Raw genomic sequence first — 144179 nt, 5'->3', positions numbered from 1 at the left:
AATATTGGCCTCCTGGTGAAATTCCTGAGCAGTTTCTCCGACAACTGAGTTTGGAAGGACTCCTGTATCTTTGTAGTGACTGGGTGTATTGATACACAATCCAAAGTGTAATTAATACCTTCACCATGCTCAAAGGGATATTCAATGATTAAGGTTATTGACTCCTGAACTTATTTAGGCTTGCCATAACAAAGTGGTTGAATACGTATTGACTCAAGACATTTCAGCCTTTCATTTTTTATGAATTTGTAAACATTTCAAAAAATGTAATTCCACTTTGATATGATTGGCATTGTGTGTAAGCCAGTCACACAAAATCTAAATTTTAACTATTTTAAATTCAGGCTGTAACACATAACAATACAGTGCATTCGGAAATAGCTGTGCAGCGACACTCCCCATCCAACCTGACAGAGCTTGAGAGGATCTGCAGAGACGAATGGGAGAAGCTTCCCAAATACAGGTGTGCCACGCTTGTAGCGTCATACCCAAGAAGACTCGAGTCTGTAATCACTGCCAAAGATGCCTCAAGAAAGTACTGAGTAAAGAGTCTGAATACTTATGTAAATGTGACATAATGTGATATTTCTTTTTTTTTTTTTTTTTTTGCTAAAATGTCTAAAACCCTGTTTGTGCTTTGTAATTATGGGGTACTGTGAGTCGTTTGATGAGATAGTTTAAAAAAAATACATTTTAGAATAAGTCTGTAATGTAACAAGATTTGGAAAGGTGAAAGGGTCTGAATATTTTCCGAATGCACTGTATATCTGCTGTTCTATCATTCAATCTATCTATCATTCTATTGTTTTATTACTCTATCGTTCTATAGCGTATCTCGCTCTATCGTTCTATCATTTGCATTTGTCTCACTGTCCATAGTGTCAATCTTTCTGTCTATCTAATGCAGTAGATCTCTTTTTGCAGGGATTGATCCCAAGTAATGGAAATATAGCTAGGTCTTGGTTTAAAAAGTTCACATTGTTTTCTCTCTACTTTTGAGAGACACAATGATAGACACAAATGATATAGTTCTTAGGATGTAATACAAGGTTCCAAATTAGCGTGCGACAGTTTTCCCTTAGATGTTGACACGCGAGGTACATATGTTCAACTTGTTTGTTCTATTATTTATTGGCTTAAGTTTGATAAAGTGTCGCCTTTCCTTTGGGATGTTGTTTGTTATGCTCACATAGACAGAGTAGATCTGTAGTCTTAGAAGTTTATCTGACATGCTTTACAGCACCCTTGCCCAAACACATGTTCGCTCTTTAAATATTTAAGGCCTTACAAGCAAGGAGGAACACCTTGTGCTTTGTGCTGTCTGTCTGTCTTGTGTTGTTTGATGGTGTAAATAAATTGGTTGGATCACACATTGTCTTTGTAACCTGATTCAAAGGGAGTGAAATTATAGTTCAAGATAATGTTCCTTAAGTTCTGCTATGTGCTTTATTGTCTAAGCATTTAGAAGTGTGGAAATATTTGGATAAATCTCATAAATCATATACATTATTAGAAAAGTACAATGCGTAAGTTTGAAATTCATGGAGCACACCAACTAGAAATTCTTGGAGCACACCAACTAGAAATTCATGGAGCACACCAACTAGAAATTCATGGAGCACACCAACTAGAATGTCCTTTGCAGGAAGCTACAGAAAGGTCACCAAACTGATATGGCTCGACATTGCAAGTCATGTCCCCAGTAATGCCCTTTACTGTCATTTACTATTAATCTTTATGTCGTTTATTTTACTGGACATGTCTCTACATTTGATTTGTTTCAAGTTTATTTTGCCATGTGCAATGAATACATCGGAAATCTGACCTACCAGACAACACAATAAACAGCAGGGAATATACAAAAATTCAAACAACAACAACCAGCAAATTTGTTGTGTTGAATTTATGACGGCATTTACCATACATGTCCTCCCTTACAGAAAAAACATGTGAATTTCACATGTGATCCTCTGCTCTTATTTGAAGTTAATGTTATAACATATGTGACTAGTTTCAGGAAAGTACTGTAAAGTACTGTCGCACGTCACTACTTCACAGGAGAGCCATTTGAACGTAAACTTTGTTATATTTTTTATCAAAATGCGTTTTTGGGAATAACTGCCTTCTGGAACACGTGACCTTTAATGTGCCATAAAAACAAATTTGCATGGATATGTCAAAACAAATACAATTGTTAAATTACGAGCCTAGTTGGTGTAGCCATGGAAAAGCCAGGAACCTTCCAGCTAGCCATGATTGGTTGAGATAATGAATGGGCTGGACATGCCTGAGAGATGAGTGCGTATTGGTCTGCCATGTAGCATGCTTCTGTATATAACATGAGCTGGTCAGTATGTGTAGGTAATCCTTTCTAACGCGTAAAAAAAAAAAGATATCAGTTAGTAGAACCAAATATTTTTCAATTGATGTTCCAAAGAAACGTCCTCTGACTGTCAACTGCGTTTATTTTCAGTAAACTTAACATGTGTAAATATTTGTATGAACATAACAAGAATCAACAACTGAGACATAAACCGAACAAGTTCCACAGACATGTGACAAACAGAAATGGAATAATGTGTCCCTGAACAAACGGGGGGTCAAAATCAAAAGTAACAGTCAGTATCTGGTGTGGCCAGCAGCTGCATTAAGTACTGCAGTGCATCTCCTTCTTGTGGACTGCACCAGATTTGCCAATTCTTGCTGTGAGATGTTACCCCACTCTTCCACCAAGGCACCTGCAAGTTCCCGGACATTTCTGGGGGGAATGGCCCTAGCCCTCACCCTTAGATCCAACAGGTCCCAGGCGTGCTCAATGGGATTGAGATCCGGGCTCATTGCTGGCCATGGCAGAACACTGACATTCCTGTCTTGCAGGAAATCACGCACAGAACGAGCAGTATGGCTGGTTGCATTGTCATGCTGGAGGGTCATGGCCTGCAGGAAGGGTACCACATGAGGGAGGAGGATGTCTTTCCTGTAATGCACAGCATTGAGATTGCCTGCAATGACAACAAGCTCAGTCTGATGATGCTGTGACACACTGCCCCAGACAATAACAGACCCTCCACCTCCAAATCGATCTTGCTCCAGAGTACCTCAGTGAGGCCTTGGTGTAACACTCATTCCTTCGATGATAACTGCAAATCCGACTATCACCCCTGGTGAGACAAAACCGCGACTCATCAGAGAAGAGCACTTTTTGCCAGTCCTGTCTCGTCCAGTGACAGTGGGTTTGTGCCCATAAGCAACGTTGTTGCCGGTGATGTCTGGTGAGGACCTGCCTTACAACAGGCCTACAAGCCCTCAGTCCAGCCTCTCTTAGCCTATTGCGGACAGTCTGAACACTGATGGAGGGATTATGCGTTCCTGGTGTAACTCGGGCAGTTGTTGTTGTCATCCTGTACCTGTCCCCCAGGTGTGATGTTCGAATGTACCAATCCTATGCAGGTGTTGTTACATGTGGTCTGCCACTGCGAGGACGATCCGCTGTCCGTCCTGTCTCCCTGTAGCCCTGGCTTAGGCATCTCACAGTATGGACATTGCAATGTATTGCCCTGCCACATCTGCAGTCCTCATGCCTCCTTGCAGTATGCCTAAGGCACGTTCACACAGATGAGCAGGGACACTGAGCATCTTTCTTTTGGTGTTTTTCAGAGTCAGTAGAAAGGCCTCTTTAGTGTCCTAAGTTTTCATAACTGTGACCTTAATTACCTGCTGTCTGTAAGCTGTTAGTGTCTTAACTACAGTTCCAGTGCATGTTCATTAATTGTTTATGGTTCATTGAAAAAGCATGGGAAACAGTGTTTAAACCCTTTACAATGAAGATATGTGAAGTTATTTGATCTTTGAATGACAGGGTCCTGTAAAAGGGACGTTTCTTTTTTTGCTGAGTTTAGATCCTATTAAATTACTAGAAGGGGCATGTAATAAACCCTCAAAGTTCCAGAATGAAATAAAAATGGCAGCCATATTGGTCAGGGAGAAATACAAACTAGTCTAATGGGAATTAAAGACAGTAGAGGCATAGTCCTGATTGTACTTATGCAGGAAAATAGAAGTAAACCATACGATACATCAGAAATTGTGAGTGTTATTACATTATACAATAGCAGTACTTGTTGCATTTAAGTCTTATCATCAACTGATTTCAGCCAGTGTATGGCTTTGGATTGACTGCATTGTTTAAATGGAATGTTGGCATTTAAAATTTGAAATAAAAACTGTCTGGCTAGCTAGCTAACAAACATATAGTGCAGATCAACTCTTCAAATTCATTAGTTTACACAATATCATATCACAGCACTGCAAACCATGGTTGACCAACTCCCTGACCAAAATATATACTTTTATCCTATCACAAGGTTCATGTCCATTCTATTATCCTAATTCATAATTCTATGGGCCCAACTCTCTGAAGAGAATTGGGGTGGCAGGTAGCTTCGTGGGTAGAGTGTTGGGACAATACCTGCAAGGTTGCTGGATTGAATCCCCAAGCTGACAAGGTAAAAATCTGTTGTTCTGCTCCTAAACTGTTCCCTGGAAGGCTGTAATAGTAAATAATACTTTTTTCTTAACTGACTTGCCTAGTTAAATAAAGTCAACATTTAAAGACATGGGGCTGGAGCTGGGGCCAAGAAACCCATAAGGAGACATACCTCAGCCCTGACCCCCTGCTCTCCAAGGTATCTCCCCTGTGCAGCATTCTTATTCAACTCCAAACTGACAGTGTTTTTAATCTTTTCTTTGCTTCTCTCCTGGAGATTGGGGGAACAAAAATCAATACTGTGTGTCAGACGGTCTAGCAGGCTGTGAATTACAGGCACTGGACTCTGCGGCTGCTAAGTCAAAAATGGCACCCTATTCCCTATATAGTGCACTATACACTATATACACATTGGGCTCTGGTCAAAAGTACTGCACTATATAGGGAATAAAGTGCCATTTGGGATGAAGCCTACCTCACAACGGCGCCCCGACTTCCTGGACAGCCTTGAGCACAGAGCCATGGGAGGATCATCAGAGAGAAGCGAGGGGAGAGGGAGGTCACGCTAGGGTTCAAGCCAGGACCACAGATGCCCAGGCATGGTATTTACTGAGAGAGCCTCTAAAATGAGAAATAACTTCCGTCTGGCTCTGCACGAAAGGCATCAGGGGAGCCTATTTTTCTTGTTTTACAAAAAACAACAGTGGCCTCTTGGTCGGTTTCTCTCCCCCACACTTCTCTCTCTACCTCTCTCACTCTCCTGCTCTCTCTTCCTCTCTCTCTCTCTCTCTCCCCCTTCCCTAGGCTGACTCCCTCCCTTTATAGTGAGTGATATATTTGGTGAACCTGCCCACACTACAAATCTGAGTGGAGAACATATCGACACCCAGGTCTGTCATTATCCGTTAATCACGCTGCTGACGTACATTTAAATCCTGCCTCTCGCTGGCGGTCAACCAAGCTACATAAATGACCTCACATAAATCTACTGGGACGGAACCAAGGCATCTAGTATTATTTATTTATTTTTAAATATTTTGCTAACTCACACAAAATGACACAAAACTTAGGCTACATAGATTACCACATGCCTTAACCTTTTGATGGAGGCTGTGAATTAAAAAAATGTAACCGCTGCATAAACTAACTTAATAACACATAATACGTCATTCAGTTCATTATGAGCAAACATATTAGTGAGAAACACTCTAAATAAGCTCTTAATAGTACTATGCTATCATTAGAAGATCCAATCCAAGATGGCGTAGCAGTCAGAAGTCTTTGCCTTTGTCTTGTCTCGTACCATGTATATATCTTTTTATATCTTTTTCTTCACATTCTTTTTAATATTTTTCCTAAACCTCAACTTCAAAATACTCTCCTGCAACCCGCCTCACCCAATGAGGTATGGACCTGTTTTTTTCTAAAGTATTTCCATTCACCTCCGAATTGGAATACCTCAACTGCAGCTAGCTAGCTAACTAGCTACCAGCTATCAGTCAGCTAACCACTGCTAGCGGTCATCTAGCCCTGCTCAATATGCCTTAACCAACCATGTTGTTCCAACTCCCACATATGCGATAACATCACCTGGTTTAAATGTCTCTAGGGGCTATATCTCTCTCATCATTACTCAATGCCTAGGTTTACCTCCAATGTACTCTCTTCCTACCATACCTTTGTCTGTACATTATTCCTTGAATCTATGCTATCGTGCCCAGAACCCTGCTCCCTTTACTTTCTGTTCCGAACGTGCTAGACGGCCAGTTCTTATAGCCTTCAGCCGTACCCTTATCCTACTTCTCCTCTGTTCCTCTGGTGATGTAGAGATTAATCCAGGACCTGCAGTGCCTTGCTCCACTCCTACTCCCCAGGTGCTCTCATTTGTTGACTTCTGTAACCGTAAAAGCCTTGGTTTCATGAATGTTAACATTAGAAGCCTACTCCCTAAGTTTGCTTTAATCACTGCTGTAGCACATTCTGCCAACCCGGATGTCTTAGCCGTGTCTGAATCCTGGTTTAGGAAAACCACCAAAAACCCCAAAACTTCCATCCCTAACTATAACATTTTCCGCCAAGATAGAACTGCCAAAGGGGGCGGTGTTGCAATCTACTAAAGAGAGTTCTATCTTACTATCCAGGTCTGTATCAAAACAATTCGAGCTTCTACGCCTAAAAATTCACCTTTCCAGAAACAAGTCTCTCACCGTTTGCGCTTGCTAGAGACCACCCTCTGCCCCCAGCTGTGCGCTGGACACCATATATTAATTGATTGCCCTCCATCTATCTTCTGAGCTCCTGCTGCTAGGTGACCTAAACAGGGACATGCTTAACACCCCGGCCATCCTACAATCTAAGCTTGATGCCCTCAATCTCACACAAATGATCAATGAACCTACCAGGTACAACCCCAAATCCGTAAACATGGGCACCCTCATAGAAATCATCCGAACTAACTCGCCCTCCAAATACACCTCTGCTGATCTCAGCGATCACTGCCTCATTGCCTGTAACCGCAATGGGTCTGCGGTCAAACGACCACCCCTCATCACTGTCAAACGCTCCCTAAAACACTTCAGCGAACAGGCCTTTCTAATCGACTTGGCCAGGGTATCCTGGAATGACACTGACCTCATCCCGTCAGTAGAGGATGCCTGGTTATTCTTTAAAAGAGCCTTCATCACCATCTTAAATAAGCATGCACCAGAAATGTAGAACCAGGAATAGATATATCCCTTGGTTCACACCAGACCTGTCTGCCCTAGACCAGCACAAAAATATCCTGTGTCGTTCTGCATTTGCATCGAATAGCCCCCGTGATATGAAACTTTTCAGGGAAGTTAGGAACCAATATACACAGGCAGTTAGGAAAGCCAAGGCTAGCTTTATCAAACAGAAATTTGTATCCTGTAGCACAAACTCAAAAATGTTCTGGGACACCGTAAATTCTATGGAGAATAAGAGCACCTCCTCCCAGCTGCCCACTGCACTGAGGCTAGGAAACACTGTCACTACCAATACATCCACAATAATTGAGAATTTCAATAAGCGTTTTTCTATGTCTGGCCATGCTTTCCACCTGGCTACACCTACCCCGGTCAACAGCCAACAGCCCTGCGCTTCCCACAGCAACCAAACCTCCCCCACTTATCCTTCACCCAAATCCAGATAGCTGATGTTCTGAAAGCTGCAAAATCTGGACCCCTACAAATCAGCCGGGCTAGACAATCTGGACCCTCTCTAAAATGATCTGCCGAAATTGTTGCAACCCCTATTACTAGCCTCTTCAACCTCTCTTCCGTATCGTCTGAGATTCCTATAGATTGGAAAGTTGCCAATGTGACCATTTTCAATGGGGAGACACTCTAGACCCAAACTCCTACAGACCTATATCTATCCTACCCTGCCTTTCTAAGGTCTTTCTAAAGCCAAGTTAACAACAGATTACCGACGATTTCGAATCTCACCGTACCTTCTTCGCGATGCAATCTGGTTTCAGAGCTGGTCATGGGTGCACCTCAGCCATGCTCAAGGTCCTAAACGATATCATAACCACCATCGATAAGAGACATTACTGTGAGGCCGTATTCATCGACCTGGCTAAGGATTTAGACTCTGTCAATCATCGCATTCTTATTGGCAGACTCAACAGCCTTGGTTTCTCAAATGATTGCCTCGCCTGGTTCACCAACTACTTCTTCAATAGAGTTCAGTGTGTCAAATCGGAGGGCCTGTTGTCCGGACCTCTGGCAGTCTCTATGGGAGTGCCACAGGGTTCAATTCTCGGGACGACTCTCTTCTCTATATACATCAATGATGTCGCTCTCGCTGCTGGTGATTCTTTGATCTGGTGATTCTTCTTACGCAGTAGAGCTTTTAGTAGTCAGTTCTTCCTTATGTACAGTATCATAATTAATAAAAGGGGGGACCTGATCCTAGATCAACATTAGTCCTTGTGAATACGGGCCAACACTCCTTTATTCAGGATAGAATAATTCCGCTCAGTCTAACGTTATTTCTTGGAGAGGGTTGGTCACTGTCATGTCTAGGAGCAGTGCCATGTGGAGATAGCATCTCATAAAAACCCTTCTCTGCCTATAACCAACCTGTCAGCCAAGGCAGAGACTGAGATTATCATCTATGATAGCTCCTCCGTAGGCAACACTGGATTCTAGCCTGATTCCAGAACAGTTGCTGATGTTTGGGTATGGCAATGACCATAAGAGTTGACAAGACAGTACTGTACAAACAGATCAGGGATGCAGGCTAAACACCTCAACTCCAGGCTGAACCACTGAATATTTCCTGTTCTTTCTTTTTCAACACGCCATGTCATTTTGAACCTGATCTCACTCTAACATTTCAATTGCTTGTCAAAACAATCGTCAGGTGTGGGGCTGGGCTAGAGTAATACGATTTAATATGTTTCTTTGGCCACCAAAAATAATGCCTGATTCATTTGTGCTTGAGAGTCAGAGCCTAAGCACCGAGATCAATATGTGTGCGGTCACATGCCAATACCAGGCTGAGTGAGTAATTAGCCAACGTGGTCCAGCGATCATTTGCAGACCTGATGGGAGCTCTCTGTGTGTGTGTGTGTGTGTGTGTGTGTGCCAATGAAGTTGCTGGGGCTAAAAGCTGCCAGGAAAATATCACTACCTCCCTCCAATCCAAATAAATGGACAGGGCTTCCCTTTAAAGGCCTTGTGATCATTCCCAAATGGTACCCTATTCCCTTTGAAGTGCACTACTTTTAGGGAATAGGGTGCCATTTGGGATTTAACCCTTATGTGGAGCGATAAAGCAATAGATCAGTGGGGAATTGGGTAACATGCTCAAATAAGTTTACCAACCAACAGCAAAACAATCACAAAGTCAACACACAGCCTCTCCAGATGTATTGATGGAATTATAAAACAGAGCTCATTCATTTGCAAGTGGAATATTAATTGCTGTGAAGATTGAGGTAGCTAGCTATAAATATCCCCTGACTGGCTGATTGCTCTGTGAGGATCACACAGAAACACACACACACACAGAGAGAGAGCGTAGTTATTCTCTAACAGTTTGTTGTGACAGAGTTATGACAGTGTTTACTGGCAGTCTATGGGACTAATGTTCTCTAATGAACAGTAGCATCACGGGGATCAGAGGAGAGTTTCACATTTGAAAGTAATTCTAAAAATGATTAATCTATCAATTATACGGTGTATTAAAAGCATCCAGTTCCTTATTACTGAATTGTTGATTCCCTGATAGAGACTGTAATTTAACAGAACAGGCTTTTGTTTGTTTGAGTGAAATAACTCAATTGTAACTACTCCACAACATCTGTCTCAGGCAGAGAAATACCTGAGATGATGATGATGATGATGATGATGATGATTATAAGATCAATTTAGCTGAGAATGATTAAGTGCAACTGTAATCATTTTAGCAGCACTTTCTTTCATTACAGTCAGGCTCCAGAAATATACTGCACTTGTGACATTGCTCAATAACAACGTCAAGGTTAGGACAGAGCCAGGGCACAATGCTAGCTTAATTAGAAAAAAGGTGAAGGACCTAAAGTAATCAAATCACTGTGTAGGTGACTTGAGAGAAAAAATGAAGCCAGAACCGGAGTTGCATGCTGTAAGAGCAGTTACGGCAATGACTTGTATCTACATTATACTGTATCATGTCCACATTATATCACTGTATTCTTTGTGTGCTTTTAAATATGAACGGTAATATAATGAGGTGAAAAGTATCCAGCATGCTGCCATTCAAAACAACAGCAGGTTGGTTTTCTGTACAAACAGCTTCAGGGTTTATATTTTACAGCTGCTGTAACATGCAGCAGCACACTTCTCTCCTCCAGCCTCCTGCCACCAGACCATTACCTCTGCCCTTGCCAGAACAAACAGGCTGCCGTACCAAATGACACCCTATTCCTTATATGGGTGATTCTACAGAAGTGTTGTAAATTGCTGTCCCACCCCAAAAAATTTATATAAATAAACAAATTGAGGAGATTTATTTAAATTATGATATGTTCTTATTCAATCCAAGGCTATAACAAACATGTTATTAAATTCATATAGTATAAAGTTATTGTTTATACACCTACACTACACACCTACACTTCAAATGGGTGAATTTGGCTATTTCAGCCACACCCGTTTCTGACAAGTTGTATAAAATTGAGCACGCAATCTCCATAGACAAACATTGGCAGTAGAGCCCGTCCTGAAGAGCTTAGTTACTTTCAACGTGGCACCGTCATAGGATGCCACCTTTCCAACAAGTAAGTTAATCAAATTTCTGCCCTGCTAGTGCTACCCCAGTCAACTGTAAGTGCTGTTATTGTAAAGTGGAAAGTTCTAGGAGCAACAACGGCTCAGCCATGAAGTGGTAGGCCACACAAGCTCACAGAATGGGAGCGCCGAGTGCTGAAGCGCATAGCGTCTAAGCGAGGTCCATACAGAAATGGTTTGTTGAGATTGGAGTTGAAGAACTTGAATGGCCTGCACTGAGCCCTGACTTCAACCTCATAGAAGACCTTTAGGATGAAACGGCGACTGCGAGCCAGGCTTAATCACCCAACATCAGTGCTCGACCTCGTCAATGCTATTGTGGCTGGAAGGAAGCAAGTCCCTACAACAATGTTCCAACATCTGGTGGAAAGCCTTCCCAGAAGAGTGGAGGATCTCCATGTTAATGCCTGTATGATTTTTGAATGAGATGTTCGACGAGCAGGTGTCCACATACTTTTATTCATGTGGTGTATTTCTATTGAAAGGTGGCTGTCCAAACCCTGACCCCCAAACTTCATGTCTGAAAATAAAGCAATTCATTTTTATAAAAATCTTAACACTATTATTTCAAAATAATATTTTGAGTTGTTATATTATTACATTTTAAGATACTGATCTAATTATTTGTTTTGTTTATTTTTAAACAACTTACGCAATGGTCTAAGACATTGCATCTCAGTGCAAGACGCGCCACTGCAGTACCTGGTTCAAATCCAGGCTACATCCCATCCGGCCGTGATTGGAAGTCCCATAGGGCAGCGCACAATTGGCCCAGCGTCATCCGGGTTTGGCCCGGGTAGGCCGTCATTGTAAATAAGAATTTGTTCTTAACTGACTTGCCTAGTTAAATTTAAAAAATGCATTTTAAAAATGCTTTTGATGTCACTACCGAAATACACACATTAAAGGTGTAACAGTTCTTCCTCTTCTGACGAGGAGTATGAAGGATCAGACCAATGCACCGCATGGTAAGTGTTCATGTTATTTATTGCTGCCTCTGATTGGGAACCATAACAGGCCAAACACATAGAAATACACCACACAGAACAAAACATAGAATGCCCGCCCCAACTCACGCCCTGACCAAACCAAAATAGAGAAAGGTCAGGACGTGACAAAAGGGTAGGAAGCATGAGTTTTTACTCACCAATGTAAGAACACGGTGTCGTCAAAGACTTAATAACTTAGTTGTAGTCACTGTCTAGTTACCTATAACAACAAACATAGTTATATTTGAGCGTTTTTCCATATTTATGAACTTATTTCCAGATATTTTCAGAACCATCCACAATGTACTATTTCTCAACTTTGTATGGAGAACTGCTGCTACCTAGCTAGTTCCAGCTGGCTAACATTAGCTACTAGCCATGCTAGCATGTAATTACATGCTAAGTGCTGTTACAGACCAAGTGCTGTTGCTGGTGAGCTCGGTGTTGTAATAAGTTTCCGGCGTTCGTAGCTAGTGCAGTAATAATGTATTTTTAATAAGTGTTACTACGGAACATCTAATATATCAAGAAATATGTAAAGTACTGTTTTGGGACTAAAATGTTTGCTGGGATATACTTCTGCCCAAATGAAAGATAACCAACCATATGTTGGCCGTGGGGATTCTTTAATGTTCAAAATACGTAAAAATGTCCAACCGAAACTATTGACACCATAGAGATATATAGAGGTCTCATCTTTGCATCTGTGCCATTTCGGAGTCTGTGATAGCACGGGCAGTGCCATTAAAGTTGCATGCACCATACACCAACTGAGCTACAGAGGACTACAATGTGGGTAGTGGCCAAGTGCACACTCCAGGAAAAAGTGTAGAGTATTAAGATGTATAGCCAGCAGGGGTCTCCAACCCTCCAAGAGCCCAAACATTGACATCTATTTGGCCAAAACGTAGTACTGTGCTCTACTGTACTCTACTGTGCTCACCACAGGAGTTGCTAGAGCGCAATGAGACAAGGACATCCCGTACGCCGTACGCACCACCCTCTGTAGTGCCTTGCGGACGGAGGCCGAGCAGTTGCCATACCAGGCAGTGATGCAACCAATCAGGATGCTCTCGATGATGTAGCTCTAGAGCCTTTTGAGGATCTGAGGACTCACACCAAATCTTTTCAGTCTCCTTAGGGGGAATAGGTTTTGTCGTGCCCTCTTCACAACTGTCTTGATGTGCTTGGACCATGTTAGTTTGTTGGTGATGTGGACACCAAGGAACTTGAAGCTGTCAACCTGCTCCACTGCAGCCCCTTCGATGAGAACGAGGGAGTGCTCGGTCCTCTTTTTCCTGTGGTCCACAATCATCTCCTTTGTCTTGATCACATTGAGGGAGAGGTTGTTGTCCTGACACCACATGGCCAGGTCTCTGACCTACTCCCTATAAGCTGTCTCATCTTTATCGGTGTTGTGTCATCGGAAAACTTAATGACGATGTTGGAGTCGTGCCTGGCCGTGCAGTCATAAGTGAACAGCGAGTGGGACTGAGCACGCACCCCTGAGGGGCAGGCCCCTGTTTTGAGGATTAGCATGGCGGATGTGTTGTTACCTACCCTTACCACCTGGGGGCGGCCCGTCAGGAAGTCCAGGATCCAGTTGCAGAGGGAGGTGTTCAGTCCCAGGGTCTTTAGCTTATTGATGAGCTTTGAGGGCACTATGGTGTTGAATGCTGAGCTGTAGTCAATGAATAGCATTCTCACATAGGTGTTCCTTTTGTCCAGGTGGGAAAGGGCTGTGTGGAGTGCAATAGAGATTGCATCATCTGTGGATCTGTTGGGGCGTTTTGCAAATTTGAGTGGGTCTAGGGTTTCTGGGATAATGGTGTTGATGTGAGCCATGACCAGCCTTTCAAAACATTTCATGGCTACAGACGTGAGTGCTTACAGGTCAGTAGTCATTTAGGCATGTTACCAAAGTGTTCTTGGGCACAGGCACTATGGTGGTCTGCTTAAAACATGTTGGTACTACAGACTCGGACAGGGAGAGGTTGAAAATGTCAGTGAAGACACTTGCCAGTTGGTCAGCACATGCTCGCAGTACACGTCTTGGTAATCCGTCTGGCCCTGCGGCCTTGTGAATGTTGACCTGTTTAAAGATCTTACTCACATTGGTTGCGGAGAGCGTGATCACACAGTCTTCCAGAACAGCTGGTGCTCTCATGCATGTTTCAGTTTTATTTGCCTCGAAGCGAGCATAGAAGAAGTTTAGCTCGTCTGTAAGGCTCGTGTCACTGGGCAGCTCTCGGCTGTGCCTCCCTTTGTAGTCTGTAATTTTTTGCAAGCCCTGACAAGCGTCAGAGCCGGTATAGTACTATTCGATCTTAGTCCTGTATTGACGCTTTGCCCGTTTGATGGTTCGTCAGAGGGAATAGCGGGATTTCTTATAAGCTTCTGGGTTAGAGCTCCTTGAAAGCTCTATCCTTTAGCTCTATCCTTTAGCTCAGTGCGGATGTTGCCTGTAATCCATGGCGTCTGGTTGGGATATGTACATATGGTCACTGTGGAGACAATTTCATCCATGCACTTATTGATGAAGCCAATGACTGATGTGGTGTACTCCTCAATGCCATCGGAGGAATCCAGGAACAAATTCCAGTCTGTGCTAGGAAAATAGTCCTGTAGCTTAGCAACTGCTTCACCTGACCACTTTTTTATTGATATAGTCACTGGTGCTTCCTGCTTTAATTTTTACTTGTAAGCAGGAATCAGGAGGATGGAATTATAGTCAGATTTGCCAAATGGAGAGCTTTGTATGCTTCTCTGTGTGTGGAGTAAAGGTGGCCCAGAGTTTTTTCCCCATTGTTTGCACATTTAACATGGTGATAGAAATTTGGTGATTTAAGTTTCCCTGCATTAAAGTCCCCAGCTACTAGGAGCACCGCCTTTGGGTGATTGTTTTCTTGTTTGCTTATGGCAGAAAACAACTTATTCAATGCTGTCTTAGTGCCAGCCTCTGACTGTGGTGGTATGTAAAACAGCTACAAAAAATACAGATGAAAACTCTCTATGTAGATAGTGTGTTCTACAGTTTATCATGAGATACTCTACCTCAGGCGAGCAATAGCTCGAGACTTCCTTAGATATCGTGCACCAGCTGTTGTTTACAAAAATACATAGTCCGGCTTCCCTTGTCTTTCTAGACGCCACTGTTCTATCCTGCCGGTGCAGTATACAGTGGGGAGATCAAGTATTTGATACACTGCCAATTTGGCAGGTTTTCCTACTTACAAAGCATGTAGAGGTCTGTCATTTTTATCACAGGTACACTTCAACTGTGAGAGACGGAATCTAAAACAAAAATCCAGAAAATCACATTGTATGATTTTTAAGTAATTACTTTGCATTTTATTGCATGACATAAGTATTTGGTACATCAGAAAAGCAGAACTTAATATTTGGTACAGAAACCTTTGTTTGCAATTACAGAGATCATACGTTTCCTGTAATTCTTGACCAGGTTTGCACACACTGCAGCAGGGATTTTGGCCCACTCCTCCATACAGACCTTCTCCAGATCCTTCAGGTTTCGGGGCTGTCGCTGGGCAATACGGACTTTCAGCTCCCTCCAAAGATTTTCTATTGGGTTCAGGTCTGGAGACTGGCTAGGCCACTCCAGGACCTTGAGATGCCTCTTACGGAGCCACTCCTTAGTTGCCTTGGCTGTGTGTTTCGGGGTCGTTGTCATGCTGGAAGACCCAGCCACGACCCATCTTCAATGCTCTTACTGAGGGAAGGAAGTTGTTGGCCAGGATCTTGCGATACATGGCCCCATCCATCCTCCCCTCAATACGGTGCAGTCGTCCTGTCCCCTTTGCAGAAAAGCATCTCCAAAGAATGATGTTTCCACGTCCATGCTTCATGGTTGGGATGGGGTTCTTGGGGTTGTACTCATCCTTCTTCTTCCTCCAAACACGGCGAGTGGAGTTTAGACCAAAAAGCTCTATTTTTGTCTCATCAGACCACATGACATTCTCCCATTCCTCCTCTGGATCATCTAGATGGTAATTTGCAAACTTCAGACGGGCCTGGACATGCACTGGCTTAAGCAGGGGGACCTTGCGTGAGCTGCAGGATTTTAATCCATGACGGCATAGTGTGTTACTAATGGTTTTCTTTGAGACTGTGGTCCCAGCTCTATTCAGGTCATTGACCAGGTCCTGCCGTGTAGTTCTGGGCTGATCCCTCACCTTCCTCATGATCATTGATGTCCCACGAGGTGAGATCTTGCAGGGAGCCCCAGACCGAGGGTGATTGACCGTCATCTTGAACTTCTTCCATTATCTAATAATTGCGCCAACAGTTGATGCCTTCTCACCAAGCTGCTTGCCTATTGTCCTGTAGCCCATCCCAGCCTTGTGGAGGTCTACAATTTTATCCCTGATGTCCTTACACAGCTTTCTGGTCTTGGCCATTGTGGAGATGTTGGAGTCTGTTTGATTGAGTGTGTGGACAGGTGTCTTTTATACAGGTAACAAGTTCAAACAGGTGCAGTTAATACAGGTAATGAGTGGAGAACAAGAGGGCTTCTTAAAGAAAAACTAACAGGTCTGTGAGAGCCGGAATTCTTACTGGTTGGTAGGTGATCAAATACTTATGTCATGCAATAAAATGCAAATTAATGACTTAAAAATCATACAATGTGATTTTCTTGATTTTTGTTTTATATTCCGTCTCTCACAGTTGTGTGAGTGTACCTATGATAAAAATTACAGACCACTACATGCTTTGTAAGTAGGAAAACCTGCAAAATCTGCAGTGTATCAAATACTTGTTCTCCCCACTGTATAACCAGCCAGCTCTATGTTGATAGTGTCGTCGTTCAGCCACGACTCTGTGAAGCATAAGATATTACAGTTTTGAATGTCCCGTTGGTCGTTTAATCTTCCGTGTAGGTCATCTATTTTATTATCCAAAGATTACACGTTTTCTAGCAGAATGGAAGGAAGTGGGGATTTATTCGATCGCCTCCGAATTCTCAGAAGGCAGCCTGTCCCCTGGCCCCTTTTTCTCCGCCTCCTCTTCACGCAAATCACAGGGATCTGGGCCTGTTCCAGAGAAAATAGGCCTCATCAGACTCGTTCGCGTAGGCCTCATCAGACTCAATTAAGGAAAAAAAGGATTCTGTCAGTCTGTGGTGAGTAATCGCAGTCCTGATGTCCAAAAGTTATTTTCTGTCATAAGAGACGGTAGTGGCAACATTATGTACATTACGTACAAAATAAGTAAAAAAATAAGTTACAAACAATGCAAATAAACAACAAAAAACGCAATCGGTTGGGGGCACCTAAAACATCTGCAGTATTTCCCAGCGCCATCTTACCTATGTCTACCTGACATATGTTGGAAGATGTGTGAAGAAGGTTTGGGAGAAATAGGATACAAATGTGTGTTTTTTCAGACCCCCAATTTACAGCACTTCTGTAGAATGTGGCCAGGGCCCATAGAAGTGCACTATATAGGAAATAGCGTACCATTTGGGACACATTCACAGAGAATAGAGAGAGAGGGGTGAATCCATTGTGGCCTTTAATTTCAGCCACAAAAGCGTAATTGAAACTTTCTCACAGTGTTTTGCCGCTTGATTTGACACCGGACCTTCCCATTGTCACAAAATCGATAGAGGGAAGACAGGCGGGCAGGGACTAACTGGAAGAGGCTTTTGGTTTGTCATGTGGAGGGAGCAGGGAGGGAGCAGAGGCGAGTGAATAGTGTTGAGGTTAAGTGATGTGTTTTTGACACTGAGTGGGCCTGGGATGCGCCACACACACTCTCTCACTCACACACGTGCATGCACACACACACACACACACACACACACACACACACACACACACACACACACACACACACACACACACACACACACACACACACACACACACACACACACACACACACACACACACACACAAAGCAGCCCTCTAGCTCTCTCTAGCCTAATGGCTGGGGAAATTGCCTAGGGAGGAAGAGGAAGTGGGCTGTGTGTGTGCTTGTACATGAGCATGTGCGTGTATTCGTGTGTGTGTGCCTGCTTGAGTGCGTGTGTATTCTCTTGGACATTTGACTGTCCATAAAACACAGCACAGCATCTATACATCATAATGACCTTCCAAAACTTCCCAAAATGAAAGTCAAAGCCAAACCAACACAATGGACATACCCTGTTGTTACTGTGATTTGAGCCTGGCAATCAACCAGCTGACGCAATGATTCTTTCTCTCTCTCTCTCTCTCTTTGTCTGTCTGTCTGTCTGTCTGTCTGTCTGTGTCCAACCCTTTTGTTATGGACACTGATCTACGTCTTACCAACAAATGATCCTCTTTTGTGATTTTATGTGGTTTTGGTGATTACATGTTAATCATCTCTGAATATTACATTTAGTATGAAGACTCCCATGCAGTCCCATGTAGAATGTGTAATAAAAAGGCACAGCGTGTGATTTTATCATGTCATGGAGGTTTATCGAGAAACATGAATTCTGAAATCAACGCTTCCTCTCACTGACCTACCGAAAGCACGAGACACTACCAAAACTTAATGCACTTAGGCAAATAGAGGCAGACCAGAACCATTTGGATAAGTAGGGTGCAATTACACTTGAGGATGATTTAAGGGGACCCTGTCAGAATGCAGGGGAACTCAGACCTCTATTGAGGGAATGAAAATGGTCCCCGTAATGACAGAGGCAACTAGAGTGACCATTCAGGATTGACTGAGGCTCCGTCCCAAATGGCACCCTATTCCCTATATAGTGTACTACTTTTGACCAGGGTCCATGCGTGCCCATATGGCACTTGTTAGAAGTAGGTCACTATGCAGGGATTAGGCTGCCATTTGGAACGCAGACCGACTATTAAGGTATGTCAACATGGCAAAGAAAAAGAGGAAAACCATGAGCATGGCAATTAGAGAACATGATAGAAAATGGATGGGGGTGATGGAGGGGGATAGAGTGGTGGAGGGGTGGCATCATAGTATTATGTCCTGAGGAGAGTGTTACAGCAGAGGACTTCTCAATCAGGAGCTAATGTCTTGAATTTATGAGTTTTGGTGATCATAGACCTGTGTGGGATAAATCTGTATACACACTGTAGTAATAACTTTAATGGGGTCACAACCAGAGTCATATCAGCATTTCTCAGTTCATGCTTAGCCTTAGTGGTGTGTGGCGGGAGAGGGAGAGTGGTTTGTTAGTTAGCAGGGTAGTGGTAGGATCCTGAATCAATTGACAAAGGCAGCATAAGTCACATAACATTACTTTATTGTAAATGTCAGGCTCTCTGAGACTTAACACAGCATATTGCCAAAAGTTGATTTTTTCAGTGTTACATTTCTAGTGTTGATTCAGGAGGCAGACCAGAATTAACACCCAGTGGTGTAAAATAACCCCCAGTGTTTGTGTTAATAACCAGTAGTTTTTTTACACTGTGGAGAGTAAAACAGTCAAATCAAAACCATACCCATCATTATCATGTTTCCCAGCATGCTCTACTGCTGGTAGATGTTTTTGATTGTTTTTAATATCTGTGTTTTTGCATTGATTGATTGATTCATGTTATGTACACAAATATAAATAATGTCTCTGATTGGGAACCATATTTAGGTAGCCATATTCCTTGGATATTTTGTGGGTTGTTGTTCTATGTTTAGTTGCCTGTTTGCACTAGTCATATAGCTTCACGGTTTGTTGTCTTGTTTAGTGTTCTCTCTTTCATTAAAGAGTTATGTACGCTGCGCCTTGGTCTCCTCGTTATGACAACCGTGACAGCAAGCCAGTATTTCATTTTAATTTGATTTATTTCACCTTTATTTAACCGGGTAGGCCAGTTGAGAACAAGTTCTCATTTACAACTGTGACCTGGCCAAGATAAAGCAAAGCAGTGCGACACAAACAACACAGAGTTTCACATGGGATAAACAAACATACAGTCAATAACACAATAGAAAAATCTGTATACAGTGTGTGCAAAATGTAATAAGATTAGGGCGGTAAAGCAATAAATAGGCCATAGTGGCGAAATAATTACAATTTAGACATTAAACACGGGAGTGATAGATATGCAGATGAATGTGCAAGTAGAGATACTGGGATGCAAAGGAGCAAAAAATAAATAACAATATGGGGATGAGAGAGTAGGGTGGGCTATTTACAGATGGGCTTTGTACAGGTGCAATGATCGGTAAGCAGCTCTGACAGCTGATGCTTAAAGTTAGTGAGAGAGATATAAGACCAGCTTCAGTGATTTTTGCAATTCGTTCCAGTCATTGGCAGCAGAGAACTGGAAGGAAAGGCAGCCAAAGAAGGAGTTGGCTTTGGGGATGACCAGTGAAATATACCTTCTGGAGCACGTGCTATGGGTGGGTGCTGCTATGGTGACCAGTGAGCTGAGATAAGGCAGGGTTTACCTAGCAAAGACTTATAGGTGACCTGGAGCCAGTGGGTTTTGCGACGAATAAGTGAGGGCCAGCCAACGACAGCATACAGGTCACAGTGGTGGGTAGTATAAAGGATGCTTTGTTGCGAAATAGGAAGCTGATTCTAGATTTAATTTGGGATTGGAGATGCTTAATGTGAGTCTGGAAGGAGAGTCTACACCTAGGTATTTGTAGTTGTTCACATACTCTAAGTCAGAACCGTCCAGAGTAGATGGGCGGGCGGGTGCGGCAGCGATCGGTTGAAGACAATGCATTTAGTTTTACTTGCATTTAAGAGCAGTTGGAGGCCACGGAAGGAGTGTTGTATGGCATTGAAGCTTGTCTGGAGGTTTGGTAACACAGTGTCCAAAGAAGGGCCAGAGGTATACAGAATGGTGTCGTTATCAGAGAATCACCAGCAGCAAGAGCGACATCATTGATGTATACAGAGAAAAGTCAGCCCGAGAAGACTGACACACTGAACTCTATCTGAGAAGTAGTTGATGAACCATGCGAGGCAGTAATTTGAGAAACCAAGGCTGTTGAGTCTGCCGATAAGAATGTGGTTATTAACAGAGACGAAAGCCTTGGCCTGGTCGATGAAGATGGCTGAACAGTATTGTCTTTTGTCGATGGCGGTTATGATATATTTTAGGACCTTGAGCGTGGCTGAGGTGCACCCATGACCAGCTCGGAAACCAGATTGCATAGCTTAGAATGTACGGTGAGATTCGAAATGGTCGCTGATTTGTTTGTTAATGTAACGGTTTTCCTTAGGTGAAAGAGAGTGAGACCAAAATGCGGCGTGGCTATTGCGATCCATGTTTAATGAGACAAAGTAAACACGATCAAATACAAAAACAAATAAACGTAACACGAAAACCGAAACAGCCTAATACTGGTGCAAAGTAACACAGCGACAGAACAAGGACATAAGGACAATCACCCACAAAACCCAACACCAAACAGGCTACCTAAATATGGTTCCCAATCAGAGACAATGACGAACAATGAGACAATGACGAACACCTGCCTCTGATTGAGAACCATATCATATCATATCATATCAGATTCACACAGTCTCCTCTGAACAGTTGATGTTGAGATGTGTCTGCTACTTGAACTCTGTGAACCATTTATTTGGGCTGCAATCTGAGGTGCAGTAAACTCAGCATAGGTAACTCTGGGTCTTCCTTTCTTGTGGCGGTCCTCATGAGAGCCAGTTTCATCATAGCGCTTGATGGTGTTTGCAACTGCACCTGAAGAAATGTTTAATTTTGATGTATTCACTATTATTCTACATGTAATGTAGAACATAATAAAAATAAAGAGAAACCCTGGAATGATAAGTAGTACTGCATGTAATGTATAATGTCATATAGTTTGATTTAAAAGGTAACATTCATGTAGGAATTTACTTGGTGAAAATCCATAGGTATTTTAAATGAACCAATGCAATAACCATGTCCATCACTAACAAATACATTCATGGGTTGTAACTCTACAATTCACTCAAAAATAAAAGGTACCCTGGGAAATATGCAAATGAGGCTTCAACATACACCATTTTATTATATTTAACTCCACTGTTGAGTGAAATTGTGTGATATTTCACCCTATAATAGTGAGGCATTTTAAATTGCACTCCAGACTAGACTGAAATATGAATTAGTTCACTCCAAAGTATAGTGAAATCCTTAATATTTCATACAGCCAGTGTTAATTGTAGTGTTAGGGTTACAGAAATACTATCTAAATGTTAACCTTTTAAGACTTTTGAAACGTTGAGAGTGGATGCATATACACACCCCAAAAGCGATACAATTAACACTACAGCAAGTTAGGAACCACTCACTCAGATCTGATGCCTTATCCCATGGAGCAGAATCTATAGGGGTGAAATGGTGTGTCAATGCTTGAGATACTGGAATTTTTAGATTACTGGAATTGTTAAATTACTTGCACACGAATTTCGCTACACTCGCATTAACATCTGCTAACCATGTGTATGTGACCAATACAATGTGATTTGACAGACATGATGATACAGTACAACTAATATTGATTCTAATCATCATCTTTATAAGTGTAGCACATGGGGATGTGTGAAACAGGGACATTTTAGTCTGGGTACCAGTCTCCTTAGCGAACACAGTCCATGTCATGTGCCAAAGAAACTTAGTTGGTGGACTAGCAAGCTATCAGCTTAAGTTTTCGAGATGATCGATCTCTTTCAAGGGAGGAGCTGGTTTTTACATATTGTTTATATTTATTTCTACTGAACACATTTCCATTTGTTAGCAAGGTCAATTCTTGTGATTTTTTTCAAAATACTTACTTTTATGTTCTCTAGCTGGACAGGCCTAGTACTAAACTGTAAACCAATCAAAACGTGTGTACTATCCATGAACTATCTCTGCTAATCACGTCTGCCAATCACGTATCTAAGTAGACAGCTGGTGACCAACTGCTATCAGGTAAAGTATTTTTTACCTACACTGAACAAAAATATAAAAACAACATGCAACAATTTCTAAGATTTTACTGAGTTACAGTTCATATAACAACGATACCTTAAAAAAATCTTTGAGAGAATTGAAAAATTCTCCCTTAGTTCTTAATTTTCTCAAAAGGCACAACCTAGATTCGAGCCAATGTCTTAAGTAGTTGAACATGTCATTACTCCAACCTTGTGAAAGTGACAAACTGACACATTTTCATTTTCGTCAAAAACAACTTGATTTCTAAGGAGTGCCTTTGATTTGACGGCTTGCACAAGCGAAGTTCGGTGCGAGACGACCTTTAGATCCGATGACGTGTTTCCACACATTGGCTTAGCAAGCCAACATCGCCATGACATCGGCTACAAATGTGATCAGGGATTTCTATAAAGAAGCAGTTTTATCTTCATACTGTACTATTGTCATCCCTGTCAACAGTTGGAGTAGGATGATTGCAGAGCACCCTGCCTCAGACTGTCAAAATACTTTTTCTAGCACACAAACTAAATTCCTTTGCTGCGATGATTTGTTTGATTAATTCTTCTCTCTCACATGATCTATGCAGATCTCTTGTGTCCTGCTCCCAGAGATCAACCGTTATTCACCAAGCATGGGTTGATTCACTCACCTGTGAGGGGAACCATCCTACTGCAGTGTGAACTAGCGCTGATGTCACTATTAAAACATTGGGACCTCAAATGCCGTCTCCAGTTTTATTTACTTATCTGGATTTTGTCTTGCCCAGTCTAGTGCATTTTAGAGTTGAAGACCACCCACTACAGATACATGCTTGTTTGAGCATCTTTATTCATTATTGTCTCTCACTTTTGTCTCCCATGATCTATTCACCATGTCCTGCAGTTTGAACTAGCCCAGCCATCACTGTTTAGAAATTGAGAACACGTATTCATGTGCCTGTTGTCTTTGATGGTTTTGCACAGTTGTGTCAGGGTGGCAGGTAGTCTAGCTGTTAAGTGAGCCAGTAACTGTGACAGAAACTGAAAGGTTGCTAGTTTGAATCCCTGAGCTGACTAGGTGAAAAATCTGTTTATGTACCCTTGAGCGAGGCACATAACCCTAGTTCCACCTGTAAGTCGCTCTGGATAAGATCATCTGCTAAATGATGTACTTGTCTCTTTCTATAACGGTCAGCTACATTGTTGTCCAGGGTGGGATACTTTCAATATGCCTATGGGGCCTGGACACACAAATGCTCCTAGAGAGAAGCGTGTGTTGATGACAGTTCTTCAGAGGCCAATGCTTTTGGCATAGATGGTAAAGTTCAAATTTCTGGATTGTAAGATTCCACAACACTTCATATACATTGATTGATACTTTAAATACTGCCTGAGACATCTTTGCTATTTGTCTCCATACTCAATAAATTGTGAAACCCTATTTGTGATGGTGTTCTTAGTTCGTACCGTATGTATATGCAACATACATTATGGAAAACATGTCTGACACTCAGAGTTAGTAGAATAATTAATGGATTGGCAAGATTTTGGCACTATTAACTTTTAGAAGGTTAGTAGGAAAGTTCATCATTTAAACCACCTAAATATAATAAACATTTAGTGTTTGAAACTCAAACCTTAACTTCCCAACTGCTTTTTATATTATCCTACAGGGTCGTTACCATTCTCCATACCTTATATTCCAAAGCATCCAACATTATGCATGCCCACCATGGTATTGGGCAGCTGCTATTTGAGAACTCGTCTGCTTTAGAAATCCAACTCTGTCATATAATTGCACATTGTACAACTGTTTTTTAGAGAAGATTGTATTACAAGGTATGCTACATGTGTAGACTCCACCCAAAAGTATGCTTAGCAGCACAGGAAAATTGTCAAATTCATACACTTATCAAGAGAACATCCCTTGTCATCCCTACTGGCTCTGATCTGGCGGACTCACTGAACACTAAACACCATCTGGTTGGCTTAATAGAAGGAACAAGACATGATTTATACTTTTACTTGTACTTTTGATACTTAAGTAGTATATTTTAGCAATTACATTTACTTTTGATACGTAAGTATGTGTATAACCAAATACTTTTAGACTTTTACTCAAGTAGTATTTTACTGGGTGACATTCACTTTCAATCAAGTATGACATTTGGGTACTTTTTCCACCACTGTACATGACACACACACATCTTTCTATCTACATGTTTTTATTTGGTTTTCTATACAAAGTATATGATTGAATGTTTCTTTAAGCCTGCAGTTATTTACTTGAAATGAGACATACACTGAGTGTACAAAACATTAAGAACACTAGGAACAGCCTCAATCGGGGCATGGACTCCAACAGGTGTAGAAACCATTCCACAGGGATGCTGGCCCATGTTGACTCCAAAGCTTCCCACAGTTGTGTCAAGTTAGCTGGATGTCCTTTGGGTGGTGGACCAGTCTTAATACTCACGGGAAACTGTTGAGCGTGACATGACAATGACTCAACAATTGAATTCACAGACAGGGATTTACAGTAACTGGCTAGTCTGTAACATAAATTGGATAAATGGTCAACGGAGTTAGGGAGTAAATGTAATTTATAATAAGGGTTACATGGAGAAAATTGGACCTGTCTGAAATGAAAATAGATGGCCCTCCCTCCATCAAAATATATTTGACCTAAACCCTCACTGAACGCTTGAAAAAACAACAACAGGTAACCCTCCTCTATACCCCAAATAATAAATAAAACATAAAGTGGACAGCAGATGAACATCCTTAGGGTTTACCCTCACTTCTTGGACAGACCACAGCCTTAGATATGTCGTTTTAGGAACTGTTCTACGTCCTGTCAGCATTACACGGCAACACAATCCTTTTGATAGTGCACAGGGCTGAGGGCCAGAAGATGGCGGGTTCACAGACCACCGTGGACAAGAGTAGGAAATATCTACCTTATAGTAAAAGCATTGCATAAATCTATCATCATATTTGCAGGTATTTCATGCAATTCTACATCATTTTACATATTGGCACAATACTTTTTAATACCACACATATTAACGAAATTACAGGCTAAGAATGGTCAGAGAGATAGGACTACGGTGCCTTCAGAAAGTATTCGTACCCCTTGACTTATTCCACATCAAAATGGATTATATATATTTAGTTCTCACCCATCTACACACAATACCCCATAATGACAAAGTGAAAACATGTTTTTAGAAATGTTTGCAAATGTATTGAAACGGAAATACTGAAATATCAAATTTACACCCCTGAGTCAATACATGTTAGAATCACCTTTGGCAGCGATTACAGCTGTGAGTGTTTCTTTGTAAGTCTCTAAGAGCTTTGCACACCTGCATTGTACAATATTTGCTCATTATTATAACAAAAATTATTAAAGCTCTGTCAAATTGTTTGTTGATCATTGCTAGACAACCATTTTCAAGTCCATTTAAGTCAAAACTGTTACTAGGCCACTCTGGAATATTCACTGTTGTCTTGGTAAGCAACTCCAGTGAGGTCTGTTCAACGCTGGTCCGACCAATCTGATTCCACACTCCAAGACTGCTTCCATCACGTGGACTGGGATATGTTTCGTATTGCGTCAGACAACAACATTGACGAATACGCTGATTCGGTGAGCGAGTTCATTAGAACGTGCGTTGAAGATGTTGTTCCCATAGCAACGATTAAAACATTCCCAAACCAGAAACCGTGGATTGATGGCAGCATTCGCGTGAAACTGAAAGCCCGAACCACTGCTTTTAATCAGGGCAAGGTGACCGGAAACATGACCGAATAAAAACAGTGTAACTATTCCCTCCGAAAGGCAATCAAACAAGCTAAGCGTAGAGACAAAGTAGAATCTCAATTCAACGGCTCAGACACAAGAGGTATGTGGCAGGGTCTACAGTCAATCATGGATTACAAAAAGAAAACCAGCCCAGTCACGGACCAGGATGTCTTGCTCCCAGGCAGAGTAAATAACTTTTTTGCCCACTTTGAGGACAATACAGTGCCACTGACACGGCCCGCAACTAAAACATGCGGACTCTCCTTCACTGCAGCCGACGTGAGGAAAACATTTAAACGTGTCAACCCTCGCAAGGCTGCAGGCCCAGACGGCATCCCCAGCCGCGCCCTCAGAGCATGCGCAGACCAGCTGGCTGGTGTGTTTACGGACATATTCAATCAATCCCTATCCCAGTCTGTTGTTCCCACATGCTTCAAGAGGGCCACCATTGTTCCCAAGAAAGCTAAGGTAACTGAGCTAAACGACTACCGCCCCGTAGCACTCACTTCCGTCATCATGAAGTGCTTTGAGAGACTAGTCAAGGACCATATCACCTCCACCCTACCTGACACCCTAGACCCACTCCAATTTGCTTACCGCCCATATAGGTCCACAGACGATGCAATCTCAACCACACTGCACACTGCCCTAACCCATCTGGACAAGAGGAATACCTATGTGAGAATGCTGTTCATCGACTACAGCTCGGCATTTAACACCATAGTGCCCTCCAAGCTCGTCATCAAGCTCGAGACCCTGGGTCTCAACCCCGCCCTGTGCAACTGGGTACTGGACTTCCTGACGGGCCGCCCCCAGGTGGTGAGGGTAGGCAACAACATTTCCACCCTGCTGATCCTCAACACTGGGGCCCCACAAGGGTGCGTTCTGAGCCCTCTCCTGTACTCCCTGTTCACCCACGACTGCGTGGCCACGCACGCCTCCAACTCAATCATCAAGTTTGCGGACGACACAACAGTGGTAGGCTTGATTACCAACAACGACGAGACGGCCTACAGGGAGGAGGTGAGGGCCCTCGGAGTGTGGTGTCAGGAAAATAACCTCACACTCAACGTCAACAAAACTAAGGAGATGATTGTGGACTTCAGGAAACAGCAGAGGGAACACCCCCCTATCCACATTGATGGAACAGTAGTGGAGAGGGTAGTAAGGAGGTTGAAGAAATTCGGCTTGTCACCAAAAGCACTCACAAACTTCTACAGATGCACAATCGAGAGCATCCTGTCGGGCTGTATCACCGCCTGGTACGGCAACTGCTCCGCCCACAACCGTAAGGCTCTCCAGAGGGTAGTGAGGTCTGCACAACGCATCACCGGGGGCAAACTACCTGCCCTCCAGGACACCTACACCACCCGATGTCACAGGAAGGCCATAAAGATCATCAAGGACAACAACCACCCGAGCCACTGCCTGTTCACCCCGCTATCATCCAGAAGGCGAGATCAGTACAGGTGCATCAAAGCTGGGACCGAGAAACTGAAAAACAGCTTCTATCTCAAGGCCATCAGACTGTTAAACAGCCACCACTAACATCGAGTGGCTGCTGCCAACACACTGACTCAACTCCAGCCACTTTAATAATGGGAATTGATGGGAAATGATGTAAAATATATCACTAGCCACTTTAAACAATGCTACCTACTATAATGTTTACATACCTTACATTATTCATCTCATACTGTATGTATATGTATATACTGTACTCTATATCATCTACTGCATCTTTATGTAATACATGTATCACTAGCCACTTTAACTATGCCACTTTGTTTACATACTCATCTCATATGTATATACTGCACTCAATACCATCTACTGTATCTTGCCTATGCCGCTCTGTACCATCACTCACTCATATATCTTTATGTACATATTCTTTATCCCCTTACACTTGTGTCTATAAGGTAGTAGTTTTGGAATTGTTAGCTAGATTACTTGTTGGTTATTACTGCATTGTCGGAACTAGAAGCACAAGCATTTCGCTACACTCACATTAACATCTGCTAACCATGTGTATGTGACAAATAAAATTGGATTTCTTTTATTTGATATTTGGCCTTGTGTTTTAGGTTATTGTCTTGCTGAAAGATGAATTTGTCTCCCAGTGTCTGTTGAAAGCAGACTCAACCAGGTTTTCCTCTCGGATTTTGCCTGTGATTAAGCTCAATTTAGTAGATTTTTATGCTTCTCCTGGCCGACAAGCATACCCATAACATGATGCAGCCACCACCATGCTTGAAAATATGAAGAGTGGTACTCAGTGATGTGTTGTGTTGGATTTGCCCAAACATAATGCTTTGTATTCAGGACATTAAGTTAATTTATTTGCTACACTATTTAGCAGTTTTACTTTAGTGCCTTATTGCAAACAGGATGCATGTTTTGGAATATATTTTTTCTGTTCAGGCTTCCTTCTTTTCAATCAATCATTCAAATGTATTTATAAAGCTCTTTGCACATCAGCATGTCACAAAATCCTATACAGAAACCCAGCCTAAAACCCAGAACAGCAAGCAATGCAGATGTAGAAGCACAGTGGCTAGGAAAGACTCCCTAGAAAGGCAGTAACCTAGGAAAAAACCTAGAGATGAACCAGGCTCTTAGGGGTGGGCCAGTCCTCTTCTGGCTGTCCCGGGTGGAGAGTATAAGAGTAAATGTCAGTTGGATTTTCATAGAGGTCGAGACGGCAGGTGCGGTAGAGAGAGAGAGAGTCGAAAACAGCAGGTCCGGGAAAAAGTAGCACATCTGCTGAACAGGTCTGGGTAGCCACAACAATTGAATCTGGAGCAGCAGCACGACCAGGTGGACTGGGGACAGCCAGGGGTCATCAGGCCAGGTAGTCCTGAGGCATGGTCCTAGAGCTCAGATCCTCTGGGAGTGTAGGGAGAGAGGGAGAGATATAGAATTAAAGGGAGCATACTTAAATTCACACAGGACACCAGATAAGATGGAGAATTACACCAGATATAACAGACTGACCCTAGCCCCCCGGCACTGTGGGCCCATCCGACGAGTCCCCTGGACACGAGTCCCCAGATACTCCCCCGGATATCTTGGTTATAAATCATGAAATGTATTTCAAGACATTTTTAACATCCGCAGATGTCACAAAGTGCCTATACAGAAAGCCAGTCTAAAACCCCAAACGGCAAGCAATGCAGAAAGACAGGAACCTGGGATGAAACCTAGAGAGGAACCAGGCTCTGAGGGGTGGCCATTCCTCTTCTGGCTGTGCCAGGTGGAGATTATAATCAAACCAAATCAAATTTTATTGGTCACATACACATGGTTACCAGATGTTAATGCGAGTGTAGGGAAATTCTTGTGCTTCTAGTTCCAACAGTGCAGTAATATCTAACAAGTAATCTAACAATTCCCCAACAACTACCTAATATACACAAATCTAAAGGGGCGAATGAGAATATGTACATATAAGTATATGGATGAGCAATGGCCGAGCAGCATAGGCAAGGTGAAGTAGACGGTTTAAAATACAGTATATACATGTGATTTGAGTAATGTAAGATACGTAAACATTATTCAAGTGGCATTATTTAAAGTGGCATTGTTTAAAGTGACTAGTGATCCATTTATTAAAGTGTCAAATGATTGGGTCTCAATACAGTATATACATGTGATTTGAGTAATGTAAGATATGTAACATTATTAAAGTCACATTATTTAAAGTGGCATTGTTTAAAGTGACTGGTGATCCATTTATTAAAGTGTCCAGTGATTGGGTCTCAGTGTAGGCAGCAGCCTCTCTGAGTTAATGATGGATATTTAACAGTCTGATGGCCTTGAGATAGAAGCTGTTTTTCAATCTCTCGGTCCCAGCTTTGATGCACCAGTACTGACCTCGCCTTCTGGATGAGAACGGTGTGAACAGGCAGTGGCTCGGATGGTTGTTGTCCGTGATGATATTTTTGGCCTTCCTGTGACATTGGGTGCTGTAGATGTCATTGAGGGCAGGTAGTTTGCCCCCGGTGATGCGTTGTGCAGACCGCACTACCCTATGGAGAGCCTTGCGGTTGAGGGCGGTGCAGTTGCACAGGATGCTCTCGATTGTGCATCTGTAAAAGTTTGTCAGGATTTTGGGTGACAGGCCAAATTTCTTCAGCCTCCTGAGGTTGAAGCGGCACTGTAGTGCCTTCTTCACCACACTGTCTGTGTGGGTGGACCATTTCAGTTTGTCTATGATGTGTAGGCCCAGGAACTTAAAACCCTCCACCTTCTCCACTGCTGTCCCTTTGATGTGGATAGGGGGGGGGGGGGGGGGTGCTCCCTCTGCTGTTTCCTGAAGTGAGAGGTTGTTTTCCTGACACCACACTCCGAGTGCCCTCACCTCCTCCCTGTAGCCTGTCCCGTCATTGTTGGTGATCAAGCCCACTACTGTTGTATCGTCTGCAAACTTGATGATTGAGTTGGAAGCGTGCATGGCCACGTAGTCGTGAATGAATAGGGAGTACAGGAGAGGGCTGAGCACACACCCTTGTGGTGCACCAGTGTTGAGGGTCAGCAAAGTGGAGATGTTGATTCCTACCTTCACCACCTGGGGGCAGGGGTTGAGACCCAGGGCCTCTGGCTTGATGATGAGCTTGGAGGGTACTTTGGTGTTGAATGCTGAGCTGTAGTCAATGAACAGTATTCTTACATACATGGGATAGGGCAGTGTGCAGTGTGATGGTGATTGCGTCATCTGTGGACCTGTTGGGGTGGTATGTAAACTGAAGTGGGTCTAGGGTGGCCGGTAAGGTGGCGGTGATATGATCCTTGACTAGCCTCTCAAAGCACTTCATGATGACAGAAGTGAGTGCTACGGGGCGGTAGTCATTTAGTTCAGTTATCTTTGCCTTCTTGGGTACAGGAACAATGGTAGCCATCTTGAAGCAGGTGGAGACAACAGACTGGGATAGGGAGCGAATAAATATGTCTGTAAACACACCAGTCTGCTGGTCTGCGCATGCTTTGAGGACGCGGCTATGGATGCCGTCTGGGCCAGCAGCCTTGCGAGGGTTAACAAGTTTAAATGTTTGAGTCACATCAGGCACTGGGATGGAGGGGGGGCGCAGTCTTTGTTAGCGACCCGCGACGGTGGCACTGTATTATCCTCAAAGGTTAATACTGTTTAGTGCTATTTATACTCGGTTTATATTCAGCCATATCTCCAGTCATGGACATTATTAAAGTGTCCAGTGATTGGGTCTCAGTGTAGTCAGCAGCCTCTCTGAGTTAGTGATGGATATCAGATCGCTCTTCAAGATAGTCAAATGTTCATAGATGACCAGCAGGTTTAAGTAATAATCACGGTGGTTGTAGAGCAAGGGGGGCAAACTACGACCCACTGGGCACTTCAATCCGGCCAGAGAGACATAACCTTTTTTTCTCACTAATTTAATGGTATCCAATTGGTAGTTACAGGCTTGTCCTATCGCTGCAACTCCTGTACGGCCTCGGGAGAGGCGAAGGTCGAGAGTCGAGCATCCTCCGAAACACGACCCAGCCAAGCCGCACTGCTTCTTGACACAATGCCCACTTAACCCGAAAGCCAGCCGCACCAACGTGTCAGAGGAAACACCGTACACCTGGCAACCGTGTCAGCGTGCATGCGCCCAGCCTGGCACAGGAGTCGCTAGAGCGCAATGGTACAAGGAAATCTTGGCCTGCCAAACCCTCTCCTAACCCGGACGATGCTGGGCCAATTGTGCGCTGCCTCATGGGTCTCCCAGTCATGGCCAGCTGTGACACAGCCTGGGATCGAACCCGGCGGGTCTGTAGTGACACCTCAAGCACGAGATGCAATGCCTTAGAACGCTGCGCCACTCGGGAGGCCCCCACAAATGGATTTTAACAAAAAATCGGGTCCCCCCCAAAAAATGCAGCCCTGCGTTGAATTTCAAAATCCCGATGTGACCCTTAAGCCAAAAAGTTTGCCCACCCCTGTTTTAGAGGGTGCAACAGGTCAGCACCTAAGGAGTAAATGTCAGTTACCATTTCATAGCTGAGCATTCGGAGGTCCAGACAGCAGGTGCGTTAGAGAGATAGAGAGAGAGATTAAACAGCTCCTCCAATACATACTGTATGCCCTAAACTGCACTAAATGCACGCACACACACACACCTATTGTACTAAAAGTTTACTTGTTCAATGAATAGGAATATAACAGAACAAATGTTTGATGTTATCCTGTTTATCTCACTCTTAACAACTTAGTAGTTAGTAATTACTGTATTTCTGACTGTAATTCTTTCTTTTGCAACATGAAATCACTATCAGTTAGCGTGTGGAACATTCAGATCCTAAACTTATCAACCTTTGGACCGAAGAGTTTAGCACTGGAGTTTTTAAAAAATCTATTAAGGCAGACATTGTCCCACAGGCTACAAAGAGATAATTGTGCCATCACAGAAACACAGCTCTGTCAATAGATACTCTGGAGGATTGATCATTTGGTTTAAATCCGAACTACAAAATCTAATTGAGCCCCACAAAATTGGTAAATATCACATTTGGTTAAACCTGAAAAGAGATCTTGTACTGACAAAATAAGATGCGTTCCTTTGCGCAATATGTAACCCCCCTCAGAATCCCCATATTACTCTGAGGAGATATCCCCCACCCTTGAGGAAGAGACGTGCCATTTCCAGGCTCAGGGAAATGTCTGTTGGGACACAAATGCACACACAGGAACACTACCTGTTCTAACAACCACACGAGGGGATATCTTTATTTACAGGCCATACTGTTTCTAACTGTCTTAGCTTCCCCATAGAAACAGTGACAGCACCATCAACAAAAACTGTACTTCGTCAATGGAAGGTTACGGGGAACTCTTTGGGGAGATTCAGCTATTGTTCACCTCTTGGCCACAGCACAGTAGACTATGTCAGTGGTACTCATCATGCGGCTCGCAAGCTCTTAATTTGTATCTCGCTGTGATTTTCCTATTTTCCATTCATAATACATAACAACGATATAATTTCAATTCAATGCGTTTAATGCAGGCCTGAATCACTTCATTGAATATATCTATTGTTAGATGGCAGTAGAGAGCAGCTGTTGAACAGAAAGTCCGAAATAGAACGTGTGCTGAAATAGAACGCAACTGCTCAGCTACAGCAACCAACACATATCAGTTTGCTACTAGCTAATTTTGCAGTCTGGTCGACATGAATCGATTTATTGTAAAAAATAATGAATTGACAATTATTGACAATGAAAATGAGGGGGAAGAGCTGGAGAATAACGTGACAGCTATGAACGAACAACAACCAGAGAACCAGGAAAATCAGGAAGATGGTTGTGGGGAAATGCAGCTAGCTAATGTAGCTAGCATTGCTAACGTGGCTAACTTGGTTTCAGTGGCTAAGAGAAGGATACGGTCGATTCAAGAAGAACACACAAAGAGAAATGTACAGTCTTTTTTTGTACTGCATGATGGGACTAGCTCACATTGTCATGTTTGCCAGAAGGCAGTCAATTGTTTAAACTAGCAAATTTAGAGCGACATTTCCAGGCACACCATGCCCACTTTGATAAAACATATCCTCCACAAAGCAACCTCAGAAACAACAAAATAGCGCAACTTAAAGGACAGCTCAAAGGACAACAACAAATGATGGACAGATCTAGCAATGTTGCAGAGATACCGACAGAGGCAACATATGAGATTGCTTGGATACTCACAAGAAACAAGAAGGCCTTCACAGACGTAGAGATTGTCAAATAATGTTTTTTGGCCTCAGCCAAAATAATGTATGCTGATTTCACAAACAAGGAAGCTATTTTAAAGAAAATTAAGGGACTGCATCTCGCATAAAAGACATCGGTGAGGACATCATTACGCACACCTGTTCCCTATTCCCATTTGATTAGTAATTGTATAAGTGTGACTTCAGTTCACCATTGTCCTGACGATTATTGTTCCAATGTCGGTTGGTTCGTGTGAGTACCTATGCTATGTTGTTATGGCTTTCGTGCCACCTATATTGTGCAGATGATTACGGGTCTAGTCCTGTGTGATAATCATTGTGGGATTGTGTATTTATTTGAGGTACTACTTGCTTTTTTGTTTGGGTTTCTACCATGTATTTTGTATACGTGTTTATATCATGCATTCCTGCGCCTGTCTCCCGATCCGATACCAATATGACAGAATAATCAACCATTAAGGGAGACAGTGGGAATGGCCCGTCCGATGACCCTGCGACTGGTCCGTCTGGTGCTGTCGCAACTTCGGCAGCTGCAATTGGGCCGTCCGACGTTGCCACAACGAGTCCGTCCGTCGACACAAGTTCAGCAGCTGCAACCGGTCCGTCCGACGCCACTGCAACTGGTCCATCCGACGCCACCGCAATCTGCAGCTACAACTGATCCGTCGACGCCACCACAACCGGTCCATCCGACGCCACCACAACCGGTCCATCCGACGCCACTGCAACTGGTCCATCCGACGCCACCACAACCGGTCCATCCGACGCCACCACAACCGGTCCATCCGACGCCACTGCAACTGGTCCATCTGCCGCCACCGCACTCTGCAGCTACAACTGGTCCGTCGACGCCACCACAACCGGTCCGTCCGACGCCACTGCAACTGGTCCATCCGACGCCACCGCACTCTGCAGCTACAACAACTGGTCCGTCGACGCCGACACAACCGGTCCGTCCGACGCCACTGCAACTGGTCCATCCGACGCCGCCGCACTCTGCAGCTACAACTGGTCCGTCTGACGCCGCCACAAACGATCCGTCCGACGCCACTGCAACTGGTCCATCGGACGCCACTGCACTCTGCAGCTACAACTGGTCCGTCGACACCGCCACAACCGGTCCGTCCGACGCCACTGCAACTGGTCCATCGGACGCCACCGCACTCTGCAGCTACAACTGGTCTGTCCGACGCCGCCACAACCGGTCCGTCCGAGGAGAGAATATTCTGAAAATCCTTCTTATATTTTTGATGACAATAAGATTGACTGGTCAAATCTGGCATCTGTGTGCACTGACGGCGCCCCAAACATGCGAGGGAAGGAGAAGGGACTCATAGGCCTGATGAGAAAGAGAGAGGATATTCCTGAGTTACGTTTCATTGTATCATTCATCAGGGAGCACTTCTTGCAACGGTATTCGTCGTCTGAAGAAGAGGAATCATCAGACCAAAGCGCAGCATGGTAAGAGACAACAATAGACAGCTGTCCCTGATTGGGAACCATACCCGGCCAAAACAGAGAAATACAAAAACATTGAAAAAAGAACATAGAATGCCCACACAAATCACACCCTGACCAAACCAAAATAGAGACATAAAAAGCTCTAAGGTCAGGGCGTGACAGTACCCCCCCCCCCCCCCCCACAAAGGTGTGGACTCCGGCCGCAAAACCTGAACCTATAGGGGAGGGTCTGGGTGGGCATTTCTCCGCGGTGGCGGCTCTGGTGAGGGAAGTAGACCCCGCTCCACCACTGGCTTGTCCCACTTAGGTGGCGCCTCTAGAGAGGGGACCCTCGCCACCAACCACGGACTGGGGACCCTCGTAGTGGGCCCCGGACTGGGCACCCTCATTGCAGGCCCCAGACTGGGCACCCTCGTTGTGGGCCTCGGGACTGGAGACTGGAGGCTCCGGACTGGAGGGCATTGCTGGATGCTCCTGACTGCAGGGCGACACTGGAGGCCCCAGAGTGGAGGGCGTCGCTGGAAGCTCCTGACTGGAGGGCAACACTGGAGGCTCCGGACTGGAGGGCGTCGCTGTAGGGTCCGGACTGGAGAGTGCCTCTGGAGGGACGAGACGCAGAGTGCGTGGGGCTACCACAGGGTCCACCAGGCTGGGGAGACCTACAGGAGGCCTGGTGCGTGGAGGAGGCACCGGATGAACCGGGCTGTGGGGGAGCACTGGAGCCCTGGTGCGCAGCCTTGGCACCACTCCTCCAGGCTGAATGCCCACTTTAGCCCGGCCCCTCCAGAGTGCAGGCTCAGGTCGAACCGGGCTGTGGGGGAGCACTGGTGCTTAACACTCGCACCTCTCCATTAGGCTCAATGGACACTTTCGCCCGGCACAGGCGGAGTGCAGGCAAAGGACGAACTGAACCGTCCCAGCGCCTCGGAGACACAGTACGCAGAGCCGTCGCAGGATACCCTGGGCCGAAACGGCGCACTGGAGACACTGCACGCTTTACCGCATAACACGGTGCCTGACCAGTACCACGCTGCTTCCGGTAAGCACAGGGAGTTGGCTCAAGTCTATCGCCTGACTCCGACAATCTCCCCGTGTGCCCCCAAATTTTTTGGGCGGGGATGCCTCTTGTGCCTGCTGCACTGCCTTGCCTCATATCGCTGCCTCTCAGCTTTAGCTGCCTTCAGTTCTTCTTTCGGGTGGTGATATTCCCCAGCCTGTCTCCAGGGTCCCTGTCCGTCCAACATCTCCTCCCATGTCCAGGAGTCCTGAACCCTCTGCTCCTTGTTACCACGCTGCTTGGTCCGTTTGTGGTGGGTAGTTCTGTAACGGTATTCGTCGTCTGAAGACGAGGAATCATCGGACCAAAGCGCAGCGTGGTAAGTGTTCATGCTTTCATTATTAAAACTGAACACTATAACAAAATAACAAAGGGAATAACCGAAACAGTCCTGAAAGGTGCAAAACACTAAACAGAAATGAATTATCCACAAAAATCCGGTGGGAAAAAGCTACCTAAGTATGGTTCCCAATCAGAGATAACGATAGACAGCTGTCCCTGATTGAGAACCATACCCGGCCAAAACAAAGTAATACAAAAACATAGAAAAAAGAACATAGAATGCCCACCCAAATCACACCCTGACCAAACCAAAATAGAGACATAAAAAGCTCTAAGGTCAGGGAGTGACACTTGTGGCTAAACTCAAGGACTGTGACTTACAGAATGTGATGCAGCAAGTTCTGCACGCGGTGAACATTCCTATTGCGAGGGCACTGAATCACTGGCAATTCCACGAGTTGCTGGAGGAATACCAGACAGAATACTGTGACTTGATATTTCACAATGAGGTGAGATGGATGTCTCGTGGCAGAGTTTTGGAAAGATTTCTCTCTTTCCTCCCTCAAATCCATGAATTTGTTGCACGCAAGGGGAGAGAGGAGCCAGAGCTGGATGATCCACAGTGGATATTAAAGATGGCTTTTTTAACTGGCATCACCTGCCACCAGAACATGGTGAATCTCCAGCTCCAAGGGAAAGCTAAAATTTCGGGCAAAATGCTGCGTGTGGTCACAACATTTCAAAATAAAATCACCACACTGTTCATACATGTCATACAGTTTGTTAATTTCCCAAAACTCAGAGCAGTCACCACATCCAACCCAGACATACTGCAGCATTTTAGCTATGATGCATTTGTGCGTGTGTTGGTAGAAGTTGGAGTTTGAGTCAAGATTTAAGGATATCATAGAGTACAAGGTGTTTTTCAACTTCATTGAGAACCCCTTTCATGTGCCAGTGCCAGTGTGCTTGTGTCAGACACAGAGTATCCACTTCTGAAGCAGTATGTGCAAAAGGTGACATCATCTTTTGTCAGCACTTATTCATGTGAAGGAACATTTTCAACAATGAACATTGTGTAACAAAAACAGGAAAAAAAGACTGACCAATGGACACCTGGTAACCCTTAATATGGGTCTTATACATGTGATGTAGTCTATTTGTTGTGTGTATGTATATATTTGTGATGTACTGTACATCAAATCCATTGTATGTGCTTTATTGCTCTGAATTTGCTCTCAATTGATCATTGATAATATTGAAGGAAAAGTACAACAAATTAAAGATCTGAATGATTGTCTCAACCCAAAATGGCCACCTTACAAAACATAGTAACATATGATTACAGACATTGACCCTTTCTCTCTCAGCTCATTCACCGTCAAGCCACTAACACCTCTGTCTGATCACAGCCATATTACGTTGTTCCTCAAAGGAACAGACATGGAAACAATCACACATTCACAGCCCAGTAAGCTGTACAACATCAGAAATGCATACAGATGGGCCCAAAACAGCAGAGAAGAATACCGGAAAGTAACCTGTAACCAAAATATCCAAACACTTAGATAACTTCCTGGATAGCACATCCACTCACAGTGAAGAAGTCATTCATCTAGCAGTAAAAACATCAACTATATATTCAGGCAAACAGCAATTGAAGCACAACTGAAATTGATTTTAAAAAAGACCACAGCTGACAACTGGTTTGATGCAGATTGAAAAATTATACGGAAAAATCTTAGAACACTATCAAACCAAAAGCATGGAGGCACAAATAATGGTGAATTACGCCTTCATTACAATGCGACTACTATATAAACATACACTCAGAACCAAAAAAGCACAGTACAACACCAAGCAGCTGACACTAATTGAGGAGTCCATAAACACAAACAACTTCTGGCAAAAAAGAAGAAAAAAAAAGAAAAAGAGGAATTAGTGATACAAAATGGTGACATATGGACAACCCATTTTATTAGGACAACCCACTCTACAACACCATTCAAATAGATACAAACACAGAACAATGTGAAGGACCATCAAAATCCATTGGACTCCTCAATTACTGACCAGGAGATCTATAAGAAACTTCAGGCCCTTAAATGTAAAAAAGCATGCAGACCTGACGGGATCCTAAATGAGATTCTCAAATTCACTTGTGCAAAATGTCAACTGGCTATATTAAAACTGTTTAATTTGATCCTGAGTGTAGGTTATTTCCCTGACATCTGGAATCTTGGACTCATTACACCAATCTTTAAGAACGGAGACAACATTGACCCTAACAATTACAGAGAAATTTGTGTGAACAGTAACCTGGGGAAGGTTTTCTGTAGTATTATAAATGTAAGAGTTCTAAACTTCCTTAATAGGCACAATGTCTTGAGTCAAAGCCAGATTGGATTTATACCAAAACATTGCATGACTGATCATATTTACACCCTACACACCCTGATGTCCACCAAAATAATACCAAAATGTACTCTTGCTTTATTCACTTCCAAAAAGCATTTGATTCTATTTGGGATACAGGACTGTTCTACAAAGTAATTGAAAGTGGTGTAGGGGGTAAAACATGACATAATTAAATCAATGTATACTGGCAATACGTGCAGCATCAAAATTGGCAAGAAAATAACAGAATTCTTTAACCAGGGTGGGGCCTTTGCCATGGTTGCAATCTGAACCCTGCACTCTTCAATATATACATCTGCAAATTGGCATATATTCTAGAAAAAGCCTCAGCCCCTGGTGTTAGTCTCCACAATTCAGAGGTTAAATGCCTGCTCTTCGCAGATGACCTACACATGCTGTCACATGCACATGGCCTACAGCAGAGTCTGGACCTGCTAGAGCAGTACTGCCAGACCTGGGCCCTGGCCATAAACCCCCAAAATACTAAAATAATGATTTTCCAGAGAAGATCCAGATCTCAGGGAATTAGACCAAAGTTCTCAATTGTTACAAACTATATAGAGTACTGCACCCATTACTTAGGTCTAAAAATAAGCTCAACTGGACACTGTAATGGCCTCCCGAGTGGCGTAACAGTCTAAGGCACTGCATCTCAGTGCAAGAGGCGTCACTACAGACACCCTGGTTTGAATCCAGGCTGTATCACAACCGGCCGTGATTGGGAGTCCAATAGGGCGGCACACAATTGCCCAGCGTCGTCCAGGTTTGGCCGGTGTAGGCCATCATTGTAAATAAGAATTTGTTCTTAACTGGCTTGCCAAGTTAAATAAAGGTAAATATATATATATATATATATATATATATACACTGCTCAAAAAAATAAAGGGAACACTTAAACAACACAATGTAACTCCAAGTCAATCACACTTCTGTGAAATCAAACTGTCCACTTAGGAAGCAACACTGATTGACAATACATTTCACATGCTGTTGTGCAAATGTAATAGACAACAGGTGGAAATTATAGGCAATTAGCAAGACACCCCCAATAAAGGAGTGGTTCTGCAGGTGGGGACCACAGACCACTTCTCAGTTCCTATGCTTCCTGGCTGATGTTTTGGTCACTTTTGAATGCTGGCAGTGCTTTCACTCTAGTGGTAGCATGAGATGGAGTCTACAACCCACACAAGTGGCTCAGGTAGTGCAGCTCATCCAGGATGGCACATCAATGCGAGCTGTGGCAAGAAGGTTTGCTGTGTCTGTCAGCGTAGTGTCCAGAGCATGGAGGCGCTACCAGGAGACAGGCCAGTACATCAGGAGACGTGGAGGAGGCCATAGGAGGGCAACAACCCAGCAGCTGGACCGCTACCTCTGCCTTTGTGCAAGGAGGAGCACTGCCAGAGCCCTGCAAAATGAGCTCCAGCAGGCCACAAATGTGCATGTGTCTGCTCAAACGGTCAGAAACAGACTCCATGAGGGTGGTATGAGGGCCCGGCGTCCACAGGTGGGGGTTGTGCTTACAGCCCAACACTGTGCAGGACGTTTGGCATTTGCCAGAGAACACCAAGATTGGCAAATTCGCCACTGGCGCCCTGTGCTCTTCACAGATGAAAGCAGGTTCACACTGAGCACATGTGACAGACGTGACAGTCTGGAGACGCCGTGGAGAACGTTCTGCTGCCTGCAACATCCTCCAGCATGACCGGTTTGGCGGTGAGTCAGTCATGGTGTGGGGTGGCATTTATTTGGGGGGCCGCACAGCCGTCCAAGTGCTTGCCAGAGGTAGCCTGACTGCCATTAGGTACCGTGATGAGATCCTCAGACCCCTTGTGAGACCATATGCTGGTGCGGTTGGCCCTGGGTTCCTCCTAATGCAAGACAATGCTAGACCTCATGTGGCTGGAGTGTGTCAGCAGTTCCTGCAAGAGGAAGGCATTGATGCTATGGACTGGCCCGCCCTTTCCCCAGACCTGAATCAAATTGAGCACATCTGGGACATCATGTCTCGCTCCATCCACCAACGCCACGTTGCACCACAGACTGTCCAGGAGTTGGCGGATGCTTTAGTCCAGGTCTGGGAGGAGATCCCTCAGGAGACCATCCGCTACCTCATCAGGAGCATGCCCAGGCGTTGTAGGGATGTCATACAGGCACGTGGAGGCCACACGCACGTGGAGGCCACACGCACGTGGAGGCCACACACAGTATATACTGTTTAGGTTTTCTACTGCCAAGTTTACGCCTTCACTATTACAGTGGAATGTTTAGTCCAGCAAGTTGTCTAAAAGGGATTGATTGTTGCTTAATTGTTTTTTTGGTAGGTTTCCACACTACATTCCTTCCTTCCATCCATCCATCCAGAGCATTTCTTAATATTATTCAGTTCATTTGGCTTTGATGCTTTATGATTGAGTTTTTCTCCGTTCAGGTAGACTGGGATTTTGCTGTGATCTGATAGGGGTGTCAGTGGGCTGACTGTGAACTCTCTGAGAGACTCTGGGTTGAGGTCAGTAATAAAGTAGTCTACAGTACTACTCCAATGAGATGAGCTATAGGTGTACCTACCATAGGAGTCCCCTCGAAGCCTACCGTTGACTATGTACATACCCAGCATGCGACAGAGCTGCAGGAGTGCAGGAGCTGTTTTTGTTGGTTATGTTGTCGTAGTTGTGCCTAAGGGGGCATATGGGGGAGGTTTTAGGTTTTCTACTGCCAAGTTTACACCTTCACTATTACAGTGGAATGTTTAGTCCAGGAAGTTGTCTAAAAGGGATTGGGACTTGTTTTCAGAACATTACATCAAAGTTGGATCAGCCTGTAGTGTGATTTTCCACTTTGATTTTGAGTGTGACTCCAAATCCAGACCTCCCATGGGTTGATAAATTGGATTTCCATTGATAATTTTTGTGTGATTTTGGTGTCAGCACATTCAACTATGTGAAGAAAAAAGTATTTAATAAGAATATTTCATTCATTCAGATCTAGGATGTGTTATTTTAGTGTTCCCTTAATTTTTTTGAGCAGTGTATATATGATGCAGTGAATGAAATTAGATATGAAGCACGCAGGGCATTCTACGCCATTAAAAAACTAATTGAAATACCTATTAAAATTAGGCTAAAACTAATTGAATGTGTCATTGAACCAATTGCACTTCATGGCAGTGAGGTGTGGAGTTCACTTGCAAAACAAGATTTCCCCCAATGGGACAAACACCCCAATGTAACCCTACCTGCAGAGTTCTGTAAGATTCTCCTATATGTCCAGAGGAAAACTACAAACAATGCATGCATGGCAATATCCATTAATAATAAAAATAATAAAAAGAGCAATTAAGTTTTGTAAACATCTGAAATACAGGGACCCCTCTCATATCATGACCAAGCCCTGCAATACTAAGAGCTGAGCAAAGGAAAGAGTCCCCTCATCCAGCTGGTCCTGGGATTGAGTACACAAACCTGTTCTACTAACAGACTGAAGCCTCAGGACCAGAACATCCAATCAATCAGATCAAACCAAATTACAACACAGTCAAAACAAAACTACATTACTTATTGGGAAACACAAAGCACAAAGCAGTGCTATCTGGCCCTAAATTGACAGTACACCATGGCAAACTATTTGACCAGGGTAACTGATCAAAACCATAGAAAAGCCTTGACAAAGTATAGGCTCAGTGAGCACACCCTTGCCATTGAGAAGGGTAGACACAGGAAAACATGGCTACCTGTAGAGGAAAGGCTGTGCAACCACTGCATCACAGCAGAACCCAAGACAGAGCTGCATGTCCTGACAAAATGTAAAAATAGAAGTGTAATTTACCCAAATTTGAAACCCTTATTCAAGGTTTGAAACCCTTATTCAAGGTCAATATATGGTTATTTTGATAGTTGATTATTATTGTTACTATTGTCCCGTTGACAATATTGATTATTATTATTAATTAGAGAGAGATGCCTGCTGAAGAGAGAGTTCATGAGCAGATGAGCTCCTGCATTTTTCAGCATGTTTTTACAAAAAAAATATAGATTTAGAGTTAGATAAACTTTGATTTTTTGGCAGGGACATATACAGGATGCTACCCTCCACAACATAACCATCACTCCAAATCAAAACTCCAAACCTACAGTTATGGCCAAAAGTTTTGAGAATGACACAAATATTAATTTTCACAAAGTCTGCTGCCTCAGTTTGTATGATGGAAATTTGCATATACTCCAGAATGTTACAATGAGTGAACAGATGAATTGCAATTAATTGCAAAGTCCCTCTTTGCCATGCAAATGAACTGAATCTCCCAAAACCATGTCCACTGCATTTCAGCCCTGCCACAAAAGGATCAGCTGACATCATGTCAGTGATTCTCTCGTTAACACAGGTGTGAGTGTTGACGAGGACAAGGCTGGAGATCACTCTGTCATGCTGATTGAGTTCGAATAACAGACTGGAAGCTTCAAAAGGAGGGTGGTGCTTGGAATCATTGTTCTTCCTCTGTCATCCATGGTTACCTGCAAGGAAACATGTGCCGTCATCATTGCTTTGCACAAAAAGACCTTCACAGGCAAGGATATTGTTCAAGGGGAGTGGTTAAATTGTTGTGAAGAAGGCTTCAGGGCGCCCAAGAAAGTCCAGCAAGCGCCAGGACCATCTCCTAAAGTTGATTCAGCTGCAGGATCGGGGCACCACCAGTACAGAGCTTACTCATGAATGGCAGCAGGCAGGTGTGAGTGCATCTGCATGGACAGTGAGGCGAAGACTTTTGGAGGATGGCCTGGTGTCAAGAAGGGCAGCAAAGAAGCCACTTCTCTCCAGGGAAAACATCAGGGACAGACTGATATTCTGCAAAAGGTACAGAGATTGGACTGCTGAGGACATGGGTAAAGTCATTTTCTCTGATGAATACCCTTTCCGATTGTTTGGGGAATCCGGAAAAAAGCTTGTCCGGAGAAGACATAGTGAGCGCTACCATCAGTCCTGTGTCATGCCAACAGTAAAGCATCATGAGACCATTCATGTGTGTGGTTGCTTCTCAGGCAAGGGAGTGGGCACACTCACAATTTTGCCTAAGAACACAGACATGAGGGAGACATAAGGGAAAAGTGATAACTAAGTGGCTCAGGGAACAAAACATAGATATTTTGGGTCCATGGTCCGGAAACTCCCCTGACCTTAATCCCATTGAGAACTTGTGGTCAATCCTCAAGAGGCGGGTGGACAAACAAAAACGCAAAAATTCTGACAAACTCCAAGCATTGTTTATGCAAGAATGGGCTGTCATCAGTCAGGATGTGGCCCAGAAGTTAATTGACAGCATGCCAGGGCCCCCCTGTCAGCCCCCCTTATAGTGACAACCCCACCACACCCACTGAGGACATACACAAGCCACCGATTGTACTCCTTATTGACTCAAATGGCAAATATTACAAGAAAATATACTTTTTCCCAAACACAGAGTGTCTAAACTCTGGTGTCCAAACACCCAGCATGCCCTAGACCTTCTGTCTGAGGACTAAACTAGGGTCACCCAGCCACATAATAATACTCACAGGAACAAACGATCTGAGAGCACAGCAGGACCGGGTGGCCATAGCACTCAAGGGAATGATTGTAAAAGCTTCTTCTACTTTCCCCAACGCACAAGTGGTTATCTCCACCTTGCTACCATGAACATTTTCCACCCTGCTACCATAAGGTGGGTAAACACAAGTATTTCTCGTGACTGTGCCTCAAAATCAAATGTTTACCTGGCCCACCACTCCACCCTGGACATGAACAGCCTTTACGACCAGGTCCACCTATACAAGGCAGCAGTGCCCACCTTCGCCCGGACCCTAAAGGACATTGCCCTCAAACATAACCCCAACACTTCACACAGGAGTAACAGATCAATAGACACCCGACCAAAGCCACACTCCCAGACTTGCGGGACCCTGTGGCTGCAGACCACAGCACCACCAGCCACATCCACATCCCGCCCTAACCAATCAACACCCCCCTCCCCCCCAAGTCAACCAGGCCCCCACCTCATTTAGGCCAAACCACACGACCAACACATTTGGACACTTTATGGAACACAAAGACTTCACTAACTCATCCTGGAATCTCCAAGGCCTGAGGTCATCTACATTTGGCATAAAGAGCAGGAACCTGGACTTCACCAAAGAAATTGGAAATACAGACATCGTCATCCTACAAGAAACATGGTATAGAGGAGACGGACCCACTGGTTGCCCTCTAGGTTACAGAGAGCTTCAAAAGGAATTTATCTTCACAGAAAAAAAAATCATCCTGCTACCTATATCCCCCCACTAAAATCCCCATACTTTAATGAAGACAGCTTCTCCATCCTGGAGGGGGAAATCAATCATTTCCAGACCCAGGGACTAGTCTGTGGCGACCTAAATGCCAGAACTGGACAAGAACCTGACACCGTCAGCACACAGGGGGACAAACACCTGCCTGGAGGGGACAGCATTCCCTCCCCCATATGCCCCCTTAGGCACAACTACGACAACATAACCAACAAAAACAGCTCCTGCACTCCTGCAGCTCTGTCGCATGCTGGGTATGTACATAGTCAACGGTAGGCTTCGAGGGGACTCCTATGGTAGGTACACCTATAGCTCATCTCATTGGAGTAGTACTGTAGACTACTTTATTACTGACCTCAACCCAGAGTCTCTCAGAGAGTTCACAGTCAGCCCACTGACACCCCTATCAGATCACAGCAAAATCCCAGTCTACTTGAACGGAGAAAAACTCAATCATAAAGCATCAAAGCCAAATGAACTGAATACTATTAAGAAATGCTCTGGATGGATGGATGGATGGAAGGAATGTAGTGTGGAAACCTACCAAAAAAAAACAATTAAGCAACAATCAATCCCTTTTAGACAACTTCCTGGACCATTCCACTGTAATAGTGAAGGTGTAAACTTGGCAGTAGAAAACCTAAACAGTATATTTGACCTCTAAGCTTCCTTATCAAATCTAAAAATGTCAAACAGAAAACCGAAGAAAATTAACAACTATGACAAATGGTTTAATGAAGAATGCAAAAACCTAAGAAAGAAATTGATAAACCTATCCAACCAAAAACGTTGAGACCCAGAAGACCTGAGTCTATGCCTTCACTATGGTGAATCACTAAACAATACAGAAATACACTACGGAACAAGAAGTAACAGCAGGTCAGAAATCAGCTCAATGTAATTGAAGAATCCACAGACTGTAACCACTTCTGGGAAAATTGGAAAACACTAAACAAACAACAACACGAAGAGTTATCTATCCAAAATGGAGATCTATGGGTAAACCCCTTCTCCAATCTTTTTGGCCATATAACAAAGAACAAACAGCAAAAACATACACCACCATTCAAAGGTTTGTCCTAGAAATTGTTCCTTGTTTTTGAAGGAAAAGCTAATTTTTTGTCCTTTAAAATAACATCAAATTGATCAGAAATACAGTGTAGAAATTGTTAATGTTGTAAATGACTATTGTAGCTGGAAACGGCAGATTTTTTTATTTTCTAGCTGTACAGATGCCCATTATCAGCAACCATCACTCCTGTGTTCCAATGGCATGCTGTGTTAGCTAATCCAAGTATATAATTGTAAAAGGCTAACTGATCATTAGAAAACCCTTTTGCAATTATGTTAGCACAGTTGAAAACTTGTTCTGATTGGCATTTTTTTTAGACCAGTTGAGTATATGGAGCATCAGCATTTGCGGGTTCTATAACAGGCTCAAAATGGCCAGAAACAAAAGACTTTCTTCTGAAACTCGTCTGTCTATTCTTGTTCTGAGAAATGAAGGCTAGTTCTTCCTGGCAAGAAATTGCGAGAAATTGCCAAGAAACTGAAAATCCCGTACAACGCTGTGGACTACTCCTTCCCAGAACAGCTCAAACTGGCTCTAACCAGAATAGAAAGAGGAGTGGGAAGACCCGGTGCACAACTGAGCCAGAAGACAAGTACATTAGTGTCTAGTTTGTGAAACTGATGCCTCACAAGTCCTCAACTGGCAGCTTCGTCAAATAGTACCCGCAAAACACCAGTCTCAACGTCAATAGTGAAGAGGTGACTCCGGGATGCTGACACACCAATTAGGATCTGGCTAAAAATACTTTAATCAGTTATAGAACTAATTTCTCTCTATGGTTGTGAGATCTAGGGTCCGCTCACCAACCACAAATTCACAAAATGGGACAAACACCACATTGAGATTCTGGATGCAGAATATCCTCAGTGTACAACGTAAAACACCAAACAATGCATGCAGAGCAGAATTAGGCCGATACCCGCTAATTATCAAAATCCAGAAAAGAGCAATTAAATTCTACAACCACCTATGAGGAACCGATTCCCAAACCTTCCATAACAAAGCCATCCCCTACAGAGAGATGAACCTGGAGAAGAGTCCCCTAAGCAAGCTGGTCAGACCCCACAGAGCCCCAGGGCAGGAACACAATTAGACTCAATCAAATCATGAGAAAGCAACAAAAAAAAGCAAAAAAAAATATTAATAGACACATTGGAAATAATTAATAAAAAAACTGAGCAAAAGGAATGCTATTTGGCCCTAAACAGAGAGTACACAGTGGCAGAATACCTGACCACTGTGACTGACCCAAACTTAAGGAAAGATTGAACTATGTACAGACTCAGTGAACATAGCCTTGCTATTGAGAAAGGCAGCCGTAGGCAGACCTGGCTCTCAAGAGAAGACAGGCTATGTGCCACAAAATGAGGTGGAAACTGAGCTGCACTTCCTAACCTCCTGTGAAATGTATGACCATATTAAAGACACATTTTTCCATCAGATTACACAGATCCACAAAGAATTTGAAAACAAACCCAATTTTGATAAACTCCCGTATCTACTGGGTGAAATACCACAATGTGCCATCACAGCAGCAAGATTTGTGACCTGTTGCCACAAGAAAAGGGCAACCAGTGAAGAACAAACACCATTGTATTTCCAACCCATATTTATGTTTATTTATTTTCCCTTTTGTACTTTAACTGTTTGCACATCGTTACAACACTGTATTTGGAAATAATATGACATTTGAAATGTCTTTATTGTTTTGGGACTTTTGAAGTGTAATGTTTACTGTTCATTTGTATTGTTTATTTCACTTTGGTTTATGATCTACTTCACTTGCTTTGGTAATGTCAACATATGTTTCACATGCCAAAAGGCCTTGAATTGAATTGCGAGAGAGAGAATCGAAAACAGCAGGTCTGGGAAAGGTATTTATTTAATTTTTATTTAAGTCAGTTAAGAACAAATTCTTATTGACAATTACGGCCTACACCAGCCAAACCCAGACGACGCTTGTCCAATTGTGCACCACCCTATGGGACTCCCAATCACAGCCAGTTGTGATACAGCCTGGATTTGAACCAGTGTTTCTGTAGTGACACCTATAGCACTGAGATGCAGTGCCTTAGACCGCTGCGCCACTCGGGAGCCCTAGTTCAAATAGGTAGGTAGTATGTCCGGTGAACAGGACAGGGCCAACCAGGCAGGATATAACCCCACCCACTTTGCCAAAGCATAGCCCCCACACCACTAGAGGGATATCAACAGACTACTTACTATCCTGAGATAAGGCTGAGTATAGCCCACGAAGATCTCCTCCACCGCATGACCCTGAGGGGGCGCAAAATCGGACAGGAAGATCACGTCAGTGACTCAACCCACTCAAGTGATGCATCCCTCCTAGGGACGGCATGGAAGAGCACTAGTAAGCCAGTGACTCAGCCCCCGTAATAGGGTCAGAGGCAGAGAATTCCAGTGGAGAGAGGGGAGCCTGCCAGGCAGAGACAGCAAGGGCGGTTCGTCACTTCATTGCCTTGGCGTTTACCTTCGCACCCCTGGGCCAGACTACACTCAATCATAAAGACTTAAAAGGTCGAGATCTCGTTTCTCACATGGATAGGCAGACCATTCCATAAAAATCGAGCTCTATAGGAGAAAACCATGCCTTCAGCTGTTTGTTTAGAAATTCTAGGGACAATAAGGAGGCATGCCTCTTGTGACTGTCGCATATGTGTAGGTATGTATGCTATTGGGCTGAAAAATGTAGAAAAATTCAGAAATACAAATTATACCTACAGAAAGCTGAGACCCTCCTCTCTTCGACAGGGACAAGGGGACGTAGCTTCCAAAGCTGTGTTTATCCTGAAATTGCATTTTGAAATGTTATATGATCAGAATGCATTTTTCTCTCTGGCACGTGGCAAGAGAAGAGAGGCTTGCTCATCACAGCAGCAGGCCCCAAGGAGGGCACAGGAACAGAGGCAGGGCAGACACTTTCATTACAGGCACACTTTCCATGTTTTACAATTTACCTAACTGATGACAAAGTCGGAGTAGGTCTTTTTGCTGATGCCGTGTTTGACTTTGAATGTCAGTTTGCGTGACCACAGCTCAGCCTATCAGAAAACCGGCTGGCCCATCTTGGCAGGGGGGGGGGGGCGGCCGCTGGCCACTGATCAGCTGCAGATGAGGGAAACAGAGGAATCGCGAGTAAGAAAAAAAAGAAACAAATGAACAGGCCCATGGGCTGCCGGCCATGCACCTTTTTCATTGTTTGATTTTTATATGAAAAATATATTATTGAGTGTGTACATTTTGACCAGCACACTGGTCATTTGCCAGAATTATCAGATGGCCAACCTGCCCCTGGCTGGACTTCTATCTACAGCACAGCAGCAGGACCTAGTCATTCATTTGCATGTGCTAAATATTTGAGTGTTTTCTGAAAACGAGCCACAGCAATTAACATAGGATTAATTGGCATCTTTATCTCATTAGGGCCAATCTGATCAGAGTATGATGAGATTTCACAGGGCTCCCGTTTGTTTAAACCCATTGCCGTAATTGCCATCATTATTATGGGCTCTTTAGCGACATTCTGCAGGCCCCCTCACACACACACCCCTCTCTGCCCGACTGCATCAGGCCCCATACACACACACACACGTTATCACTACACACACACTGACAAACAGATATACACACACAAACCCCTCTCGCCCCACAAAGAGCAGCACACACACACACACCCACACACACACACCTCGCCCCATAAAGAGCAACCGTGTGTCACAGCTCAGTGTTTAGTTAACCCCTGGAACGAGCCCAGTGGTGGTTAACAGCTACGTGGTGATTAGCTAGCCTCTCTCTCTCTCCCTCTCTCTCTCTCTCTCTCTCACACACATCAACCCATTAACACAAACACAGACACACACACACACAAACCCATTAACATGTCCCCTCTCCCATAGCCATGGGAAGACGTTTGGGGGTGCTGCGGAAAAAAATGTATATATACATTTTTTATCCGATTTTTCAGGGGGTGCAGCACCCTCAGCACCCCTACTTCCAGCGGCTATGCCCTCTCCTCCTCTCCAAACTGCCTTTGTGTTTCTGGTCACCTCTTAATTACAGTACCCACGTCACTACCTAAAAAACAAAACTTTACAGGACCTGGTTGCATCCCTTCTTTATTTAGTGCACTACTTTTGACCAATGCTCATAGGGCTATGGTCAAAGTAGTGCACTATATTGTGAATAAGGTGCCATTTGTGAGGCATCCAGAAAATTGAGGGAATCCACCAGTCTTATATTACATTACTATTTTACCAGCCCCTGAGCTGAAATCAATACATATGTGTTTTACCCAATGATGTATATAAACCCTGGATTGCTGGCGCTATGTATTTGCCATTGAAAGGATTTGAAGCCACCAGTCGGCCATATTTAAACTCCACAGTTGGATCAGTCTTCCATAGGAATGAATGGAATTCCACAGTATTCCACAGTACAAAATAACATGTACAGTATTTAAGTATTTGTTTGTTGTAGTAGAGACAGTACCGTTAGCAGTCTCAAAATTATTTGTATACATATGTAACGACGTGCGCTGAGAGTATGGAAGCAAGTTCAGGGAGTGAGTGTTCTAATAAAATAAAATGGAACATAATAAAAAAACATGAAACAGAAACAATGACGCCTGGGGAAGGAACCAAAGGGAGTGACATATATAGGGCAGGTAATCAAGGAGGTGATGGAGTCCAGGTGAGTGTCATAATGCGCGTAACACTGGTGACAGGTGTGCACCATAACGAGCAGCCTGGTGACAGAGAGGGAGCACCAGTGACAGTACCCCCTCCCCGACGCGCGGCACCGGCTGCAGGACGCCGACCAAGATGACGGTCACAGGGTTCAGGAGCGGACTCTGCTAAGGCGCTGGAACCTGTCGATCCAGCTGAGGCGCGGTAGCATGGCGACCTAGAGCACCGTAGAGGGAGCATAGGTGACAGTACCCCCTCCCCGATGTGTTCGGCTCCAGCCGCAGGACGCCAACCACGGGGACGATCAAGGGGATCAGGAGCGTACCGGTCGCCTCTGCTGAGGCGCAGAAACCTGACAAACCGGCTGAGGCGTGAGAGCCTGATGAGCCGGCTGAGACCTCCCCGGTTGCCTCGGAGAGGCACAGAAACCTGTTCACCCAGCTGAGGCATGGGAGCCTATCGAACCCACTGAGGCATGGCAGCCGGTCGAGCCAGCTGAGGCAGGGGAACCCGACAAACCGGCTGAGGCCTCCCAGGTAGCTCCGGTTCTGACACCCGGACCCAACATCACCTCCAAAACAACAACAAAAAACACTCCCTGATGCTTGCCTTTGTTGAGGCGTCATTCTGTAACGATGTGCGCTGAGAGTCAGGAAGCAAGTTCAGGGAGTGACTGTTTTAATAAAATAAACAGAACATAATATAAAACATGAAACACTAACAGCACACAGCCATGAAACAGAGACAATGACGCCTGGGGAAGGAACCAAAGGGAGTGACATATATAGGGCAGGTAATCAAGGAGGTGATGGAGTCCAGGTGAGTGTTATAATGCGCTGGTGCGCGTAACGATGGTGACAGATGTGCTCCATAATGAGCAGCCTGGTGACCTTGAGGCCGGAGAGGGATGACATGTGACTATATATTAAATACATACATATATTAAATATATATATATATACATACATGAACTCAGCAAATAAACAGTCCTCACTGCCATCTGCGTTTATTTTCAGCAAACCTAACAAGTGTAAATATTTGTATGAACATAAAAAGATTCAACAACTGAGACATAAACTGAACAAGTTCCAAAGACATGTGACTAACAGAAATGGAATAATGTGTTTCTGAACAAAGGGGGGGGGTCAAAATCAAAAGTAACAGTCAGTATCTGGTGTGGCCACCAGCTGCATTAAGTACTGCAGTGCATCACCTCCTCATGGACTGCACCAGATTTGCCAGTTCTTGCTGTTGAGATGTTACCCCACTCTTCAACCAAGGCACCTGCAAGTTCCTGGACATTTCTGGGGGGAATGGCCCTAGCCCTCACCCTTCGATCCAACAGGTCCCAGACGTGCTCAATGGGATTGAGATCCAGGCTCTTCGCTGGCCATGGCAGAACACTGACATTCCTGTCTTGAAGAAAATCACTCACAGAACGAGCAGTATGGCTGGTGGCATTGTTATGCTGGAGGGTCATGTCAGGATAAGCCTCCACCGTCCAGCGACGGTGGGTTTGTGCCAATAGGTTGTTGCCGGTGGTGTCTGCTGAGGACCTGTCTTACAACAGGCCTACAAGTCCTCAGTCCAGCCTCTTTCAGCCTATTGTGGACAGTCTTGAGTACTGATGAAGGGATTGTGCATCCCTGGTGTACTCGGGTAGTTTTTGTTGGCATCCTGTACCTGTCCCGCAGGTGTGATTTTCAGATGTACCAATCCTGTGCAGCTGTTGTTACACGTGGTCTGCCACTGCGAGGACGATCAGCTGTCCGTCCTGTCTCCCTGTAGTGCTGTCTTAGGCATCTCACAGTACGGACATTGCAATGTATTGCCCTGGCCACATCTGCAGTCCTCATGCCTCCTTCCAGCATGCCTAAGGCATGTTCACGCAGATGAGTAGGGACTCTGGGCATCTTTCTTTTGGTCTTTTTCAGAGTCAGTAGAAAGGCCTATTTAGTGTCCTAAGTTTTCATAACTGTGACCTTAATTGCCTACTGTCTGTAAGCTGTTAGTGTCTTATGACCATTCTACGGGTGCATGTTCATTAATTGTTTAGGGTTCATTGAACAAGCATGGGAAACAGTGTTTAAACCCTTTACGATGAAGATCTTTGAAGTTATTTGGATTTTTTCGGATTATCTTTGAAAGACAGGGTCCTGAGAAAATAAAAAATAAAAAAAAGAATAATAAATATATATATATATATACAGTAGCAGTCAAAAGTTCGGACTCACCTACTCATTCAAGTGTTTTTCTGTATTTTCACTATTTTCTTAATTATAGAGTCATAGTAAAGACATCAAAACTATGAAATAACACATATGGAATCATGTAGTAACCAAAAAAGTTATAAATAAAACAAAATATATTTTAGATTCTTCAAAGTAGACACCCTTTGCCTTGATGACAGCTTTGCACACTCTTGGCATTCTCTCAACCAGCTTCATGAGGAATGCTTTTCCAGAAGTCTTGAAGGAGTTCCCTCATATGCTGAGCACTTGTTGGCTGCTTTTCCTTCACTCTGCAGTCCAACTCATCCCAAACCACCTCAATTCGGTTGAGGTCAGGTGATTGTGGAGGCCAGGTCATCTGATGCAGCACTCCATCACTCTCCTTCTTGGTCAAATAGCCCTTACACAGCCTGGAGGTGTGTTTGGGGTCATTGTCCTGTTGAAAAACAAATTATAGTCCCACTTAGCGTAAACCAGAAAGGATGGCATATCACTGCAGAATGCTGTGGTAGCAATGCTGGTTAAGTGTGCCTTGAATTCAAAATAAATCACAGACAGTGTCACCAGTAAAGCACCCCCACACCATCACACCTCCTCCTCCATGCTTCATGGTGGGAATGAAGGATCACCTGCTCTGTGTCTCACAGAGATTAACCAAAAATCTCAAATTTGGATTAATCAGACCAAAGGACAGATTTCCACCAGTCTAATGTCCATCGTGTTCCTTGGCCCAAGCAAGTCTCTTCTTGTTATTGGTGTCCTTTAGTATTGGTTTCTTTGCAGCAATTCTGCCATGTAGGCCGGATTAACGCAGTCTCCTCTGAACAGTTGATGTTGAGATGAGTCTGTTACTTGAACTCTGTGAATAATTTATTTGGGCTGCAATCTCAGGTGCAGTTGACTCTAATTAACTTATCCTCTGCAGCAGAGGTAACTCTGGGTCTTCCTTTCCTGTGGCAGTCCTCATGTGAGCCAATTTCATCATAGAGCTTGATGGTTTTTGAGACAGCACTTTTGACTGACCTTCCTGTCTTAAAGTAATGATAGACTGTCGTTTCTCTTTGCTTATTTCAGCTGTTCTTGCAATAATATGGACTTGGTTTTTTTCCCAAATAGGGCTATCTTCTGTATACCACCCCTACCCTGTCACAACACAACTGATTGGTTCAAACGCATTAAGAAGGAAAAAATGCCAAAAATGAACTTTTAACAAGGCACACCTGTTAATTGAAAAGCATTCCAGGTGAAGACCTCATGAAGCTGATTGAGAGAATGCCAAGAGTGTGCAAAGCTGTCATCAAGTCAAATTTTGGCTACTTTGAAGAATCTCAAATATAAAATATTAGTTTTACACTTTTTTGGTTACTACATGATTCCATATGTATTATTTCATAGTTTTGAAGTCTTCACTATAGAAAATAGTAAAAGATTAAGAAAAACCTTGGAATGAGTAGGTGTGTCCAAACTTTTGACTGGTTCTGTATATATATTTTATGTTTAGCTCACATAATATAATTTAAAAGTAGGCATTAATGTGTCTATAACAGAATGCACGTCTCAAAAATGAATGTAGATATTAATAAATACATTTCTACAGCTTCCAAAATATTTTTTTACACTGGAGGAGGAGTACCAAGATGGCTGCGTGATGGTTACATTACAGCGCCCCCTGTCAGTCATCCAGGGTTTACACACAACTGGTTTTACCAAACGTATTCCACCATTAAACAGCCTTTGTCTCTGGTCTAATACATGCAACATGCAGCGTTTCTGAGGAGAAGGGAACGAGAATGAGCTACATCTCCCCTGTGGCCTTGAGATCTACGAGCCACGCGAGGAGGGATATGGAGAAATACAGACAGAGAAATAGAAACAGTGAGCCCATTGATTCAGCATCGCTGTGAAACAACTTTACTCCAGCTAGTAACTTCTCTAAGGGGAGGGGGGTGGCAATCACGTTTTATGTTCCCATAACTCCTTCACCCCCTCTAAATGTTAACAACTGAACACTCACACTATATGGCCCGTCTCTTTGTTGCTGTGTTTTAGTGGTGTGGAAAGCCCATATCCATGGATTTGCAATGTCATAATCTAATCCTCCAGGTGAGTCTGGCAAACCGAGTCTCTGTCTGTTACTGGGTGCCATTTGGGACATGAGACGCTCACCATTTACACGGTTTCTCTGACAGCCAAAGACCGTCCTCTAAGCCCTATTCATGGTGCTGATGCTTTAGTCCTCACAAGTCAATACAGCTCTGGAGGGACCATGATAACATATGGGTAGACAGACTGGTCTGTCCTGCCCTACACAAGATAGGCAAGAATATGTCCATACAGAGACACTCAGAGGATTTCTGAAATCTTCTCTGTTCAACTACTGTGTAATTGTAAAAAAATATAAATAAAATGGAGGAAAACTGCAGCCTATAGTTTGGGAAAATGTTTTCAGTGTAGCACCTACATTCTATTACATTCTGGACCATTCGACAAGTCCCATTAAATGTCATAGGAGATTGGCCTAACGCTCCACCGATGGAAATACGTCATCACTCTTTGGGGTATATGAGGACATTTTTGACTGTGTTGTTTCAATGTTTTTAAGATGTACAGAAAATAAAAGCAACTTTGAGACAAAGAGCAGCTCGTATAGTCAGAATGCAACAACCATGAGCTGTCGTCAGAAACCCTGACAGCCTGAATATCCCTTTGACAGCCTGCAGGCACCTGACGTATACTGTACCCAGTCACCTATGCCTCTGAGCACAAGTACAGCTTTGATTCCCTCAGATTCACACAAAAGTAAACGCTCCCCCCCCACCCCCCCAAAAACACAATCTGGAGATTGAAGACACGTAGACCTACAAACCATCTGTAACTACTGGAAGCTTTTGTCTTCTTCTTCAAAAGCTGTTGTAGAACCAACATGTTCAGCGTTGTGGCATAACTGGCATCTTAAAGTCTCTCACCGGGGCTGGGGAGAGAGAGAGCAAGAGAGACCGTGTCACTGTGTCACAGTTCCATAGATAGAGTACAGGCTGACACACAGAGCAGTGATGTCACAGCACACAGGGGATGCATTTTTGAATGGGGGAAAAGGAGGCAAAGGGGGAAACAGAATGCAAAGGCGAATTGCTGCCACACACACACACACACACACACACACACACGCAGCCAAATGTCTCTGCAGCAGAAATATTAATGTCAGTGCTCAACAGAACCAATGGGCCTGCCTGCTTGCTTGCCTGCCTTTAACTTCTTGGATATAGGGGGCGCTCTTTTAATTTATGGATTAAAAAAACGTTCCCGTTTTAAACAAGATATTTTGTCACGAAAAGATGCTCGACTATGCATATAATTGACAGCTTTGGAAAGAAAACACTCTGACGTTTCCAAAACTGCAAAGATATTGTCTGTGAGTGCCACAGAACTAATGCTACAGGCGAAACCAAGATGAAATTTCATACAGGAAGTGCCCCAGATTTTGAATGCGCTCTGTTCCAATGTCTCCTTATATGGCTGTGTATGGGTCATGAATGAGCTTAGACTTTCTGTCGTTTCCCCAAGGTGTCGACAGCATTGTGACGTATTTGTAGGCAAATCATTGGAAGATTGACCTTAAGAGACTACATCTACCAGGTGGCCACTTGGTGTCCTCCGTTGCAATTATTGCGTAATCTGTGAGTTAATTATGGAGTTAATTTGGTAAAAAGTTTGGCGTTGTAGAGACTGCATTTTCAGATTTTTTTCTTAGTCAAACGTGATGAACAAAACGGAGCGATTTCTCCTACACAAATAATATTTTTTGAAAAAATGAACATTTGCTATCTAACTGAGAGTCTCTTCATTGAAAACATCCGAAGTTCTTCAAAGGTAAATTATTTTATTTGAACTTTCTTGTTTTTCTTGTTTTTGTGAAAATGTTGCCTGCTGAATGCTAGGCTTAATGCTATGCTAGCTATCAATACTCTTACACAAATGCTTGTGTAGCTATGGTTGAAAAGCATATTTTGAAAATCTGAGATGACAGTGTTGTTAACAAAAGGCTAAGCTTGTGAGTGAATATATTTCTTTCATTTCATTTGCGATTTTCATGAATAGTTAACGTTGCGTTATGGTAATGAGCTTGAGGCTATAATTACGCTCCCGGATATGGGATTGCTCGACGCTAGAGGTTAAAGAGAGACCGATAAAGAGGTAGTGAGAGGGGGGGGGAACCTCCTGCCAAATGTATGACCATATTGGAGACGCATATTTCCCACAGATTACACAGATCCACAAAGAATTAGAAAATAACCCCAATTTTGATAAACTCACATATCTATTGGGTGAAATACCACAGTGTGCCATCACAGCAGCAGTATTTGTGACCTGTTGCCACGAGAAAGGGGCAACCAGTGAAGAACAAACACCATTGTAAATACGTCCTATATTTCTGTTAGTTTATTTTCCCTTTTGTACTTTAACTATTTGCACGTCATTACAATTCTGTATTTGTACATAATATGACATTTGAAATGTCTTTATTCTTTTGGATCTTTTGTAAGTGTAATGTTTACTGTTAATGTGTATTGTTTATTTCACTTTTGTTTATTATCTATTTCACTTTCTTTGGTAATGTAAACATGTTTTCCATGCCAATAAAGCCCTTACATTGAATTTAATTGAATCAAAGAGTGAGAAAGAGGGAGGAGAGAGAATCAGAGAGAGAAGGAGGGGAATAGAGAGAGAGAGAGAGAGAGAGAGGGAATCAGAGAGGGGGGGGGGGAATCAGAGAGAGAGAAAGGGGAGAGAGAATCAGAGAGGGGGAGGGGGGGAGAGAGAATCAAAGAGGGGGAGAGAGAATCAGAGAGAGAGGGAGAGAGAATCAGAGAGGGGGAGAGAGAGGGAGAGAGAATCAGAGAGGGGGAGAGAGAATCAAAGAGGGGGAGAGAGAATCAGAGAGAGAGGGAGAGAGAATCAGAGAGGGGGAGAGAGAATCAGAGAGAGAGGGAGAAGAGAATCAGAGAGGGGGAGAGACAATCAGAGAGGGGGAGAGAGAATCAGAGAGAGAGGGGGAGAGAGAAACAGAGAGAGAGGGGGAGAGAGAATCAGAGAGAGAGGGGGAGAGAATCAGAGAGAGGGGAGAGAGAATCAGAGAGAGAGGGGGAGAGAGAATCAGAGAGAGAGGGAGAGAGAATCAGAGAGGGGGAGAGAGAATCAGAGAGGGGGAGAGAGAATCAGAGAGAGAGGGGGAGAGAGAATCAGAGAGAGAGGGGGAGAGAATCAGAGAGAGGGGAGGTAGAAAATCAGAGAGAGAGGGAGAGAGAATCAGAGAGGGGAGAGAGAATCAGAGAGAGAGGGGGAGAGAGAATCAGAGAGCGGGAGAGAATTAGAGAGAGGGGGAGAGAATCAGAGAGGGGGGCGAGAGAATCAGAGAGGGGGAGAGAGAATCAGAGAGAGAGGGGGAGAGAGAATCAGAGAGGGGGAGAGAGAATCAGAGAGTGGGAGAGAGAATCAGAGAGAGAGGGGGGGAGAGAGAATCAGAGAGGGGGAGAGAGAATCAAAGAGGGGGAGAGAATCAGAGAGAGAGGGGGAGAGAGAATCAGAGAGGGGGAGAGAGAATCAAAGAGTGGGAGAGAGAATCAGAGAGAGAGGGGGAGAGAGAATCAGAGAGGGGGGAGAGAGAATCAGAGAGTGGGAGAGAGAATCAGAGAGAGAGGGGAGAGAATCAGAGAGAGGGAGATAGAAAATCAGAGAGAGAGGGAGAGAGAATCAGGAGAGGGGGAGAGAGAATCAGAGAGAGAGGGGGAGAGAGAATCAAAGAGAGAGGGGGAGAGAGAATCAGAGAGAGAGGGGAGAGAATCAGAGAGAAAGGGGGAGAGAATCAGAGAGAGGGGAGAGAGAATCAGAGAGGGGGAGAGAGAATCAGAGAGAGGGGAGATAGAAAATCAGAGAGAGAGGGAGAGAGAATCAGAGAGGGGGAAGAGAACAGAGAGAGAGGGGGAGAGAGAATCAGGAAGAGAGAAAGGGGGAGAGAGAATCAGAGAGAGGGGAGGGGGAGAGAGAATCAGAGAGGGGAGGGGGAGAGAGTCAATCAGATGAGGGAGGAATCAGATGAGAGGGGGAGAGAGAATCAGAGCAAGAGAGAGGCTGGGAGAGAGAATCAGAGAGAGAGGGATCAGAGAGAGTGGGGGGAGAGAGATCAGAGAGAGGGGGATCAGAGAGGGGGAGAGAGAATCAGAGAAAGAGAGGGGACGAGAGGAATCAGAGAGAGAGGGGGGGGAGCGAGGAACAGAGAGAGAGAGAGAGGGGGGAGACAGAATCAGAGGAGAGAGGACGGGGAGAGGAAATCAGAGAGAGGGGGCGAATCAGAGAGGGGGGAGAGATCAGAGAGACGGAGGGGGAGAGATTCAGAGAGAGAGAGGCGAGAGAGGAAGAGAATCAGAGAGAGGAGAGAGAGAAGAGAGAGAGAGACGAGAGAGAGAGGGAGAGAAATCAGAAACAGAGGCGTAGGAGAATCAGAGAGACAGAGGCGGGGTAGAGAGAATCAGAGAGAGAGTAAGGGGGAGAGAGAATCAGAGAGAGAGAGGGGGGGGGAGAGTCAGAGAGAGAGAGAGAGAGAGAGGGGGAGAGAGAAGAGGGGGAGAGAGAATCAGAGAGAGAGTAAGGGGGAGAGAGAATCAGAGAGAGGGGAGATAGAAAATCAGAGCGAGAGGGAGAGAGAATCAGAGAGGGGGAGAGAGAATCAGAGAGGGGAGAGAGAATCAGAGAGAGAGGGGAGAAGAATCAGAAGAGGGGAAGAAAATCAGAGGGGGAGGGGAACAATCAGAGGAGAAGAAATCAGAGAGAGAGAGGAGACAAGAGGGGGAGAAAAGAAAAGATCAAGAGGAGGGGAGATAGAAAATCAGAGAGAGAGGGAGAGAGAATCAGAGAGAGAGGGAGAGAGAATCAGGAGAGAGGGGGAGAGAGAATCAGAGAGGAGGGGGAGAGAGAATCAGAGAGAGAGGGGGAGAGAGAATCAGAGAGAGAGGGGGAGAGAATCAGAGAGAGAGGGGGAGAGAATCAGAGAGAGGGGGGAGAGAATCAGAGGAGGGGAGAGAGAATCAGAGAGGGGGAAGGAGAGAATCAGAGAGAAGGGAGATAGAAAATCAGAGAGAGAGGGAGAGAGAATCAGAGAGGGGAGAGAGAATCAGAGAGAGGGGGAGAGAGAATCAGAAAGGAGAAGGGGAGAGACAATCAGAGAGGGGGGAATCAGAGAGAGGGGGAGAGAGAATCAGAGCAAAGAGAGGGGAGAGAGAATCAGAGAGAGAGGGATCAGAGAGAGGGGGGAGAGAATCAGAGAGAGGGGATCAGAGAGAGGGGGAGAGAGAATCAGAGAAAGGAGAGGGGAGAGAGAATCAGAGAGAGAGGGGGGGAGAGAGAATCAGGAGAGAGAGAGAGAGGGGAGACAGAATCAGAGAGAGAGGGAGGGAGAGAGAATCAGAGAGAGGGGGGAATCAGAGAGGGGGGAGAAAGAATCAGAGAGAGGGGGGAGAGAATCAGAGAGAGAGAGCGAGACGGGAGAGAATCAGAGAGAGAGAGAGAGGAGAGAGAGAGAGAGGGGGAGAGAGAAGAGGGGGAGAGAGAATCTGAGAGAGAGAGTGAGAGAGAATCAGAGAGAGAAAGAGAGAGGCAAGGAGAGAGAATCTGAGAGGAGAAAGAGAGGCAAGGGAGAGAGAATCAGAGAGAGAAGAGAGGCAGGGGGAGAGAGAATCAGAGAGAGAAAGAGAGAGGCAAGGGAGAGAGATCAGAGAGAGAAAGAGAGAGAGTGAGAGAGAATCAGAGAGAGAAAGAGAGAGGCAAGGGAGAGAGAATCAGAGAGAGAAAGAGAGAGGCAAGGGAGAGAGAATCAGAGAGAGAAAGAGAGAAGCAGGAGAGAGAATCAGAGACAGAAAGAGAGAGGGGGAGAGAGAATCTGAGAGAGAGAGTGAGAGAGAATCAGAGAGAGAAAGAGAGAGGCAAGGGAGAGAGAATCTGAGACAGAAAGAGAGAGGGGGAGAGAGAATCTGAGAGAGAGAGTGAGAGAGAATCAGAGAGAGAAAGAGAGAGGCAAGGGAGAGAGAATCTGAGAGAGAAAGAGAGAGGGGGAGAGAGAATCTGAGAGAGAGAGTGAGAGAGAATCAGAGAGAGAAAGAGAGAGGCAAGGGAGAGAGAATCTGAGACAGAAAGAGAGAGGGGGAGAGAGAATCTGAGAGAGAGAGTGAGAGAGAATCAGAGAGAGAAAGAGAGAGGCAAGGGAGAGAGAATCTGAGAGATAGAAAGATCAAAAAATGGAGAAGAGCTCTATTTTTTAAAGCAAAGCAGCCTCTGCTCTGTTGGACCTTTGAAGTACTCTCTCTCAGGGTCAGACAGGCGAGCACACACACACACACACACACACCACACACACACACACACACACACACACACAACACACACACACACACACACACACACACACACACACACACACACACACACACACACACACACACACACACACACACACACACACACACACACACACACACACACACACACACACACACACACACTCTTTCATCTGCTGTGCATCCCTTCATCTTTAGCTTCTGTTTGCTCCAGGGATAACCCCTCTCTCCCCCTATATTCACTACTCTTTCGCTGTCCATGCTTTGATATCTGCTCAGAGGAAGATCAACAGTGAGCTCTGGATCATTCCTTCTTTCTAGCCACCACTGCTTTTATGCTTTTATACCAGCAGCAGCACAGCCAAGCCTTGTTAACGGCACCAATTCACAGTCACATAGTATATCTATTTGTTATTCATAACCACTACCATTTCCCTGATGCACGTAAAACATATGCAGAGTTAACTTCATGAATTTGCCTAAACATGAAAGGAGAGCATTCAGAAAGTGTCTCTTGATATGTAAATTGGATATAACTATGAAGACAAGTTCAGAATAAAACGAGCTAGAAGACTTGTATTGCATTGTATTGCATTTTAGACTTGCATTGTCGACTTGTATTGCAGACTTTTCTTGCATCGGAGTTAAACAAATATTCTACCAATCTGAGTAAGGGACCATATTTAACTAAATCCAAGAGGCGCATAAAAATGATGACATTTAGGGCAACAAAATACATGTAACATTTTAAATGGACAGGGCAGCACTTATTCAAAGTGCCCTTAAAGTCTGGGGCTCAAATTATAAACGCTTGAACAAATGTTGCAGTCTCAGAGCTGCTCTCATTAATACCTTGAAGGGGTGGAGGGTGTAGTGAACCAAAGAAACACTATGCACGGTCTAGCTCATGTTGCTCTCTGGCCATGCACACGCACAAGCGGCCTGGTTGACTGTGTTCTGCCCACAGTCCATGGCCCCACACTAAAGGTTCTGAGAGCCTTGAGGCCAGTCATCACACCAGGCATGAATCATGGGAAATGTCAAGTGCAAAGTCTGCCACAACAGAGCAGAGTTAAGACTGGGGCACACAGAGCAGAGTGGAGACTGGGGCACACAGAGCAGAGTGGAGACTGGGGCACACAGAGCAGAGTGGAGACTGGGGCACACAGAGCAGAGTGGAGACTGGGGCACACAGAGCAGAGTGGAGACTGGGGCACACAGAGCAGAGTTGAGACTGGGGCACACAGAGCAGAGTGGAGACTGGGGCACCACAAAGCAGCAGACAGAGGCGCCACAGAACGAACGAACAGACAGACAGACAGACAGACAGACAGACAGACAGACAGACCACAGCACAGCCGACAGACAGACAGACAGAGGTCCCAGACCACAGCAGACAGACAGAAGCAAAGTCTGCCACAGCAGAGCAGGCCGAGGCACCAACATCCGCCATTATGCCTGGGGCACAACGAAAGACGACCGACTGGGGGGATATAACAAGAGGGCTTTAACAATACAGTCTCATGACAGACTTAACATAGCTGGCCAGCGCATGCTAGATTAGGTTCTGGTTTCTGAGATTAATACTGATATCATGTTAATAAAGGGTAATGGGATCAAGTACATGTCTAATGGCTGTTGTAATGGAAGGGCCTGGTATCATAAGCTAATGTTCCACATGGATATTCTCACTGAGCACCTAGGGTAGCATCCCAAATGGCACCCTATTCCCCTATACAGTGCACTACTTTTGACCAGAGCCCTGGTCAAAAGTAGTGCACTGTATAGGGAATAGGGTGCCATTAGGAACTGGCACAAATATATTTCTCAGTGAGCACCTATACTGCTTAACCTCGGTGCCATAGCCCCTAGAGAAGATGGGATACGATTATGGATCTGTTAGTGGGATGCTATTTTTACACACTGGTGAAGTGGTACACTTAAACTCACTCTCCTGACTCTCCCCTCAGAGCTTCATGCAAGTGTAGAGCAGTGTGGATTCAGATAAGGGAAGCCAGACCACGGCTTCACGGCCAAACTATGTATGCAGAAAAAAGTATCAGCTATCAGACAAGTGAAAAATAGTTGTCCTTGCTTGACATGAACAGTCTGGTCAAATGTAAAACTTATCAGAGAATAGTAACAAGCTCAGTGAGATAAAACGGAATCAGATAGCTCAGGTCGGTACAGCAGGAAGTCAAACTTCTCGATCACGATAATAAGTATCTCCACCAACCACCAAACTTTGACTCGCGACAGATTGCCAGCAGCAGCAAAAGTACACTTCGCCATCTCTGACTGGCTCTGGAACAGATGGAGGGAGGGAGCTCTTAATAGTTCCCCAACTTCTTGTGTGACATTGACTGCAGTTCAGCTTCCCTCTAAAACTGGGCCAGATGGAAAGTCAGACACTCAGCTAGACACTCCTCTCACAGCCAGTTACAGCTAGACTAACCGGAGAAATCCCAGAAGAGAGAAGGGGAAGGAGGGAAAAGAAGAGAGGAAGAGAAGGAGGGAAATCGGTAAGGACAGACAGAATGCTGCTGAACTCCCCTGAGGAACAACGCTGTGTGTGTGTGTGTGTGTGTATATGTGTGTGTGTCACTGCTAACAGCTTGAGTTTGTACACCACATGCTGCTGTGAAGATACCCTCCTGTTCACTACTTTAATTTGTGCTGAAATTAGTGGGCAGCCCAGATTCTGCCAGATCTCAAATGATTGACTGGATCTGAAGCAGTAAAGTTAAACTAATAAGTTCAAATATTGCAAATGAAAGACGTTGTCTTGTTCTTGTTATACTTATTGTGTTGTATGATGTTATTACAGAGGTTAATATATGAATCACTATATAAAAATCATGCTTTTGGTCACGCCCTGTCCATAGAGAGACTTTTTATTCTCTATTTTGGTTAGGTCAGGGTGTGACTAGGGTGGGTAATCTAGGTTGTTTTATTTCTATGTTGGCCTGGTATGGTTCCCAATCAGAGGCAGCTGTTTATCGTTGTCTCTGATTAGGGATCATATTTAGGCAGCCATTTGCCCCACTGTGCTTTTGTGGGATCTTGTTTTTGTGTAGTTGCCTGTGACACTCCAGTACGTCACGTGTCGTTTGTTCTTTATTGCTTTTGTGCGTTTCATTGAATAAACATGTGGAACCCGTATCGCTTTGGTCCGAGTATGCTTACGACGATCGTGACGGTACTACACATGGATTCTCATAAAACGGGATCATTTTACTAGTTACAGTATATTAGTCCTACAAGAGTTTAGTAATATTCCGGGATTTATACACCATCGTTGCGATTGGTAATCCTATGCTATTGTACGTGCATGCTTTACAACCCTCTTCCGGTGTTCATACTTCCATAATTGATGTAACCTAGAGGTGGGTAGGCCTGTTTCCCAACAATTCCACTTGAATACGCATGCAGGATGTCCTGAACAGTACAGTACAGTATGTTTAGTAAATCATGATCTTACGTAAGAGCTGTCCGGAAACCTCTATGTAGATGAAGAGATGTCAAATCATATAGGTAGTGTAGTAGTGGATTCAAAGGCTGATTCTTCACATTCAATCTATTGAATCCTATTATTTATGTTTTGAAACGAAGCACTTTTACAGTGGTAAATAAAAAATATGCACCTTTGCTGGATTTTTGTTGCATGCAGATACCCCAAATGTATCTTTTCCACTCATGGAATATCACCACAGATTATTCTTGTTTTGTGATGGAGAAACTCTTCATATCCAGTCTTTTGATTGACACTATAGATCCACCCACTGGGGGTTGTTAATGAGAGAAGCCCTGAGGACACAGGAATCCAACAGGCATTACTCCCTCCCCTGACATGTCAGTGTCTCTCTTGTCTGTCGGGGGTGCTCTGCACTGTTTCACCCCAGTGATGGTTCACGTCACGCAGCCACAGTGTTGGAGGAGCGTGGGTCAGAGAACCCAGGGGCTCACCCTCTCTTGGGGACAAACGGGGATCCGGAGTGGGCCTAACACTAGGAGCCTCGTTATGTACGCAACATCGCAATGAATCAGGCTCTGTCCCATCCAACACCCACATACCAACCCAGCCTACATCTCGAGCCCCCTTCCCCCTGAGGCTGCAGCGTGACGTGTGGAGGTAATGAGAACATGGTGCCTCACCCTCCTCTCCTCCCCTAACTACCACCCACCACCTCCACTACGAGACACTAACAACTACTGGTGCCCCAGGCACATTCATGACACAGGCAGGGAGACAGACATGGAGAGGGAGAGAGAGAGAGAGAGAGAGAGAGAGGGAGAGAGAGAGAGAGAGAGAGAGAGAGAGAGAGAGAGACGAGACATACAGAGAGATAGAGATGGAGAGAGACAGAGACAGAGAGCAAAACAGAGAGAGAGACAGAGAGAGAGAGTGAGAGAAACAGAAGAGATACAACGAGAGAGAGAGAGACAATGCCATGCAGCCCACCTACAGTAACCAGCTGAAGTGGAAGTTATCCTTATGAAGTGCGTGAGTGACTCATGCACTGCCAGGGGTTTGGAGTGAGAGGACTATAAGGAAAGGAGAGAGAGAGAGAGAGAGAGAGAGAGAGAGAGAGAGAGAGAGAGAAAGCGATAGAGGCCTTGAGGAAGCCGTGCCAAGCTGTGTGGAAGTTCCCCGGGTTGCCAACAGGCTCTGTGCAGTGAACCACGCGCTCAAAATTCACAGAGGAAACACGCATGTGCTCACTTCCTCTGGTAAAAAAAATACTAATGTTTTATCTCATAGGATGAATAGATAGTACACTACTACCCCCAACCCACACATCACACATACCCCTGGCTTCATTTTCACATACGCCTCAGCCTCCAGGCTGGCTGACAGATCCGTTTTCTAGGGTAGCTATCTGTTTTCCCATTATTGTGTCTGGGATGATGGGCTCAGAGTTTGTTCCTGTGTACAGCTAATACCCTGCGCTGTCTGCATCCCTGATGCCTCTCACTGGTAGGACCTAACACCTCCTGATTGCTAACACACCACATGATCCCCCTCCACAGCCTGGCACTATCCCTCTCCTCTGCCTTCTCCTTTCTCCTGCCTCTTCCTCTCCCCTGTGTTTTGTTAGTCGCATGTACGGGATAAGCATGGTGTACATCGTCCAACGAAATGGCCCTTGGACAAAACTAGTCATTTTTAGAATGTGTTGTTGTTGTAGAACAGCTAAATGCAGGCCAAACAGACAAGACACGTTTATTGTTTAAAGTTGTTTTCTCAGTCGTATGGACAGGATACACATGGTATATACCGTCCACCCAAATGCTTACTTACAGGTTCCTTTTCGACAATGCAACAACGATAAGACGTTATAAAAGATAAGAAGTATATGGCTCAGTAGATTTTTTATTTTTTTTGCATAAGTGTAATGCAGGAAGGCACAATTTATAGTTTTTTATTTACACGTGTTTTGGAGAAGGGGGATAGTGTATACACTGAGCACTATAATAAGAGTCTGGTACCAGCAGTTGTGATATGTGTAGCATGAATGTATATGTCTCTGTGTGTATGTCTGTGTGGGTGTGTGAATGAGTGAGTGCATGTGTGCTAAGGCCTGGAGAATCAGAGCAGGTGGTCAGTCCTGTTCAAATGTTCAGCCTTTGAATGGTTAGATATTACTGCACTGTTGGCACTAGGAACACAAGCATTTCGTTACACCCGCAATAACATCTGCTAAATATGTGTATGTGACCAATAAAATTGGATTTGATTGAATTGCTTGTAGATAGAAACTGTCTCTGAGCCTGTTGGTATCAGATCTCATGCTCCGATACCGTCTGCCCGACAGTAAGGGAGAGAACCGCTCGTAGCTGGGGTGTGTGAGGTCCTTGATGATGATGCAAGCCTTCCTCAGGCACCGTTTCAAGTAGATATTCTGGATGGGTGGGAGCACGGTCTCAGTGATGTACTGGGCCGTCTTCACCACCCACAGGAGGGCCTTCCAGTAGTGGACAGAGGAATTCTTGTACCAGGCTGTGATGCAGCCAGTCATGATGCTCTCGATGGTGCAGCGGTAGTATTTGGAGAGGACCCGCGTCATCACGCCAAAATTTCTTCAGCCATCTTAGGACGTTGAGAAGAGAGGTGGTATTGTGGGTCCATGATCTCAAGTTCTCAGTGATGTGGACACAGAGGAACTTAAAACCTGTGACACTGTACTGCAGTCCCGTTGCCTCCTCCTCTCCCCTGCCTCATCCTCTCTTCCTTGCCCTCTCTTCTCCCATGCCTCCACCTCTCCCCTGCCCTCTCCTCTCCCCTGCCTCCTCCTCTCCTCTCCCCTGCCCTCTCCTCTCCCCTGCCTCCTCCTCTCAACTCCCCTGCCCTCTCCTCTCCCATGCCTCCTCCTCTCCCCTGCCCTCTCCTCTCCCCTGCCTCCTCCTCTCCTCTCCCCTGCCCTCTCCTCTCCCATGCCTCCTCCTCTCCTCTCCACTGCCCTCTCCCCTGCCCTCTCCTCTCCCCTGCCCTCTCCTCTCCCATGCCTCCTCCTCTCCCCTGCCCACTCCTCTCCCCTGCCTCCTCCTCTCCCATGCCTCCTCTCCCATGCCCTCTCCTCTCCTCTCCCCTGCCTCCTCCTCTCCCTGCCCTCTCCCATGCCTCCTCCTTTCCCCTGCCCTCTCCTCTTCGCTGACTCATCCTCTTCCCTTCCTTCAACCCTGCCACTCCCCTGCCTCCCTCATCACCACCCAGCTGTTCTCCTTGCCTCTGCCTCCTCCTCTCCCAGCCCTTGTGTTTGGTCCCTGGAATAATCTAATAACTTCATCCGCCTGGGATGTTCTGCCTAATATCTTCTCCTAGAAGGATTATGAGCTTGGCTGTGCTGTGCGTAAATGTTGCCCAACTGTGTAGGAACAACTGTCACAACGGATGCATTTTAGAGTTTTAAAATCCATCGCACAGCGTGGAAGGCTTATCTAAAAAGACAAATCCAGCTTCTTGCCAGTCATTGTCATCAGGTATTCGTCTCATGTATTCCAGGTACACTACTAGAGGCATCTGTCTGCAATCTGACAACACAATTACACATAATATCACAAACATTGATATTGTGTCCCAGATACCGTCACAGGGAAAATAACTAATTCCTAATGATTTATCACGTTCAGTGGCTCATCAGGGCTATAGGTTAGGATGAGCACGATGATGAAATACTAACCACTCATCACTTTGAGTTTGCAGTGGGAGAAGAGGCAGAGAAATATATAGGAAGGGTTACCAATCAATCTTTCTCTGTTCTCTCTCTTTCTCTCCCTCCATCCAATCTCTCTCATTCAAGTTTCTCCATTTATACCCCTCCTTCCAATTTCTCTCTCGCTCTCTCTTCTCTGTCTCTCCCTCTCTCCGAACGGTGACTGTTGGGTCAGTGATATATGTGTCTCCAATATACTGACTCCAGCACAACTCTGATTGGCTTCTTTTGTGTCTTGTCCTATCAGATTGGAGCTTTAAAAAGAAAGAGAGTTCTCCTTCACCACTCCAGATGTCTCTGTCCACTCACTCACTCTCTCAACAAAAGACAAACTGGATGAGAAGCCAGAGAGACAGCGACGTTGGGCAGGTGGATTACCAGGAGAGGATAAGACACAACTGAAAGTTTCGAACAGATTACTATCTGACACACAGTCTGCTTCCCAAATGGCCTCCTATTCCCAATATACTGCATACCCTATGGGTCCTTGTAAAAAGTAGTGTACTATATAGGAAACAAAGTGCCATTTGGGACACAACCACAGACTAAAAAGTAATCATCAGAGCCACTGATTAACACCTTTCTCCTGCAGAAGCACTTTCTCACAGAACATTCAATCAAAGCTGATAGGCCACTGGTATCCATGGGGACACATGGGAGCCGTGATTATCAAATGAATACTTTGAAAGTCAAACAGGAAAACAGACCAAAATTCTGTTTGCATGTGTGTGGCTGACAAAAGCTATCTAGCTTCATTTTTGAAAGTTATAATGTTATATAATACCATGTCATTCTATGTGAAACACAAGGGCTACTTTAAAAAAAGAAAATCAGATACAATACAGTTTTGTGGTGTTGTGTAACACGTGTTTTTTTATGGAGCAGGTATACCAACTATCCACGTCATGTCCCTGTTACAGGATACCACCAGACAAAACAGGAAGCACATTGAAGACAAGAAAACCCCTGCCTCACTTCTCGTTTCTCTTTGGCCACCTGGATAATGTACTCTCAGATGCTGCTCTGAATGTAGTGGACTGAGAGGGTTGTGTGTGCGTGTATGTGTGCTTGCACATGCATGTGTATATGTGTGTTTAAAGCATTTGTGTATCATTTGTAAACTAGTCTCCATATTGCTCCAGGAGTGTTGGTCTGGCCTGGTCTGTTTTCCCTTAGTGTAGAGAGAGCGGGAGACAGGGATCAGGGGGTGAAAGGTCACAGGGAGGACAGCTTGACAGATGGAGCTGAGGTGGAGCTGGTGTCAACACAGGGCTGGAAGGGAGTGCCATTTCCTTACTGATCTCTATCTATTAACACAATACACCACCTGGCACACACATACTGTACTGTACAACCACACAAAAACACACACACAACTCCCACTCGAATAAACATAATTCACTTCAAAAAACAAAACACAACCCACATTCAAGACAAGAACACCTCAAACGCACGTACACAAACCCTTTCATAAACACACGAGCCATTCACATTCCCCCCCCCCCCCCCCCCACACACACACACACACAAATATACCAGCTCCATGTATTCCCTCCCTCTCACACCTTCCTACCACAAAACCCATTCATTCAAATACACACAGTAACATTCATCAAAATGACTTTGACATGAAACTTTGAATAGTAACTCTGTCGGCTTTGATTGAATTTTCCCTCTTATTATGCAGTTCTAAATCAGGATCACTTTTTCAATAGAGAATTCAATTACCCCACACACCTGTACACACAATGCATAGGACCACATTCAGCTAGGGCCATTGTTGGTTTAAGCAACAGCGTCTCTAATAGGGGATATTGATTCACATTTCCTCCTCTTTCGCTCTCGTTTATTTTGTTTGGCTTTATTTCCCCTCAGAGCCTCTCTGTAGTTTATTGCTTGGATTATCATCTTGGAAAAGCAATTAGTATGAAATGATCGCTTCGATTCATTACCATCTTGATAGAGAGGGTGTAGAAGCCAGGAGGGATACCAAACAAACCTCTTTTTTGGAGTACAATCACCTCAGACTAGACAATAAGAATATCTGTAATCGGTATTTCAAACCAGCCAATTGCTTACTGCTATTCCATATAACAATTATTTTTGCTGACAGAAACAATTATAGAAGTAGTAGTTGTGATGGTAATACTACTAGTAGTTGTGACGGTAATACTAGTAGTAGTTGTGATGGTATTACTAGTTGTAGTAGTACCCTAAGAGTCCCGGGAAAATGGAAAGAAACAGGTTCCCATTACAAGAGTGAGTGACAAGGGCCTGCATGTCTTCTGAAAAGGTCAGTGTGGTATACCAACACTACAAATTCATATAAAATTGTATTGGTCACATACACATGGTTAGCAGATGTTAATGCGAGTGTAGCAAAATGCTTGTGCTTCTAGTCCAACAGAGCAATAATATCTAACAAATTCACAACGACTACCTTATACACACAATATAAGGGGATGGAATAAGAATATGTACATATATATATATATATGCACAATGGCCATGCGGCATAGGCAAGATGCAATAGATGGTATTAAATACAGTATATACTGTACATATGAGATGAGTAATGTAGGATATGTAAACATTATTAAAGTGGCCTTATTTAAAGTGACTTGTGATACCATTATTAAATTAATGTATTAAAGTGGCCAGTGATTTGAGCCTGTATGTAGGCAGCAGCTTCTCTATGTTAGTGATGGCTGTTTAACAGTCTGATGGCCTTGAGATGGAAGCTGTTTTGCAGTCTTTTGGTCCCAGCTTTGATGCACCAGTACTGACCTCGTCTTCTGGATGATAGCAGGGTGAACCGACAGTGGCTCAGGTGGTTGTTGCCCTTGATGATATTTCTGGCCTTCCTGTGACATCGGGTGCTGTAGGTGTCATGGAGGGCATATAGTTTGCCCCCGGTGATGCGTTGTGCAGACCGCACCACCCTCTGGAGAGCCTTGCGTTCGAGGGCGGTGCAGTTGTTGTACCAAGCGGTGATACAGTCCGAAAGGATGCTCTCAATTGTGCATCTGTAGAGGTTTGTGAGGGTTTTAGGTGACAAGGTTGAAGAGGCGCTGTTGCGCCTTCTTCACCACGCTCTCTGTGTGGGTGGACCATTTCGGTTTGCCCATGATGTGTTACGCCGAGAAATAAACAGGAGAGAATAGCATGCCAGTCCCTGACACAAAAGGGACCATAGCTTGCTGGTTCCTGCCAGGTATAAAACACAGTGGAGAGAAACACTGGTGTAGAAAGTGCAGTATGACATCGGTCCATTCAGCGTTCCAGCCAGAGAAAGCTCGAGCTAAGTGGAGTACATACATCATGTCCAGGTTCTACCGTGTTATAGTGCTTGTGTCCTAAATGGCACCCTATACCCTATATAATGCATTTATTTTGACCCGGGCCCATAGGGGTCTGCTGTAACGTAATGCACTATGTAGTGAATCGGGTGCCATTTGGGATACAGCCACAGTGTCTTACTACAAACGACTTCAGCACAGATCAGTCAATAAATCTACCCAAAGCGCACTTAATGAAGGCCTCCGCTCCAGCCACAGAGATTTACATACAAGTTATCACACTTCAGAAGCCTGAGTCGATGCCGTTATCTACTTTCATTTTATTTCGGCTGACTCAGAGGGCACTTTTTTATCCATGCTAGTGCTACAGGCCAAGTACATCAATTTCATATTACAGTGGAGACACACCATGAAAACATTTAAATGGGATATTTACCTTCTCTCAATACAGCAATAACCGTTTATGTTGATATATTTTCTCCAATATGATCTAAAGGGAAGAAGCCTGATTAGCAGATATTGAATTAACCCTTTTTGATAGCACTTGCACCAACCGAAAATATACATTTTTGTAGATCTGTGATTTTTTTTTAAGGAGAACATAAGAACCAGAAGTACAGTAGATGCATTTTTGTCCCTTTGGTACAGACTGGTACTGTATCCCAATGTCTGCGGGTTATGGCCTACCAGAGATGGTAGTTATACTGAATAATACATCATACAGTGCATTCAGAAAGTATTCAAACCACTTCACTTTTTCAAACTTTTCTTACGTTACAACCTTATTCTAAAATGGACACTAGCGTTCAAATTGTTTGGGGACACTTACAAATGTCCTTGTTTTTGTAAGAAAAGCACATTTTTTGTCCATTAAAATAACATCAAATTGATCGGAAATGCAGTGTTGACATTGTTAACGTTGTAAATGACTATTGTAGTTGGAAATGAATGATTTTTTATGGAATATCTACATAATGGGTACAGAGGTCCATTATCAGCAACCATCCCTCCTGTGTTCCAATGGCACGTTGTGTTAGCTAATCCAAGTTCATAATTTTAAAAGGATAATTGATCATTAGAAAACCCTTTTGAAATTATGTTAGCACAGCTGAAAACTGTTGTTCTGATTAAAGGAGCAATAAAACTGGCCTTCTTTAGACTTGTTGGGTATCTGGAGCATCAGCATTTGTGGGTTCGATTACAAGCTCAAAATGGCCAGAAACAAAGACCTTTCTTCTGAAACTCGTCAGTCTATTCTTGTTCTGAGAAATGAAGGCTATTCCATTTGAGAAATTGACAAGAAACTGAAGATCTGGCAGAAAGCTGTGTACTTCTCCCTTCACAGAACAGCGCAAACAGTCTCTAACCAGAATAGAAAGAGGAGTAGGAGGCCCCGGTGCACAACGGAGCAAGAGGACAATACATTAGAGTGTCTAGATTGAGAAACAGGCGACAAGTCCTCAAGTACTCAACTGGAAGCTTCATTAAATAGTACCCGCAAAACACCAGTCTCAACGTCAACAGTGAAGAGGTGACTCCAGGATGCTGGCCTTCTAGGCAGAGATGCTAAGGAAAAGACATATCTCAGACTGGCCAATAAAAATAAAATATTAAGATGGGCAAAAGAACACAGACACTGGACAGAGGAACTCTGCCTAGAGCCAGCATCCCCGAGTTGCCTTTTCACTGTTGACATTGAGGCTGGTGTTATATGGGTACTATTTATTGAAGCTTGCCAGTGGAGGACTTGGATTAGCTAACACAACGTGCCATTGGAACACAGGAGTGATGGTTGCTGATAATGTAGATATTCCATAAAAAAATCTGCCATTTCCAGCTACAATAGTAATTTACAACATTAACAATGTCTACACTGTATTTCTGATGTTATTTTAATGGACAAAAAAATTTGCTTTTTTTTTCAAAAACAAGGACATTTTGAATGGTAGTGTATTAAATAAAAAAAATAAAAAATCCTTATCAATCTACACACAATACCCCATAACAGGTTTATAGAAGTCTTTGCAAAATGTATAAATAAAAAAATCCTTATTTGCATAAGTATTCAGATCCTTTGCTATGAGACTCGAAATTGTCACGATCGTCGTTGGAAGCATACTCCGACCAAAGCGCAGCGTGATCTGGGTTCCACATATTTATTGAAGTGGAACTTAGAACAAGACAAAATAAAGAAACGTAAATGAAGTGTTCAAAGGCAACAACACAAAAACAAGATCCCACAAAACACAGTGGGGAAATGGCTGCCTAAATATGATCCCCAATCAGAGACAACAGTAAACAGCTGCCTCTGATTGGGAACCATGCCAGGCCAACATAGAAATCAACAACCTAGATAGGAACACCCCCCCTAGTCACACCCCGACCCAACCAAAATAGAGAATAAAAAGGCTCTCGATGGTTAGGGCGTGACAGAAATTGAGCTCAGGTGCCTCCTGTTTCCATTGATCATCCTTGAGATGTTCCTACATCCTTATTGGAGTCCACCTGTGATGAATTCAATTCATTAGACATGATTTGGAAAGGCACACACCTGTCCATATAAGGTCCCAGAGTTGACAGTGCATGTCAGAGCAAAAGCCAAGCCATGAGGTCGAAGGAATTGTCCATAGAGCTCCGAGACAGGATTGTGTCGAGGCACAGATCTGGGGTAGGGTACCAAAAAATGCAGCATTGAAGGTCCCCAAGAACACAGTGGCCTCCATAATTCTTAAATGGAAGAAGTTTTGGAACCACCAAGACTCTTCCTAGAGCTGGCCGCAGGACCAAACTGAGAAGGGCCTTGGTCAGGGAGGTGACTAAGAACCCAATGGTCACTCTGACAGAGCTCCAGAGTTTCTCTGTGGAGATTGGAGAACCTTCCAGAAAGACAAGCATCTCTGCAGCACTCCACCAATCAGGCCTGTATGGTAGAGGACTCTCAGACCATAAGAAACAGGATTCTCTGGTCTGATGAAACCAAAATTTAACTCTTTGGCCTGAATGCCAAGCTTCACGTCTGGAGAAAACCTGGTTTTCTTGCACCATCCATACCTACATGTACATACTACCTCAATTAGCCTCGCTACTGTATATAGCCTTCACTACTGTTTTATTACTGTCTTTTTAATGTTGTTTTTTAATTCTTTACTTATCTATTGTTCAAAAGTGCACTGTTGGTTAGGTCCTGTAAGTAAGCATTTCACTGTAAGGTCTACACCTGTTGTTTTTGGTGCACGTGACAAATAAACTTTGATTTGATTTGATCCCTACGGTGAAGCATGGTGGTTGCAGCATCATGCGGTGGGGATGTTTTTCTGCAGCAGGGACAGGGAGACAAGTCAGGATCAAAGCAAAGATGAACGGAGCAAAGTACAGAAAGATCCTTGATGAAAACCTGCTCCAGAGCGCTCAAGACCTCAGAATGGGTCGAAGGTTCACCTTCCAACAGGATAACGACCCTTAGCACACAACCAAGACAACGCAGGAGTGGCTTCGGAACAAGTCTCTGAATGATCTTGAGTGTCCCAGCCAGAGCCCAGACTTGAACCCAATCGAATATCTCTAAAGCGACCTGAAAATAGCTGTGCAGCAACGCTCCCCATCCAACTTGACAGAGCTTAAGAGGATCTGTAGAGAAGAATGGGAGAAACTCCCCAAATACAGGTGTGCCAAGCTTGTAGCGTCATACCCATGAAGATTTGAGGCTGTAATCGCTGCCAAAGGTGTTTCAAAAAAGTACTGAGTAAAGGGTCTGAATACTTATGTAAATGTAATATTAGAGTTTTTTTTTTTTATATACATTTGCATAAATGTCTATAACCTATTTTTGCTTTCTCGTTATGGGGTATTGTGTGTAGATTGATGAGAGAAAACAATTGAATCCATTTTAGAACAAGGCTGTAACGTAACAAAATGTGGAAAGAGTGAAGGGGTCTGAATACTTTCCGAATGCACTGTGTGCGTCACCCCATAAACGTGATGTACATAGAAGCGCACAACGTTCATTTTGCCAAGTACAATCCTTTTAGTGACTGAGGGCGAATGCCGGTGTCACGTCCACATACAGTATATACTGTAGTACCACCCATCCTGCCTCTCAATCATTGGGGGTAATCACCGGAGTATATAGTCTTCTTTCTACCCTGCTGCCTGTTAGCTACCTGCCTTTACCACGGAGTCGAGCTGGGCTAGTCAACTCAGATGGGAGGGAAGGAAGGAGGGAGGGATGGAGGGAGGAAAGGAGGGAGGGCTTTGTGATCTCCCATCAACCGCTCAGGAGAGCGAAGCAGCAGCCTCCCGCTGCATTAAGATTGATGACACCCTCCGGAAGAAACAAAAGATGTGGCGTCTGCGAGGTACGGGCTTATGAAACCTGATAGACTCGTCTCTTAATAAACATCACTGATATGTCAGCCACTACACGCTGTGGTTCCACCAGGAGAGCTGCTGCTGCCTGCCTGCTTGCTTCGTGGAGCAGAGAGAGAGAGAGAGAGAGATTTATTTTTATCCATAAAAAAAAAATCTTAAGTTAACATGCAAATGCCATTTAATTTATGGTCATTTATTTATTTGAAATGCTCCATAAATGGCCATAAATTAAATAGCATTTGCATGTTAATAACTTGATTGGCGCAACTGACAAATAAATAATTGGCGAAAATGAACGAAAGAGCACACCGTAGAAAATGGGACATTTTGAATAATTTCCACGGGCAGAAGGTTACCTGGAAACCAAGCAACACTGGAACATATAAGGGCAGTTTTTCACCCTGAGCTCACCATCTTTATGGACTGTCTACTATTTACAATATTCTGTAGTTACACACAGAAAGTGTTGTATCTGTCACAATTCTATCTCCCTGAGTCTGCCTCAATACTATATAATGCTAGTTAAAGCCACCCGGGTGTGAAATAGTGTTTGGAAATAAATGAAACCGACCAGGAAAGTGAGAACGGGGGAATATTGCCATGTCAAGCTGACAGACAGGCAGTGAAAATGGAACAAGAGCTATCATCTTAAGGAAAACCGGATTAAATAAGAACCTACGACCGTCGGTGCATCTCCGGCCCTGATATTGACAAGCCACTGGCGGGGGTCATTTTTCATTGTCTCATCAAGACCAAGCATTATGGGAGATCAATCTCGCCTCTCTCATCTCTATTCCTGCATCAGATAGGCCCCTGGTAGCCTGCCGGTGTAGAGTGGCTTGGTGATGCTACTCTTATTATGCCTGGCGGAGATTCAGTCAAAGTTTTAGACACAGTGGAGTGGAGAGATTGGTACCTGGCTGTCTCAGTTGTGGATTCCTTGGAGTGAGTGCATGTAGTATGTGATGGATCCTGAGGGTCTCTGTCCAAGCCTAGACCAGTCCAGTTGATCTCCATGCAGTGTTGCTCCTTGGATCTACCGCAGTGGTGGCTGGTGGCACTTCAAATGAGGAGGACGGGCTCATAGTATGTGTTTGATACATCGCCATTCACTCCATTCTATTCATCATTATGAGCCAACCTCCCCTCACCAGCTTCCTCTGATCTGCAGTACAAGTATCCTAAATCATCACAAACATACTCCGAAGCAGAGGAGACCTACAGATAAGATTTACAACTTGCATTGCGAGACAATTTTAATGTAATTATATTTTAATATAACAAAGCACTACAGGGCCAAGCCATCTGACAGAGTTGTGAATCGTTTAAGAAAATGAAGAACAACATGGAAATCCAGACTTACCCAGGTGTTGCCTTCATCCATTCTGAACCTTTCTGAACCATGAGAAAATAAACCAACCACAGCATAGTCAGCACCTTCACTCTATGCCGATTTAACCAGCACAGCACACCTCGTTACGCAACCCTAACAAAACAAAAGCCTCCATTTGTACTTTGGCCAGTGGGAATAAGAGCATGGAAGCAGTTCGGCTAACAGTAATTACTACATTAAATCATATATCATGGCTCTAACATTGAGAACTTGTATATCTTTAAGGGTCGTTAATTTTACAAGTCCACCGTTAACCTGGGGTGAGGTGAAGCGATGAAGTAGTGATGGCAAGCCGATATAAAACAAACGGTAGCAGACGATATGGAGAGAGAGAGACAAAATCCAAGTAACTGGATTTACTAAAACTAACTGAGAATTGAATGTATATATTTTTCCCTTTTGACATGTTCGTAAAAAGTTACAGTAGTTGGTTGCTGTTGAGGTCTTGCTTTTGGCCCTGTTGCTCCACTATATACGTATAGGAGGGTACTATAATTACATAATTATAACCTATTTCTGCAGAAAATGACAGTTTGAAAAAAACAAATTGCAATATCAGCTCCCCTCCATGTGAATGTGAACACAACATGCTTCTTGGTTCCATCTGAAACATAAACAAACCACTACCCTAACTCGTCTCCACCAGTGAGCTCCACAACCCAGCTCTTCCCCAGAGCGCCTGCCCTGACTGCGTCCCAAATAGCACCATAAAATGTACTATAGTGCACTACTTTTGACGAGGTCCCATAGGGAGCCATTTGGGAAGTAGCCCGACTGCAGTACAGAACCCAGTGGTATAAACCTTATAGCCCCACAGGGAGTTAGCCATGGAGCTTTGGCTCAGCCTGTTGATTGCACTTTGCCCGATCATTTCCTTGAACCTCTGCAGAATGTCACATTCGAGGAGGTTTCTGTTCGTCTCGCCAGAGCAGTACAAAGCTAGTTTTCACTTAGCACTCTGTTAAGAACCCCAAGTCGAACCACGATCAAAGAGGAACGATCTTGTCACTCGCCCCAACTTCCAAGTTGGAATGTCATCATTCATCTTTGTCTCATGGGAGGGGGAAAAAAATATTTGTACATTTTGTTTGGACTGCGTGGCCTGCCCAGCCTACCATATTAAACTAATAAAGAAAAACTATACATATAGCCTCTCTAAATCAATTACCTGTTCATCAAGCATACACTATGCCAATGTTTAACTAACTCTTTACTTAATTGTCCATGGCTAACAAATGCTTATTTTCTTAATTACATTTCATAATTTTTTTCTGGCATAAATCAAAGCCAAGCCAGAGACAGCCTCTTGCGTATCTCTAGACCAGCTACATGTGATCTATTAGTTTGTAAAAAATGCATTCCATTGTTATCGATGAACATCATTTTCCACCGTTCTTTGAAAACGCTTCTAAAACAGCAAAAGCATGAAGAGATTTGTTCACCATACTAGCTGACAATAAAAAGCAACCCCCGCCTGTCCTTTCTGAGCTTATTCTGTGAGCTGCATTGGTCGGTTTGTGAGGATTACGGTGTTTGACTAGCTAGCAGGGACCCCTGCTTGCCGTGACCAACAACGCAAGGGAGTCGGTTTCTGACTACAAATAAACATCAGTCTGGCTGGTCGGGTCCCAGTGCTCCGGCCTCAGCACCGTCAGCTACAGGAGCGCATTAATCACAGCTGGACTGGGCTGAGGTGGGGGCTGGGAGCTGTGGGTTAGGGCTGGCGCTGAGATTGGGCAAAGGCAGAGCACAGGAAAACAGCCTGAACCAGCTGCTGATGATGCACACACACACAGAGATGCACAGTCACATAAGCACACATATTCGTAAACTGTACACACACACACACACAGAGTGATGCACGAATGCACACAAACAGACACGTACGAACACACACACACATACACACACAAAAACACACACGTGGCTAGTCTTAATCCCCTTTCAACGGCTGAACTCTGATAGACACTCCATGCAGAGAGAGAAGAGGAAGAGAGAGAAAAGGAAAGAGAGGAAGAGAGAGAGAGATAGAAAAGAAAGAGTAAAGAAAAGAGATAGGAGGGGGGAAAGAGAGGGAGCAACATATGAAATCAATAGTGTCAAAAGCAGAATTGACTACGGCTTGTTCAATAACTTGTTTTGTTTTCAGTTGCCAGCTCACCATTGCATTTGTGATCATAATGTGAGTGTATTCAGTCAACCCACATCTGGATATTGTACCTAAGTATAGGGCTACATGCTACATACTATAGGGCTACATACTACATACTATAGGGCTACATGCTACATACTATAGGGCTACATGCTACATACTATAGGGCTACATACTACATACTATAGGGCTACATGCTACATACTATAGGGCTACATACTACATACTATAGGGCTACATGCTACATACTATAGGGCTACATGCTACATACTATAGGGCTACATACTACATACTATAGGGCTACATGCTACATACTATAGGGCTACATACTACATACTATAGGGCTACATGCTACATACTATAGGGCTACATGCTACATACTATAGGGCTACATGCTACATACTATAGGGCTACATGCTACATACTATAGGGCTACATGCTACATACTATAGGGCTACATACTACATACTATAGGGCTACATGCTACATACTATAGGGCTACATGCTACATACTATAGGGCTACATGCTACATACTATAGGGCTACATGCTACATACTATAGGGCTACATGCTACATACTATAGGGCTACATACTATAGGGCTACATGCTACATACTATAGGGCTACATGCTACATACTATAGGGCTACATGCTACATACTATAGGGCTACATACTACATACTATAGGGCTACATGCTACATACTATAGGGCTACATGCTACATACTATAGGGCTACATGCTACATACTATAGGGCTACATGCTACATACTATAGGGCTACATGCTACATACTATAGGGCTACATACTACATACTATAGGGCTACATGCTACATACTATAGGGCTACATGCTACATACTATAGGGCTACATGCTACAGGATTCCCCTCTTTTTGTTTACCTAAATATGAACCAAAATCCCTTATAATTCTGTGAAGGCTTTCCTACCACCTGGCAGAGGTGAAAATAAAGCCTTATGAACAATATGCAGTGATAATAAGACAGTGCCAGTGTGTTAGATTATAACGTATCCTGAACTCATGGATGTGAGAGAACAATTCTACTTTGCAACTTGATTCAGATGTACGTGTTAAAATGTCTGCATATACCGCATCCATTATTCATTAAATTTAATAAATTAATTCAGATACAACATCAGGGAAATGGAAATATTAAATTTAGTTTGTTTATTATAGCCTATACTTTTCATCGTTTTGTGCTAACTCTCATGATAATACATTCATGCTTATAAATCTGTTAATAGTCAATGCCTTTGTAATTGTAATCAAATTTGATATCAAATGAATATTTGATTCTAAATCACAATAACGTAAAAGCAAGCACGCACCAAATGAAAAGATAAATCCTGATGTGCAAAATTGACAGCTTCATAGAGAGAATCTATTTTTCAAAAGATGTCAACCTAGTTGTACTTTATTTGCAGTATTGAGATCATGTAGAAGGTATTATGGTTTTTTGGGGAACAAAAAAAAACGTCACCTGAAGAACTTGGCCTGCTGTTCCTCTGTTTATGTCCCCTGTCCAAGGCGATGTGGTTTCAAGACGTGGAGGGAGATCCACTGATCACCTCGCTCGGTTATACTGCCCCCTGGCGGAATGAAAGCGAAAACGAACGTCGACAGTGGACTACATTAGTGCAAGATTATAAAACTAAGAACATGTAATTGTAATTTATAAAGTGTACTATTATAACGTCGATTAATACTTCAGTTAGCAAATGTTTAGAAACATAAACATTTGTATTATCTGGATTTGACACCACCTACAATCTGTGTAGTGAATATTCTGATAGGTCTATCTCTGGGAATGTTTTAAAAACGCCAGCATTAATCTTTGCAATGTGCACAAACAGCAAATCTCTATCAAACTGCTGAATATTCCGGTTTCAGAACGCAGTGTGAGCAAATTAAAAGAGCTGACCTCAACTGCTGCTTCGCTGGATTTATATCTGACCGTCACTGATTGATTGATATCTCTGTAACAAGTGTAAGAACCCAGACAGACAGAACTAAGACTCACCTGTCAAACGGACGATTATGGTTCGGCACACCTGATAAAATAAAAGTTCAGCATTTCTGAGCGCTTTTATTACCATGAATGCACTAGATTTGTCATATTTTTCTAAAAGTGAAATATGTTATATTTTATATGAAAAAGTTACTGTTATGGATAATCCCATTATTATTAAGTAACTGTTTTCTATAACCAAATGAATAAATTAAATGTCACACAATCAATATGTTCCTGTGTTTTCTTTGTAGGCTACATTATGCTATGGTCTCATGAGTCATGACCTACAAACGCGTTTTAGTGATTAAATTTAAATTAAATGGTTATAACGATACATTAATTAGCCTAGTCAAGGATTCTTCCCTCATAGCTCCCCTATTATTAACATCGGCAATACAAGCCATTTCATTTAATTGATATTGTGAAAGAAGATCATAAAATCTACCTAAATCAAATAAAAATGGTTAATTGGCAGAGTTATTACATTCCGGAGTCTATCATTAAGAATTATATTCAATGAAACCTCCCTTTCTCGTAATTTATTTTCTGAGGCCGGTAATTGAATTTGTAATAGGAAACGCAGTTTTTGAAATGACCTTTTTGCAATAATGCTTCGTTAATTGAAAGTAAATCTTTTTTTTTCTATCACTGGGTGTTAAACGATTTTCTAACTATGCTGGTCTTAGAATCAGATCTTTTCAGAGTAAAGAACAGCTCTGCACCATTGGGTTGTTCCACCTTAAAAAAACAAGAAAGAGGATTTTGACACCTACCATCTCAGATAGTTCTGAAACCGTTTCTGTTGTTACAAACATATAGAATTAGCCTTCCTGCAACATTATATTTGTTGAAATATAATCAGATCTCTGTGAAATGAAGCAATTGGCCAAATTGGTGGGTGTCATGGCTTGCTGAAATGATATGGAACGACCCCATTAACACGACCTTTTCAGTTAAACTGTGACATTGACAATCTCTGTAACATTGACAAACTGACAATTCAATATAGTCAACATTATTATTATTATTGTTACTTTTACTATTATTACTGATAATAATATTTAGGAGGGAAAAACTTAATGAATAGTTGAAGAGTTAATTTCGAAAACACTATATCCACAATTTTTTCACATTTGTTTGTTTAATCAGAAATGATTGCTTATGGGTACCTTCATGTGTGTAAAATATTACTGTTCTCAGATTTGTTATTAATCGATTTAAGATATGTATGAAAATGTGTTTTTATGCAAAATGCTATACAGTATATTAGTATGCATTGTTTAGCTGGAATGGAATGTCCATATCCTGTATACACTTTATATACAAAACACATGCTCTTTCCATGACATAGACTGACCAGGTGACAGCTATGATGCCTAAATTTATGTTAAATCCACTTCAGTCAGTGTAGATGAAGGGGAGGAGAAGCCTTGAGACAACGAAGACATGGATTGTGTGTGTGTGCCATTCAGAGGGTGAATGGGCAAGAAAAAAGATTTAAATGACTTTGAACAGGTATGGTAGTAGGTGCCAGGCGCACTGGTTTGTGTCAAGAACTGCAACACTGCTGGATTGTTCCCGCTCAACAGTTTCATTTGTATATCAAGAATGGTCCACCACCCAAAGGAGATCCAGCCAACTTGACACAACCGTGGGAAGCATTGGAGTCAACATGGGCCAGCATTCCTGTGGAACGATTTTCATACCATGTCCGACAAATGTTCATTGTTGGACATAAAAGATTGTAAAAACATCAGGAAATCAACTCCAAGTGATTTTAACTTTGGAAATCTGTTCCCAAGTATTCCCACGCATGATAGAGAGAGAGAGAGAGAGACGTGATCGCATACTAATATAAGCAAGGTTTGAAAATATTATGTTTTAGTCAAATATTATATCTGTTTGGGCTACTTGCAGTCTACAAATGATTTGTAATTATGTTCCGGCCCCCTGACCGTCTGCTCAAGAAAAATAAAATAAGAACAAATGTTTTAAATTTTGTAATTTTTTTTTATCAGGCTTGCGGCTAAATCTAGTTGATGAACATGCTAAACATTTTAAAGATTTGTTGTCGTTGTTGCAGTATGTAAACTTAACATGAAGAACAGGAATGACATATACTCTCACGAGTGGCCAATAAGACCTACCTGAAAGCCACACCCCTAATAAGCCACGCGTCCTGGAAATAACCTTAGGATTACATTAACAAAGACCCAGCTGCTGAGTCAACCCAGCATGAAAGTAAAAAATAACCAATTGATGGTAAATTAACCTGTTTGGGTAATCCCAACATGTTGGGTTATTCACACAACCCAACTGGCTGGGTCAAAATAACCCAGCATGTGTTCTGTCCAATATTTACCCAGTGCTGGGTAATCAATAACCAAAATTGGTTTGTTTTTAACCCACCATTCTTTTGAATGTGAACAAGTTGAGGAGACTAAACTTCTTGGTGTCACTTTAGATTGTAAATTGTCATGGTCAATGCATATTCATTCAATGGTAAAGATGGGGAGAGGTCTGTGTGTGATAAGGAGAAACTCAGCATTTTTAACACCACAGTCGACCAAACAAGTCCTGCAGGCTCTAGCTTTATTGAATCTTGACTACTGCCCAGTGATACGGTCAAGTGCTGCAAAGAAGGGTCTAGAAAAGCTGCTGCTGGCCCAGAACAGATCAGCATGCCTTGCCTTTTAATGTACACAGGGGGCTAATGTCAACAGTATGCATGTCAGTCTCTCTTGGCTCAAAGTAGAGGAGAGATTGACTGCATGACATTTTGAATTATTACTGTGTTGAAAATTCCAAATTGTCTGTATAATCAATAATCAAGCTCTGACAGACATACTTACCCCACCAGACATGCCATCGGGGGTCTAATCACAGTCCCCAAATCCAGAATGAATTCAAGTCAACGCACAGTATTATATAGAGCCATGATCACATGGAACTGCCAATGACTGCTGCCAACGACTGGATGAATTGCAAAAATCGCAGAAGCTGGAGACTCATATCTCCCTCACTAACTTTAAACATCAGCTATCAGAGCAGCTAACCAATCGCTGTAGCTGTACATAGTCCATCTGTAAATAGCCCATCCAATCTACCTACCTCATCCCCATATTGTTTTTATTTACTGTTCTGCTCTTTCATCATCTGCTCATCTATCACTCCAGTGTTAACTTGCTAAATTGTAATTACTTCCCTACTATGGCCTATTTATTACCTTACCTCCTCACTCCATTTGCACACACTGTATATAGACTTTCTTTTTTCTATTGACTGTACCCTTGTTTACTCCATGTGTAACTCTGTGTTGTTGTTTGTGTCGCACTGCTTTGCTTTATCTTGGCCAGGTTGCAGATGTAAATGAGAACTTGTTCTCAACTAGCCTACCTGGTTAAATAAAGGTGAAATATATATATATATATATTTTTTTTTAAAGAATGGCCTTCAATCTCAAATTACAGCTTTAAAAAACATCACAAATAAAACAACCCTTACAGCACAGCGCCTCTCCCCTAACTGACCTAATTAACAAAAAATGCACATGTACAGTTGAAGTTGGAAGTTTACATACACCTAGGATGGAGTCATTAAAACCCGTTTTTCAACCACTCCACACATTTCTTGTTAACAAACTACAGTTTTGGCAAGTCAGTAATTTTTCCTACAATTGTTTACAGACAGATTATTTCACTTATTCACTATCACATAAATCCAGTGGGTCAGAAGTTGACTGTGCCTTTAAACAGCTTGGAAAATTCCAGAAAATTATGTCATGGCTTTAGAAGCTTCCGGCGCCGACAGAGATGGCCGCCTCGCCTCGCGTTCGTAGGAAACGATGCAGTGTTTTTTTTTTTACGTGTTATTTCTTACATTGATACCCCAGGTAATCTTAGGTTTCATTACATACAGTCGGGAGGAACTACTGAATATCAGAGCAATGTCAACTCACCATCATTACGACCAGGAATATGACTTTCCCGAAGCGGACCCTGGGTTCTGCCTTCCACCCAGGACAATGGATTGGATCCCAGCCGACGACCCAAAACAACGACGTTGTAAAAGAGGCAAACGAAGCGTTCTTCTGGTCAGGTTCCGGAGATGGGCACATCACGCACCGCTCCCTAGCATACTACTCGCCAATGTCCAGTCTCTTGACAACAAGGTTGATGAAATCCGAGCAAGGGTAGCATTCCAGAGAGACATCAGAGACTGTAACGTTCTTTGCTTCACGGAAACATGGCTCACTCGAGAGACGCTAACGGAGTCGATGCAGCCAGCTGGTTTCTCCATGCATAGCGCCGACAGAAACAACCGTCTTTTTGGTAAGAAGAGGGGCAGGGGGGTATGCCTTATGATTAACGAGACGTGGTGTGATCATAACAACATACAGGAACTCAAGTCCTTCTGTTCACCTGACTTAGAATTCCTCACAATAAAATGTTGACCGCATTATCTACCAAGGGAATTCTCTTTGATTATAATCACAGCCGTATATATTACCCCCCAAGCAGACACATCGATGGCCCTGAACAAACTTTATTTGACTCTATGCAAACTGGAAACCACATATCCTGAGGCTGCATTCATTGTAGCTGGGGATTTTAACAAGGCTAATCTGAAAACAAGACTCCCTAAACTGTATCAGCATATCCATTGTGCTACCAGGGCTGGTAAAACCCTGGATCGTTGCTATTCTAACTTCCGCGACGCATATAAGGCCCTCCCCCGCCCTCCTTTCGGAAAAGCTGACCACGATTCCATTTGGTTGCTTCCAGCCAAAACTAAAGTCCGTGTTGCCCAGCAACAGCCCCAAAACATCACTGCTCTAGAGGAGATCTGCATGGAGGAATGGGCCAAAATACCAGCAACAGTGTGTGAAAACCTTGTGAAGACTTACAGAAAACGTTTGACCTCTGTCATTGCCAACAACGGGTAGATAACAAAGTATTGAGATAAACTTTTGTTATTGACCAAATACTTATTTTCCACCATAATTTGCAAATAAATTCATTAAAAATCCTACAACGTGATTTTCTTTTTTTTCTCATTTTGTCTGTCATAGTTGAAGTGTACCTATGATAAAAATTACAGGCCTCTCTCATCTTTTTAAGTGGGAGAACTTGCACAATTGGTGGCTGACTAAATACTTTTTTGCCCCACTGTATATACTGTACTCGATACCATCTACTGCATCTTGCCTATGCCGTTCTGTACCATCACTCATTCATATATCTTTATGTACATATTCTTTATCCCTTTACACTTGTGTGTATAAGGTAGTAGTTTTGGAATTGTTAGGTTAGATTACTCATTGGTTATTACTGCATTGTCGGAACTAGAAGCACAAGCATTTCGCTACACTCGCATTAACATCTGCTAACCATGTGTATGTGACCAATAACATTTGATTTGATTTCTGATAGGCTAATTGACATCATTTGAGTCAATTGGAGGTGTACCTGTGGATGTATTTCAAGGCCTACCTTCAAACTCAGTGCCTCTTTGCTTGACATCATGGGAAAATCAAAAGAAATCAGACCTCAGAATTTTTTGGGGAGACCTCCACAAGTCTGGTTCATCCTTGGGAGCAATTTCCAAATGCCTGAAGGTACCACGTTCATCTGTACAAACATGCCGTCATACAGGAAGGACACGCATTCTGTCTCCTAGAAATGAACGTACTTTGGTATGAAAAGTGCAAATCAATCCCAGAACAACAGCAAAGGACCCTGTGAAGATGCTGGAGGAAACAGGTACAAAAGTATCTATGTCCACAGTAAAACGAGTCCTATATCGACATAACCTCCGCAAGGAATAAGCCACTGTTCCAAAACCGCCATAAAAAAGCCAGACTACGGTTTGCAACTGCACATGGGGACAAAGATCATACTTTTTGAGGAAATTACCTCTAGTCTGATGAAACAAAAAAAATAACTGTTTTGCCATAATGACCATCGTTATGTTTGGAGGAAAAAGGGGGAGGCTTGCAAGCCCGAAGAACACCATCGCAACTGTGAAGCACGGGGGTGACAGCATCATGCTGTGGGGGTGCTTTGCTGCAGGAGGGTCTGGTGCACTTAACAAAATAGATGGCGTCATGAGGGAGGAAAATGTTGTGGATATATTGAAGCAACACCTCAAGACATCAGTCAGAAAGTTATAGCTTGGTCACAAATGGGTCTTCCAAATGGACAATCATCAAATCAAATCAAATGCATTTATATAGCCCTTCGTACATCAGCTGATATCTCAAAGTGCTGTACAGAAACCCAGCCTAAAACCCCAAACAGCAAGCAATGCAGGTGTAGAAGCACGGTGGCTAGGAAAAACTCCCTAGAAAGGCCAAAACCTAGGAAGAAACCTAGAGAGGAACCAGGCTATGTGGGGTGGCCAGTCCTCTTCTGGCTGTGCCAGGTGGAGATTATAACAGAACATGGCCAAGATGTTCAAATGTTCATAAATGACCAGCATGGTCGTATAATAATAAGGCAGAACAGTTGAAACTGGAGCAGCAGCACGGTCAGATGGACTGGGGACAGCAAGGAGTCATCATGTCAGGTAGTCCTGGGGCATGGTCCTAGGGCTCAGGTCCTCCGAGAGAGAGAAAGAAAGAGAGAAGGAGAGAATTAGAGAACGCACAATTAGATTCACACAGGACACCGAATAGGACAGGAGAAGTACTCCAGATATAACAAACTGACCCCAGCCCCCCGACACATAAACTACTGCAGCATAAATACTGGAGGCTGAGACAGGAGGGGTCAGGAGACACTGTGGCCCCATCCGAGGACACCCCCGGACAGGGCCAAACAGGAAGGATATAACCCCACCCACTTTGCCAAAGCACAGCCCCCACACCACTAGAGGGATATCTTCAACCACCAACTTACCAGCCTGAGACAAGGCTGAGTATAGCCCACAAAGATCTCCGCCATGGCACAATCCAAGGGGGGGCGCCAACCCAGACAGGGTGACCACATCAGTGAATCAACCCACTCAGGTGACGCACCCCTTCCAGGGACGGCATGAGAGAGCCCCAGTAAGCCAGTGACTCAGCCCCTGTAATAGGGTTAGAGGCAGAGAATCCCAGTGGAAAGAGGGGAACCGGCCAGGCAGAGACAGCAAGGGCGGTGCGTTGCTCCAGAGCCTTTCCGTTCACCTTCCCACTCCTGGGCCAGACTACAGTCAATCATATGACCCACTGAAGAGATGAGTCTTCAGTAAAGACTTAAAGGTTGAGACCGAGTTTGCGTCTCTGACATGGGTAGGCAGACCGTTCCATAAAAATGGAGCTCTATAGGAGAAAGCCCTGCCTCCAGCTGTTTGCTTAGAAATTCTAGGGACAATTAGGAGGCCTGCGTCTTGTGACCGTAGCGTACGTGTAGGTATGTACGGCAGGGCCAAATCAGAGAGATAGGTAGGAGCAAGCCCATGTAATGCTTTGTAGGTTAGCAGTAAAACCTTGAAATCAGCCCTTGCTTTGACAGGAAGCCAGCGTAGAGAGGCTAGCACTGGAGTAATATGATCAAATTTTTGGGTTCTAGTCAGGATTCTAGCAGCCGTATTTAGCACCAACTGAAGTTTATTTAGTGCTTTATCCGGGTAGCCGGAAAGTAGAGCATTGCAGTAGTCTAACCTAGAAATGACAAAAGCATGGATTAATTTTTCTGCATCATTTTTGGACAGAAAGTTTCTGATTTTTGCAATGTTACGTAGATGGAAAAAAGCTGTCCTTGAAATGGTCTTGATATGTTCTTCAAAAGAGAGATCAGGGTCCAGAGTAACGCCGAGGTCCTTCACAGTTTTATTTGAGACGACTGTACAACCATTAAGATTAATTGTCAGATTCAACAGAAGATCTCTTTGTTTCTTGGGACCTAGAACAAGCATCTCTGTTTTGTCCGAGTTTAAAAGTAGAAAGTTTGCAGCCATCCACTTCCTTATGTCTGAAACACATGCTTCTAGCAAGGGCAATTTTGGGGCTTCACCATGTTTCATTGAAATGTACAGCTGTGTGTCATCCACATAGCAGTGAAAGTTAACATTATGTTTTCAAATAACATCCCCAAGAGGTAAAATATATAGTGAAAACAATAGTGGTCCTAAAACAGAACCTTGAGGAACACCGAAATGTACAGTTGATTTGTCAGAGGACAAACCATTCACAGAGACAAACTGATATATTTCCGACAGATAAGATCTAAACCAGGCCAGAACAATGACCCCAAACATATTTCCAAAGTTGTGGCAAAATGACTTAAGGACAACAAAGTCAAGGTATTGGAGTGGCCATTAAAAAGCCCTGATCCCAAACCAATAGAAAATGTGTGGGCAGAACAAAAAAAGACTCAGTACACCAGCTCTGTCAGGAGGAATGGGCCAAAATTCACCCATCTTATTGTGGGAAGATTGTGGAAGGCTACCCGAAATGTTTGACCCAAGTTAAGCAATTTAAAGGCAATGCTGCCAAATACTAATTGAGTTTATGTAAACTTCTGACCCTTCTGGGAATGTAATGAAATAAATAAATAAAAGCTGAAATCATTCTTTCAACTATTATTCTGACATTTCACATTCCTAAAATAAAGTGGTGATCCTAACTGACCTAAGACAGGGAATTTTTACTAGGATTAAATGTCAAGAATTGTATTTAAAAAAAACTGAGTTTGAATGTATTTGGCTGAGGTGTATGTAAACTTCCGACTTCAACTGCATCTGTACTGTATGCTTGTATGTAATTGTTCGTAGGAGCTTTTTGGGTTCTATTGTTCTTATTTTACATGTATGTAGTTCTGTATTTGTCTACTAATGTTCTGTATTATGTCATGTTTTATGTTTTGTGTGGACCCAAGGAAGAGTAGCTGCTGCTTCAGCAATAGCTAATGGGATCCTAATAAAATACTAAAATCATTGCACAGCACCAGGGACCTGAAATGGTCCCACCACACGACACCATGATGAAAAAGGAGGCTAAAGAAATTTGGCATGACCCCTAAGACCCTCACAAATTTCTACAGATGCACCATCGAGAGCATTCTGTCAGGCTGCATCACAGCCTGGTATGGCAACTGCACCACCCGCAACCACATGGCTCTCCAGAGGGTGATGCAGTCAGACCAACACATCACAGGGGGCACAATGCTTGCCCTCTAGGAAAACTACAGCACCCGGTGTCATAGGAAGGCCAAGAAGATCATCAAGGACCTCAGCCACCCGAGCCACAGGCTATTCACCCTTCTACCATCTAGCAGACGGAGACAGTACAGGTGCATCAAAGCCGGGACCGAGAGACTGAACAGCTTCTATCTCCATGCCATCAGACTGTTAAACAATCATCACTAGCCGTCCAGCCCCCGGCTGCCCCATGTATATAGAGATATTGAACACTGGTCACATTAACAATGTTTACATACCGTTTTACCTACTTTATACATATATACTGTATTCTAATCATTGCTCATCCTATATAACTACTGCTGTAAACACCTTTTCTATTCATATACTGTCCATACTGTCTATACACACCATTTATATACATTAAATGTATATTCCGGACTCTGACATTGCTCCTTCTGATATTGTCTGCTCATATATTTCTTAATTTCTATTTGTTTTACTTTTTGAACGATGTGTGTATTATTGTATTGCTAGATATAACTGCACTGTTGGAGCTAGAAACATAAGAATTTCGCTGCACCTGCAATAACATCTGCAAATCTGTTTACATGACCAATACAATTTTATTTCTTTACAAAAATGTTTTAGTTATTTGTAACATTTGACTGTGTAAAACCTAGAAGTACTACTTATGTCTCAGTCTAGAAGCGCAGACAAAGGATATCAATGATCTGGAAAGATTCTGTATAGAGGAATGGTCTAAGATCCCTACCAATGTGTGCTCCAATCTCATAAAACATTTTAGAAAAATAAATATAGCACAGTATTTGTATTGTTCATTTTAAACAGTCTTTTTTTGCTCATTTTTACCAAGGGATCCAATAATTGTGGACCCCACGTACATATGTATTTACAGCCAACATAGATATAGCAGTGTGAATCAAACAAAGCCAACATGTTCCACAACAATAGCATTAGTTGTTGGCTTCCCGTCGTCGACAGGGATCAGGATGATTTTTTTTAAAGAAAATAATAAGAGGATCCTTCTCATAAAGGTCTCATCAACCACAACAACATCTGACAAACAGTATACTTTTTTTTTTATTCCATTATTTTGTCGACGCAGACACGGAATTATCCCCAGATTTATGTCTCACCATTTGGCAACACAGAAATTCCTGCTGGCCGCTTCCTGTTCCAGAGCTGCAAAAAATAAAAGATCAAAAATAAATAAAATAAACACACACACACACACACAGGGGGGGGAGACAAGTTCCCTGGCCCGCTGCTCACCCTATTTCCTATACAGTGCACTAATTTTGACCAGGGCCCATAGGTACAATATAGGGGATAAGGTGTCGTTTGAGATGCACACCATGACTCGGGGAAGCTGAGTCTCTACAAGAGCCATATTTAGGCCCTAATAGGGTGGATGAGTTTTAGGAGTGGTCACTTGAGGTAGACTGGCTTTTACACCTGCCTTCCCTCTCTAGAATCAGGGTTTTATACAGTACTGCCTTTTGTACTGTTTCTACAATTCTCTATCACTTAAAGACTCAGGGCCAGTTTCCTAAGCCCAGTTTAAACCCTAGTCCTGATCTTAAAAGCATGTTAATCTCCTAGGCACACAAAGATGGAAATGGACAGGCTACAGAATCATATTTTCTAGGGAATTTCCTAGGTCCGTTCAGAATGGACTAGAGAAGACAGTATAACACACTACACATATTTTCTTCAGTAGTGGAACAAAGCTCTTACTCATTCTATTAGTATATTCTGGTCACGCTCTTGGGTCATAAAAGAGAAATTGAATGTGATGTTTTGAACGCACAAAGTATTTTGAAATACTTTTGAGGATGATATCAGATATGAGTTCCACATCATCCAGTAGCGTATTCACACTGTAATGAAATTAGCTTAAATAAACGGGGCCAAAATACAGCCCACAACGGATGATGTCAACTTGGGTCCCCGAGCTCAACTCTAAGAGGTACAGATATGTGACAGGGTCTGACCAACAGGGAATAATAACTAGAGGAAACACAGTCTGGATTACAGATCCCAGATCCAAGGCGGGAGTTGTTTGTTTCGGGAATCTGCCCTTGTATATATCACCCCTCTAAACATGAGATGTATTTACATGCAATGTGACAAGATTCTTCTATTCTTAACTTTTGCTCCTGTGGCTGTTGAGGGGAGGTGAGGGAGGAGGGGGGGGGGGGGTGATGGCGGTTGGTCGCCTGCTTGACAGAGCAGCGTCTGACATGGGCTTCCTTTCTTCTCTCCTCCCTCCTCCCTCCCATCCTCCTCTCTTCCTCCCTCTCCTCCTCTGCAGGGCTGGGTTGTGCCTGCGAGGAAACGTGCAGCCATCTGCCTGAGCCCTGCCGCTGTCCCTCCCTCCTTCCTTCCTTCTATCCTGACCGGCCGCAACACACTGACAACAAAACAACAAGCTAATTAGGGGTTTTACTGTGCTTATTACATATGCAACACAAGTGTTGAGGCTTAATCTGGCTTAGTGTCTCTGTGGTATGATGCGATTTACCCTGCAATTAAAAGCAATGTAGTATCTAAAAATGGTACGATGGTCTTCCTTCCTGCCCCAGCATGACACTGATTGAGGCCGACACTCGACAGACAACTGGAATGGCTGAGGGCCACCTGACTACTGAGGGCTGTAAGGAGGAGACCCATCCACTGGCCCCTGGCCTCCACAGCCCCTAGTTGGATCCAAAGTAAGAAAATAGTTCAGGATGGGTGCCAGACTGGAGATACGGCCCACAATTCTTCAGCCCTAATATTCAGATGGTAACACAAGGCCTCAACTTGCAGTACTCTTAGAAAAAAAGGTGCATAGTAGAACCATATAGGGTTTTTCACCATAGGGGAAGCCTTTTTGGTGCTAGGAAGAACCCTTTGGAAATGGTTCTACCTATAGTAGAACCCTCTATTGTTTTTTTCTATTGACAAAACATTACATATATCATAAGGCCTTTCTTTGAAGGCCTAGTTATACCCTAACATAGTGGTGTTATGAAACTCCTGGTTTACAGGCCGCATCAAGCCTGGAAGTCGCATTATGTTGGATTAGCAAAGTGATGTGTAATTCCTATTGGAATCCAGGCAAAGTGAGAACATACACAATTAGAACCTTTAATCACCCGCAACCTGCATTCAGAATGACTGCCAGAGTAGGGAAGATTGATTAATGGGATAACCATTAACGCTCTTGTCCAGAGTTCCATAATTGTTCATACTGGTCTCCCATGGGAATCAAACCCACAACCCTGGTATTGCAAGTGCCTTGCTCTACCAACTGAGCCACACAGGAACAATCATTTCACACTCAACTCTAGTTATTAACAACACCACTAGGGTTCTTTTACACCACTGAGAGAATACTAGAAATTACACTGGAACATCAACAGGTAAAACAGGCCAATTGGCTGTGCACCATACAATACACTGCTGGTTCACTCACACTCCCTTCGATTCTTCTACTGTCTGCTCCCCCCCCCAATTTTTTTTGAAAGACAGAAATCATGGCAAAGAATAATACGGTGCCAAACAAGATGGCTGATGTTTTACGTGCTCCTAACCGATTGTGTTTTTATGTTCGTTTTATTGCTTTGTTTGTAACTTATTTTTTTACTTATTTTGTACATAATCTTGCCGTTACTGTCTCTTACGAGCGAAAATAACTTCTGAACATCAGAACTGCGATTACTCACCATGAACTGACAGAAGCTATTTTTTCCTTTAACGAGTCCGACGAGCCCGATGTGAACGACATACTGCTTTCCCGGGAACAGGCCCAAATCCCCATCATTTGCGTGAAGAGACGACGGAGAAAAAGAGGATGGATATCGGGCTGCCTTCTGAGAATTTGTAGGCGATTGAATAAACCCCCCTGCCCTCTGTTCTACTAGCTAATGTGGAATCATTGGAAAATAAAATCGACGACCTACGAGAAAGGTTAAACTACCAACGGGACAAACTGTAATATCTTATGCTTCACGGAGTCGTGGCTGAACGATGACATTATCAACATACAGCTGGCTGGTTATACACTGTATCGGCAGCTTAGAACAGCGGTGTCTGAGAAGACAAGGGGTGGAGGACTATGCAAATATGTAAACAACAGCTGGTGCACAATATCTAAGGAAGTCTCGAGGTTTTGATTGCCTGAGGTAGAGTATATCATGATACTATCTACCTTGAGAGTGTTCATCTGTATTTTCGTAGCTGCCTACATACCACCACAGACCAATGCTGGCACTCAGACCACACTCAATGAGCTGTATTCCACCATAAGCAAACAGGAAAACGCTCACCCAGAGGTGGCACTCCCAGGGGCCAGGGACTTTAATAGAGGGGAACTTAAATCTGTTTTACCAAATTTCTAACAGCATGTTAGCATGCTTACAAGCCAAAATTAAAGCAGGAAGTACCAGTGACTCGGTCAATAAAAAAGAAGAAGAAGAAGAAGAATCTCGAAACATTTTCCAGTCTGTGCTAGCAAAACAGTCCTGTAGCTTAGCATCTGCTTCATCTGACCACTTTTTTATTGACCGAGTCACTGGTACTTCCTACGTACACCACATCAGTCATTGGCTTCATCAATAAGTGCATCGATGACGTTATCCCCACAGTGACTGTATGTACACACCCCAACCAGAAGCCATGGATTACAGGCAACATCCACACTGAGCTAAAGGGTAGAGCTGCCACTTTCAAGGAGCAGGACTCTAACCCTGAAGCTTATAAGAAATCCCGCTATGCCCTCCAACGAACCATCAAACAGCAAAGTGTCAATACAGGACTAAGATCAAATCATACTACACCGGCTCCGAAGCTAATCGGATGTGTCAGAGCTTGCAAACCATTACAGACTACAAAGGGAAGTACAGCCGAGAACTACCCAGTGACACGAGCTATACTACTTCTATGCTCGCTTTGAGGCAAATAACACTGAAACATGCATGAGTGCACCAGCTGTTCCGAACGTCTGTGTGATTACGCTCTCCGCATCCGATGTGAGTAAGACCTTTAAACAGGTCAACATTCACAAAGCCGCAGGGCCAGATGGATTACCAGGACGTGTGTTGCGAGCATGCCCTGACCATCTGGCATGTGCCTTCACTGACATTTTCAACATCTCCCTATCCGATTCTGTAATGCCAACATGTTTTATGCAGGCACCATAGTCCCTGTGCCCAAGAACACGAAGGTAACCTGCCTAAATGACTACCGACCCGTTGCACTCACGTCTGCGGCCATAAAGTGCTTTGAAAGGCTGTTCATGGCTCACATCAACACCATTATCCCAGAAACCCTAGACCCACTCCAATTTGCATACCGCCCCAACAGATCCACAGATGATGCAATCTCTATTGCATTCTACACTGCCCTTTCCCACCTGGACAAAAGGAACACCCATGTGAAAATGCTAATAATTGAATACAGCTCAGCATTCAACAGCATAGTGCCCTCAAAGCTCATCAATAAGCTAAGGACCCTGGGACTAAACACCTCCCTCTGCAACTGGATCCTGGAGTTCGACGGGCCGCCCCCAGGTGGTAAGGGTAGGTAACAACACATCCGCCACGCTGATCCTCAACACAGGGGCCCCTCAGGGGTGCGTGCTCAGCCCCATCCTGTACTCCCTGTTCACTCATGACTGCAAGGCCAGGTACGAGTCCAACACCAGCATTAAGTTTGCCGATGACACAACAGTGGTAGGCCTGATCAGTGACAACGACAAAAAGCCTACAGGGAGGAGGTCAGAGACCTGGCCATGTGGTGCCAGGAAGACAACCTCTCCCTCAACATGATCAAGACAAAGGAGATGATTGTGGACTACGGGAAAAGGGGCTGTAGTGGAGCAGGTTGAGAGCTTCAAGTTCCTTGGTGTCCACATCACCAACAAACTAACATGGTAACAAGCACACCAAGGCAGTCGTGAAGAGGGCACAACAAAACCTATTCCCCCTCAGGAGACTGAAAACATTTGGCATGGGTCCTCAGATCCTCAAAAAGGTTCAACAGCTGCACCATCGAGAGCATTCTGACTAGTTCCATCACTGCCTGGTATGGCAACTGCTCGTCCTCCTTCCGCACGGCACTACAGAGGGTAGTGCGTACGGCCCAGTACATCACTGGGGCCAAGCTTCCTGTATACCAAGCTTCCTCTATACCAAGTGGTGTCAGAGGAAGGCCCTAAAAATTGTCAAAGACTCCAGCCTCCCTAGGCATAGACTGTTCTCTCTGATACCGCATGGCAAGTGGTACCGGAGCACCAAGTCTAGGTCCAAGAGGCTTCTAAACAGCTTCTACCCCCAAGCCATAAGACTCCTGAACATCTAATGAAATGCCTACCCAGACTATTTACATTTCCCCCCTTTTACACCGCTGCTACTCTCTGTTATTATCTATGCATAGTCACTTTAATAACTCCACCTACATGTACATATGACCTCAATTACCTCAACTAACCAGTGCCCCCGCACATTTCTCTGTACCGGTACCCCCTGTATATTGCGTCGGTATTGTTATTTTACATAGGACTCTTTAACTACTTGTTACTTTTATTTATTGTTCTTAAATGGTATTTTTTTAAACTGCATTGTTGGTTAGGGCCTTGTAAGTAAGCGATTCACTGTATTCAACGCATGTCAGTAATACAATTTGATTAGATGAGACAAACTATGTCAGTACTGTATATATACAATTATTAAAGGAATACCATATACATGCACAAATATTCCCATATAGGTACAGTTTAAAACATTCACACCCATCTTTCTAAACTGATCAGGTTACTTAAACTCATGTTAAAAAGTTGAAAGTCCCAAACAGTCATTCTGATTCCCACCTTAAATAGACTTTGAGTGACTAAAACATCACTCATAATATCTTTTCCCAGATAGAAATTCTCAAAATGTTAGAAAAATGACTTTCTTTGTGTCAAACTACGAGGACGTCTGAAAAGACAGACCGAGTAGGTGGGGAGCTAGTACGCTGAGTGGGCGGGGAGATCACCGTGACTGACAGTTCTTTGAAAACACCTACTGTATGTCATGTAACATACACGCAGTGAGCAGTGTTGCAGTGATATTATATCAAGAAAATGTTCTGATACACAAAGCAACTCAAACAACATTGAAATTGCATGCAACATCCAATTCTGTCATACATAAATTCTTCATTTTAGAAATTCTGTTTATCCAACTGCTGGGTTATTGTAACAGTTTCAACAGACAACATGTTGGCTGTATAATTTAGCTAGCTACCCCAAATGAATATGTCACCACTGTTTTATCAAGCTACAAATAGCTAGCAAAGGCAGCATGTGAGCTTCAAGTTTGGAGAAGCACATTTTTACCATAAGAATGCAGTTTTATAATAAAGCATAATCACATTAGAATTTTTTTTGTAAGATAGGCTACTATTCCTAAGGTGATGAGTAGCTTACATGGTCATAATTTAGGTGAATAATATAACTATTACAGGGTAGTGCTGACACTGACAAACATATCAATAAAAGAGATGTAGTTTGATCTATATAATAGGCGTATTAGAAGGGGAGACACAAATCAAATATGACATCCATCTAACCTGGAAAAGGAAATGATTGTCCAGAAACAAAACACTTCAAGAGCCAATGACCCAACAATAATAAAGAGTGAATATGCGCACTCACCGGGAGATGGGAGAAACTCCCCAAATACAGATGTGCCAAGCTTGTAGCGTCATACCCAAGAAGACTCGAGGCTGTAATCACTGCCAAAGGTGCTTCAACAAAGTACTGAATAAAGGGTCTGAATAATTATGTAAATGTGATATTTCAGTTTTATAAATTAGCAAACATTTCTAAACACCTGTTTTTGCTTTGTCATTATGAGGTAGTGTGTGTAGATTGATGAGAACATTATTATTTTTTTATCAGTTTTAGAATAAGGCTGTAACTTAACAAAATGTGGGAAAGGTTAAGGGGTCTGAATACTTTCCGAATGCACTGTATCTTCTTCGCATAGAGTTGACGAGGCTGTTGTGGCTTGTGGAATGTTTTCCCACTCCTCTTCAATGGCTGTGCGAAGATGCTGGATAATGGTGGGAACTGGAACACGCTGCCGTACACGTCAATATAGAGCATCCCAAACATGTCTGGTGGTAATTATGAAGGCCATGGAAGAACTGGGACATTTTCAGCTTCCAGGAATTGTGTACAGATCCTTGCGACATGGGACCATGCTGAAATATGAGGTGATGGCGGCGGTTGAATGAGGCAGAGGATCTCGTCACGGTATCTCTGTGTATTCAAATTTTCATTGATAAAATGTAATTGTGTTTGTTGTCCGTAGCTTATGCCTGCCCATACACTAACCCCACCGCTACCATGCAGCACTTTGTTCACAACGTTAACGTCAGCAAACCGCTACCCACACAACACCATACACTCTGTCTGCCATCTTCTTCATACAGTTGAAACTGGGATTCGTCTGTGAAGAGCACACTTCTCCAGCATGCCAGTGGCCATCGAAGGTGAGCATTTAACCACTGAAGTCAGATTCGACGCTGAACTGCAGTCAGCTCAAGACCCTGGAGAGGACGAGAAGCATGCAGATGAGCTTCCCTGAGACGTTCTTTTTACCATTTGTGCAGAAATTATTAGGTTGAACTTGAGACATCTGTGCAATTTTGTTGTGTGACACTTCACATTTTAGAGTGGCCTTTAATTGTCCCCAGCACAAGTTACACCTGTGTAATGATCATGCTGTTTAATCAGCTTTTTGATATGCCACACCTTTCAAGCGGATGGATTATCTTGGCAAAGGAGAAATGCTCACTAACATGGATGTAAACAAAATTGTGCACTAAATTTGAGAGAAATAAGCTTTTTGTGTGTATGGAACATTTCTGGTATCTTTTATTTCAGCTCATGAAACATGGGAAACACTTCACATTTTGTTTTTATATTTTTGTTGAGTATATTTGGTGTTTGCCATGCGAGCTGCCCAAATTGCGGGCCTTTCCGACTGTGGGCAATGCGATTTAAAACTATCTACAGATAGTTAGGCCATATCATTTTGGCAATTAAATTACATTTACTTTAGAGGGAAGCCTTATGGACATACCACCTATGCTAGCTAGTTCATCTTGGACGATTTCAGTTGAAACTTTACAGGGTGAGGTCTACGTACATTTCAATAAATATATATACACTGACTGCCACACAATATTCATACAAACATTAGGAACACCTTCCTAATATTTAGTTGCACCCCCCAAGTATACAATGTATAGTGTATATCATAAATATCAATGTCAAGAAGTTTGTATAAATCACCTGTTTGGCATGTCTCTTGATGTAATGACATGAAAACTGAGTAAGAGTTTGGGGAAATCCTTCACATGCTTTTGTTCTGGTTTCATCCAAATACCATCCAATTTCATGAAAAACATGATTTTCACTGTTCAGAACCCTTAAAATGTAAAGGGCAACTGAAGATTTGGTTCATTAAGAAATGCTAGCAACCATGACTGAATTCAAATGTGAGTTGGTTTCAGGGTGTGGTTTGATGTGGGTGTCTCGTGTGTGCTCGCAAGTGGGAAGAGTTAGCCAAATTATTTTGCCAATTAGCTTCAGCAGGCTGGTGTGAAACCGTGGCAAAGTAGGTTTAACTTCAGATAGCCCATCTCCAGGGCTAATTAGTGACCGTAAATAAATTACACAATGTAAATGAGACAATATTTTCATGTTGCTCACCTTTTAGTTCTCATTAAATGCTTTCAATATTTGTATATTAAGTTTAAAAAATGTATAGATATTTTGATGTTTTTAAGTCATTGAAATTTGGAGCAGTTGGAAATTCTGTAATTTACCACGACATTATGATTGGGTCGCATTGAGCTGGACTCCAAATTGATGATTACTTGTGTGCTGCCAGCTGTTGGTATGTGGGCAGGACTGAAACAAACCCAACCTTAATTTACATTGTGAGGCGGTCACGACCACAAGTCTCACAAAACTCTGTTTTTACACATTATTTACACATTGTAGTCAATTTTGACAGTATAATAAATGTTTCTGACTCATATGGATGCCACATAGGCTGTGGTTTAAATGATAAGTTGTGTTTTGGGGGGCAGTTGCTCTTTAAAACACTGAGGTAAACACTAATGCTCAGGCACTATTTAAAAGAAGAAAAAAAACACATTCAGAAGGGTTCTATGTGGAATCCTTTCCTTCCAATGAATCTTTCTTGCATTCCAAATAATCATCAGCACCATTTCTTTAAAAACTTAGGATGAAAAAAGTTTTAGGTAGAACTCTTTGTCTTACAAAGAACCTTCGGCTTCCAAAAAGGGTTTTTCAGATGAAAACAATTCTTGTTAGAACCCTATCCCCTCAACAAATAACCTTTTTGGAACCCTTTTCTCTAAAAGTGTATTCACTGCCTTGTAACTCTAGTCCACAGAACACAATTAAGACATTTTGCATGTGTGTGTGTGTGTAGCGTGCCTCCTGCACCTTGCATCCTAATGTGTTTAATGAAGCATATGACTGTGTCTGAAGAGAGACAAACTCAAGGCAGCCTCAAAGCCACATCTTACATTTTAAACACAACAGATTGGATTTGACACCCAATCTAATCAGCTAATAGCTGAACACGACAGAATGAGTTAAACAGGCGCTACCTAGTATCTTGGTCCTGCGCATGTCAGCATCACCTCCAACATTTACCAGGGTCAAGTAGGCCGAAATTAGGACCAGGTCTATACCAGTAACTCCTGCTACTGTGTAACCATTCCACAGAGGCCACAGCACACTCATTACTGTTAGTTCTAAAGACCATAACAGTCTGGTTTCTGGTAGTGCTGGTGAGTGGAACCAGAGACAATGGTCACATTCCAAATGGCACCCTATTCTGTTGTAGTGCACTACTTTTGACCAGGGCTCATATGGCTCTGGTCAAAAGTAGTGCACTATATAGGGAACACAGTGCAATTTGGGCCGCCGCCAATAATAAGGACTGGAAACACCACAGGGTCTGTAAATATTAATGAACTCCTCCTCACACAGGAAATTCTTTGACAGTCTCTCACCATTTATATTTTCCTCTCCCCTCTTCATGGTCATTCGTTTAATTAAAAGTGTGTTTTAGGGAAATTAGCCGTTCGTTGTCTAATGCCTCTGGCAGGTCTCCTTCTCGCTCACTCTCCACCTCCCTCCCCCCTCTCACCAAGACTACAAACTAGAGACTGTTGACATTCAGCTGAGAAGAGGAGAGGAAATAAAAGGGGGTTGCATGGCAGACTGACTGAGTTGAGGCAAGAGGTCACACAGGAAACACTCATGAGTGTAGGGATCTTTATAGAAATATACTGTATTGTGTACTCATTCTGAACATTTCAGTATTACTAAGGTATAAGTCCACATTTGAAATGATAGTGTTAACCTTTGATGATTTAACATTCTCAGTTAAAACCACAAGTGGCACTAATCAATTCCAAATGTTAAATGTATTTATCAGAATAAATTCAACATTTTAATGCTCTCATAGTCAGAGAACAAACAAACAAACTGAACAATGACAGCAGCAGCGCCACTTGAAAGTGTAATGTGAGGGAGTTGAAAGAAAAGACTAACTTCACAATACATAATAAAAACAGGGCCTAAGGCAGCATTCAGATTCACACTGTGCAGACCGTCATTTTTAATAACTCTGACAAGGTTTCAGATAGACTCATATTCTCTGTCACAATAACATGCAGAAACAGGATTTCCGTCGCAGAGAATTAGAGCAGGCAGTGCCTTTGTTCGCCCTCAGCCGAACATTTTCCTCCTCCCAGACCTTCATTCACTCCAAGCCACAATGTAAATTAGCCTGCCCTAAAACTTAAGCAGAGTGGGCATGAGGATCTCTTTTTTTTATTAAGACAGCGGAGCTGACAGTTTCTTTAGGAATAAAAACACAAATCTTCCGTTTTAATTGCTTTTCTACAGTGGTAACAAAGGAGGTAATATACAACGAGTCCAGACCCTATAAAATTAAAATGTTCTACTGGCCTGCCCTAGTTATTCCCTGTTGGAAACTTTTTAATTCAACTACTGTGTAGATCAATTTTCTGATATGTACAGCATTGTTCTACATACTGATTTGACACCGTTTTTAATGTTGCAAAGCAAGGCTTTTCACTGAGGCTTAATTAAAAGGGATCGTAAGGGCTTTTATGGCACACGTTAGAGCTGAAATTAGCCAATTACTGTACCCTTTCTGTTAGCGGGAGGAATACCAATGTTGAGACTCGATTCCCATTTAAGTGCCTGACTTAATGGCTTTGAGCTAAGCCTAAAATATATATATATATATATTTTAGAAACACAGAGAGCAGAGCAAACAATTTACCAGTTCTTTACTTTTGGGGCGGCAGGGTGGCCTAGTGGTTAAAGCGTTGGACTAGTAACCGAATGGTTGCAAGTTCAAATCCCTGAGATGACAAGGTACAAATCTGTCATTCTGCCCCTGAACAGGCAGTTAACCCACTGTTCCTAGGCCGTCATTGAAAATAAGAATTTGTTCTTAACTGACTTGCCTAATAAAATAAATAAAAATGGTATTGGTAGCTCTGTTGTTTTCTTCGTAAAAATGATGTGTAAACAAATGAGAAAAAAATAAGTGCCACCTTTGTGATTTTAGCTTTTTAGAAAAAATTATAATAATAAGTAGATCTAACGCATGAGTAAATTAGTATGGTTTATTCACTGCAACTGGCCGCTCCAGTCGTCCTCGCTGATCAGAAAGAGGATCCGTCTTGGCCTATGCTGCTCTCTGCTGGTGGTGGGTGGAAACTACAACAACGGCAACGAATTTGACTAATCATTTTGGCATCCTCGAAAACAAAATCAGACAAGTAACTCATTTAGATGTCTAAAGAATCTTCTCCCTCCTGCTGACGTATGGTATAGGTCTGGGTTGTCAGCGGAGCGACTGCATCCCCCGGTGCTATGCATAAGATGAAACACAAACAAGAAAGCACTCACCTGTGTCGCTGGGGTTTGTGATGTGCGTCCAACACTGGGTGGCTAGAAAAAGACAGATCACACATATAAGCCGTGTATATTTACATACTGTACATGCACAGGTGTCTGTCTCCAAATAGTGGAACAACCGTTTGACATCAATCAAGCACATTTTATTTCTCCACTTAATACAGAAATACATACTCAGCGTGTGGCCCGCTGTAGGATGGCACAGATCTCTGGGGACTGGGGGCCTTGTGTGGCAGTGGCATATTATTGTGTGACCGCTTCAGATCCAGTATGGCTTGAGGCAGGATCAGTTTGAGTCCATGGTGGACTGTAAACCTCAGAGTGGTGTGGTCCTCTGTTGACAGAGAGGTGTCACTTCTCAAACAACCAACCGGAGAGTCTTTAGCCAAACTGTTTGTACTCCATGTCTTGTATCATCTATATGTACCGTACATTTATTTACTCCGAGCTGTGCACCATATTGCTCGTCTGGGCTTATAAAGATTCCCTTACACTGCTCTCTAACTGTATTGGACAGTGGAACTGACCTGTTATGGACATGATGGTTTTGACCTTGCGGTACCAGTCGTTGTCTATGAGCAGCGGGCCCATGTAGTCTGGGGTGGAGGAAACCTCCTGCTTCTTAGTAGCCTTGACTCCATCCAGGTTCTTTGTCAACTTCTGATTACAGAACCTAAAGCAGGGGAGGGATCAGATCACTCAGCAAGGTCCGTTCAACTAGCCGGGGTACCAGTCTGTTGCTGCTCTCTTACTGACTGGTATACAGGCTATAATTCAACCACTATGGGGGAAAGTAATATCAGACTGTTGCCTCGTGAAATGTTTTATTAAATAAGCTCACAGATACAGAGGTCTCCCTAAATACCAAAATGTGTAACAAACATGTACTGTAATATCATTGCAACATAAGTGAAATCAATAATAACACTAGCTATAGGTCACTTTTTCCAGCAGAAGACAAGGTTGGGGAAGATGGTTACGATAGCTGGGTGGAACAGTCCTCTGTCTACTTTCCCAGTGGAGCACTGCTGCAGGATGGCATCCCTCTGGGTCTCAGCTATGTTTATCTACAAACAAAGCAGCACAGAGTTACCATATGATATTAACCATAACACGATATGGTATATAAAAAGACAGCCAATGGGACTGCAGATGGATTTTTTTTTTTTAAGTATCATATAAAACGTGATATCATATAAAACCATAGTACCGTATAGACATCTGAACTAAGTTGTCCTACCCTAAGTTTGGGAGAGATCTCAGACTTGAGGAAAATCTTAATGATCATGTCAGCCTTCTGGTGTAGCATAGCATGGTCATTCTCTCCATACATCCCTGCAGATGCCATCACTGTGCCTGAATCTGCCAGGTTCCTGAACCTGCAGCACAACAACAACAAACACAACAGCTTAGCGGTATCAGGACACAACCCACATTAAAGAGTCGATGTCCACGCCCCCGCGGATATCTAATTGGCATGATAAAAACATCCCAATAGATGGGATAGAAGAAAGCTGCCAGATTGGCGCACATTCAACAAATCTGATCTAAAGGGTATAGGCCTACAGTGTAGTTACTAAACTCCGATTTGGATATACAGTTTTTGGCTGTTTTCGCTGCATAACATTTAGAAGTAGTCCTTATATTCAGGTTTAGAAGAAGTGACTGCTAAATACTAGCCCCCGTTCGTATAAAGCTGGTAGCAAAAATAGTGTACAGAAATCGGTGGTGGTAGGCAGTCGTTGTTTAACTGATTGGGGTTAACATCCATACAAATCAAATCAAATTCTATTAGTCACATGCGCCGAATGCAAGAGGTGTAGACCTTACAGTGAAATACTTACTTACGAGCACCTAACCAACAATGCATTTTTTTTTAAATACGGAAATAAGAATAAGAATAAAAAGCAACAAGTAATTAAAGAGCAACCGTAAAATAACAATAGAGAGACTAAATACAGGGGGGTATCAGTGCTGTGCGGTATCAGAGAGGACAGTCTATGACTAGGGTGGCTGGAGTCTTTGACTATTTTTAGGGCCTTCCTCTGACACCACCTGGTATACCAGGCAGTGATGCCAGTCAGGATGCTCTCGATGGTGCAGCTGTAGAACCTTTTGAGGATCTGAGGACCCATGCCAAATCTTTTCAGTCTTCTGAGAGGGAATAGGTTTTGTCATGCCCTCTTCAAGACTGTCTTGGTGTGCTTGAATCATGTTAGATTGTTGGTGATGTGGACACCAAGGATCTTGAAGCTCTCAAGCTGCTCCACTGCAGCCCCGTCGATGAGAAAGGGGGCATGCTCGGTGCTGTTTTTCCTGTAGTCTACAATCATCTCCTTTGTCTTGATCACATTGAGGGAGAGGTTGTCGTCCTGGCACCACACGGCCAGGTCTCTTACCTCCTCCCGACAGGCTGTTTCGTCGTTGTCAGTGATCAGGCCTACCACTGTCGTGACATCTGCAAACTTAATGATGGTGTTGGAATTGTGCCTGGCCGTGCAGTCATGAGTGAACAGGGAGTACAGGAGAGGACTGAGCATGCCACCCTGAGGGGCCCCTGTGTTGAGAATCAGCGTGGCGGATGTGTTGTTACCTACCCTTACCACCTGGGGGCGGCCCGTCAGGAAGTCCAGGATCCAGTTGCAGAGGGAGGGAGGTGTTTAGTCCCATGGTCCTTAGCTTAGTGATGAGCTTAGAGGGCACTATGGTGTTGAAAGCTGAGCTGTAGTCAATGAATAACATTCTCACATAGGTGTGCCTTTTGTCCAGGTGGGAAAGGGCAGTGTGGAGTGCAATAGAGATTGCATCATCTGTGGATCTGTTGGGGCAGTATGCAAATTGGAGTGGGTCTAGGGTTTCTGGGATAATGGTGTTGATGTGAGCCATGACCAGCCTTTCAAAGCACTTCATGGCTACAGAAGTGAGTGATTATGGGGTTGGTAGTCGTTTAGGCAGGTTACCTTAGTGTTCTTGGGCACAGGCACTATGGTGGTCTGCTTAAAACATGTTGGTATTACAGACTCAGACGGGGAGATGTTGAAAATGTCAGTGAAGACAGCAAGGATTTCTTATAAGCTTCAGGGTTAAAATCCCACTCCTTGAAAGCGGCAGCTCTAGCCTTTAGCTCAGTGTGGATGTTGTCTGTAATCCATGGCGTCTGGTTGGGATATGTACATACGGTCACTGTGGAGACAACATCATCCATGCACTTATTGATGAAGCCAATGACTGATGTGGTGTACTCCTCAATGTCATTGGAGGAATCCCAGAACATATTACAGTCTGTTTTAGCAAAACAGTCCTGTAGCTTAGCATCTGCTTCATCTGATCACTTTTTTATTGATCTAGTCACTGGTGCTTCGTCCTTTAATTTTTGCTTGTGAGCAGGAATCAGGAGGACATAATTATGGTCAGATTTGCCAAATGGATGGCGAGGGAGAGCTTTGTATGCGTCTCCGTGTGTGGTGTAGGGTTTTAGTTGCACAATTAACATGGTGATAGAAATTTGGTAAAACAGATACGTTTCCCTGCATTAAAGTCCCCAGCCACTAGGAGCGCCGCCTCTGGATGAGCAATTTCTTGTTTGCTTATGGTGGAATACAGCTCATTCAATGCGGTCTTAGTCCCAGCCTCTGACTGTGGTGGTATGTAAACAGCTTTGAAAAATACAGATGAAAACTCTCTAGGTAGATAGTGTGGTCTACAGTTTAACATGAGATACTCTACCTCAGGCGAGCAATAGCTCGAGACTTCCTTAGATATCGTGCACCAGCTGTGATTTACAAAAATACATAGTCTGCCGCCCCTTGTTTTACCAGATGCCGCTGTTCTATCCTGCTGGTGCAGCGTATAACCAGCCAGCTGTGTGTTGATAGTGTCGTCGTTCAGCCACGTCTTCGTGAAGCATAAGATATTACAGTTTTGAATGTCCCGTTGGTAGTTTAATCTTCCACGTAGGTCATCTATGTATTGTCCAAAGATTGCACGTTTGCAGGTAGAATGTAAGGAAGCATTATACCCCAACATAGCGTTAAATACACATTTAATTCAGGATCTTTTCCCCGCGCATTTCCATGGCATTGCCGTTGTCTGAGTCGAGTTCCATGGACCTCTTTACCACATCTATCCCAAAAATTGGTCTTCTCACAAAAATGTCTGTAGCGTCCTGTTTGGGGTACAAAAAGATGAGACTCTCTCGAACACGACGGTGTTCCCCGTTTTGCTCTACAACCCCCACAAGCGTCACAGGACTCATCTGAAGTCGGTACTGCCGATGTGCCAACTTCTGTCTGTAGCATCCAAACGGTTTGAGCTACACACAAATCGAAAGGTGAGATATGTAACTCAATATTAGGAAGGTGTTCTCAATGTTTTGTACGCTCAGTGTATATACTGTATATATTTTCACACTATGAGGTTGAAATGATACTGTGAAATTGTGAAAATTATGATAATGCCCTTTTAGTGTAAGACAGCAGTTCCCAAAATAGAGGTCGCTGACATGAAAATGGGGTTGCGGGAGAATTTCCTAAATGCTGACAACATAAAATGAACAAAAATATAAAAACAATATAATATTCTCTTTGTATCTCAAAATCATTATAATGTGGTTAACCTTAAAAATCTAAATGAAAATGGTTCAAATCTAAAAGATTAAATTCAACCAGATAGCGCCCTTAGATCATGGGAGAAGGCCACACTTGACCGTTGCACTTGAATCATACCCACGGTCAATGGCTATGCCCACTACGCTATCAAACCACACACTATTGCAGAGACGTTGATATTACCATCCACAACTGATATGGGGAATACAATGTTTGGGGAGGCAGAGGTAGAGAAACTCCCATCAATAGCTTTGTCAGATAACACTTAAAGAATTTATGTTATTGCTAGCAATCAAGAGGAAACTCTGAACGATTCAAAAACTCCCCAACTTATGCTCTCCAAATGGACGTTAGTTGAGAGGGCACGAGATGCCCATGCATTGACTTTTGTCTGCTATACATGTCTGGGGATGCTATTCACAAGGACATATGTTTCTGTCTCACAATTCCCGAGCATGGCTATATTGATGAAAAACAGACTCCATGAGATCGAATGGTGGGCTTTTGCACAGATGGGGCTCCGTCTAAAGTATGGCGGGACAGCGGGCAGGGGCCTCTGCACTCTAGTTATGAATGTGTCTCCCTCTGCCATATGGGCGCATTGTTTGACACACTGAGAGAAACTGGCATCAAAAGAGCTGAGCACAGAACTCGGAGATATACTGCAGCAGGTAACTTCATTTGTAAACTACATCAAAACACACCAACTGTGCGCATGCCTGTTCCCAAACCTCTGTGGAGATATGGAATCAGAGCTTGACAATGTTCTATTTCACACTGAGGCTTGGTGGTTATCGAGGGGGAGTGTTGAGTTGATTTTTCGTATTGAGAGAGGAACTGTTGTCATTCACAATGGATGAAGAAAAAAAAAAAAAAATTAAAGACTTGGTTGACTTTCTGTATAATGAAAAGAAAATATATCCTTGCCTATGTAACAGACATATTTGGGATCTGAACGAACTGAACGCAACCATGCAGGAGAAATACAAAAACATTCTACAGATGACTGACCAAATCAATGGATTCAGAGGGAAAAAAATATTATTGGAGAGAGTCTTTCAAAATTGAACCATGTCCCCTTCCCTCAGCTGTGTATGTTTCTAACAGAAAACAGCATCAGTAAGTGTCCCACACGAGTGCTGACTGCTCACCTCCAACGCTTGGAAGAGCACTTTGGGGTCTACTTCCCAACCCGTTTGACTTTGATCCTGTCTCAGTTGACATGCCGGTATGTGAAAGCGAACAGCTGAACCGAGCTGTCATGTGACCGAATGCATTCACTGGTCACTACGGAGGAGTTTTGGTTCCTGAATAAAAAGGAATACCCTGCTGTCTCCCTTAAAACTCATCGTACCCTTCGCCAGCTCATATCTGGGTGATACGGTGCTCTCGTCTTCATTAAAACCAAATATCGATCCAGGTTGGATGTGACAGAAGGGGTGAGGTGCGTACTGTCGACCACACCCTCTGACTTTGAGAATCTCCGATGTGACATCAAGCACACCCATCACATTAGTGGCGCTGAGATATGATGCATTATGTCAGACTCATTTGCAATTGACTGTCATTAGCCCCAAATAAAAAAGTAAACATTGGCTGTTAATTACATAATCTTTTCCACATTGTTGGGGTCGTGAGAATTTTCAGATCGCAAAATGGGGTCTAGGGCCAAAAAAGTTTGGGAACCCCTGGTGTAAGAGCTGCTTGAAAAGATAGCCTGAAAGTTCAGCCTGTTTTGATGGGATGGAATTTTGGCTAGTAAATTTGTTTACAGACCAATAAGAAAGAGAGTTCCAAATCTCTGTCAAAAAGAGCAAATTTTCAGTTTTCCCCACTCAGACAGTCTTAATTTTCATTGAAAACAATCACAGCAAAGTACTTCTGTCAATAGAAGTGAATGTCAATAATATAAGAGGGAAAACATATCTATGACCTTGTGAGACAATTCAATCTTACCTCTCACTCTCCAGGTAAAAAGATAGGTCGTTGATGAGGAAGTCAATGATGATGACTTTACCGTTAATGACCCGACTCTTCATGTGGGAGGTATCCCCCTCGTCTTTAGGAGGGGCACGGGAGTCACATGCTATAGGAGACAAGGTCAACTTATTGGTGTGTACTTCTAGCACCAGAACTAGATTTAAAATCCGGATGAAGGTGTAACGCCGAAACATTGGTTTGTGGAACATCCAAGATCAGTGTACTGGAGTTTTGTCCTTTTAATTCATATGTATTTTTTTCTGTAGCACCTGTCAAACTATACTTTGTTCAGCACCAGAACCAGGAACAGAATGGAGAGAGGGGACTGAGGACAGCTTACATTCAGAGAAGTGGCGGTAGCTCATTCTCAGGTACAGCTCAAACTCAGTCCTCGTGCGAGGATCCTTCATGGCGGTTTGAAACTTACAGACTGTCTTGATGAATCGGCAAAACACCAGCCAGACATTTTTCTTCAGGGTGAGGTGCATAAGGAGTGAGTGAGTGAGTGAATGAATGACAGAGCATTTTAGATACCATTGCCCAAGAGGGTTATACGGTGATTGTACAACTGTCTAGTGTCTAACAGTACATAGAGGATGAGAGGCCGGGTGTTGTTCCTACCAGTTTGGTCTTCAGTATGGCTCCTCTCAGGCAAGAGTCTGAGCCAACAGCAGGACAGTGTGGGAACGTGTCTTGGTACTGCTTGAACCTGCAAGGAATCATCCAAACACATACATCGGATTAACGCACACTGTTTCGTCTGCATCCAAACACACACACACACATCACATCACATCAATCACACAGTTCTGTCAAGTAGCATCAATGATCCATAGCCTGGTCCCAGATTTGTTTGTTCCGTCTTGCCAACTTCTAAGGTTATTGTCATGTTTAGCATAACAACGACCATAGGAGTTGGCTGTATAGCACAAACAAATATAGGACCAGGCTAAATCAACTCATGGCCACAAGGATAAATAATCCCAATACCATGTTCCTTCCAGTGACTTGGTGACCAGGTCCTGGATGGTGTAGAGAACCTCACAGGAAACGGTTCTCATCTGAGCCGCCTGGGAGATGACGTCAGCACTGCACTGCAGGTAGCCCACTGTGGGACGATGCTAGTTAGCCTTTAAACTTTACTATAGCTCCAATATATTACTGTAGAGGGATACTAGTCGTGTTAGCCTTTTCACTTCAATACATCTCTTTCAGCGTCATACAAACAGTCCTTTAAGACTATCAGCAGCAAAGTGAATAACGCCACCATTGATGTCAGCTTGGCTAAAGGTTGCCAAGGACCCTACTCTAGACAGAATCTGACAGGAATAATGAATAAGGATTTGACGACTGTACTGGGGTCCTCCCGGCGTAAGAACTTATTCACGATGGCGAGGATTTTGATCTTCTGAGGTTTGGGCCGGTCGATGGCTTTCAGCTTCTCTACTTCCAGTGTGAAGAGCAGCGCTCCTTGGGCATAGTGGAAACGCAGAAAGCGCTTGAAGTAGTCCAGACTCACAGGGTTCCGGAGCACATCTCCAAACGACCTGTAGCACAGAGACAAACAATACAGCCATATACAAATTAACATTTGAGTCATTTAGAAGTTGCCCATAGAGCTCTTATTTAACTAAAGTAGGTAAAACAACCACTTATCACAATCATTGCAAGTAAAACCTCCTACAAAATAGCCGGCTTCTGCAAAATCAGCGGTAGCTGAAGATAATTAGTTATGCTAGATTAGATACACTCATTAGATAAACAATGACTCAATGAGAAGGCCACATATCAGGTGGTGTCCCAACAGTACCTTGGCCTCATAGACGGCATGCGAACAAAACTGTTGTCTTTCTTCAACATCAGAGGGGCTTTCTTCATCATGGAACCAGCAGATACTGGCTTTGAGCTTTCGCCGTCTGAGAAAGGCTTCTTCTTCTGATACAGCAAATAGTTAACACTCAGATTCTCCAGTGCCAGCTTTGGGTACCTCACTGCCAGCAGGTCAAACGGCAGATCACGTGGCTCTAGAGACAGACACAATGACAGTATTCACAGGGCCTAGAGTCCTTATCGTGGAAGTTTGCTCTCCACATACAGTTGATTGCTGTGATTTCATGAAAATTAAATATTTTTAGTAGTTCAATTTGAATTTGGCACTCTGCAATTCAGCGGATGTTGAGGAAAATGATCCGGCGAATGGGATGGGTGCGCCAAGAAGTTAGGTTGGAGTCATTAAAACTAGTTTATTTCTTGTTAACATAGTTTTGGCAAGTCGGTTAGGACATCTACTTATCTAATTATCTAATTTTTCCAACAATTGTTTACAGACAGATTATTTCACTTTTAGCTCACTGTATCACAATTCCAGTGGGTCAGAAGTTTACATACACTAAGTTGACTGTGCCTTTAAACAGTTTGGAAAATTCCAGAAAATTATGTCATGGCTTTAGAAGCTTCTGATAGGCTAATTGACATAATTTGAGTCATTTGGAGGTGTACCTGTGGATGTATTTCAAGGTCTACCTTCAAACTCAGTGCCTCTTTGCTTGACATCATGGGAAAATCAAAAGAAATCAGCCAAGACCTCAGAAAATAATTTGGAGACCTTCACAAGTCTGGTTCATCCTTGGGAGCAATTTCCAAACGCCTGAAGGTACCACGTTCATCTGTACAAACAATAGTACGGCAGGAATAAACACCATGGGACCACACATCCGTCATACCGCTCAGGAAGGAGACACGTTCTGTCTCCTAGAGATGAATGTACTTTGGTGCGAAAAGTGCAAATCAATCCCAGAACAACAGCAAAGGACCTTGTGAAGATGCTGGAGGAAACAGGTACAAAAGGTATCTATATCCACAGTAAAACAAGTCTTATATCGGCATAACCTGAAAGGCCGCTCAGCAACTGCTCCAAAACTGCCATAAAAAAGCCAGACTACGGTTTGCAACTGCACATGGGGACAAAGATCATACTTTTTGTAGAAATGACCTCTGGTCTGATGAAACAAAAATAGAACTGTTTGGCCATAATGACCATCGTTATGTTTGGAGGAAAAAGGGGGAGGCTTGCAAGCCGAAGAACACCATCGCAACCGTGAAGCACGGGGGTGGCAGCATCATGCTGTGGGGGTGTTTGTTGCAGGAGGGACTGGTGCACTTCACAAAATAGATGGCATCATGAGGTAGGAACATTTTGTGGATATTTTGAAGCAACATATCAAGACATCAGTCAGGATGTTAAACCTTGGTCACAAATGGGTCTTCCAAATGGACAATGACCCCAAGCATACTTCCAATGTTGTGGCAAAATGGCTTAAGGACAACAAAGTCAAGGTACTGGAGTGGCCATCACAAAGCCCTGACCTCAATCCTAGAGAAAATATGTGGGCAGAACTGAAAAAGCGTGTGCGAGCAAGGAGGCCTACAAACCTGACTCAGTTACACCAGATATGTCAGGAGGAATGGGCCAAAATTCCCCCAACTTATTGTGGGAAGCTTGTGGAAGGCTACCCGAAACATTTGACCCAGGTTAAACAATTTAAAGGCAATGCTACCAAATACTAATTGAGTGTATGTAAACTTCTGACCCACTGGAAATGTGATGAAAGAAGTCAACGCTGAAATAAATTATTCTCTCTACTATTTTTCGGACATTTCACATTCTTAAAATAAAGTGGTGATCCTAACTAACCTAAGACTATAATTTATACTAGGATTAAATGTCAGGAATTGTGAAAAACTGAGTTTAAATGTATTTGGCTAAGGTGTACTTCCGACTTCAACTGTAATACAAATGTTGCAATGCAACTATAAATGGAGTTTGAACTCATCCTTGAGCTTTCATTGTTCACGCTGTAGTAACACCAGCATTGCTCTCTCGTAGCCTTAGCTACAACTGAACCTGCACATTCCCCTTATTCTCATTAACTCCTCTGTGTTAGCCCTTGGTTATGTTCCTACCAGTCTTTTTGTAGTGCAGGTGGACAGACCCTCCTCTCTTCACGTCCTCTAGAGCCATCAGGGCCCAGTCCTCCTGCCAATCAGAGAGCTGCTCCGTGGCTCCATGGGTACAACAGGACTGACAAAGGGCCAGAGCCTCCCTCATCCTTCTGACCTGCTGCTCTTTTGTGTTCTGGCCAATAGCAGATAACCTCTGACCACAGTTCACACCGGCACTCTCCTTGTAGTCAAATCATAAGGGGAAATGTGATAACATAACCATCAACAGAGTTCAAGGGGAGATGGACAGATACGTGTAAAAGGGGGGGGGGGGGGGGGGTACACATTTCCGTTGCAACCAAGGACAATACAGTTATATTGTATAATCAATTTGCATAAAACAAAATCAAATCAGTTACCAGACAGGAGCAGAAATGTTTGTCGTCTTCGTCCAAAAAGGAATCGTAAGATGCACAAAGCACCTACAAAAAAACAATGGCCATTGCTAAGATATTGACTCAAGACATTTTCAAAGATTCACAGGATTTCAAAAACATTCAAATATTAAGTGTATGTCAACATGCTGACTTTACCTTACAGATCTCATGTTTGGCTGTGTATATCCACGGTATGACTGCTCCAGAGGGCAGGAGTCTGCGGAGCTGCCTGCTGGTGTCGCTCTCCAGGAGGCCTACCCTCACTGCGCTCTCCCCCAGGTAGGTGTGTGTGATCCTCCTGGCCACAGCCTGTCTCTGGCTGTGGAGGGAGTCATCTCCCTGGGCCCTGAGTATGGAGGATACAGTATATTACAGTCAAATAAAAGATAGTCTACAAAAGTGAACAAGTCATCAATACCAAAAACAAATCATTATTAGCACATACCACAATGTTTATTTCTGTTAAACACAGCACATTTTCTAAACATATTTCTCGCTTTGGGCATTTTCACAGGCGTTTCATTTTTAAAGTTGCATTCAGTATTTTCACAACACATTTGTTCATGATTTATTTTTCAACAATTTACATTGTTTTTTAAAAATATCTCCATACCTGAGCACCAGGCTAAGGACCAGGTCCAGGTCCTGCCAGAGCCCTAGATGCTGCAGCTCTGTCTCCAGTCCCCTGGCCCTCAGGAAGGCAGCTAAGGGCCCACCAGCCAAGCTGTCAGCCGACAGGGCAGGCTGGAGGTAGTTGAAGCGGTGGGACTCTGGAGTTGCTGGTGCAGGGGGAGCTGGTAAGACAGACGGTTGGTAGTAGGCAGGAGTCTCCATACAGGTGTGTGGAATAAGTACTTCTCCCTCCCGGACCCCTTCAACATCAATGTTTGGGAGAAGGTTACCACTTCTGTGGCTGGACTTGAGGTTATCCACTTTGCTGGTTTGTTTGCTGCAGGTTTGGGATTCTGCATCGTCAGGCATGTTGCGGTATTGTTCAGTTGTGGCATCAATCTGGTATTTGGTTTGACTGCTATGCACAGCATTAGTGCACCGTTCCTGGCCTGTTTCACCCTCAAGACGAAGCCACTGGCAACAGAGACGTCCATCTTGGATCTTCTCAGTCTCCCGGGCTGCCATTACGGATCTGTTCTGTGGTTCCTCATGGCGCATCCAGAGGAGTCTCTTGGTGTTTTTGGAACAGTAGGTCCCAGTTGCACTCCCAGTCAGCTCTGCCTCCTTCACCTGTCCCAGGCCTGGGTCCAGTTGAGCAGGTATACCAGGCACATCCTCAGAAGCAGAGTGGGATGCGATGGCGCTGTACTCCTGAACGATGTGGCTGCACTCTGCATCTCTCCAGAGTGAGTCCTTGCAGTATCTTAGAAACTGAGGAAGCCAATAGTGCTGCAGCCGATGTAAAGCTTTGTTATACATCTGACCGATGATCTGCTTTCTGGCACTGTCGGGTAGCTCACTGGATAGAATGCTAATCATTGTATCTACCAGACAGACACAGGAGAGCACAGACTAAGGGATTTAAATCAAGAAAATACATCAACACAGCACAAACAGTATGTAGCCCTATAGGTCAGAGAAGGGGCAGGTGAGTAGGTTCAGGACAGGTAACGGTGATGTGGCCTGTCCATCTCTTGAATTAATCATCTTTATTCATGGTAACTATCGATCCCAGGGTAATGTACTTTGTCACCAGTTTAGTCTCTTTACCTCGTGGTATGTGACAGATAGCCATGATGCTGGATCCCTCTGTGAGATGGATGGATCTGATGACAGTCAGCAGGGCCAGGTATCTGTGTTTCTGACCTGCATCCTCACAGTCCATGTTGAACAACCTGGACACTCTCACACAGAACGACACCAGCTCCTTCCCTGCACACACACAGGAAGCATGAGTCGATGAATGACCACACGTGGAAAATACACAGTAGCATAGAAAATAAATTAGTAATGCCACTTCATAGGCCAGGAACACACACACACCAACACCAGTCACCTACCACAAGTGCCCTTGATGAAAGTGCTAAATCGTCTCATCCCTCTCCCGCTCCCAATGCATCTCCTCAGTAGCCACTGGTCCGCTGTTGTCCATTTCAACACTTTAACCAACAAGAACCTCAAATTAGCATTGTACAGCATTGTACAGCACCTTACTCTGAATCTGTCAGCAGGGTTTTCACACAGACCTTCATGGAATTGACAGGAAACACATGTGCCATAAAGACACGGCGGATGGGGCAGGGAATGGATCTTGTTTTCATTGAGGCCCCCATTATTAGCCAGATAATCATCATTTTGCACACAAAAAAAAAAAAGTTAGACAGGCCCACTTGGCTAAAAATAGACCAGCCCATCTTGCATTTGCCGGAAATGCCAGATGGCCAGTCCACCCCTGGTGGGAGGCAGATATAAAAAAAACAAGCAAAGTTTATTAAATGACTCAGGTTTTCTTGTTTGTAAAAGGTTAAAAGAAAAGTTTACCCAAAATCCTGGAATTCCCAAGTGATTCCATACATTGAAACTAATTCAGTGGAGTTTGCCCTCTCCTCCTTTCTCTCTCCCTGCAGTGCTGTACTGAAACAGCTGTAAAAATGGGTCACGTGACTCATGACATTGCTGGATGCAGGTTTCGCTCTGCTCCATTGCCAGTTCATGATTCATGATTCAGAAATCTGTGGTGTGGACAAATTGTGTTATTGAAAGCGTACGGCCAAATTAGCTATTTAAAAAATCAATTTAAAAAGTACTATTGGTTTTAAGTCAGTAAATGTGTACTTTTCCACCTAAAACTTTTGCGATTATTTCATATAGTTATTTTATGTAGCCGACTGCCACAGCAGCGGAGATGGGTAACAACTGTGCATGTGTGCTATATATAGTTGTTTTTTTAAATGTAGTGTTTTGTGGAGATTACTGTAGTACTTACTACAGTGTTTCTTTGCGGATAATACTGTAGTATTTACTATAGTGTTCTATAGTTTACTGCAAATTTATTGAGTAAGTACTACAAATGATCGAGGGATACTATAGTATACTACAATTTTCTACAGAATTCTATTGTAAACTACACTTTTTTCATGTGGGTATTTTTTGGGGCAGAGAAGTGAAGACCACCTTACACATTAGTTAAACAAAGTAAAGAACAACCTACGAACATGTCTGACGATGAAATACTTGTGAGTGATGAAGAAAACTACTGGAGGGCAGTGGCGATTATGTCATTTTATCTGTGGCCAATGACCTTGAGCCTTCTTGGAAGGGCTCTTCTAATGTAACTCTATGGCAGGACCCAAAGGGCATAAATGTTCGATGTCTACCCTTACTAAGGACTTAGACTTGGCCTGTGACGTAATGTCCCCATGAGTGACAGAACACTGAGCCAATCACGGCGCAGTGCTCCTATTTTCTGCTGGCTTGCCCCACCACCACAGAAAGCACTGAGCTAGGCTGAAACACCAGCATTTTTGAGCAACCTCAAGAAAACAAAAAAGAGACCATGTTTGTATGAGGCTTTATTACCTCAATGACATATTATTTTTACATTGTTTGCAAACTGATATATGACACGTATTAATGCCAAAATAACATGCAAAATAAGTATGCCCCCCCCCCCCCAAAAAAAAAATATATATTTTTATTAGAATTTTAGTTATTTTGCTCAAAATGTGGGGCTCAAAACAGAGCCCCACCTGCACTGACTGACGGGTCGCCACTGCTGGAGGGGCACCGATTGTGTCTTCGAAACATATTTATTTGAGCCTGAGTATTCGGACGAAGAATTTAGGAAAATTGAGCTTTAGATGGCCACTGCGGCCACTCTAGCCACCGAAGCTGTAGCAACAGCTAGACCACAGCCCCAACCCATCCCCAGGATCAACATAGACTGGTGGTGCAATTGCGCACCAATGCCGAAAGATGAGGAATGTTTGTTCTGCAGATAATTTGAATACGTGACTACAATTCTTTGGATTAACACAATGATGACGATGTGCAGTTAGATTGCTTTTGCGCCCACATTGCTGTTGCTGCCCTCCAACTCTGGTGCCCTTGATTTTTTTTTTATTATTTCAAAAACGAATTGTAGAACACAACGCTGTTCCAGCTGGGCCAAATGGACTGTTAATTTTCTACATATCTGCACATCAAATTCAGGAATGTAAACGCCTGCTCCTGTGTGCCCACTATCTGGGTCCTTGGATCCATCGTGAAAAGTGGTTAAAAAAAAGCATAAAAACTTCTACCAATGTAATTGTCAACCAGTTTCCCTAGATCACTGACTTCTGACCAATCTTTCCTTTTCGCTACCAAGGTTCGATCAACAGGATCTGGGAGTAACCATGGAGGAACATCCTCGATCACCACAGAAAGGCCAACCTCCAACCACTCTCATCAACACGCTTTCCAACTGTCCAACCAAAACAGAGAATCTGAGCATACTAACAGGTTGTATGTCCTTCACCCACTGGAGGGCAACTAATATCACCAACAATTCAACTGAATATATTTGTTATGGGGCGGCAGGGTAGCCTAGTGGTTAGAGCGTTGGACTAGTAACCAAAAGGTTGCAAGTTCAAATCCCAGAGCTGACAAAGTACAAACCACTGCCTACTAGTATATTCCCAACAGTCATCTAGAACAGTAGCAGTGGGATGCTCAACCTCAAAGCCTTTCAAGCTAATTACCATTTTTTTACGCCATTTATCCAAAGGCATCTCACCTGTCTCCACTAGTAATGCACATACAGATGTTGATTTAAATCCACCAATACATATCCTTAAAGCTGTATACTGGATCCTGTCCAGCCTCTGAAGCCAGGTCTTCGCCGCTTCCTTAAACTATACACCCGTAATCAAGTGTCATCCTAAGCAGAGCTCTATAAATATCCATCAACGATTGTCTGTCAGCCCCCCCATTCATAACCAGAGACCGAGCACGTATGATTCACCACCTTCTTACACTTTGTTTCAACATTTATGACATTACCTTTCCATGTATATCGCTCATTGTACCCTTAACCCAAACATTTGTACTTAGAAACCCTCCCCATACTTTCACTTTCAACAGGTAAAGGGTGTTTTTGTACCATTTTGATGTTCATCACTAATCAGAGTCAACAGGGAAACACTGACCAAAACTATGGTTCCTTCCCTGTCACGTTTCTCTATGCTTTAGTTTTACAGTACCGCTATCATACTGCAAAAATATATATACTGTATATATAACTAATTGGATTACCTTCTGAATGATTGTTTGAGAACTCCAAGAATTCTTTACAGAGAGTGTAGTAATGGAACAACTCTGTTTCCTTGAACAAGGTGAAGCGATGAGCAGTCAACCATTTCTGAAATCCTCCTCTGTTCACCTCCTGTTATGTCAAAAATTAGAATAGCATATGAATCATAACATTTTAACAAAGTATAACAAATTCAGGAGGTAGCCCTGACCAGGACTCGAACACAGGTCTGGCAACTATTAATCCAACACCTTAACCTTTATGACAAGTGGTCTGAACCTCTTGCTGAGGTTGATAGGTGTTCCGTTAAGGTCCCTACAATATCCCTACCCAGTAGGCCTGGGTATAAAAAATACCCAGGCCTACTGACATTTTTTTCAAAATGAAGAAATTCATTTGTATTGTCTTTCTCATGGGTATGTAGAGTAAAAGTTCTGTTTTGAACTCTATTTGAACCCTATGGTTCCATTTTTTTATATATATATATGGACAGCGAGTACTGTTTCATAAATGAACCACAGGAGGGCGCCATTCGTTAGGTTTTGTATTCTCTACCTGGCCTTGAAGTAGCTCAGGACAAGTTAACCATTTGTTGTCCGACAGAAAGAAGAGAGGAGTTTGACCAAACACCTAGGCAGAAAACAGATTCAAATGTGACATACATTCTGTGACAATTATTTTATTCTACTCAGTTATGTTCTAGTATCAATTCTGTGAAAGATCTATTCTGTTCAGTTACATTCTATTCTAAATTCTGTGAAAGAGCTGTGTTCTATTTTATATCGCAGAAGGGGCTCACCGGTAGGTTCAGAAACGTGTTAAAGAAATCCACGAAAACGTCATTTTTCAGAAGATCTGACAGTCGGTCAACATCGCCACCTAAAATAGATACAAATGTGAACAAATTGTGGTGTTGTTGAAAAAAAACATAAGCCTACATTTTATCATGTTATGTGGGTCATGTTAGGCTTCAGCAAATAATGTAGGCCTAAGGAATGGCATTGTGCAGGCCTACCGGTATTATAGTATTATGCAGAACATACCAGATGGTTTCAGTATTGATGAGTTGTTGGTCATTTTTATTCGTTCATTCTATAATACCTCAAAAACGCAGGTTGTCTACTAGGCAGACTGTGCCTTTATTCAGCCATGTGGTTTCACATACAGTCGCTCTATATCACCAATGACGTAATAATTTAATCATAAAATCGTAACGTAAACCTGCATGAATTGTTACAATTCATTACGTTGTTGGTTAATTGGCTTGTAAATCGGTAGGCTGTATTTTTTCATTCTTGTTTCTTCATCATAACAAATGTCCATCTTATAATAAAATAGTACGGAACGTCGATATTTTAGCCAATAGAAGGCAAAGAACAGTCAAAGAGCATCATGGTCTTATTTTTCATCATTTAGGAACATTTGTTCTTTAGAGGCACCACAACATAATTGATTCTAGGAATATTCCGTTTTCATTTCGTCAAGGGGCGTATTTTACTTAAATCATCGTTCTTTATAATTACCATATTATAGAAATTATACCATGCATAATCTTTTTCCCCGTTTCATATTTTTTAAACAAATTCTCATACTGTTCAAATAAAGAAACGTATTTGAGGTTTTGGTAAGGATAGTTATCATTCCTTTAGCAAACAAAGAGTAGAGTCTTGAAATAAATACTTGTTTGGAAGGATTTTAGCCAGGCTATTGAATGAAACTCCACATTTTTCCGGACGACCAATGAACGCAAACCATGAGCTCCCCATCACCTGATCACGAAGGGATCACGTTCTTTTCTAGCCAATCTGAGGCGAGGGGGTCATATCTCTCTTTTATAAATGGAACCGTTAGGACACATTTTGCGGTAGAGAATGAAACGAAAACATTTGGAATTACACAGAACATTTACAGAAGGCTGTACCAGGCTTTTGATCCTAATTCCTTACTTGATATAAGGTCATTATTCCTAAACTATTTTAAAATTACATTGTGTATTTTCATCATATTGACTAATTGGTGTGCTGTTTTCTCTTTATAGTTTCGCACCTCTTAGCCGAATTATGGTGAATTCCATTTATATTAGTTATTTATTGTTGTTGTTGATTATGTGCCATGTATGGATAGTGCGTGCCAGACGTTTTTGACTATCATAACCTGGCAACAGAAACCGCGCTTTTATTTTCCATCATCGTAACCAGGCGTAAACAGGCATCAGTATTGTAACCTATTGTAAACTGACATAGCAGCATGCTCGCGTACGTGCTTTATTGTAACCCGGACTGTTTTCTCTTGTGGAAAACGTTCATGAATTTAACTCGATATTGCAGGATGTTGAACGCGTTCTCAGCACACGTTGGTGCAATAGTAATTAGGCAAACTTACAAGACATAGGTTTTGAACATTTAATTTTTTTGTTACGACGTTTTGAGTAGATCAACTATTACTATAAATCAGTGGGTGGGCATAATACCATAGTTGTAGACCTCAAATGGCTCAATTCTAAGAATCAAAAACGCTTCAAGTGGATTCCAAATGATTGCTCTTTGTTCCAAGGTTTTCCAGGCGCTCATTGAAAAAATGGCCACGTCAGAGAGTGCCAGTTTGAGTAAAACTGTGAAGCAGCATTATATGGACCTTTCTCAGGGAGACAAGGTCCAGGCCATGTACATCTGGATAGATGGGACTGGAGAGGGGCTCCGCTGCAAGACCAGAACTCTGGATTCTGAACCCAAGAACATTGCTGGTAAGATCTGACATTTGATTTGCATTGATCTATGCCTGTTGAAATGGGTAATAAGAAACTTTTGTGCTACACCCAGTGTTTTCCCTAATGTTTTTTTCAGTGGTGGGTGGCAGAAATTACTTTTTTGGGGCGGGGTCGGAGTGGCAAACTATTTTCTAAATGAATATAGATGAAAGACTGGTTACACCCTTGTAAGACATTGCTCAAAGAGCTCCAACAGTTACTTTTCTAATACAGCATAAATCCAAAAATACGGGTTGCTTTGACTAATAACTCTGAACCTAACGGGTATTTGAATCCCTGAGTTGCTCTTATCGCACGGTTCCCTCCCTCCTTCAGATCTCCCAGAGTGGAACTTTGATGGTTCCAGTACGTACCAGTCGGAGGGCTCCAACAGCGATATGTACCTTATCCCTGCTGCCATGTTCAGAGACCCCTTCAGGAAAGACCCCAACAAACTGGTCCTGTGTGAAGTGCTCAAATACAACCGCAAGCCTACAGGTAAACCTAAGCAGTAAAGTGACATTAGGGGGTCATATTCATTGGCGCTCAAACATTTTAACTTTTGCAATAGAACATTTAAATGAGGTTTATTGGATACATTTGGATAATACCACCCTGTTTTCTTCCATTTCATGCCTGCTGAACATGGCCCAGCCTTAAGTATCTTATTGAACCCAGGCCCCATTGGCTCAGTGTAGCAGAAATGGTTTGAATGTCCAGTACAATGTTTGTTCCCCTCCAGAAACTAACCTCAGGCTGATGTGTAAGAAGATCATGGAGATGGTAGAGAACCAGGTGCCGTGGTTTGGCATGGAACAGGAGTACACCATCCTGGGAACAGACGGACATCCGTTTGGCTGGCCTTCCAACGGCTTCCCTGGTCCACAAGGTTAGTTTGAGAGGTTAAGTTTAAATATAAAATACCATTCATTAGCAGATATCCATAGCTACTTTCAGTCGGTATATTCAAGTAGAGTATTAAATGTTTAGCATCTAAACTGTTAAGCCTGATGATGCAGTGTTTTTGAACAGGCCCCTACTACTGTGGTGTGGGAGCAGACAAGGCGTATGGTAGAGACATCGTAGAAGCCCACTATAGAGCTTGTCTATATGCTGGGGTTATGATATGTGGCACCAATGCTGAAGTCATGCCAGCTCAGGTAAGAACCACTTGACTATTCTACTGAACAAAAATATAAATGCAAGGTTTTAGTTCATATAAGGAAATCGGTCAATTTAAATAAACGAGGCCCTAATCTATGGATTTCATATGACCGGGAATACAGATACCTTTTATTTTAAAAAAGTGTGTGGATCAGAACCTGTCAGTATCTTGTGACCACCATTTGCCTCATGCAGAGCGACACTTCTTTGCATAGTTGATCAGGCTGTTAATTGTGGCCTGTGGAATGTTGTCCCACTCCTCTTCAATGGCTGTGTGAAGTTGCTGTATACCGGCAGTAACTGGAACACGCTATCGTACACCTCAATCCAGAGCATCCCAAACTTGCTCAATGGGTGACATGTCTGACTATGCAGGTCCTGGAAGAATTGGGATATTTTCAGCTTCCAGGAATTGTGTACAGATCCTTTCGACATGGGACTGCGCATTATCATGCTGAAACATGAGGTGATGGCGGCAGATAAATGGCATGAGAATGAGCCTTGGGATAGGTATCTGTGCATTCAAATTTCCATCGATAAAATGCAACTGTTCGTAGCTTATGCCTGACCGTACCATAATCTCACTGCCACCTTGGGGCACTGTTCACAACGTTGACATCAGCACATTGCTCGCCAACACGACGCCATAAATGCGGTTGTGAGGCCGGTTGTATGTACTGCCAAATCTCTAAAACGATGTTGGTGGTGACTTTTATGGTAGAGAAATTAACATTCAGTTATCTTGTCAACAGCTCTGGTTGGCATTCCTGCAGTTACCATGCCAATTGCACATTCCCACAAAACTTGAGACATCTGTGGCATTGTTGTGACAAAACTGTACATTTTAGTGGCCTTTTATTGTCACCAGCACAAGGTTGCACCTGCGTAATGATCATGCTGTTTAATCAGCTTCTTAATATGCCACACCTGTCAGGTGGATAGATTATCTTGGCAAAAGAGAAATGCTCACTAACAGGGATGTAAACAAATGTGCACAATTTGAGAAATAAGCTTTTTCTGCGTATTGGAAGAGTTCTTGGCTCATTTTTCAGCTCCTGAAACATGGGACCAACACTTTACATGTTGCATTTATATTTTTGTTCAGTATACAGATTAAGCATAGTCCAAGAATTAGTCTTCGTGCAGGATTAGGCTAAATCTGTGTTCATGAAACTCTGTAAATATTCAAAATCATCTCTGACTCTTATTGTCTTCCAGTGGGAGTTCCAGGTTGGGCCATGTGAAGGTATCAACATGGGTGACCACCTCTGGGCTGCTCGGTTCATCCTCCACCGGGTGTGTGAAGACTTTGGTGTGGTGGCCTCATTCGACCCCAAGCCCATCCCTGGGAATTGGAATGGCGCTGGCTGCCATACAAACTTCAGCACCAAGGAGATGAGAGAAGATGGCGGATTGAGGTAGGCATGGATTCAATTGTGCTGTAAACCCACTGCTCTATTTTTAGGGCTGGTTTTCCTGGACCCATATTAAGCCTAGGTCTAGACAAACGGCAATTCTCCATTGATTATGCTTCTTAGTTGAAGACTAAGCTTAATCCAACCTGGGAAACCGGCCTCATAAGCTTTTTAAGTCTCAAGTCTCTTTAGCAGTGGATTAACCCCTTCTGTCTTCTATCCACACAGGGGCATCGAAGATTCGATTGAGAAGTTGGGAAGGAGACACCGCTACCACATCCGTGCCTACGACCCCAAAGGGGGGCTGGACAACGCCCGGCGCTTGACCGGTCACCACGAAACGTCCAACATCCATGAGTTCTCAGCCGGCGTGGCGAACCGCGGCGCCAGCATCCGCATACCCCGCTCGGTGGGTCAGGACAAGAAGGGCTACTTCGAGGACCGCCGCCCATCTGCTAACTGCGACCCATATGCAGTCACAGAAGCGCTGATACGCACATGTTTGCTCAGTGAAGAGGGGGAGGAGCCTAAAGAATACAGCAAATGAACTAGATACTCTTTTGGTCTGAAATAATCCCCCTCCTGTCCTATTGAGCTACATCTCAAGTGTCATTCCAAGTACTGTTTTGTCTGGCTTTGTAAACCCCTTGCATATTGCAAGTCTTGACCATCCATGTATGGCTTGCTTTTTAACCCTTTTCATGGGAGAATCTTCGGTACATTCTGCAGTCTGTGTTCAGGGTAGAGTAGATCCCTACCTTTTGATCACTGCCAACATTGCCCTTTTTAATTGATGCTATGGACTTAACAATTCCAGACAGATGTCTGTTGGAGGGATAAATGTTTTCTATATATAGGTCTACTTCTAGTTGTGTATCAATTTGCTACTCATAATATTGTTTAACATGATTTACTAACCAAGATGCTGTAGATTTGATTGTGGGGGGGTCCGTCTCTTAAGGATTTGTATACTGTTCTAGTGGCCAGCTATGGAACTTATAGTGACAGGTTCTGTCTTTTTTGTAACATAAAAAAAATATATAATTTTACCATAATCTTTCTTGTTTGACTTTAATAGTATGTGATTTTATCACGTTTATAGACTGCGCTATGGCTGCATTAACTGGCCATCCATGATATCAAAATGAGAGGTTGACCGATTCATCGGAATGGCCGATTAATTGGGGCCGATTTGAATTTTTCATAATAATCTGAAATCGGTATTTTTGGGCGCCGATATCCTATTTTTTTTTTAATGTTATACCTTTTATTTAACTAGGCAAGTCAGTTCAGAACACATTCTTATTTTCAATGACTGCCTAGGAACTGTGGGTTAACTGCCTTGTTCAGGGGCAGAACGACAGATTTTCACCTTGTCAGCTCAGGGGTTCCAATCTTGCAACCGCACAGTCCAACGCAATGCACTCCGATTAGCCTGCCTGTTACGTGAATGCAGTAGAAGCCAAGGTAAATTGCTAGGTAGCATTAAACTTATCTTTGAAAAACAATCAATCATAATCACTAGTTATAACTACTAATCCAGTTTATTTATTAACCAGGTGAAATTGTATCATTTCTCTTGTGTTCATTGCACGCAGAGTCAGGGTATATGAAACAGTTTGGGCTGCCTGGCTCATTGCGAACTAATTTGCCAGAATTTTACGTAATTATGACATAACATTGAAGGTTGTGCAATGTAACAAGAATATTTAGACTTAGGGATGCCACCCCCGTTAGATAAAATACCGAACGGTTCCGTCTTTCACTGAAATAATAAACATTTTGTTTTCGAAATGATAGTTTCTGGATTCGATCATATTAATGACCAAAGGCTCGTATTTCTGTGTGTTATGTTACAATTAAGTCTGATTTGATAGAGCAGTCTGAGCAGCAGCAGGCCCGTAATCATTCAAACAGCATTTTGTGCGTTTTGCCAGCAGCTCTTCTCAAGCACAGCACTGTTTATGACTTCAAGCCTATCAGCCTAATGGCTGGTGTAACCAATGTGAAATGGCTAGATAGTTAGCTGGGTGTGCGCTAATACTGTTTCAAACGTCACTCGCTTTTAGATTTGGAGTAGTTATTCCCCTTGCGCTGCAAGGGCCGCGGCTTTTGTGGAGCGATGGGTAACGATGCTTCGAGTGTGGCTGTTGTCGATGTATTCCTGGTTTGAGCCCAGGTAGGGGCGAGGAGGGGGACGGAAGCTATACTGTTACACTGACAATACTATAGTGCCTATAAGAACATCCAATAGTCAAAGGTATATGAAATACAAATGGTATAGAGAGAATTAGTCCTATAAATACTATATTAACTACAACCTAAAACCTCTTACCTTGGCATATTGAAGTCTCATGTTAAAAGGAACCACCAACTTTCATATGTTCTCATGTTCTGAGCAAGGAACTTAAACGTTAGCTTTTTTACATGGCACACATTTTTACATGGCACATATTTTACATGGCACATATTACTTTCTTCTCCAACACTTTGTTTTTGCATTATTTAAACCAAATTGAACATGTTTCATTATTTGAGGCTAAATTGATTTTATTGATGTTTTATATTAAGTTACGTGTTAATTCAGTATTGTTGTAATTGTGATTATTACAAATGTAAAAAAATATTAATCGGTATCGGCTTTTTTGGTCCTCCAATAATCGGTCGACCTCTAATCAAAATTATATTTAACAATGTTGAGGCAATTTTACTGAGTAAAACAAGCTTATTTTGGGTTCTGATGGGGTACAGTTGAACTAGTCTCATGAGGCCTTTTAAATTCATCTTCAATAATCAATGGGTACAAAAACAGCTGTAGCAACTGCTGATTGCCCTTTTAACGTTGCTTTACTGTAACCTGGCCTAGATCCCCGCAAAGCAGAAGCAAGGGCACAGAGATTAATTCTGGTTTACACGCAATATTCTGTAAGACTTTACTGTAAAGGTAACCTTGTCAGATCAACACTGAGGACATGTGCTTCTCAATTTAGACTTTAATCAGGAGCATAACCTTGGATCAATCAACAATGTGATGAAAGTATGAGTATATAATTTCCCTCCTGTCCTCTTCACTCAGCTGTTCAGATCTTTTAGGGCATCTTGAATTTACTAGTTTCACGAGACTGAATGAAATTAGCCTAATAACTTACTGTAGGAAAACTTGTATATTGAGTGTTTAACAATTGAAATAAGATTGATGCATACTGAATACTCATGATGGTACAGACCAGACTTAATTTTCACTTGAATAGGTATCAATGTATCTTAATATCTGTATTTCAAACGGCAAAGATTGAGTGAGGGAGGAAGTATCTGAAGACAATGGCCTGACCACACATTCTTGTCAGGTTTTTGCATATTTCTAGAGAAGCTTTTAGCACAAATCACAATAGCTACACAAGGAATTGCACAACCAATTATTAGTATACTGAGAGAGCTTCCAAATTCCCTCCAATCACGTTCTGCTCTTGTAGATGACGACACACTTGGCAAGTGTGGGAAACAAGTCTGTTTTGGGACCTTTAGCCTAGTTCTGCAGACTGCCGTCACAAAGGAAGGAGGGGTGCCTGCCTGTTCCTGAGCCACCCTAAAGGCTGCAAGGCAAGTCAAGGAAACCTGGAAACCAGCCACAGTGGAAACATCTTTCAAACTGTCTCTCCCTTGGTTTAGATTTAAATATGCTTATCCAGGTTCAAGTGTTTTAATCATATTTGTAAGTTTAGACATTACATAGGGCTGATGTGAATATTTCCAGTATGCTATTTATCCCTATACCTACTGGAAGGTTGTTGATATGTTTGTCATACATCTGATATAAGACAACTGGGAAATCGAGGTCAGATAATGACGTCACTCATCTTCAGGTCGGAAAGATGGAATTCTAGAAAGATAACCGAGCTTCCGACTTGGAATTCCGAGTTGGATGATCGGTCAAATTTTTTATGTTGAACGCGGCATCTATACCTACAGTGCATTCGGAAAGTATTCTGACCCCTTCCCTTTTTCCACATTTTGTTACGTTACAGCCTTATCCTAAAGTTGATTAAATAACTATTCTCATCAATCTACACACTACCGCATAATGACAAAGCAAAAACAGGTTTTTAGAAATGTTTGCAAATGTAAATATTAAAATAAATCCTTATTTGCATAAGTATTCAGACCCTTTGCTATGAGACTCAAAATTGAGCTCAGGTGCATCCTGTTCCCATTGATCATCCTTGAGATGTTTCTACAACTTGATTGGAGTCCAACAGTGGTAAATTCAATTGTTTGGACATTATTTGGAAAGGTACAAGTTTTTTATTTTACCATTATTTTAGCAGGTAAGTTGACTGAGAACACATTCTCGTTTACAGCAACAACCTGGGGAATAGTTACAGGGTAGAGGAGGGGGATGAGTGAGCCAAATGTAAGCTGGGGATGATTAGGTGACTGTATGAGGGACAGCTTGGGAATTTTAGCCAGGACACCGGGGTTAACACCCATACTCTTACAATAAGTGCCATAGGATTTTTAATGACCTCAGAGAGTCAGGACACCTGTTTAATGTCCCATCTGAAAGATGGCACCCTACACTGGGCAGTGTCCTCAATCACTGCCCTGGGGCATTGGGATATTTTTTAGACCAGAGGAAAGAGTGCCTCCTACTTGCCCTCCAACACCACTTCCAGCAGCATCTGGTCTCCCATCCAGGGACTGACCAGGACCAACACTGCTTAGCTTCAGAAGCAAGCCAGCAGTGGGATGCAGGGTGGTATGCTGCTGGCATACAAACCTGTCTATAGAAGTTCTCACATTTGACAGTGCATGTCAGAGAAAAACCAAGCCATGAGGTCAAAGGAATTGTCTGTAGAGCTCCAAGACAGGATTGTGTTGAGGCACAGATCAGGGGAAGGGTACCAAAAACAATCTGCAGCGGTGGAGGTCCCAAAGAACACAGTGGCCTCCATCATTCTTAAATGGAAGAAGTTTGGAACCACCAATACTCTTCCTAGAGCTGTCCGCCTGGCCAAACTGAGCAATTGGGAGAGAAGGGCCTTGGTCAGGGAGATGACAAAGAACCCGATGATCACTGACAGAGCTCTAGAGTTCCTATGTGGAGATAGGAGAAACTTGCAGAAGGACAACCATCTCTGCAGCACTCCACCAATCAGGCCTTTATTGTAGAGTGGCCAGACGGAAGCCACTCCCCAGTAAAAGGCACATGACAGCTCACTCTCAGACTAGAGGTCGACCGATTATTTTTATTTAAAAAAAGATACATTATTTCACCTTTATTTAAACAGGTAGGCTAGTTGAGAACAAGTTCTCATTTACAACTGCGACCTGGCCAAGAAAAAGCAAAGCAGTGCGACACAAACAACAACAGAGTTACACATGGCATAAACAAACATACAGTCAATAATACAATTGAAGAAGTCTATATACAGTGTGTGCAAATGAGGTAGGGTAAGGGAGGTAAGGCAATACATAGGCCATAGTGGCAAAATAATTACAATATAGAAATTAAACACTGTAGTGATAGATGTGCAGAAGATGAATGTGCAAGTAGAGACACTGGGGTGCAAAGGAGCAAAATAAAAAATATAAATAACAGTATAGGGATGAGGTAGTTGGATGGGCTATTTACAGATGGGCTATGGTGACCAGTGAGCTGAGATAAGGTGAGGCTTTACCTAACAAAGACTTATAGATGACCTGGAGCCAGTGGGTGGGATTGGCAATGAATATGAAGTGAGGGCTAGCCAACAAGTGCATTCAGGTCGCAGTGGTGGGTAGTATATGGGGCTTTGGTGACAAAACGGATGGCACTGTGATAGATTGCAATTTGCTGAGTAGAGTGTTGGAGGCTATTTTGTAAATTACTTCGCCGAAGTCAAGGATCGGTAGGATTGTCAGTTTTACGAGGGTATGTTTGGCAGCATGAGTGAAGGATGCTTTGTTGCGATTTTGGATTAGAGATCCTTAATGTGAGTCTGGAAGGAGAGTTTACAGTCTAACCAGACACCTAGGTATTTATAGTTGTCCACATATTCTAAGTCAGAACTGTCCAGAGTAGTGATGCTGGACGGGCGGGCAGGTGTGGGCAGCGATCTGTTGAAGAGCATGCATTTAGTTTTACTTGCATTTAAAAGCAGTTGGAGGCCACAGAAGGAGTGTTGTATGGCATTGAAGCTCGTCTGGAGGTTAGTTAACACCGTGTCCAAAGAAGGGCCAGAAGTATACAGAATGGAGTCATCTGCGTAGAGGTGGAACAGAGAATCACCAGCAGGAAAAGAGCGACATCATTGATGTATGCAGAGAAGGGAGTCGGCCCGAGAATTGAACCCTGTGGCACCCCCATACAGACAGCCAGAGGTCCGAACAACAGGCCCTCCGATTTGACACACTGTACTCTGTCTGAGAAGGAGTTGGTAAACCAGGCGAGGCAGTCATTTGAGAAACCAAGGCTGTTGAGTCTGCCGATAAGAATGTGGTGATTGACAGAGTCGAAAGCCTTGGCCAGGTCGATGAATACAACTGCACAGTATTGTCTCATCAATGGCGGTTATAATATCGTTTAGGACCTTGAGCATGGCTGAGGTGCACCCATGACCAGCTCGGAAATCAGATTGCATAGTGGAGAAGGTACGGTGGGATTCTAAATGGTCGGTGATCTGTTTGTTAACTTGGCTTTCGAAGACCTTAGAAAGGCAGGGTTGGATAGATATATGTCTGTAGGAGTTTGGGTCTAGAGTGTCACCCCCTTTGAAGATGGGGATGACTACGGACGCTTTCCAGTCTTTGGGGATCTCAGACGATACGAAAGAGAGGTTGAACAGGCTAGTAATAGGGGTTGCAACAATTTCTGCAGATCATTTTAGAAAGAGAGGGTCCAGATGGTCTAGCCCGGCTGATTTGTAGGGGTCCAGATTTTGCAGCTCTTTCAGAACATCAGCTATCTGGATTTGGGTGATGGAGAAATGGGGGAGGCTTGGGCAATTTGCTGTGGGGTATGCAGGGCTGTTGACCGGAGTAGGAGTAACCAGGTGGAAAGCATGGCCAGCCGTAGAAAAATGCTTATTGAAATTCTCAATTATAGTGGATTTATCGGTGGTGACAGTGTTTCCTAGCCTCAGTGCAGTGGGCAGCTGGGAGGAGGTGCTCTTATTCTCCATGGACTTTACAGTGTTCCAGAACTTTTTGGAGTTTGTGCTACAGGATACAAACTTCTGTTTGAAAAAGCTAGCCTTTGCTTTCCTAACTGCCTGTGAGTATTGGTTCCTAACTTCCCCGAAATGTTGGATATCGTGGGGGCTATTCGGTGCTAATGCAGTACACCACAAGATGTTTTTGTGTTGGTCAAGGGCAGTCAGGTCTGGAGTGAACCAAGGGCTATATCTGTTCCTGGTTCTAATTTTTCTGAATGGGGCATGCTTATTTAAGATGGTGAGGAAAGCACTTTTAAAGAATAACCAGGCATCCTCTACTGACGGGATGAGGTCAATATCCTTCCAGGATACCCGGGCCAGGTCGATTAGAAAGGCCTGCTCGCTGAAGTGTTTTAGGGAACGTTTGACAGTGATGAGGGGTGGTCATTACGGACGCAGGCAATGAGGTCACTGAGATCCTAGTTGAAGACAGCAGAGGTGTATTTGGAGGGCAGGTTGGTTCTGATGATTTCTATGAGGGTGCCCGTGTTTATGGATTTGGGGTTGTACCTGGTAAATTCATTGATAATTTGTGTGAGATTGAAGGCATCAAGTTTAGATTGTAGGATGGCCGGGGTGTTAAGCATGTCCCAGTTTAGGTCACCTAACAGCATGAGCTCTGAAGATAGATGGGGGGAAATCAATTCACATATGGTGACCAAGGCACAGATGGGGGCAGAAGGTGGTCTATAGCAAGCGGCAACGATGAGAGACTTGTTTCTGGATTATGATTTTTCAACGCGAATACTGATACCGATTATTGGAGGACCAAAAAAAGCTGATGCTGATTTTTATGTATATATTTGTAATAATGACAATTACAACAATATTGAATGAAAAATGAACACTTTTATTTTAACTTAATATAATACATAAACTAAATCTATTCCGTCTCAAATAAATAATGAAACATATTCAATTTGGTTTAAATAATGCAAAAACACAGTGTTGGAGAAGAAAGTGAATGTGCAATATGTGCCTTGTAAAAAAGCTAACATTTAAGTTCCTTGCTCAGAACATGAGAACATATGAAAGCTGGTGGTTCAATATTCCCAGTTCTTCAATATTCCCAGTTAAGAAGTTTTAGGTTGTAGTTATTATAGGAATTATGACGTGTTGACTATTTTTCTCTATACCATTTGTATTTCATATACCTTTGACTATTGGTTGTTCTTATAGGCACTTTAGTATCGCCAGCCTAATCTCAGGAGTTGATAGGCTTGAAGTCATAAACAGAGCTGTGCATCAAGCATTGCTAAGAGCTGTTGGCAAATGCAGTAGAGTGCTGTTTGAATGGGGGCTTACGAGCCTGCTGCTGCCTACCACCGCTCAGTCAGACTGCTCTATCAAATATCAAATTATAGACTTAATTATAATATAATAAACACAGAAATACGAGCCTTTGGTCATTAATTTGGTCAAATCTGGAAACTATCAGTTAGAAAACAAAAAGTTTATTCTTTCAGTGAAATACAGAACCGTTCCGTATTTCATCGAACCCTAAATCTAAATATTTCTGTTGCATTGCACAACCTTCAATGTTATGTCATAATTATGTAACATTCTGGCAATTCTCACAGTTCGCAATGAGCCAGGCGGCCCAAACTGTTGCATATACCCGGACTCTCTCTGCTTGCACTGAACGCAAGAAAAGTGACACAATTTCCCTAGTTAATATTGCCTGCTAACATTAATTTATTTTAACTAAATATGCAGGTTTAAAAATATATACTTCTGTGTATTGATTTTAAGAAAGGCATTGATGTTTATGGTTAAGTACATTTGTGCAACGACAGTGCTTTTTTCGCTAATGTGCTTTTGTTAAATCATCACCTGTTTGGCGAAGTTGAAGTAGGCTGTGATTCGATGATAAATTAACATGCACCACATTGATTATATGCAACGCAGGACAAGCTAGTTAACCTAGTAATATCAACCATGTGTAGTTAACTAGTGATTATGTTAAGATTGATTGTTTTTTATAAGATAAGTTTAATGCTAGCTAGTAACTTACCTTGGCTCCTTGCAGCCACAAGGTGCTTTTGACGCTGCACTCACGTAACAGGTGGTCAGCCAGCCACGCAGTTTCCTCGTGGATTGCAAATGTAATCGGCCATAATCAGCATCCAAAAAGGAAAGTTACCGATTGTTATGAAAACTTGAAATCGGCCTTAATTAATCGGCCATGCCGATTAATCGGTCGACCTCTATCTCAGACCATGAGAAACAACATTCTCTGGTCTGATGAAACCAAGATTGAAATATTTGGCCTGAATACCAAGCATCATGTCTGGAGGAAACCAGGCACCATCCCTACAGTGAAGCATGGTGTTGGCAGCATCATGCTGTGGGGATGTTTTTCAGCGGTAGGGACTGAGAGACTAGTCAGGATCGAGGGTAAGATGGAAGGAGCAAAGTACAGAGGGATTCCAACAGGACAATGACCCTAAGCGCACAGCCAAGACAATGCAGGAGTGGATTTGGGACAAGTCTCTGAATGTCCTTGAGTGGCCCAGCCAGAATGCGTACTTGAACCTGATCAAACGTCTCTGGAGAGATTTGAAAATAGCTGTGCAGTGTTCCTCCCCATCCAACCTGACAGAGCTTGAGTGGATTTGCCGAGAAGAATAGGAAACACTCCCCAAATACAAGTGTGTCAAGATTATAGTGTCATAGCCAAGAAGACTCGAGGCTGTAATCGCTGCCAAAGGTGCTTCAACAAATCAAATCAAATGTTATTTGTCACATACACATGGTTAGCAGATGTTCATGCAAGTGTAGCGAAATGCTTGTGCTTCTAGTTCCAACAATGCAGTAATAACCAATGAGTAATCTAACTAACAATTCCAAAACTACTACCTTATACACACAAGTGTAAAGGGATAAAGAATATGTACATAAAGATATATGAATGAGTGATGGTACAGAGCGGCATAGGCAAGATGCAGTAGATGGTATCGAGTACAGTATATACATATGAGATGAGTATGTAAACAAAGTGGCATAGTTTAAAGTGGCTAGTGATACATGTATTACATAAAGATGCAGTAGATGATATAGAGTACAGTATATACGTAGACATATGAGATTAATAATGTAGGGTATGTAAACATTATATTAAGTAGCATTGTTTAAAGTGGCTAGGGATATATTTTACATCAATTCCCATTATTAAAGTGGCTGGAGTTGAGTCAGTGTGTTGGCAGCAGCCACTCAATGTTAGTGGTGGCTGTTTAACAGTCTGATGGCCTTGATATAGAAGCTGTTTTTCAGTCTCTCAGTCCCTGCTTTGATGCACCTGTACTGACCTCGCCTTCTGGATGATAGCGGGGTGAACAGGCAAAGTACTGAGTAAAGGGTCTGAATACTTATGTTTGTGATATTTCAGTTTTTTGTTTGTAATACATTTGTAAACATTTCTAAAAACCTGTTTTTGTTTTGTCATTATGGGGTATTATGTGTATATTGATGAGGAAAAAAACAATTTAATCAATTTTAGAATAAGGCTGTAACAAAAAGCCAAGCGGTCTGAATACTTTCCGAATGCACAGTACGTGGATAACCACATGATGACGTCATCATCCCAGCTGTAGGGGTAAAGCGTGAGAGTTGCTGACCTGTTCAAACAAACAAGCTTGGAAGAACAACCATGTAAAAAAAATCCCATATGGATAGAAACAGTCCCACAGGTCCAGACATGTGCCACTCCACTGCTGGAGATGGAACATAAGCTGTACACAGCTGTTAACTACTGCAGCTCAGGTCAATGACAAAACAAACACCCAGCTAAATGTTTTACTTTGACCATCTCATAAGCAAGACAGGCAAAGAAGAACAAGCTGGTTCTCTCTTAGAATTAAAATATTACAATTGGGCTGTCTCTGTACAGATGAAGGATCTTCATTTGAGCCAGTTTGCTACATCAGGAAAATAATTCTGCAGCAACAGGAAATGTGAATTATTATGTGGATTCTAATTAATGGGGGTGTAACATTTATCGACAATGTTGATTCCTTCTGGAAACAAAGCTTGTATTATAAGGAGGATGGGATCCACCCAAATAATTTGGGTTCCTGGCTCTTTTCACAGCATTATGTGGGGATGGCAGGTAGCCTACTGGTTAGAGCGTTGGGCCAGTAACCCGAAAGGTTGCTAGATCAAATCCCGAGCTGACAAGGTAAAAATCATTCTGCCCCTGAACAGGGCAGTTAACCCACTGTTCCTAGGCTGTCATTGTAAATAAGAATTTGTTCTTAACTGACTTGCCTAGATAAAAAAGTTTAAGTCTGCGTTGAGACAATGACCTAAGTCCAGCTCATTTAATCCCTACCATTATGTCGCTGAGTTGTAATAATGCTTCAGCAAATGTACATTATCTTAGAGGAAACAGACAGATAAAAGGGAGGCAATCAAATAGTGATGAGTTCAGGTGGGTCCAATGAGGCACAGGTGCGCATTATGAAGGGGACAGCTGTGCGTAATGATAGGATGTCTGGTGCCTTCGAGCACAGGAGGGAGAGCGGGAGCAGACGTGACAGTACCCCCCTCTAGGGGCGCCACCAGGCGTCCCATCTGGGCGAGCCTGGCGGGTCGGCTGAGGCCTGGGCGCTGGACAAGCCAGCTGGGGCGTAGAAGCCAGATGAACCGGCAGAGGCGTGGGAGCCTGGCGAACTGGCTGTGGAGTGGGAGCCTGACGATCCAGGTTGAGGCATGGGAGCCTGACAATCCAGTTGAAAAGCCTGATGGCCGGCTGAAGCATGACATGGGGTGGGCGCCTGCTGAGCCCACCAGGGCAAGAAAAACCTCTCAAGCCAGCTTGGGCGTGGAAGCCCGACAAGCTAGCTGAGGCACCCCCGGTTCTATCGAAAATGGCACCCGGACCCGACGTCACCAACAAAACCCCAGGCCTCCCTGATGCTTCCAATTGTGGTGTCTACATTCTGTGAGGATCGACGCTGGAGACAGGAAGCAGGTACAGGGAGAACATTTAATGAATAACAGACATAAAACAGGCCAGGAACAGCGTATGGACAGGGGACAAAGTAACAACATCAATGCAGACACAGGAAACAGACAAGGGGAGGCAGTCAAATAGTGATGGAGTTCAGATGGGTCCAATGAGGCGCAGGTGCGCGTAACGAAGGGTACAGGTGTGCGTAATTGATAGGCAGTCTGGCACCCTCGACCGCAGGAGAGGGAGAGCGGCAGCAGGTGTGACACCTGTCTAACAGAACACAGAGCGTGTTCTTTAGTGGAAGCCTCTCCAACCAAATCCAGGTAGAATCAGGAATTCCCCAGGGCAGCTGTCTCGGCCCCTTACTTTTTTCAATCTTTACTAACGACATGCCAGTAAAGCCAGTGTGTCCATGTATGCGGATGACTCAACACTATACACGTCAGTTACCACAATGACTGAAATGACAGCAACACTTAACAAAGAGCTGCGGTGGAAAGGAATAAATTTGTCCTAAATATTTCAAATTCTAAAAGCATTATTTTTGGGACAAATCATTCACTAAAACCTAAACCTTAACTAAATCTTGTATTGAATAATGTGGAAATTGAGCAAGTTGAGGAGACTTAACTGCTTGGAGTTACCCTAGATTGTAAACTGTCGTGCTCAAAACATATTGATACAACAGTAGCTAGGATGGGGAGAAGACTGTCTATAATAAAGTGCTGCTCTGAATTCTTAACAGCACTATCAACAAGATAGGCCCTACAGGCCCTAGTTTTGTCGCACCTGGACTACTGTTCAGTCGTGTGGTCTGGTGCCACACTTAGGAAAATTGCAATTGGCTCAGAACAGGGCAGCACAGCTGGCCCTTGGATGTACACAGAAAGCTACCATTAATGATATGCATGTCAATCTCTCCTGGCTCGAAGAGGAGGAGAGATTGACTTCATCACTACTTGTATTTATGAGAGTTTTGCCATGTTGAATGCACCGACCTCTCTGTTTAAACTACTGGCACACAGCTCGGACACCCATGCATACCCCACAAGACATGCCAACAGATGTCTCTTCACATTTGCCAAGTACAGAACAGACTATGGGAGGCGCACAGTACTACATAGAGCCCCCCCCAAAAAAAGTATGAAAATGTATGCACTCACTACTGTAAGTCGCTCTGGATAAGAGCATTTGCCAAATGCCTAAAAATAAAAATAAATCAAATCATTGATAAATTCAAATCAAATCAAATTTATTTATATAGCCCTTCGTACATCAGCTGATATCTCAAAGTGCTGTACAGAAACCCAGCCTAAAACCCCAAACAGCAAGCAATGCAGGTGTAGAAGCACGGTGGCTAGGAAAAACTCCCTAGAAACTCCCTAATTGAGATCACTAATTAGTAAAGAACTCCCCTCACCTGGTTGACTAGGTCTTAATTGAAAGCAAAAACCTGTAGAGACTAGGCCCTCCGTGGAATGAGTTTGACAACCCTGATCAAAAGGGTTTAAGCACATGTGAATCTACTGATTGGGAGTTGCTCCAGTTACAGTGGTGATCATTAGGAGACAACGTGTGACAGTAATTAGACAACATCACAGGAGGTTGCTGAGGGGTTGATAGCTCATAATAATGGCTGGAACAGAGCGAATGGAATGGCATCAAACACATGGAAACCATGTATTTGATACCATTCTACTTATTCTGCTCCAGCCATTACCACGAGCTCATCCTCCCCAATTAAGGTGCCACCAACCTCCTGTGCAAACAGATGGTATTGAGGCTGTAGTGGTGAGAGGTAGTTTGTGGCCTAGCCATAGCCAATCACACCCAATCCTAACACACACCATGATGACAAACTCAGCCAGTCCCAAATTTCTCCCTCCCTACACAACAAACGTTGGATGGCTAGGGCCAAGGGGAAGGGATAGGGAGCGAATTGGGGCCGACTGAGTGAGTTTGACCAATGCTCAATCCCTTTGTCTTCTCCTGCCTTCCTCAAGCGGATTAGTAATGGATAGAGGCATGGTCTGGGGCAGTCATGTGCACATCACATGCCCTTCTGCATGCTCCACAGAGCGTGCGCTGGAAGAAATGCAATTAAAATATCCACTGCCGTTTAGAACCATCCAGTCCAACAGATACACACAGACAGAGCTTCAGGCAACGTTGCAAACCGGGAGAGTAAACATAACAGCAATGTGAAGGTGAAGGGACGCTGAAGCTTGTTTGCCATGGCACCCACCATCACTCTGAGTCCAATCTGTGCGTTGCATCAAGGTTTTATAATCCAGAATGAGTCCGATTATTCATCAATACTATAAGATGGTGAACATGTATACATACACTGAGTGTACAATACATTAAGAACACCTGCTCTTTCTATGAAATGTTTTTTATTTTATTTTATTGAACCTTTATTTAACTAGGCAAGTGGGTAAAAAAAATATATATATATATTTTACCTTTATTTAACCAGGTAGGCAAGTTGAGAACAAGTTCTCATTTACAATTGCGACCTGGCCAAGATAAAGCAAAGCAGTTCGACAGGTAAAACGACACAGAGTTACACATGGAGTAAAACAAACATACAGTCAATAATACAGTATAAACAAGTCTATATACAATGTGAGCAAATGAGGTGAGAAGGGAGGTAAAGGCAAAAAAGGCCATGGTGGCAAAGTAAATACAATATAGCAAGTAAAACACTGGAATGGTAGTTTTGCAATGGAAGAATGTGCAAAGTAGAAATAAAAATAATGGGGTGCAAAGGAGCAAAATAAATAAATAAATTAAATACAGTTGGGAAAGAGGTAGTTGTTTGGGCTAAATTATAGGTGGGCTATGTACAGGTGCAGTAATCTGTGAGCTGCTCTGACAGTTGGTGCTTAAAGCTAGTGAGGGAGATAAGTGTTTCCAGTTTCAGAGATTTTTGTAGTTCGTTCCAGTCATTGGCAGCAGAGAACTGGAAGGAGAGTCTTGTAGATGACATGGAGCCAGTGGGTTTGGCGACGAGTATGAAGCGAGGGCCAGCCAACGAGAGCGTACAGGTCGCAATGGTGGGTAGTATATGGGGCTTTGGTGACAAAACGGATTGCACTGTGATAGACTGCATCCAATTTGTTGAGTAGGGTATTGGAGGCTATTTTGTAAATGACATCGCCAAAGTCGAGGATTGGTAGGATGGTCAGTTTCACAAGGGTATGTTTGGCAGCATGAGTGAAGGATGCTTTGTTGCGAAATAGGAAGCCAATTCTAGATTTAACTTTGGATTGGAGATGTTTGATATGGGTCTGGAAGGAGAGTTTACAGTCTAACCAGACAAGTATTTGTAGTTGTCCACGTATTCTAAGTCAGAGCCGTCCAGAGTAGTGATGTTGGACAGGCGGGTAGGAGCAGGTAGCGATCGGTTGAAGAGCATGCATTTAATTTTACTTGTATTTAAGAGCAATTGGAAGCCACAGAAGGAGAGTTGTATGGCATTGAAGCTTGCCTGGATGGTTGTTAACACAGTGTCCAAAGAAGGGCTGGAAGTATACAGAATGGTGTCGTCTGCGTAGAGGTGGATCAGAGACTCACCAGCAGCAAGAGCGACCTCATTGATGTATACAGAGAAGAGAGTCGGTCCAAGAATTGAACCCTGTGGCACCCCCATAGAGACTGCCAGAGGTCCGGACAGCAGACCCTCCGATTTGACACACTGAACTCTATCAGAGAAGTAGTTGGTGAACCAGGCGAGGCAATCATTTGAGAAACCAAGGCTTGTCGAGTCTGCCGATGAGGATGTGGTGATTGACAGAGTCGAAAGCCTTGGCCAGATCAATGAATACGGCTGCACAGTAATGTTTCTTATCGATGGCGGTTAAGATATCGTTTAGGACCTTGAGCGGGGCTGAGGTGCACCCATGACCAGCTCTGAAACCAGATTGCATAGCAGAGAAGGTATGGTGAGATTCTAAATGGTCGGTAATCTGTTTGTTGACTTGGCTTTCGAAGACCTTAGAAAGGCATGGTAGGATAGATATAGGTCTGTAGCAGTTTGGGTCAAGAGTGTCCCCCCCTTTGAAGAGGGGGATGACCGCAGCTGCTTTCCAATCTTTGGGAATCTCAGACGACACGAAAGAGAGGTTGAACAGGCTAGTAATAGGGGTGGCAACAATTTCGGCAGATAATTTTTAGAAAGAAAGGGTTCAGATTGTCTAGCCCGGCTGATTTGTAGGGGTCCAGATTTTGCAGCTCTTTCAGAACATCAGCTGAATGGATTTGGGAGAAGGAGAAATGGGGAAGGCTTGGGCGAGTTGCTGTTGGGGGTGCAGTGCTGTTGTCCGGGGTAGAAGTAGCCAGGTGGAAAGCATGGCCAGCCGTAGAAAAATGCTTCTTGAAATTCTCAATTATGGTGGATTTATCAGTGGTGACAGTGTTTCCTATCTTCAGTGCAGTGGGTAGCTGGGACGAGGTGTTCTTATTCTCCATGGACTTTACAGTGTCCCAGAACTTTTTTGAGTTAGTGTTGCAGGAAGCAAATTTCTGCTTGAAAAAGCTTGCCTTGGCTTTTCTAACTGCCTGTGTATAATGGTTTCTAGCTTCCCTGAACAGCTGCATATCACGGGGGCTGTTCGATGCTAATGCAGAACGTCATAGGATGTTTTTGTGTTGGTTAAGGGCAGTCAGATCTGGGGAGAACCAAGGGCTATATCTGTTCCTGGTTCTAAATTTCTTGAAATGGGGCATGTTTATTTAAGATGGTTAGGAAGGCATTTAAAAAAATATCCAGGCATCCTCTACTGACGGGATGAGATCAATATCCTTCCAGGATACCCCGGCCAGGTCGATTAGAAAGGCCTGCTCGCTGAAGTGTTTCAGGGAGCGTTTCACAGTGATGACCGCTGACCCATTACGGATGCAGGCAATGAGGCAGTGATCGCTGAGATCTTGGTTGAAGACAGCAGTGTTGTATTTAGAGGGCAAGTTGGTTAGGATGATATCTATGAGGGTGCCTGTGTTTAAGGCTTTGGGGAGGTACCTGGTAGGTTCATTGATAATTTGTGTGAGATTGAGGGCATCAAGTTTAGATTGTAGGATGGCTGGGGTGTTAAGCATGTTCCAGTTTAGGTCGCCTAGCAGCACGAGCTCTGAAGATGGGGGGCAATCAGTTCACATATGGTGTCCAGAGCACAGCTGGGGGCAGAGGGTGGTCTATAGCAGGCGGCAACGGTGAGAGACTTGTTTTTAGAGAGGTGGATTTTTTAAAGTAGAAGTTCAAATTGTTTGGGTACAGACCTGGATAGTAGGACAGAACTCTGCAGGCTATCTTTGCAGTAGATTGCAACACCGCCCCCTTTGGCAGTTCTATCTTGTCTGAAAATGTTGTAGTTTGGAATTTTTGGTGGTCTACCTAAGCCAGGATTCAGACACAGCTAGAACATCCGGGTTGGCAGAGTGTGCTAAAGCTAACATGCATGAAACCAAGGCTATTACGGTTACAGAAGTCGTCAAAAGAGAGCGCCTGGGGAATAGGAGTGGAGCTAAGCACTGCAGGGCCTGGATTCACCTCTACATCGCCAGAGGAACATAGGAGGAGTAGAATAAGGGTGCGGCTAAAAGCAATAAGAATTGGTCGTCTAGAACGTCTGGAACAGAGAGTAAAAGGAGGTTTCTGGGGGCGATAAAATAGCATCAAGGTATAATGTACAGACAAAGGTATGGTAGGATGTGAATACAGTGGAGGTAACCTAGGTATTG

General features: G+C 43.3%; 3 protein-coding genes and 1 long non-coding RNA gene across 6 annotated transcripts; 2 read left to right on the top strand and 2 right to left on the bottom strand.

The window, feature by feature from the left end:
• Positions 1 to 64120: 64120 nt before the first annotated feature.
• LOC116375816 (uncharacterized) lies at positions 64121 to 94415 on the top strand. 2 transcript variants are annotated; one of them, XR_004211211.1, is made up of 3 exons: positions 64125 to 64638; positions 69578 to 69699; positions 94033 to 94415. It is a non-coding gene; the product is annotated as an uncharacterized LOC116375816 (long non-coding RNA). The 2 variants fall into 2 exon arrangements; XR_004211212.1 differs by lacking the exon at positions 94033 to 94415 and having other exon boundaries at positions 64121 to 64638; positions 69578 to 70854.
• A 16898-nt stretch (positions 94416 to 111313) lies between these two features.
• Positions 111314 to 112882, bottom strand: LOC116375946 (regulator of G-protein signaling protein-like). The gene is made up of 4 exons (XM_031834965.1): positions 112332 to 112882; positions 111963 to 112050; positions 111682 to 111811; positions 111314 to 111447 (listed from the first exon to the last, which is right to left on the bottom strand). The coding sequence occupies exons 1-4, from the start codon at positions 112400 to 112402 to the stop codon at positions 111314 to 111316; spliced, it is 423 nt and encodes a 140-aa protein (XP_031690825.1). The 5' UTR covers positions 112403 to 112882.
• LOC109897200 (regulator of G-protein signaling protein-like) lies at positions 112645 to 117344 on the bottom strand. The gene is made up of 6 exons (XM_031834964.1): positions 116334 to 117344; positions 115877 to 116066; positions 115703 to 115765; positions 115305 to 115524; positions 113152 to 113365; positions 112645 to 112888 (listed from the first exon to the last, which is right to left on the bottom strand). Exons 1-6 carry the CDS (start codon positions 117209 to 117211, stop codon positions 112645 to 112647), a joined length of 1809 nt encoding a protein of 602 aa, XP_031690824.1. The 5' UTR covers positions 117212 to 117344.
• Positions 117345 to 122402: 5058 nt separating this feature from the next.
• LOC109898074 (glutamine synthetase, mitochondrial) lies at positions 122403 to 127345 on the top strand. Of its 2 annotated transcripts, none has more exons than XM_020492845.2 (7): positions 122403 to 122921; positions 123519 to 123708; positions 124048 to 124209; positions 124454 to 124600; positions 124744 to 124871; positions 126094 to 126293; positions 126519 to 127345. In XM_020492845.2, the coding sequence occupies exons 2-7, from the start codon at positions 123543 to 123545 to the stop codon at positions 126835 to 126837; spliced, it is 1122 nt and encodes a 373-aa protein (XP_020348434.1). In that variant the 5' UTR covers positions 122403 to 122921; positions 123519 to 123542; the 3' UTR covers positions 126838 to 127345. The 2 variants fall into 2 exon arrangements, with proteins under 2 accessions (XP_020348434.1, XP_020348435.1); XM_020492846.2 differs by having other exon boundaries at positions 122781 to 122921; positions 123528 to 123708.
• The last annotated feature ends 16834 nt before the right edge of the window (positions 127346 to 144179 follow it).

Source organism: Oncorhynchus kisutch, linkage group LG10, assembly GCF_002021735.2.
Source record: "Oncorhynchus kisutch isolate 150728-3 linkage group LG10, Okis_V2, whole genome shotgun sequence".
In the NCBI taxonomy this organism is placed as follows: domain Eukaryota; kingdom Metazoa; phylum Chordata; class Actinopteri; order Salmoniformes; family Salmonidae; genus Oncorhynchus; species Oncorhynchus kisutch.
The sequence above is the reverse complement of the archived record's forward strand: the minus strand, read 5'-3'. Positions and strand labels throughout refer to the sequence as shown.

Excerpts from the sequence above, each read along its gene's own strand:
- LOC116375946 (XM_031834965.1), bottom strand. The coding sequence starts at position 112,402 with ATGAGAACCGTTTCCTGTGAGGTTCTCTACACCATCCAGGACCTGGTC. Across the intron at positions 112,051-112,331 it reads AAGTCACTGGAAGGAACATG|GTTCAAGCAGTACCAAGACA; the intron begins GTATTGGGATTA and ends GATTCCTTGCAG. Across the intron at positions 111,448-111,681 it reads CTACCGCCACTTCTCTGAAT|CATGTGACTCCCGTGCCCCT; the intron begins GTAAGCTGTCCT and ends TGTCTCCTATAG.
- LOC109897200 (XM_031834964.1), bottom strand. The coding sequence starts at position 117,211 with ATGATTAGCATTCTATCCAGTGAGCTACCCGACAGTGCCAGAAAGCAG. Across the intron at positions 116,067-116,333 it reads GTCCTTAGCCTGGTGCTCAG|GGCCCAGGGAGATGACTCCC; the intron begins GTATGGAGATAT and ends CTCCATACTCAG. Across the intron at positions 113,366-115,304 it reads CCTGCACTACAAAAAGACTG|AGCCACGTGATCTGCCGTTT; the intron begins GTAGGAACATAA and ends GTCTGTCTCTAG.
- LOC109898074 (XM_020492845.2), top strand. The coding sequence starts at position 123,543 with ATGGCCACGTCAGAGAGTGCCAGTTTGAGTAAAACTGTGAAGCAGCAT. Across the intron at positions 124,872-126,093 it reads CTGAAGTCATGCCAGCTCAG|TGGGAGTTCCAGGTTGGGCC; the intron begins GTAAGAACCACT and ends ATTGTCTTCCAG. Across the intron at positions 126,294-126,518 it reads AGAGAAGATGGCGGATTGAG|GGGCATCGAAGATTCGATTG; the intron begins GTAGGCATGGAT and ends CTATCCACACAG.